Source organism: Mus caroli, unplaced genomic scaffold (assembly GCF_978045245.1).
Source record: "Mus caroli unplaced genomic scaffold, Mus_caroli_1 scaffold_5, whole genome shotgun sequence".
Taxonomy (NCBI): domain Eukaryota; kingdom Metazoa; phylum Chordata; class Mammalia; order Rodentia; family Muridae; genus Mus; species Mus caroli.
In genome coordinates this window covers 143,762,742-143,906,920 of record NW_028227260.1, presented here as the reverse complement: position 1 = coordinate 143,906,920, position 144,179 = coordinate 143,762,742, and positions in this window count along the sequence as shown.

The following is a 144,179-nucleotide window of genomic DNA, read 5'->3' as shown; positions in this document are numbered from 1 at the left end:
GCTCTGAGAAGATCTTGGGCATGAACTCCTCAGCTAGTCCCAAAACACACAAAAAAAGCTCCATTCCCAGGTGCTCTAACATGGCCAGGACCACAGGATCCAATAGCTTGGTCACACCAGGATCTCAGGGTATCAGACAGCTTGACTTCCAGGAGCTCTGACACACCCAGGATCTCAGGATCCCAGGATCCCCAAATCACAGGATCACAGAGGCAGCTGAACTCTGAGAAGTTCTGACACAACCAGGATCACAGGAAGGACACGTTCCACTCATATATAGTGATGGCAGGTAGCACTAGAGATAATCAGATGTCAGGAAGACATAAGAACACAAGCAACAGAAACCAAGGTTACTTGGCATCATCAGAACCCAATTCTGCCAGCACAGCAAGACTCAGATGTAAAATCACTTCTCATGATGATGATAGAGGACTTAAAGACATAAATAACTTCCTTAAAGGAATACAGGAGAACACAGGCAAACGCATAGAAGCCCTTAAAGAGGAAACACAAAAATACCTTAAATTACAGGAAAACACAATCAAACAGGTGAAGGAAATGAACAAAACCTTGCAAGATATAAAATGAAACTAGAAACAATAGAGAAATCACAAAGGGAGACAACACGGGAGTTAGAGAACCTAGGAATGAGATCAGGAGTCATATATGCAAGCATCACCAACAGAGTACAAGAGATAGGAGAGAGAATCTCAGGTGCAGAAGAGACCATAGAAAATATTGACACAGTCAAATAAAATTAAAAAAGCAAAAAACTACTAATCCAAAGTATCCAGGATATCCAGGACACAATGAGAAGATGGAACCTAAGGATAATAGGTATACAAGAGAGTGAATATTCCCAACTTAAAGGGCAAGTAAATATCTTCAACAAAATTATAGAAGAAAATTCCCCTAACCTAAAGAAAGGGATGCTCATGAATATTCAAGAAGCCTACAGAACACCAAATAGGTTGGACCAGAAAAGAATTTCCTCCCATTAGATAATAGTCAAAACACAAAATGCATAAAACTAAGGAAGAATATTAAACGCAGTAAAGGAAAATGGTTAAGTAACATATAAAGGGAGACTTATCAGAATTACACCAGACATCTCACCAGAGACTGTGAAAACTAGAAGGTCCTGGGCATAAGTCATACAGACCCTAAGAGAACACAAATGCTAGCCCAGGCTAATATACCCAACAAAACTCTTTATTATCATAGATAGAGAAACGAGATATTCCATGACAAAAACAAAATTACACAATATCTTTCCATAAATCCAGCCCTACAAAGGATAATAGATGGAAAACACCAACACAACGAGTGAAGCAACACCCTAGAAAAAGCAAGAAAGCAATGTTTCAAAAACCACAAAAGAACATAGACACACAAACATAATTCCACTCTAACAACAAAAATAATAGGAAGTAACAACAAGCACGTTTCCTTAATATTTCACAACATCAATGGACAAAATTCTACCAAAAAGACATTGACTAACAGACTGGATATATAAACAGAACCCAGCATTTTGTTGGATAGAGGAAACACATTTCACTTGCAAAGGCAGTACTACCTCAGCATTAAAGGTTAGAAAACAATTTTCCAAGCAAATGTTCCCAAGAAACAAGCTGGAGTAGGCATTCTAATATCGAATAAAATTGACTTCAAACCCAAAGTTCTCAAAAAATACAAGAAGGGGCACTACAAGGTAAAATCTACCAAGATGAACTCTCAATTACGAATATCCATGCTCCAAATGCAAGGGCAGCCACATTCAATAAAGAAACTTTAGTAAAGCTCAAAGCACACATTACACCTCACACAATAATAGTAGAAGACTTCAACACACCACTCTCATCAATGGACAGATCATGGAACCAGAAAATGAACAGACACACGCTGAAACTAACAGAAGTTATGAATCAAATGGATTTAACAGATATTTACAGAACATTTTATCTTAAAGCAAATGGATATACCTTCTTCTCAGCACCTCATGACACCTTCTCCAAATTTTACGAAATAACTGATCACAAAACAGGCCTCAACAGATACAAAAATATTGAACATATCACATGCATCCTATCATATCACCAGAGACTAAGACTGATCTTCAATAACAACATAAATAATACAAAACCAATATTCATGTGGAAGCTGAACAATCCTTTACTCAATAATAACTTGGTCACGGAAGAAATAAAGAAAGAAATTAAAGAATTTTTAGAGTTTAATGAAAATGAAGCCACAACATACCAAAACTTATGGGACACAATGAAAGCAGTACTAAGGAAATCTCATAGCTCTGAGTACCTCCAAAAAGAAAGTAGAGCGAGAATACACTAGCAGCTTGACAGCCCACCTAAAAGCTCTTGAACAAATGTTAGCAAATACACCCAAGAGGAGTAGATGGCATGAAATAATCAAATTCGGGGCTGAAATTAACCAAGTGGAAACAAGAAGAACTATTCAAAGATTCAGTCAAACCAGGAGCTGGTTCTTGGAGAAAATTAACAAGATAGATAAACCCTTAGCCAGACTAACTAGAGGGCACAGGGACAGTATCCTAATTAACAAATTCAGAAATGAAAAGAGAGACATAACCAGAGAACCTGAGGAAATCCAAAATATCATCAGATTCTACTACAAAAGGCTATACTCAACAAAACTGGAAAACCTGGATGAAATGGAAAATTTCCTATACAGATACCAGGTACCAAAATTAAATCCAGGTCAGATTAATGATATAAACAGTCCCATATGGCCTAAAGAAATAGAAGTAGTCATTAATATTCTCCCAAGCAAAAAAATCCCAGGACCAGATGGGTTTAGTGCAGAGTTCTATCAGACCTTCAAAGAAGACCTAATTCCAGTTCTCCTCAAACTATTTCACAAAATATAAACAGAAGGTACTCTACCCAATTCATTTTATGAATCGACAATTACTCTGAAACATAAACCACATAAAGACCCAACACAGAAAAAAAAAAACCCTAGACCAATCTCCCTTATGCATATCGATGCAGGGATGGTTTAATATATGGACATCCATCAACATAATCCACTATATAAAGGAACTCAAAGACAAAGACCACATGATCATCATGTTAGATGCTCAGAAATCATTTGACAAAATCCAACACCATTCGTGATAAAAGTCATGGAAAGATCAATTCAAGACACATTCCTAAACATAATAAAAACAATACACTGCTAACCAGTCTCTAACATCAAAATAAATGGAGAGGAATGTGAAGCAATCCCACTAAAGTCAGAGAGTTGACAAGGCTTCCCACTTTCTCCCTAACTATTCAATATAGTACTTGAAATCCTAGACAGAGCAATTCGACAACAAAAGGAAATCAAGGGGATACAAATTGGAAAGAAAGAAGTCAAAATATCACTATTTGCAGATGATATGATAGTATATATGTGACCCTAAAAATTCAACCAAAGAACTCCTAAACCTGACAAACAGCTTCAGTGCAGTAGCAGGATATAAAATTAACACAAATGAGTGGCCTTTCTCTGCACAAAGGTTAAACAAGCTGAGAAAGAAATTAGGGAAACAACACCCTTCAAAATAGTTACAAAGAATATAAAATATATTGGTGTGACTCTAACCAAGGAAGTAAAAGATCTGCATGTACGAACTTCAAGTCTCTGAAGAAAGAAATCAAAGAAGATCTCAAAAGATGGAAAGAGTTCCCATGTTAATGAATTGGCAGGATTAATATAGTAAAAATGTCTATCTTGCTAAAAACAATCTATAGATTCAATGCAATTCAAGTGAGTCTCCATCAAAATTCCAACTCAATTTTTCATAGAATTAGAAAGGATAATTTATAAATTGATATGGAATAACAAAATGCCTAGGATATCAAAAACTCTTCTCAACAATAAAAAACTTTGTGGGAACAACCATGCCTGACCTCAAGCTGTACTACAGAGCAATTGTCATAAAAACCTCATGGTACTGGTATAGCAACAGACAGGTAGATAAATGGAATAGAATTGAAGATCCAGAAATGAACCCACACACCTATAGTCACTTTAACTTTGACAAGGGAGCTACAACCGTCCAGTGGAAAAAAGGGAGCATTTTCAACAAATGGTGCTGGCTCAACTGGAAATTAACATGTAGAAGAATGTGAATTCATCCATTCTTATCTCCTTGTACAACATGCAATCTAAGTGGATCAAGGAATTCCACTTAAAACCAGAGACACTGAAACTTATAGAGGAGAAATTTGGAAAGAGCCTCAAAGATATTGGCACAGGGGAAAAATACTTGAACAGAACAGCAATAACTTGTGCTGTAAGATTGAGAATCGGCAAATGGGATCTCATAAAACTGCAAAGCTTCTGTAAGGCAAAAGACACTGTCAATAAGAAAAAAATGACACCAACAGATTGGGAAAGGATTTTTACCAATCCTAAACCAGATAGGGGACTAATATCCAATATATCAAAAGAACTCAAGAATATTGACTCCAGAAAACCAAATAACCCCATTAAAAATGGGGTACAGAACTAAATAAAGAATTCTCAACTCAGGAATCATGAATGGCTGAGAAACACCTGAGAAAATGTTCAACCTCTTTAATCATCAGGGAAATGTAAATCAAAACAACCATGAGATTTTACCTCACACCAGTTGGAATGTCTAAGGTCAAAAATACAGGGGGAGTCCTCCTGGCACCTGGAGGGAATTGCCAGAGAATCTTTGGGAGACATCTTAGTTCCCGGACTCCACTAGTCTGCACAGGTGTCTGCCCCACCAGAGAGGGCTTTGCCAGAGCATCTGCAGGAGACATCTTGGTTCCCAGACTCCACCGAGATTAGTCTGCACAGGTGAGAGTGTGGACTACAGAAGCTAACAGCTTCTGGGACAGGTTCTGTGTCGGGCCTTCATCTTTGGCCAGGAGGCAAGTCTGAACAGCAGATATCTGTGCACCTTCCCTGAAAGAGGAGAGCCTGCCTGCAGAGTATCCTCTGACCACTGAAACTCAGGAGAGAGCTAGTCTCCCAGGTCTGCTGGTAGAGAATAACAGAATCACCAGAGGAACAAGCTCTAACCAGAGACAACTATAACAACTGACTCCAAAGTTTACCAGATGGCAAAAGGCAGACGTGAGAATCATACTAACAAAACCCAAGACAACTCACCATCAACAGAATCAAGCACTCCCATCTCAGTCAGTCCAAGGCACCCCAACACATCCAAAAACATAGACCCGGATTTAAAGGCATATCTCATGATGATGGTAGAAGACATCAAGAAGGTCTTTAATAACTCACTTAAAGAAATACAGGAGAACACTGCTAAAGAGTTGCAAGTCTTATAGAAAGACAGGAAAACACATCTAAACAGGTGATGGAAATGAACAAAACCATAGTAGACCTAAAAAGGGAAGTAGACACAATACAGAAAACCCACAGAGAGGCAACGCTGGAGATAGAAACCCTAGGAAAGAAATCTGGGATCATAGATGTGAGCATCAGCAACAGAATACAAGAGATGGAAGAGAGAATCTCAGGTGCAGAAGATTCCATAGAGAACATCAGCACAACAATCAAAGAAAATGCAAAATGCAAAAAGATTCTAACTCAAAACATCCATGAAATCCAGAACACAATGAAAAGACCAAACCTTTGGAGAGTAGGAGTAGATGAGAATGAAGAATTTCAAGTCAAAGTGCCAACAAATATCATCCAAAAATTATAGAAGGAAACTTCCCAAACCTAAAAAAAGACATGCATATGAACATACAAGAAGCCTACTTAACTCCAAATAGACTGGGCCAGAAAAGAAATTCTTCCCAACACATAAAAATCAGAACAGCAAATGCACTATGTAAAGACAGAATATTAAAAGCAGTAAGAGAAAAGGGTCAAGTAACATATAAAGGCAAGCCTATCAGAATTACACCATATTTTTCACCAGAGAATATGAAAGCCAGAAGATCCTGGACAGATTTTATATAGACACTAAGAGAACACAAATGCCAGCACAGGCTACTATACCCAGCCAAACTTTCAATTACCGTAGATAGAGAAACCAAATTATTCTACAACAGAACCAAATTCACACATTATCTTTCCAAAAGTCCAGCCTTTCAAATGATAATAACAGATAAAAAAAATACAAGGACAGAAACCAAGTCCCAGAAAAGGCAAGAAAGTACTTCTTCAACAAACTTAAAAGAAGACAGTCACAAGAACAGAATGCCAACTTTAACAACAAAAGTAATAGGAAGCAACAACTACTATTCCTTAATATCTCTTAATATCAATGGACTCAACTCCCCAATAAGAAGACATAGACTAACAGAGGGGCTACACAAACAGGACCCAACATTTTGCTGCTTACAGGAAACCAATCTCAGGCAAAAAGACAGATACTACCTCATAATGAAAGGCTACAAAGCAATTTTCCAAGCAAATGGTCTGACGAAATAAGCTGCAGTAGCCATTCTAATATATAATAAAATCAACTTCCAGCCCAAAGTAATCAAAAAAGACAAGGAGGGGCACTTCATAATCATCAAAGGTAAAATCTTTCAAGAGGAACTCTCACTTCTGAATATCTGTGCTCCAAATACAAGGGTAGCCACATTCATTAAAGAAACTTTAGTAAAGCTCAAAGCACACATTGCACCTCACACAATAATAGTGGGAGACTTCAATGTACCACTTTCACCAATGGATAATTTATAGAAACAGAAACTAAACAGGGACACAGTGAAACTAACAGAAGTTATGAAACAAATGGATCTAACAGATATCTACAGAACACTTTATCCTAAAACAAAAGGATATACCTTCTTCTCATCACCTCATGGTACCGTCTCAGAAATTGACCACATAATAGGTCACAAAACAAGCCTCAACAGATAATAAAATATTGAAATTGTCCCAGGCATCCTATGAGATCACCATGGATTAAGGCTGATCTCCAATAACAAAATAAATAATAGAAAGCCAACATTCACATAGAAACTGAACAACACTCTTCTCAAAGATACCTTGGTCAAGGAAGGAATAAAGAAAGAAATTAAGAACTTTTTAGAGTTTAATGAAAATGAAGCCACAACATACCCATACTTATGGGACACAATGAAAGCATTTCTAAGAGGAAAACTCATAGCTGTGTGTGCTTCCAAAAAGAAACTAGAGAGAGCACATATTAGCAGCTTGACAACACACTAAAAGCTCTAGAACAAAAGGAAGCAAATTCACACAAGAGGAGTAGACAACAGGAAATAATCAAACTCAGGGGCTAAATCAACCAAGTGGAAACAAGAAGAACGATTCAAAGAATCAACCAAATGAGCAGCTAGTTCTTTGAGAAAATCAAGAAGATAGATAAACCCTTTGCCAGACTCACTAGAGTGCACAGGGAAAGCATCCTAATTAACAAAATCAGAAATGAAAAGGGAGACATAACAACAGATCCTGAAGAAATCCAAAACACCATCAGATCCTTCTACAAAAGTCTATACTCAATAAAACTGGAGAAACTGGATGAAATGCACAAGTTTCTAGACAGATATCAGGTACCAAAGTTAAATCAAGATGAGGTTAATGATCTAAATACTCCTAAATCCCCTTAATAAATAGAAGCAGTCATTAATAGTCTCCCAACCAAAAAAAGCCCAGGACCAGATGGGCTTAGTGCAGACCTTCAAACAAGATCTAATCCCAGTTCTTCACAAATTATTCCACAAAATAGAAGCAGAAGATATTCTACCCAACTCATTCTATGAAGCCACAATTTCTCTGATATCTAAACCACAAAAAGACCCAACAAAGATAGAGAACTTTGGACCAATTTCCATTATGAATATCAATGCAATACTCAATAAAGTTCTTGCTAACCAAATCCAAGAACATATCAAAACAATCATCCATCCTGAACAAGTAGGTTTCATACCAGGGATGCAGGGATTGTTCAATATTTGGAAATACATCAACATAAGACAGTATATAAACAAACTCAAAGACAAAAACCACATGATAATCTCATTAGATGCAGAGAAAGCATTTGACAAAATCCAACACCCATTCATGATAAAAGTCTTGGAAAGATCAGGAATTCAAGGCCCATACCTAAACATGATAAAAAACAATCTACAGCAAACCAGTAGCCAACATCAAAGTAAATGGTGAGAAGCTGGAAGAAATCCCACTAAAATCAGGGACTAGACAAGGCTGCCCACTTTCTCCCTACCTATTCAATATTGTACTTGAAGTCCTAGCCAAAACAATTTGACAACAAAAGGAGATCAAGGGGATACAAACTGGAAAAGAAGAAGTCAAAACATCACTTTTTGCAGATGATATGATAGTATATTTAAGTGACCCTAAAAAATCCATCAGAGAACTCCTAAACCTGATAAACAGGTTCAATGAAGTAGCTGGATATAAAATTAACTCAAGTCGATGGCTTTTCTCTACACAAAAAATAAACAGGCTGAGAACAAAAACTCTACTCAAGGATTAAAATACCTCCAGTGGAATTACCATGCCTGACCTAATGCTGTACATCAGAGCAATTGTGTTAAAAACTGCATGGTACTTGTATAGCGACAGACAAGTAGACCAATGGAATAGAATTGAAGACCCAGAAATGAACCCACACACCTATGTCACTTGATCTTCAACAAGGGAGATTAAACAATCCAGTGGAAAAAAGACAGCGTTTTCAACAAATGGTGCTGGCACAATTGGTGGTTATCATGAAGAAGAATGAGAATTGATCCATTTCTATCTCCTTGTACTAAGGTCAACTCTAAGTGGATCAAGGAGCTCCACATAAAACGAGAGACACTGAAACTTATAGAGGAGAAAGTGAGGAGAAGCCTCGAAGATATAGGCACAGGGGAAAAATTCCTGAATAGAACAGCAATGGCTTGTGCTGTAAGATCAAGAATTGACAAATGGGACCTCATGAAACTGCAAAGGTTCTGTAAGGCAAAAGACACTGTCAAAAAGACAAACAGGCCACCAACAGATTAGGAAAGGATCTTTACCTATCCTAAATCAGATAGGGGAATAATATCCAATATATATATATATATATATATATATATATATATATATATATATATATATATATAAAGAACTCAAGAAGGTGGACTCCATAAAATCAAATAACCCCATTAAAAAATGGGCTCAGAACTAAACAAAGAATTCTCACCTGAGGAGTACCGAATGGCTGAGAAACACCTGAAAAAATTTTCAACATCCTTAATCATCAGAGAAATGCGATGAAAATAACCCTGAGATTCCATCTCACACCAGTCAGAATGGCTAAGATAAAAAATTCAGGTGACAGCAGATGCTGGCAAGGATGTGGAGAAAGAGAAACACTCCTCCACTCTTGGTGGGATTGCAAGCTTGTACAACCACTCTGGAAATTAGTCTGGTGGTTTCTCAGAAAATTGGACATAGTAGTACCGGAGGATCCCGCAATACCTCTCCTGGGCATATATCCAGAAGATGTCCCAACCGGTAAGAAGGACACATGCTCCACTATGTTCATAGCAGCCATATTTATAATAGCCAGAAGCTGGAAAGAACCCAGATGCCCCTCATCAGAGGAATGGATACAAAAAATGTGGTACATTTACACAATGGAATACTACTCAACTATTAAAAAGAATGAATTTTTGACATTCCTATGCAAACGTTTGGAACTGGAGGGCATCATCCTGAGTGAGGTAACCCAATCACAAAAGAACTCAAATGATATGTACTCAGTGATAAGAGGATATTAGCCCATAAAACTTAGAATACCCAGGATATAAGTTACAATTTGCAAAACACATGAAACTCAAGAAGAACAAAGACCAAAGTGTGGACACTTTGCGCCTTCTTATAATTGGGAACAAAACACCCATGGAAGGAGTTAGAGAGACAAAGTTTGGAGCTGAGACAAAAGGATGGACCATCTAGAGACTGCCATATCCAGGGATCTTTCCCATAATCAGCCTCAAAACGGTGACACCATTGCATACACTAGCAAGATTTTGCTGAAAGGACCCTGATATAGCTGTCTCTTGTGAGACTATGCCGGAGCCTAGCAAACACAGAAGTAGATGCTCACGGTTAGCTATTGGATGAATCACAGGGCCTCCAATGGAGGAGCTAGAGAAAGTACCCAAGGAGCTAAAAGGATCTGCAACCCTATAGGTAGAACAACATTATGTACTAACCAGTACCCTGGAGCTCTTGACTCTAGCTGCATATGTATCAAAAGATGGCCATTGGAAATGTAAAATAGAAAATACCTAATAAAAATATTAAAAAATATTTATTCTGTTTGCTGAATATTAATAATTGAAAATTTAAAAATCATATTCTACAAACAAACATAAATAAATAAATATAGCTAAGTTTGTGTTCAGGTGATACTGCATTGAAATTGTAAATACAGGCCTTGGGATACTTCCCCAGCCCCAGAAAGGAAAAACACAGGCAAACAAACAAAAAGTGTTTTTTTTTTCATACTGGTTTAATCAGTGAGGAGGATGAGAAGTTTTTTATTATATTCATAGAGTCACATCCACATGTGGGTCTTTTGTTGCTTTTCACATTCTTCTTGGATCCTTCTTTGTGAATGTTGGGCAAACAAAAAGCTTAGCTTATGCCTATGTTATTCTCATTTTATTTCTTGATGTTAAATAAGCACCTGCTATAGATATGGTGTTCCAAGACACTAAAGATTCAGTCTTTCTGCATGTTTGTCCTGTAGATTTGGAGCTTCAGTAAATAACCCCTTCAAAACATACTACCAATAAAGAAAATAATTAATATACACATTTAAAATTGATAACCCCTCATTAGTATAAATAACAGAATTCCTGGTGATATCTATAAATTTAAACAATAGTCTATAATACATTTATAAACTCCTCCAATATTCTGTAGATATGGTTTATTAGTTGACTAAGAAAACTTTCTATTCTTGCAGAGGACCTGGGTTCAATTTCCAGTATCCATATGCTCACTAATGTCTGTAATTCTAGTTTCAGGGTATCAGGTGTCCTATTCTGGAATCCATGAGAACTGTATGCATGTTGCACACAAACACACATGCAAGAAAACATGGATACACAGAGAGAGAGAGAGAGAGAGAGAGAGAGTAAGACAGAGAGACAGAGGGCAATACAGATAGAGAGAAGGAGAGGGAGAGAGAGAGGAAAGGAAGGAAGGAAGGAAATAAGGAAGGAAGGAAGGAAGGAAGGAAGGAAGGAAGGAAGGAAGGAAGGAAGGAAGGAAGGAAGGAAGGAAGGATAAAATCTTCTTGTAAACCAGTAACAAATAGATAAATGGCTAATTTTTAAGGACAAAATATTTAACAGGCACTTTACAAGAAAAACTATAAAGATACCTTGTAAATATAAACTTGTATTCACTAGTTATCAAAGAAATACAGTCAGAAACACAATGAAATTCATATTAATCAGAATAGCTAAGTTAAAACAACAGCTATAAAAGTAAAGTTATCAAAACACCATGTGTTGACTAATATGTAGATAAATGGGATGTTTCATATTCTACTGGTGAGACTATAAAATTGCTTCAGAAATTTACTTTTGGAAATCAGAATAGTTACGTGTGTGTGTGTCTCTGTGTGTATACATACAAATGTTTGTGTACATATGCATGTGTACATAAGCATTCTATTCAAGTTTAAGTTTTGCTGATTATCATAATTTATCTGTCCTGTTGAGAAAGATGACTGACTCCCAGGACATCCCTATATTTTATAATTTTATTCTAGAAACTCTATAGCATAGTAGTATAATTTGCAATTCAAGCCTATCATCATTTCAGAATATCTATCTATCTATCTATCTATCTATCTATCTATCTATCTATCTATCTATCTATCTATCTATCTATCTATCTATCCATCCATCCATCTTTCTATCTATCTATCTTTCCCCAAGACAGGTTTTTGAGCCTGGTAGCTCTGGTTGTCCTGGAACACATTCTATTGGTCAGGATGGCCTCAAACCCATATTCACCTGCCTCTGCTTCCTGAGTTCTGGGATTAAAGGCCTGCACCACTACCACTGGGCTGATTAATTTTGTAATTTAATTTTTTAAATCTTGGAATAAAGAAACATGGGTCTTACCATTTTGTTTTGTTTTGTTTTTCTAAGCAGATATTCAGTGTCTTGATCCCCTACTGAAAAACTCTTCTCACTATTGAACTTTGTTGACATTTTGGTTCCTTATGTCTTCTTTGGAGGGCAGGGAATCCCTGTATCTTGAAGTAAAGTTTTGTTTTATTTTAATTACATGCAAGGTTGCATAGAATTGTGCTTAGCTTAGTAAGATAATTTTGAAACTCTGCCACCTTCATATGAGAGTGTAGACAATGTTGAAACTACAAGACAATGCTTCCCTTTGGTTACCTTGAACAGTAATAAAGATCAAAGAGATGGAGGGAGCAAATTATGAAGGAATTTGTTTACTTTCTCTGTTATTTGATGCATCATCCTGCAATAACCCCTTTCTCTAGTGACTCACAAGTTTCAGGGAAAAGCTCTAGAAGTAAAACAGAAGATGTGATATTCCTCTGTTATTTCTATTGCAGTCCCTAATGTCTTGCTCCTTGTATGTTACAGTACTGGTGTATTTGTCCTGGTTGCTGCTGTTAATGCACTTGTTGTTGCATGCACAATCTTGTTATATCTCTCTTTTTAATCACAGGGTAGCACTTTCCAGCACAACTGTAAGTTATAATTGGATGAAAGGATGAGCAAAGCACCTTTTCCCTCCTTAAGTGATATATCTGAATTCATTTTTTTTCTGATAAATAATTCCTTCCTGTGCATGAATCCTACATCATTATGTGGCTGCTCTTTCGTTTCCAAATTTCATTATTAATAGGGATACAAGTGTTTTAAACTAGATACATAATAAGATGAGTTCAAAAGGCTAGCTTTGAACACAAGCACTGCCATTAACATGGACTACACTTCTTATATTCCAATAACCATGCTGAGGATTCATCTGTTTTCCCTTTTAACTTTCGCATCTAATTAGGATTTTTCTGAAGGGCTTGTTCCTAGTTACTCACCAGCATGCCTCAGTGGTGTTAATATGCAGCAGAGTGACCTTGTATGAGAAATAATTTTCACCTTCTTATTTTCCAACCAATTATTTATGAAAGGTACAAAGAAGGAGTATTTATTTTGCTGTCCCATCTCACAAGGGAAGAACATCAAAAAAATACCTTTATTTCCTTAAGAGATTATTAACATAGGGCATAATATATTATAACAGTGATATGCATGGCTGACATGCTCTATTATCAGCAGTCCTAAGTACATCTCTAAATAGTAGCTAAGTGATCTATAATATCCACTTGGTAAAGAGGAAATGGCTAAAATAGGGAGGTAGATATTTCTCTAAAACAGAATTGGGAGATTTTAAATGAGTAGAACAAAGGTCATAAGAACAAACATCTAACTAAGTGACATCTTGAATCTTAAAATAGAAATATGAGTTGGCTCTACATTTTCTTAATGCCCTAAGGGAAAGGGGATGATGGGTGTGGGTAGGGGAGCAGCCTCTCAAGAGGCAAAGGGGAGGGGGTGCTGTGGGCAACATTTTCAATATAAATAAATACAATAATTTAATTAAAAAAGCTAAGAGCAATAAAAGCTAGTACAAACAGTGCTTTTGTCTTCAGTGTAAACCCACAATAGAGACCCAAGAAACCAACAAACAATGGAAAATTCATTACCCAGTGAAAATTGTTTTGCATTAAAAGCATAACTTATGATTAATTTACAGGATCGTGGTGAAGTCCCCCCCCCCCAACACAGAGTTAACTCGAGGAAGGTCTTTAATGCCTTGGTTTACTGTCAGTGATGTAAAAAATAAATCTGTGACATGGCCAGACTCATGAAAACAATGACAACTCAGGTGGCAATGTAGCTCAGTAGTAGAGGTATTACTTAACATGCCTATGGCTCTGGGTTTGAACTCCACTGTTGCAATAAATACTAAGTAAATAAATATACCAAAATAAAGATAATAGGCAAATATTCCTAAGAAATTTCATAAAATACAGTATCTTCAACTGAGAGAACAACATGTTATTTGAATAAAATATACAATAATTACAGGAACACTGCATTTACAGGGTTCAAGGTGTTATTGTTCTAAATACTTCACAAAAATTCTAAATTCGGGAATTATTCAATTCTCTCAATAACCACAGTGAAAGTTCTCTTGCTCAGTGTTGTATTTTTATGTGACAGACACCTCAATATTTCCAGAAGAGAGAACAGCAAGGAGGAAGAAACTGAAGGTGGAAACAAGAGTTGATATTGTATCATTGATGTTCTTAAAAGTCTTAGTACAGAATTACATATTGTCTTATGTTGTCAAAGTAAGTGATGTGGCAGTGGAACATGGTTGGAACTTTAACCTCTGGAGGAATCACCATCCCTGACCTCAAGCTGTACTATAGAGCAATTGTGATAAAACCTGCATGGTACTGGTACAGTAACAGACAGGTAGATCAATGGAATAGAATTGAAGACCCAGAAATGAACCCAAACACCTATGGTCACTTGATCTTTGTCAAAGGAGCTAAAACCATCCAGTGGAAAAAAGACAACACTTTCAACAAATGGTACTGGTCCAACTGGTGGTTATCATGTAGAAGAATGTGGATTGATCCATTCTTATCTCCTTGTACAACGTGCAAGTCTAAGTGGATCATGGAACTCCACTTAAAACCAGAGACACTGAAACTTATAGAGGAGAAAGTTGGAGAGAGCCTCAAATATATGGGCACAGGGGGAAAATTCTTGAACAGATTAGGAATGGCTTGTGCTGTAAGATTGAGAATTGGCAAATGGGACCTCATCAAATTGCAAAGCTTCTATAAGGCAAAGGACACTGTCAATAAGACAAAATGGCAACCAACAGATTGGGAAAAGATCTTTACCAATCCTATAGGGGGCTAATATCCAATATATATATATATAAAGAACTCAAGAAGTTGGTCAGAACTTTAAGGAAATGAATCCATGGCATGAAAACTATCTGGTAGATGCTGCTATACATACCAATAAGTCACAGGGTTCAAGGGGGATTTACATATTATCAAGAAGTGTGGTAATTTTGAGATTTCAAAAACATTACCTATTCTTAGAGAATTTCTTACATGTATACAATGTGATTTGATTATATATGCCCTCCCAACATTTCCCTGCTTACAATTTCTCCCAGAACCACCAAGTTCTCTCTTCAAACTTCATATCTTCTTTTGTTGTTCATTTTATTTTATTTTATTTTATTTTAATTTAGTTTTGTTTCTTTATAAGCCAATGAGTCCAACTAATACTACTCATATGGACATGGGTATAGGGCCATCCACTAAAACATGGGCAACCTAAGAAAATATATACATCTGACTCTTCCTCCTACAATAGACATCAGCTACCAATAGATTCTCAGCTAGTGGTCCATCCATCCTGGAATGTTAATTGCCTTGCTCTGGTGTAAGTTTTTTATATTCAGCCATAAATGCTATGAGTTCATAAATGTAATGACCCTGTCATGTCCAGTAGACACTATTTTTTTTCAGTATTCTCCCTAATCTCTGGCTTTTCAAATCTTATTCACGAAGAACTGTTATTGTCTTAATGTGACTCTATAAAGAGCAGAGATGGGATTAAAGCTGTAATTCATAAACTATAGCAACAACCAAAATCAAACAGCCACTCCTGGAATGCCTGATCTTTTTTTCACTTTTCTTTTAAATTCTGGCAGCCTGTGGTTTCTCATTTTGGGTTACATAGTTTTCTAGTATTTATCTTGATCTATCAGAGTTGCAGAGTGACTTACTGCTGGTTCTATGTCAGTCCTATCCTTGTAGGCTTTTTCAGTCAAGCCAGAGACTTAAACTGGCACAAAATTAATTAGCAAAAGAAAGTTACACAGTTGTTTGATAGAAGTACTAAATGGTAGGATGCTTTTGAAGACCCCCCAAAACATGTGGTTTTGTCAGGTCCTAAGGAAATTCCATTGCCCCAAATTCTGGTGGTTAGACCAAAGCCAGCATTCCTTAGGACAGTGTGAAGTTGGTTCACCTCTACCAAAAGGAACTATTTTCATTTTCACAGGCAGAAGGGACAAACAGATAACTGGGGTACCTATTAGCACATTAAAATGCATGCTGGCCTCTAGGCTCCCTCAGTATCACAAATACTGGTTACACAGTTCAGTGTCCATGCTAGCACCCAACCCACTCTTCCTACCTCCCATGCTGCTCTAAACTTTCCTACCTCATAATCTGCCCTCCCCAGTTACTCATTCTCCTTATAGTCTTGCTATTTTGGGTATGCACTTACTCATTATCCTTATAGTCCTGCTATTTTGGCTATGCACTGTCTTTTGTCCATACTCTTTTGTCTTCTTGGTTTGATCTCCACCCCCACCCTTTCTCTATCTTTCTATACACACACACACACACACACACACATCTCCCTCCTCTGGATGCTCTGCTTCTGCCTTAGAAGTTCCAGCTGATCATGCTACAGTATACTACATTCTTTTTCTATCCTGGACGTTTCCAGATGTCTCTGGCTGTTCTCTGACTTATATCTATACTAAAAACCTCCCCCTTAACCATGCCTTGGAACAGTCATGTCATCTGTTTATAGAAGTTTTAGTTTTTACTTTAAAGAACCAAAAGGAGAAAGCATGCTCTTCTTTGTACATACTTGTTCCTTAGTTAACTTTACATAAAAATAAACTTTATCCCAAGTGGCATATTTTGGTTATCTCTTGTGTAAAAACTGGTTTTCTTTTCTATTTTATTGTTGTGGAGGTTTGTTTTAACACAAAATTGTTTGTGTGTGTGTGTGTGTGTGTGTGTGTGTGTGTGTTAAACAGGAAAGGGCTAGATGTCTTCCCAGATACCACAATTGTTTTTGTCTCATTCACAAGCAATAAATCCTATGTACAATAGAATCATATATATATATATATACATATATATATATATATATATATATATGATTTAATACACTTGAAATTACACAAGCATGGTGACACCTGCTTATAATACTAGTACGCAGGAGACTACTGCAGAAAGATCACGAGTTGGAGGCAAACCTGAACTCCATCGTAAGGTTCTGTCTTAAATACACTAACAGAAATACTCAGGACTAACGTTCATAAGTGCAATTGAAAAGAGACTCCATAGAGACTCTGTTATATTCAAGCAAAGCAATACTTTTCTTCTATTTCTCAATTTACCTGGTAGCTACATATGTATTTATGTTATAAAATTTTGCTAAGGTAGATGTTTGGGGGGTTATAATTTTATTTATGTGTTTTATTCTTCAGAAATTCTGATTGTATTTGCTTAACATCATTGACTTTAAATTTGCTAAGTTTGAATTTAATATTTTTATACAGACTTTCTCAAAATAGCTATGAAAATAACCAAGCAAAAATACATTTGATAAAGAGAAGAGAACCAAGGCTTAAGTCTTGAAAAAGTTCAACATTTAACCTTATATGGATCAAAGAAACCAAAATATATGTGGCCAAAAGTATATGACATGATTGGGAATGTTTTGCTACATAGCTTGGGAATGCTACTTTATATGGAGAATAAACTTTGTAATGAAGCAACACATCTTGAAATAGGAAGACTAATTTAATTTGTGCGTGTGTAGCAATTATAATCACAAATGCCCTAACAAGATGTAGGCAGTAGGGACTTCAATTGTAGACAAACAAACAAACAAACACCACTGAAATAAGACAAAGCAAAATTTTACATGGCTGTCATTCCTAATATTCTGTAATTCATAGAAAAATATTTGGGGAATTATCAACATAGCAAACTACTAGATTATACTAACCCCAAAGCTAGAGCATCTTAGGCCTATATGAAAGATGCAACTTTCTTGTAACCAGTCTCTCTGCTGTTTCTACCAACACAATTTTAAAATGTCTTGAGTTTTAACTACCTCTGCTCTGTTACAAAAACTTTCTCCACAAATTTGCTTCCAAATGAGAACATAGAACCTGGGGAAAATTAGCTCAATATTTCCCAAGCTATGATCACTCCAGAGTAAATTCTGTATTACATTTGAGGTGAGACCTCTGTGTTTTGTGAGTGTACGTGTGTGTGTTTGAGAGAGAGAGAGAGAGAGAGAGAGAGAGAGACTACAACAATAAAATAGGGAAGACAATCTCTGAAAATTAAGAATTAATTCTTGAGCACATAGAGAGTCACCAATTTGTACCACAGTGTGTCTTTTTGTATCTGAGGTCGATTATAGGATAGAAATGGTTTTATTTCCTTGTCAAGGTATAATGTATTACTTTGATCATATTTTTTCATTAAAATGATATAGAATTAATTAACAACAAAAACAATTGAAGCAGAGATACAGCTACAAGCATTGATAGACCTTAAATGAGTAGAATTATAAGCCAATGTCTTCATAGTAGGCACAAATAGACCATATGCATTATTACCCCAAAGGAACTATAACATACTACAAATAATACATGTAGTATATTAAAAAAATCCCCAAACCTGTGAATTATAATCTTAACCTAAACTGTTATGCTAAGTATAACAAATTCTAATTAAACATTTACTTTGTTATCATGTCCTGTGCCTTCTTTAAAATTAAAAGGTTTTGGGAAGGGGGATAATTTATCTGATTCATATCTTTGCAAAGCTATCTAGGAACACTTCACATAAATATCCATCTTTATTTATTAGTAATTTTATAATAGTATAATAAATTGTTGAAGATTACCTCTGCTCTTGTGCTTATCTTAACAATAATAGGGTGATAACCCAAGAGGAGTAGACGGCAAGAAATAATCAAACTCAGGGCTAAAACCAACCATGTGGAAACAAAAAGAACTATTCAAAGAATTAACCAAACCAGGAGTTGGTTCTTTGAGAAAATCAACACGATAGAGAAACCCTTAGCCAGACTAACTAGAGGGCATAGGGACAGTATTCTAATTAACAAAATCAAAAATGAAAAAGGAGACATAACAACAGAACCCGAGGATATCCCAAACATTATCAGATCCTACTACAAAAGGCTATAATCGACAAAACTAGAAAACCTGGATGAAATGGCCAACTTCCTAGACAGATACCAGGTACCCAAGTTAAATCAGGATCAGAATAACTATCTAAACAGTCCCATTTCCCCTAAAGAAATAGAAGCAGGCATCAATGGTCTCCCAACCAAAAAAAGCCCAGGACAAGATGGATTTAGTGCAGAGTTCTATCAGACTTTCAAAGAAGACCTAATTCCAACTCTTCTCAAACTATTCCACAAAACATAAACAGAATGTACTCTACCCAATTCATTCTATGAAGCCACAACTACTCTGATACCTAAACAACACAAAGATCCAACAAAGAAAGAGGACTTCAGACCAATTTCCCTTATGAATATCGATGCAAAAATACTCAATAAAATCCTTGCAAACCGAATCCAAGAACACATCGAAAAGATCATCCATCATGACCAAGTAGGTTTCATCCCAGGGATGCAGGGATTGTTTAATATATGGAAATCCATCAACATAATCCACTATATAAACAAACTCAAAGACAAAATCCACATGATCATCTTGTTAGATGCTGAGAAAGCATTTGACAAAATCCAACACCCATTCATGATAAAAGTTTTGGAAAGATCAGGAATTCAAGGCCCATACCTGAACATAATAAAAGCAATCTACAGCAAACCAGTAGCCAACATGAAAGCAAATGGAGAGAAACTCGAAGCAATCCCACTAAAATCAGGTACTAGACAAGGCTGCCCACTTTCTCCCTACCTATTCAATATAGCACTTGAAGTGCTAGCCAGAGCAATTTGTCAACAAAAGGAAATCAAGGGTATACAAATTGGAAAGGAAGCAGTCAAAATATCACTATTTGCAGATGATATGATAGTATATATAAGAGACTCCAAAAATTCCACCAGAGAACTCCTAAACCTGATAAACAGCTTCAGTGCAGTAGCTGATATAAAATTAACTCAAATAAATCAATGGCCTTTCTCTACACAAAGGATAAATGGACTGAGAAAGAATTTAGGGAAATAACACCCTTCACAATAGGGCCCCCAAGGGAGAAGCTAGAGAAAGCACCCAAGGAGCTGAAGGGGTCTGCAACCCTATAGGTGTAACAACAATATTAACTAACCAGTACCTCCAGAGCTCATATCTCTAGCTGCATATGTAGCAGAATATGGCCTAGTCGCAAGGAAGAGAGGGCCCTTGGTATTGCAAACTTTATATGCCCCAGTATAGGGGAATGCCAGGGCCAAGAAGTGGGCGTGGGTGGGTACGGGACCAGGGAGGTGGGAGGGTATAGGGAAGTTTCAGGATAGCATTTAAAATGTATATAAAGAAACTTTCTAGTAAAAACAACAACAACAAAAGACTTGGGTGATAGGATTTAATGCAACATATGTTTATTTGCATACTTATTACATATTAGGTCTGTACTAAGTGTTAGAACATAGTGAAATATTGAAGTGCCTGGCCTGGTGGCATACACCTTTAATCCCAGAACTGGGGAGGCAGAGGCAGGCAGATTTCTGAGTTCGAGGCCAGCCTCGTCTACCAAGTGAGTTCCAGGACAGCCAGAGCTATACAGAGAAACCCTGTCTCGAACCCCCCCAAACAAACAAACAAAAAAACCAGCAAAACAAAAACAAAAACAAAAACAAAAACAAAAAAAAGAACATAGTGAAGCTAGGACATACCTATGTTCACCACTACCTCAGGATTTCAGATTTGGTCTCTTCTGTTCATATCCTTTCTCCAAGTGCTTGGTGTTGTCCTTTTGTCATTCCTACCTCTAAACATCAGCTACAATGAATTATTTGAAACCAAGTATTCATTTTACTAAACTACTTATCCTAAATATCTAATGATGTGCCTTCCTCAAAGTAAAAATTAGCACTTTCCTTTGGACCATTGAACATATATTTCCTGTTTCATTAAAGTAGTATGAATGTTAAAATGGAACTAACATTGACTGATTTTACTAACTACCCTTAATGTCAAAGATTATTTGTGAACACAATGACAACTGTTTTGTCTCTAACCAAAATAAGCAGATATGGGACCAAAGTAGTGATGATGAGAGAAAGGTGGTGATGGTTATATGGGGAGACTGTTCAAGTCTTTTCTTAGTGTTCACAATTACAGAGAATAGAGAGCTATTGACAGCTATTAGAAGGACTTCGCACTTCATTGGAGAAGCATAAAAACAATTGCTATATCTTTGGCACAGATATTTCAAGAGGAGCTTCAAAATGCCTCTCATAGAATTGCTACATAGATATAAGTGGAAAAACCATTGTTGGCTCTTTTTTTTTTCTTGGATTTAGACAATAAGAATTCAAAAATCTATAGAAATGAAAAGAGAACTTAGGTATTGATATTAATTAGGGGAAAAGTTTATTGGGACTTATCAAAAGACTGAGATTGCCTTAAAATAAGTGCCTGCAACCATGAACAGGCAATCATAGCACTGCCATGTTAGATAAGACCTCCTTAAGATGAAGAGGAGAAAATGAACTTTCATTATGGGAATGGACGGATTAAGCTATCAGTATAGGCACGGGTTTCTTTATTTCTTTATCTCTTTCTTTGAAGGTAGAGTCCACTATGTATACCAAAATGGCTATAAATCCATAAACGTCCTGTTTCAACCTGGGAGTGATATGATTACAAGTGTGTGTGAGTATGGACTTTTGAGAGATATGTATGTTCTCTTGGCCATGAGTAAACCAATCTATATGTAAATATTTTAGTTAGTCATGTAGAGAAGGGGAAATTAAGAGAAACATGAATTAAGTTATTTTTAAAAAGTTAATGGTTTCTTCAATTTGCAATTATACTCTAGTGGCGTGACCAGTTAACAATAACTAAATTAAACTGGAAAAGCTTAAGGATGCCAAACTCAAAGAAACAATAAAAACATGAACATTCTTATAGCACACATTTACTCAGATCATTTGGTATGCATGTTTTGAATCAGACCATACCTCATAAAGACACATACTTATCAGATTAATCAACAATATAAAAACCAATTATATTGGTTTTTCCATTGGTACATTCCTAGTTAACATTAAAAACATAATTGTTGTTATTCACAATTTTTATTAATGACTACTCCAATTCAAACATTTCTATTATTTTTGTACATGTCAACTCAATGTTAGTTCTTGATCATGGTCATAAAAAGCTCATGTGTGGGTGTACATGCTGCAACATGAGTATTGGCCTTCTCCATCTGTTGGCTATTGAGAAGGTTAATTTCAGATTAATTAAATGTGATATGGGAGGTGATCACACTTTCTCAGCAGGAGACTAGGCAAAATTCTGGGAGTGAAAACCAACAGTAAAATACAGATGGGGAGTTATTCTTATTTTAGTTCCAATTTGTGTAAGCCTAAGCAGTGAACTTCTGAAGTCTTGGAACATCTTTAAAAGGCAGACAGGAACGCTGTCCCAGGATCTGGAGATGAAATGTAGCTTCTATGTCAAGAGCAAGGCAATTAATCTCATTATAAAACCATCAAACATGTCTACAAAATGAAATTCACAGTGACTGCCAGCCTTTCATGGTGTTTGAAACTCAGGGTAGTTAAGGTAGTTAAATACTCATTTGGAGTAGAAGGAAGTTGTGATGGTTTGTATATCCTTGGACCAGGGAGTGGCACCTTCTGAAGGTATGGCCTTGTTGGAATAGGTGTGACCTGGTTGTAATGGGTGTGTCACCGTGGGTGTGGGTATAAGATCCTCACCCTAGTTGCCTGGAAGTCAGTCTTCCACTAGCAGCCTTTGGATGAAGACATAGAACTCTCAGCTCCTCCTGCGCCATGCCTGCCTAGATACTGCCATGCTCCCACCTTGATGATAATGGACTGAACCTCTGAACCTATAAGCCAGCCCCAATTAAATGTTGTTGTTTTTTATAAGACTTGCCTTGGTCATAGTGTCTGTTCACAGCATTAAAACCCTAACTAATACAGAAGTCTTATACAAAAATTTGGCATTTTCCCCTTAAGGCTGAAAAAAAATGCTGTATTGCTACACACAATACCATTAATGTTTTGGTCTTGATTGAGGCACTTACTCAACAGGCTACCTAAGTCAGCCATAAGAAAGACCAGTGGGAGTTTGTAGGGCAATAAAGTCCACCATAAGGACAGCTGTTACAAGACAACCCCAGGCAAGAAAGGAAATGTATGTATCTATAGGCACTCAAAGTTTGTTTAACCACTATTTTCAGAAACGGTATTTCTTCCTGTTCATTGTATTTTGATAACAGATGCTTAGAATGTGAATTTGGCACTGATATACAGGGTACTGAACTTGACCTCCTGTTAGTCACCTAAGAGCAAGTCAGTAGAGTAGGATGTATAAAATCATTCGCCACAGGAGCCAAAAATGATAACCTCAGATACGAAAAATACTTGGTAGTATCTCCTTCTATTCTGTGAAATACAGATTAGACTGTGAGCTGGCCTTCATTCTCCCTTTAATTGCTAAGTGCCTTGTAACTGTTTTACAATATGACTGACTACTAGAAATATGAATACCATATAATTTATTATTTATACTTTTATAATATAATTTTAACAAAAATATATATCATCTACATCATAATGTAAGAAACAAAATATGATCAGACTTGCCATCATATTTTGGGAATTTATCTTCCTTTTTTCTTCATTTATTTGTTATTTTATGAATGTATGTTTATATGTGTACTTCATTATTGAGGACTTGTACATGCTAAGCAAGAAGTCTATGCTGAGGTACATTCACATTCAGCTCAACCTTTTATTTTGATACAAGTTCTCTCATTAAATTGCCTAGGCTGGCTTTGAAATTGTATTCCTTGTGCTTATCTTCCTAGGTAACTATGACTAAGAGACTGGGCCATCAGGACAAGTCTGATCTCCTATTTTAAACACATTGTTTTAGTAGCTTTTTTTCTATAATTGAATAGTGTAAAATGATTTTTTAAGTAAATGGAAGTTGCCAAGTGTGGTGAAGTATGCTTGTAACTGTGGCATCGCGGAGACTAAGGTAAGAATGGTAAAGAAGAGGTCCTAGTAAATTCTTGTCTGAAAACCCTAAATTAATAATCTGTGAACTAGAGTAACAACTAGTCTAGCAAGATATATGTATATTAGTGAAATACTGGCTTGAAGTTCTTGGGCATAACCAGCAGCTTTCTCATTTCACTTCACAAGCAGGTATTCAAACCTGGTACAGTAAACCCAGTCAAGTATACAAATTTATGAAGGTCATATCCCTTTGGGGGAAAAACTGCTATTGTTGTTTTGCTATATGGACACAGCATCAAACATCCTTTTCAACATTTAGTATAGTTCTCACCCCACATCAAATGTTTCTTATTATAGTGGACAGAGATTAACACAGATACAACTAGTCAAAGTGTACAGAATAAGTGACTGTGAAGTTCTCAGGCCACAATAAGACATCTATATCACTACTCCCTCCAAGACTTAGAGATTATTGTGGAAGAGGCAACATAAGTATTGTAAGACACAGAGATCAAGAAATGCTGCTTTGAAATAATTTCCTATGAATAGGACAAGTCTATTGCTTTCATGAATTCATAGCAACTGTGGCTGCCTGTGCACAAAATCATGACAGTACAAAATCTGCACAAAATCAAGCCAGCCAATACTACAGCAAACATGAAAGAGGGGTTCACACAATCCCAAACATAGTTTAAGAGTTGTGGAAGATGATGACTATTGGGAAACGGAGTCGGTTTTCTACAGAAGTGTGACCTTTATTAGGTTGCCCATGCTCCAGTGTATATTTTTACACCAATTTGCATACAGAAGCACTAACTGTAGTTAATGTGTTATTAAAAGCACAAGAGGACATTACATTGGAAAACAAATGCAGGTTGTCTGCAAGAAGATGAGAAAGAGGAATAAGGTTTGGATATGATCTAAATGCATTGTATACATATATGAAATTCTCAAAGAATAGATAAATAAAATAAAATTTAAAAAGGAACTAAAGAATAGAAACAAAGGTTTATTAATCTCATGATTCTATAGAGTCAAATGAGGGGAGGGGCTACACTAGTACAGACCTTCTTATTGCTGGGAATTCTTTTTTTTCTTTTTTTTTCTTTTGTTTTTTTGTTTTTTTGTTTTTTTTGTTTTTCGAGACAGGGTTTCTCTGTGCAGCCCTGGCTGTCCTGGAACTCACTTTGTAGACCAGGCTGGCCTCGAACTCAGAAATCTGCCTGCCTCTGCCTCCAGAATGCTGGGATTAAAGGCGTGCATCACCACGCTCGGCTCCTTGCTGGGAATTCTTACAATATACAGAGTCTTATTGTGGAGAGCCGTGCAGCGAGCAATCGCTGTGGAGAACCGTGCGAGTGCCACGAGCAATCACCATTATAAGATGGCGCTGGCCTCCGCTGTAACTAGCTAGTAAACAAGCCTTGTGTGCAAGTGCGAGAGTGAAATCACTCCTAGTCACTGCCCATTCTCGGGGTGTAATAGTGGTGTGATGGGCGAGCAATGAATCAAGAGCTGTCATGCCACATCAGGTGCTGAAACGTCATGGCTGAGCGCTATATAAGGGATTCCATTTTCTGGGGTAGGGATCTTCCTGAGAAGTAAGCAATAAAGCTTTGCCTCAGAAGATTCCGGTTGTCCTGAGTGTGTTCTTGCCAGCGGGGACAAAAGCTCGGAATACGTGGCGCCGAAGACCCGGGAACTACCATCACACCAGAGCAAGGGAGATCCCTCGTTCGCGGGGCGGAACCAGAACTGCGGGACATTACAGCTCTGCAAGGTAAGTATAGTCTTGAAATTTCTCCAGAGTTAGATGCCCTTTTGATTGTTTGCACGGCGATTGCACTTTCCCTTTCAGTTTTGTTTTGTTTCCACCGCTGGAACTGCTGACTGGTTCCCAGTCGCAGTCAGGCTCGGACAGCACCTGGACAGTGCCTGGACAGCAACCAGTTTCAGTCACGGTCAGGACTGGATAGCGGCAGTATGGGAATTTCTCACTCTGTAGTAGTGGCGTTAAGGTCGGTCCTGAAACAGTGTGGCCTAAAAATTGCCACTAAGAGTATAGAGGCATTTGTCAGGGAGGTAGACCGTGTGGCACCATGGTATGCTTGCTCAGGTTTGTTAACTGTCACCTCTTGGGACAAACTGAAAGGAGATCTAGTTAGGGAACAGCAGAATGACAAACTTAAAGCAGGGATCATGCCGTTGTGGAAATTGGTGAGATTGTGCTTAACAGATGAGGATTGTCAGCAAATGGTAGAAGCAGGGCAGAAGATTTTGGACGAAATTCAAGACAGTCTATCAGAGGCAGAGTGGGGAGAGAGATTGAAAGTTGGAAGGAAACAAGGTGCACTGAAGAATTTAGGCCTTTCCACGGGCCTTGAGCCCGAGGCAAAGAGATATAAAGGAAAGAATGCCTTGGGAGAGATTAGAAAAAGGGATGGAAAGGGAGAGAAGAAGAGAGAAAGAACTGGAGAGGCACATAAGGAAAGGAGCCTCTACCCGCCATTAGATGAGTTTAAGGCACTACCTGTCAGTAGCTCAGAATTGGATAAGGAACTTAGCTCCTCTGAGGAGACAGACTTAGAGGAAGAAAGATACCAGCCAGATGAAAGACGAGCTAATCAGTCACAGAATAACAAAAAGAAAGCAAAAGTAGCTAGAGACAAATGTCAAATCACTATGCAATCTTCAGATCCGCAACCTCTGGGTCCTAGTACATCTCCGCCCTATGTGCAGAGGTATCAATCAGACTCATTCATTTCAAAAGAGGAACAGAGAAAAGTGCAGCAAGCGTTCCGCAGAGGGCGGACGCGTTCATGCCCCAGTGTAGTATATACAGATTAAAGAACTAGCAGAGTCAGTTCATAACTATGGAGTCAATGCCAACTTTACTGTAGCCCAAGTCGAAAGGCTTGCGACTCTGACAATGACCCCCAGGGATTGGATGACCGTAGTAAAAGCCGCATCTCCTAACATGGGAATGTATTTAGAATGGAAAGCTTTGTGGCAAGACTCCTGCCAAGCACAGGCAAGGGTCAATGCCAATGTTGAAGGGGACCAAGGAACATGGACTTTTGAGTTGCTTACAGGTCAGGGACAACACGCTAATAACCAGACAAATTACCATTGGGGAGCTTATGCTCAGATCTCAGCTGCTGCAGTTAAGGCATGGAAGGCACTCTCTAAGAAGGGAGAGGCAAGTGGGCATTTGACCAAGATCACCCAGGGCGCACAGGAGTCATTCTCAGATTTTGTGGCTAGAATGACAGAAGTGGCAGGGAGAATTTTTGGGGACCCAGAGACAGCTATGCCTTTAATTGAACAGTTGATCTATGAACAGGCTACCCAGGAATGCAGGGCGGCTATTACACCTAGAAAGAGCAAGGGACTGCAGGACTGGTTGAAGGTTTGCCGTGAGCTTGGAGGGCCACTCACTAATGCAGGTTTAGCAGCTGCCATTCTACAAGGGCAAAAAAGCCCTGACATGGCTGAGTTCAAACTCTGCTATAATTGTGGCAAACCGGGACACTTAAAAAAGGACTGTAGAGCCCTTGTCAAAAGGAGAGCACCAGGACTGTATACTAAGTGTGGAAAAGGATATCATTGGGCTAGAGATTGTCATTCAGTCAGGGACATTCGAGGCAGGCCCCTGCAGCCAGGATTCCCTCAAGCAGTAGATAATGAGACCATTCCAAAAAACCAGTACAGGGCCCCCAGGTCTCAGGGCCCGAAAACATATGGGACCTCGACAGGCAAAAGGTGGACCCCACAGTCCGCAGGGCAACAGAAGGATCAGCTGGGTTGGACCTCCGAACCACCACCCAATTCATGCTAATGCCCCAAATGGGGGTGCAGCCTATTCCTACTGACTATAAAGGACCTCTGCCATCCGGAAGTGTTGGCCTAATATTCGGCCGGGCCTCCCTTACCTTACAAGGTCTTATTGTTCACCCTGGAGTCATAGATCAAGACTATGAAGGGGAACTTCAAGTTCTCTGTTCCTGTCCTCAGGGTGTCTTTTCTATTTCACAAGGGGATAGAATAGCTCAGTTTATAATTTTGCCAAGCCTACATGGCTGTTTTCCTTCCTCTGGTGTCCCTCGAGCTACCAGAGGGATTGGTTCTACTGGAAATGATTCTGCTTACTTAGTGATGCCTCTTGACTCCAGGCCATTCTTAGAATTAGTTATAGAAGGAAAACAATTTAAAGGGATTTTAGACACAGGAGCAGTATCCTTTCTTCCCAATGGTGGCCAAAAACTTGGCCCGTTACTCAGTCATCACGTTCTTTGCAAGGTTTAGGTTATCAGTCTTGTCCCACTATTAGTTCCCATTCTTTGAGCTGGACAGCTCCTGAAGGTCAAACAGGACAATTCACTCCCTATGTTTTACCACTCCCAGTAAATCTCTGGGGGAGAGACATCTTACAGGCACTAGGACTGACTTTGACTAATGAATACTCACCACAAGCTGTTCAAATAATGAAGAAAATGGGCTATAAAGAAGGAAGGGGATTAGGGAAAGGAGAGCAGGGTAAACTTAAACCTATCCCTCAAAAAGGTAATAATGGGAGACAAGGTTTGGGTTTTTTCTAGGGGCCGTTGAGGGCTCCATGCCCATACCATGGCTTACAGAGGAAGTTGTATGGGTTCCTAAATGGCCTCTCTCCTCTGAAAAGTTAGAAGCAGCTACAAAACTAATTTCTGAACAGCTACGCTTGGGTCATTTAGAGCCCTCTACCTCACGCTGGAATACACCTATTTTTGTAATTAAGAAAAAATCTGGCAAATGGCGCTTATTACATGATCTTAGAGCTATTAATGCACAAATGCATCTATTTAGACCAGTTCAGCGAGGCCTACCATTGCTTTCTGCCTTACCCAAAAATTGGGAAATTATAATAATAGAAATTAAAGATTGCTTTTTCTCTATACCTTTATGCCCTCAAGATAGGCAAAGATTTGCATTTACCATCCCAGCCATCAATCATTTAGAGTTGGATCAAAGATACCAATGGAAGTTCCTACCTCAGGGGATGGTGAATAGTCCCACCATGTGTCAACTGTATGTGCAATTGGCACTTAAGTCAGTTAGAGAGCATTTTCCATCATTACAGGTGATAATTTATATGGATGACATTTTGATTTGCCATAAAAATTCACAGTTATTGCAAGGTGCATACCCTATATTAATAAAAACATTAGGGCAATGGGGATTGCAGGTGGCCACTGAAAAGGTGCAAGTTGCTCAAATGGGAGCCTTCCTAGGGTCACTCATTTATCCTGACAAAATTGTTCCTCAAAAATTAGAGATTCGCAAAGATCAACTACATACCTTGAATGATTTCCAAAATTGCTAGGAGATATTAATTGGCTAAGACCATTTTTGAAAATTCCATCAGCAGAATTAAAGCCCTTATTTGACATATTAGAGGGAGATACCCACATCTCCTCCCACAGAACACTTACCCCAGCTGCATGTCAAGCTTTACAAACGATAGAAAAGGCCTTACAAGATGCTCAATTACAACGCATTGAGGAGTCAAAGTCATTTGAATTGTGCATATTAAAAACTGCACAGTTACCAACAGCAGTCTTATGGCAAAAAGGACCCTTATTGTGGGTCCATCCTAATGCTTCCCCTGCAAAATCATTGAGTGGTATCCTAATGCAGTTGCTCAACTTGCACTTAGGGGGATAAAAGCAGCTATTACTCATTTTGGGAAAGAACCTCATATGCTAATTGTACCTTATACTTCTGCTCAAGTTCAAAGCCTGGCAGCAACAACTAATGATTGGGCAGTCTTGGTTGCCTCTTATTCAGGACAAATTGATAATCATTATCCAAAACATCCAATTTTACAATTTGCCTTAAGCCAAGCCATAGTGTTTCCAGTAATAACAGCCAAACACCCACTTCTGGATGGGGTAGTAGTGTATACAGATGGATCCAAATCTGGCATAGGTGCATATGTAGTAAATGGCCAAGTAACATCTAAACAATATAATGAGACATCATCCCAGGTTGTAGAGTGTTTGGTAGTTCTAGAAGTCCTTGAAACTTTTCCGGGACTGCTCAATATTGTATCTGATTCCTCATATGTGGTCAATGCAGTCAATATGCTTGAAGTTGCTGGCTTAATTAGACCTTCTAGCAAGCTTGCTCACATTTTTCAGCAAATTCAGTCATCCTTGTTACATAGAAGACATCTTGTGTATATTACTCATGTTAGGGCTCATTCTGGCCTTCCTGCCCCCATGTCTCATGGAAATGACTTGGCAGACAAAGCCACTAGAATCGTGGCTGCTGCTCTGTCCTCGCAGGCAGAGGCTGCAAGGGAGTTTCATAAACGCTTCCACGTGATGGCTGAAACATTACGCCGCAGTTTCACTTTAACCAGGAAAGAAGCTCGTGACATTGTCACCCAGTGTCAAAACTGTTGTCAATTTCTGCCTACTCCTCATGTAGGGGTAAACCCCCGAGGCATCAGACCATTACAGGTCTGGCAAATGGATGTCACTAATATTTCCTCCTTTGGAAGAAATCAATATTTACATGTTTCCATTGACACCTGCTCTGGTGTTATGTTTGCTACACCTTTAACAGGTGAGAAAGCCTCTCATGTTATACAGCACTGTTTAGAAGCATGGAGTGCATGGGGCAAGCCCACAATTCTTAAAACTGTTAATGGGCCAGCACATGCCTCTACTAAATTTCAGCAATTTTGTCATCAAATGGATGTCACTCACTTGATAGGCCTTCCTTATAATCCTCAAGGACAAGGCATTGTGGAACGTGCCCACCGTACACTTAAGTCTTATCTTATAAAACAAAAAGGGGGAGTTGATGAGACTCTGCCCTCAGTGCAAAGAGTAGCTGTATCTATGGCACTCTTTACACTTAATTTTTTGAATCTTGACAAGCAAGGTCGCTCTGCAGCTGATCGACATAGCTCAGACCCTGATAGACCAAAAGAAATGGTCAAATGGAAGGATGTCTTAACTGGTCTGTGGAAAGGCCCGGATCCTATTTTGATAAGATCCAGGGGAGCTGTTTGTGTTTTTCCACAGAGTGAAGACAACCCATTTTGGCTGCCGGAATGACTCACCCGCAAGATAATCATCAAGGATGGTGCAGAAGATGCCGACCTCCCGAGGACGGCTCCTGATCCTGACAATGCTGAAGTTGTCTCAGGTTCCTAGTATGAGGGGCGAACAGAGATGGGCCATTCTCTCAACTTTCCCTAAACCAATGCCAGTTTGCCATAATGCTATAGTTTTTCCAAAATGTTTTACTACTAATAAAACATTAGATTTGCCATATCTACCCTATGATCCCACCCGAGCACCATTAGGGGAAAATCGCTCTTTATTAGAACAGGGTTCTTTATGTTTTCAAATTAATGGACCAGGAAAATGTATCAACCTCACAGCTCGAGCTTTGGGGAAGTTTAATGAGCACCGAGGAGGTTGGGTAAGCACAACCCAAGATACTTCCAACGCAGATATAACCTTTACAAATCGGACCTTTTGGCAGGAGGCAATTTGGGTTAATGGTACATTTCTACCACCTAACTTTTCAGACAAAGAACGTCCCCACCAACCAAAAATAGCCCCTCATTGTAGCTTGGAAGATGAAGGTCGGATACTGCCTTGGTCTGATTGTCAATCCTCCATCACTCATTGGGCAGATCAGAATAAAACCTTTTCCTTTTCTCACAACATGATAGATGACCCAGAGAAGGAATTTGTTATGGAAAAGGGACTTTTCATACAGGACTTTAGAATGCATCCCTTTCACAAGTGGGTGCTTTGTGGAGTCAATGGCAGTTGTACAGAACTCAATCTTTTGATCTTTATCCAGGGAGGAGCAGTTGGAAAGGCTTCTTTTACTGGCATCTCAAGATTTGCTCAGTATTAGGGAATAAATACATGCTGCCTCCCAGGACTCTTATGGATATACTAATACCAGTGTAGAGATCACTGGGTTCAATAAAACTTTGGTAAACCAGATTAATTATCCATCTACCCCAGTCTGTGTTTACCCCCCTTTCTTGTTTATTCTTTCAAATGATTCATTTGAAGTCTGTTCTAATGATTCTTGTTGGATTTCTCAATGTTGGGACGTAACAAAGAACACCCGTGCCATGGTAGCACGGATCCCACGTTGGATCCCTGTTCTGGTGGAAACACCCTCCACCTTATCCCTGTTTCGACAAAAGAGAGATTTTGGAATTACTGCTGCCGTGATCATAGCAATTTCAGCCAGTGCAGCTGCTGCTACAGCTGCAGGGTACGCTATGGCTAGTACGGTTCAATCAGGCACAAAATTAAATCAGCTTTCAGCAGATCTGGCTGATGCCATCACTGTCCAAAATTCTGCTAGTACAAAGTTAAAGGGAGGGCTGATGATTTTGAATCAGCGCCTTGACCTGGCGGAAGAACAGATAGGAGTTCTATACCAGATGGCTCAGTTGGCTTGTGAAAGAAAACTGGAAGCTCTGTGTATTACCAGTGTCCAATATGAAAATTTTACTTATGCAGCTAATCTGTCTAGTCAGCTTTCCTTGTATCTTGCAGGAAATTGGTCTGAGGGATTAGATGAGACTCTTGAGGCCCTGAGGGTGGCAGTTTTAAAGATCAACTCAACGCGAGTGGACCTGTCATTGACAGAGGGCCTCTCCTCCTGGATTTCATCTGCATTTTCTTAGTTTAAGGAATGGGTGGGGTGGGTTTATTTGGTGTTGCCACCTGCTGTGGACTTGTGTTCATGCTCTGGTTGGTTTGCAAGCTCAGAACCCAACAAAAATGTGACAAGGTTATGATAGCTCAAGCACTTGCTGCCATTGAGCAAGGCGCCTCCCCCGAAATCTGGCTATCTATGCTCAAAAATTAGTTGACATTGGTGGCTGGCCTCTTTTGTAGAGTTCGCCCTAGGTCATTTAGTAGTTACTGTCACATAGCACTGCAGTATCCAGGGATGGGCAACTTTCCTCATGCACAGATCATCCTAAGACACGGGGCCCAGTGGCGATAGGGTTACCCTATGACAGGAAAGGCTGTGACATTGGAGGAATGACCTAAGACAGGAGCCACAGCGGATGGGCATAATTACACAGACCTAGTCCAGCCTCAATTTAATAAAATAAAAAGGGAGATGTGTAGAGCCGTGCAGTGAGTAATCGCTGTGGAGAGCCTTGCGCGTGCCACGAGCAATCACCATTATAAGATGGCGCTGGCCTCCACTGTAACTAGCTAGTAAACAAGCCTTGTGCGCAAGTGCAAGAGTGAACTCACTCCTAGTCACTGCCCATTCTCGGGGTGTAATAGTGGTGTGATGGGCAAGCAACGAATCAAGAGCTGTCACACCACATCAGGTGCTGAAACGTCATGGCTGAGCGCTATATAAGGGACTCCATTTTCTGGGGTCAGGATCTTCCTGAGAAGTAAGCAATAAAGCTTTGCCGCAGAAGATTCCGGTTGTTCTGAGTGTGTTCTTGCCGGCGGGGACAAAAGCTTGGGATATCTTATATCTTAGGATATACAGAGTGAACTTCCTAAGTTGGGTATTTGTTCCTTTCTCTATAAAATCACCATTTCAATTATAGGCCTGCAATCCCTTATAACCTTACCTAATCTTGCATGCCTCTAAAGGCCTGACCTTCAAAATCACCATGAAAATAAAAATGGGGATTTATTTTCCAACACAGAAAATCTGGGTGTCACAGTCCATTGATAGCAATACAAATCTAGTCTTTTCCTTTTAACATTATGGAATTGTTTACAATTCCTTTGAGCATTATTGTTTTATGTCCCCATATGTATCTTCTATACTATTGCTAATGCACATACAGGCACTCTTTCTGCAATGTTAGATGAACAATAAATTTTCCTGCTTAAAACAGAACTTGAATATTTTAATTTGATATAGAATTCTAATACATTATCATTGAACAGCACAAAAGTTTAGTGTCTCTGGTTTGTCCATTCTTCTGTGTTTGTTTGTTTGATGCAGAGAATCTGGTGTAACCCAGGCCTTCCTCAAATTTCCTACAGCTTTAGCCTCTTGAATCACAGGCATGTACCACCATATATAGCTAAAAAATGTATTGTCTATCCTAACTAAGTTATGTTTTCTCTTTGATTCATTTAACACTTTTCTCTTTGTGGTTCTACACATTTATTATAAGATATGTAGGTATGGACTGACTCTTAATAATTCTGATTGATATTCAGCAAGTCTCAGGAAGCCAAGGGAAGAGGTATGATGGTGCTAAGAAAATACTGATGGCTAAATGTTCACTTTTCTTTGTAAATTTCCATGTGAGATTAAATTACTATCAATTGTATTTTCATTTTAGTCTTAAAGACTGCCTATATATGTCTTCATGATAGCTTTAATGGACTATGCTTTAAATTCCATACAATTTATTCATTTATAGTACACAGCTGACATGTCCAGTTATGTTCAAACATCATCACAATCAAAGTTAGAACAGCTCTATCATATCACTTCTCAGCATCGATATGACTATTAATATTTTTGTCACTATAATCTTGATATATAGTCTATCATTTAACATAATGATTTCAATAGTGTCCATGTTATAGCAGGAGTATACAATTGTTTTCATAGCTATTATATTAATAACACTATTTTGTCTATCCATCCATCAATGACTCTATTGTTACAACCGTTTATCTTCTATGAAGAGGGCTAGGAATGTAGCTCCATGATGAAGTGATTGGCTTAGCATGTTTGAAGACCTCAATGTTATCTACAGCATTACAAAAGAAGAAATTTACAAACATAAAAACCCTCAGAATCAATGCACAGCATGTTTTCAAAGTAGTTAAGTTGACACCTAAATTTTACCACATCTATATGTCATGTGAGACCACTGAAGTCTTGTTTAGTTACTTAATCAAACATTATCTTGAAGGTGTTGAACCAATAAATCTGTGTTAGTCTTTGCTGTGAAGTTCCGTACTCTTTACTGCTGTGCCACAATCTAACTTTCCTGCCACCGTTAAGCCTTGAGATGGATCAGAAGTTAGCAGTTAGGGCTATGCCATCCTAGGCCTTGCCTGAGCTTATATATAACCCTGGGTGTACACATCTCTTCAGGCATGTAGCTAACATTATATTTCTCCACTGTCTGGAATTACACAAGGCAAGATTTAGTTCTGGGATTATAGTCGGGCATTACCATGACCCTTTTATGAAGGGCTAGGGACTGAATCTAGGGCTTTATGTATACTTTTCATACACTCTGCTGAGTATCTCACCAGCATGTAGTGTGCCTTCTAAATTCCCAGAAATATATTTTGCTTTTTGAGGAACCTCATTCTTCAAAAATTGTTTTGATTAGCCTGTTATTTAGTTCAACTTATATACACTGCTTCAAATTGCCAAGAACTTAAGCAGTTGTTTGTAATTTATTTTGATACATGTCTCCAGGGAAAAGGCTTCTCACACATGGTAATCTTTGCATCAGGCAAATATAGACAGCTTGCAAATATGGACTTCCAAGAAAGCAGCTGACATGACACAAATTACAATTTTTACCTGAAGCTTGAGATTCTACATTGTTCTTATTTGAATTGTTCAAGATGGTCTAGCTATACATCCCATGCTGACCTCAAATTTGAGACATGATGAGAGACACCTGCAAATGAACTCTCAGTTACCTGAGTCAAGAGGACTAGAGTATATGGCTGTAAAGCAAGATCTCCTCTCAATAGCAATCAATAAACTTCTCCAAAATCAATTAAATAATTAGTTGTGGATAGAACTCTGTGACAGAATGTGTCTGACACATGTGAGTCCTTGGGTTCCATCTCCAGGTTTATGAAAGAAATCAACATCCCCTTTTGGGTTCTTAGTCTCATTAATGAGAAAATTTAAAAATAGGCTCAAAGCACACATCTTCAATTTAAACACTCAGGAGGCAAAGACAGGTAGATATCTATGAGTTTGAGGCCAACCTGGTCTTTATAGCAAGTTGCAGGTCAGTTGGAGATACACAGTGAGACAGCATCTTTTAAAAAGAAATAAACTCGTAAGGAGTTCAAGGACAATTTTGTTAGTGGTGAGAAGGAAAAAACAAAACAAAACAAAACAAAACAAAACAAAACAAAACAAAACTCCGAAGACAAGCAAGCTGAAAATCTTGGTAGCTGCCTGGAAGAAGAAGATGACAAAGAAGAAAGAAATCCATGTTGCTCAAGGTAACCTGCTATAAAGGCCAGCCATATGGTGGACAAGCAGTCATGTGGCCGTGAGAGGAGCTTTAAAGAAAGCTGGAAGTACCAGGGCGAAAATATACTTTATGCTCCGTCTAGAATCCTAAACATAAAGACAGACAAGAAGAAAAAGGTAAAGTTATGTCTTTGGGGGTATGGAATCAGAAGGGTGGACAGACCAAAGAGCCTCATAGTGGATCAGAGTAACTGATAGGGAGCAGGAATTCTGTGGAGAAAAAGCACATTATCCATTAAAGGGCTGGCTAATGACTCCTAATATTTCTTTAGTGTGGCTTAAAAATCTATTTTGAAAGATGCTATTCCATAGCTCAACTGAATTAACTCTTAAGGGAGGTCACATTGGATATCACCTTCTAGAGGTAGATTCCATTTTTTAGCTAGAACAGAATATTAATCTATTAAAAGATTTTCAATGTTTCTGTAATGCACACATCAGAAAGAAATTATTTTATTGACTATAATTTAATATAATACTTTTAAAATCCCATCTCTTAAGCTGTTGAGCATGGCTAAAGTGAACATATTCCTTCTTCTGCTTTCTTTCCTTGCTTCACTTCACCACTACTCAGTTTTAATTAATTTTATTACAGTTTTGTTTACCATTTCTATTTAACAGTGCTTATGCTTCTATGACTCCATTTGCAAGCTGAAATGATTTCCATGGACTCCCAGCAATTACAGATGAAGCAATTAGATACATATAATACTTCCTACTCAGTTTCTTCTCCACCCAATCAATTTTGGCTAGTTATATTGTCTTCATTTGAGTTCCCTCTGAGGCAGAGTAAGAGACAATGATTTAAGCAAACTGCTTTGTTTGTGAAGGGCAAGAAACACAGGAAGTACACAGAAAGGCAAAGCAAACAATAAAAGAAGCTTTAAGCTAGCTATGTCTGTGGGTGACTGAAGCTTAATCTTGTAAAGAAATTTCAGGAAAGATTTAGTACACATGCCTTATAATTATCTCGCCAAGGATAAAGGGATCTGAAGAGTATTTACTCACCAATTCCCATCAGTCATTTGCTGAAGGCTATTCCTGGAGTACTTTAATTCTTTGCACTTCATGAATGCTACCCTAAGGCCAAAAAGAAAAAGAAAGAAAGAAAGAAAGAAAGAAAGAAAGAAAGAAAGAAAGAAAGAAAGAAAGAAAGAAAGAAAGAAAGAAAGAAAAAGAGGTTTTAGTGGCAGATTTGTTCTAGAAGAGAAGCAGAAGTGAAAAGCTGACATGATGGGGCATGCTGACAGTGTTCTATAGGCCTGTAGATCTGTCTATTGTTGTTATATGAATTTTATATTCCATTTTATACTTTATTCCTCATAATTTCTGTTTTCATCCTTTTAAATATATTTACAATTCACTGTTTTTCTTCCTCTGTTGATTTTTTTTGCTTCTCTCTCACTCTCTCATTCTCCCTCCCCTTTCTCTGCCCATCCCTTACTCCATCCTCCCACTCTTCTCTCCATGTATGTGTATTTGTATTAAATTTTTCCTTCAGTAGTTTTCACAGTAACTATTCACAGAAATGAGCATCTGAATTCTTGCATAATCAAAGCTACTTGTCCTTATTGGATCAAATATTCTAGGCTCATATTTAGGCCAAGCTATTATTGGTGAGTATGAACATCAGTGATAGGCCTGTGTCGCTTGCATAACTACTGTTCTAGGTAGAACAGGATCCTCTAAAACTTTGTTTACTCAGAACCTCATGTTGGGATCTTATTTGTTTATAAATTATGTGCAGATGGAATCCAATTATGTTTAAGTTCTTCTGGAAGAGGGTCTTTTAAGAAAAGATGCAGACATGCACAGAAAGCAGGCAGAGTGGAGATACACAGAAGAGAACACAATGTGAAGAAAACAGATTGAATTTGCATTTTTAAACCAAGGGATGTTAAGCATTGGAGACAACTTTCAAGAGTAAGAGAGGAACAGGGAGTAGATTCTCCTACAGAACTTCCAGTCAGAATCAACCCTATTATTACCTTGATTTCAGAAGCCTACCTTCTAATCTGTGAGAAGACACACTTCTCTGGTTTTTAGTTACCCAGTTTATTATACTTTTCTATGGTTGATATAGAAAATAACACACTGTTGCCTTCTGTTTTTGAGACAATATCTTATTTATCTCAGTTTGGATCTTAAACTTTATGTAATGAAGGATATACACCAGAGAATCACAAACTCAATGTAAGGAAGACTGGCTTTGAACTCCCAATCATTTCATCACCACCTCTGTTCTGGGATTACAGATACATGCCACCATTCCAAGTCAACACAATTATTACATTGAGTTTTGTGATTCTATGAAACTTGCATTATCTTTCTAAAACTGGTTACAAGTGTTGTTTTAAAGTTTAATTCCTTAATTTATACTTCATTTCTCTTTTATATTGTCTATTCAGAGTTAACATCACAGACGTAGTAGGACTGGAAACCTTTCTCTCAGATAACATTTTACCACAGCTCTGAGGACTGGATTTTGCAGCTTTACAAGGTTGAGAGGTAGAAAACATAGAACAAACACACATTCTGTACACACTAATTTACCACAATTTCCCTTCTGATTCCTAAGATAGGCTTTTGCTGATGTTCATACTATTATGGTGCTTGAATCCACTGGAAAATAACAAAACCTTAGGCTCAATTTAAATCCTAAAATGGCATTTGGATGATACTACTGTAACAGAAATACAAATATGAGAGAAAGAGAGAGAGAGAGAGAGAGAGAGAGAGAGAGAGAGAGAGAGAGAGAGCTGTGCCCTTTCCTCAGGAACCACATAGTGGTATAGAGAAACTGCTGAAATGTGGTAGAGGAAGAACTTGTTTCACAAAAATGTTTTTATTAATTTAAATTAATTATTTTATTTATTTATATCTGAAATTTTCTCCTTCCTAGTCCCCCCACTGAGAGTTCTTCACCCCTACCCCTTTCCTTTGCCTCTAAAAGGGTGCTCCTTCTCACCCCTGGGTATCCCCCTTCCCTGGGGCATCAAGTATCTACAGGATTAAGCACATCCTTTCACACTGAGACCAAACAAGGCAAACTTCTGCTACATATGTGCCAGGGGACTTGAACCAGGTTATGTATGATCTTTGGTTGGTGACATAGTCTCTGGGAGATCTCAGGGATTGAGGTTACATCGTGAATTTTGCACGCAAATGAATGTAACTAGAAAATATCATTCTGAGGTAACACAAACACAAAAAGACATACATGGTATATACTCAAGGATAAGTGGATATTAGCCCAAAAGTTCAGAATACCCATGACACAACTCACCGACCATATGAAGCTTAATAAGAAGGAAGTCCAAAGTCTGGATGCTTCAATACTACTTAGAAGAGGAAACAAAAAAATCACAGGAGGCAAAGGGAGGGAGGGACTTGGGTGGGAACAGGAAGGGGGGAGGAAAAGAGGGGCAGGATCAAATATGGAATAGACATGAGAGAAAATCCAGAGGGACAGGAGAATGAACAGAAATATGTAGCAGTGGGGGTTGTGGAAGAGACAGACACTAGAAAGTCACAGCCACCAAGAATTTGAGAGGCTACCAGAACCTAATGGGGATGACATTAGCAGAAATACTCAAGAGCTGGGAGACAGAACCTGACAACATCACCTCTAGTAGATAGACATGGCTAGCATCACAGGAATGGGGCCACCCACTCATTTCAAAAATTTTTAACCTAGAATTGTTTCTGTCTAAAGGAAATGCAGGGACAAAAAATGGAGCAGAGTCTAAAAGAAAGGCTATCTAGAGACTGCCCCACCTAGGAATTCATCCAATCTGCAGACACTGAACCTCAACCCTATTGCTTATACCAAAAAGTGCTAGGAGACAGGAGCCTGGTATAGCTCTCCTCTGACAGGATCTACCAGCACTTGTCTAAGACAGATGCAGATGCTTACAATCAGCCATTGGACTGATCCCAGGGACCCACAGGGATGAGTTAGGAGAAGAACTGAATGAGCTTAGGGGGAATACAACCTCATAGGAAGACCAACAGTGTCACAAAAAGATTTCACACCATTGTGACAACTTATACTTGGAACCAGAAGTAGAGACTATGACCTGTCAGTGATGAGAAGAACAGACCTTGAGCAAGACAGCTCAGCTATGCATATTTATTTCCTTCCATTTCCACCTAAGCCTCATGTTAGTACCATGAAGATGGACGTGAGGGTTCACTCACTCAACCTCTTCTCTACCTGGCAAGACTGAATGTATCATTTTCTGCTTTTCACTAGTGTCTCTTGAATTAGTGCATTGAATACAGGTAGGCAAGCCTAGATTGTAAGGGCTCCCTTGTCCCAGAGTTTGAACCTAAGACTTTTGTAGTGAAGTTTTCACTCACACTTATGAACACAATAATAAAATTAATAAATGTAGAGAGGAAGAAATTATTTGAGATAATCCCTGTAAATAGTAAAACTACTAAAAAGAGGGAAACGGGGACAGATTAAAAATTTTAAAACCCTACATACAAATAATCAGGTAAAATATTTAACGGAAAGAGACATTTCCAAAGATTAAAAAAAATAAGTATAAAAGGAAAAGGCATATAAATAGAAGAGGGAAGGATGAGGATTTCTGCAAAACTGTTTCTCCATAAAAGTAATGAAAATACTAGCAAATATATTAAAACAATTTTTCATAACTCTGGAAATTAACTGAATCCTTGTATCACCCTGAAAAACATTAATTCAATGAAAATTCCTAACCTTTAATAGGACTGACAATCCTTGTGGTATTTTAACTTTCCTCACTCCCATTCCCATGTGGGAACTAAAAGGTGCAGGGGAAGGAGGGGGAGGGAGGATAGCCCACGTCCAGCCAGAGTTCCTCCTATGCTCTGGGCAGGCAGACATGGGAGGGCTGCCAGAGGCATTCTGCTTGGCCCAGGTGGGCATCTAAGCCTCTGAACCCACTCAATGGGGGTGGACAAGAGGAATCTCCTGAAACCAAAAGGGGCCCCAGGGTTACACCCTGTAGTCCTGGGTTATGGGAGAGAGGCATGAGGGAGAGAGGTTCTCACACAGGCGAGAGTATGTGCAGTGGGCCTTGATGAGCAGAGGCTGTCTATGGTTTTAGAGCTTTATTATAGAAAGGCAGAGGGAAAGAGAGAAGGTAGAAAAGAGAGAGAGAAGAAAGGCTAGAGAATAAGAGGGAGAGAGAGGAAGAGAGAGAAAGAGAGAGGAGAGAAGAAGACAAAAAGAGAAAAGAGGAGAGGAGAGCAAGAGAGTGATGTGGAAATCCCATTCTTAAGACAGTCTTACCATTTTATCCTCCTTGTAGGTTTCTAGAACAGTAGAACAGGAAAAAAGCAAAACGAAACCCTATAAACCACATAGATCTAACATACATATGTGATTGCTCCCAAGCAGCAGAACATGTATTCTTTTGAAGCATTATATGGGATGTTCTCTAAGGTCAACCATATGTTAGGTAATAAATGAAGCCCCAAATGAGTGTGTAGATTATTAAAAATATAACAAATATATTTTTCAATGTCAAATAATGAACCAAGAGAAATCAGTAAGAGAAACATTTGAAAATTAACATGTATGTGAAAATTACACCATATCCTCTTAAATAACTTACAATAAATAGAAATCAGTAACAGAAAATACTTTAAAATTAGCAAGCATGTGGAAAATAAACAACATACACCAAAATAACCAATAATCAAAGGTTAAATCAAGAGGACAACACAGACAAATTTTGAGCTAAATAAGTAAAATCAATATCAAAACATGAAAGCAGAGCTACAACGGAAATTTAATCTGTGGATCCCTCCATTAAAGAGAACGGGAGCAGCAAGTCAACAACATAACTCTCAGCCTTAAGGCTTTCTAGACTGGGTAGAAGTCCAACCACCAAACAAGCAGCCTACAGATGATCAAGTAGATGTGGCTACAAGAAAGAATAGAAAAACAATATAAAGACCAGCAAAACTAACAGCTGGTTCTTTGAAAAAAAATCAGTCTTCCCAGGAGCTTTGTCACAGCAGGATCTCAAGATTCTAAAGGCAGCTTGGCTCCCAGGAGCTCTGACACACCCAGGATCTCAGGATCCAAGATCCCAGAATCACAGGATTACAGAGACAGCTTAACTCGGAGGAGTTCTGACACAACCAGGATCACAGGAAGGACACACTCCAGTCAGACCTAGCCAGGGCAGGTAGCACTAGAGATAACCAGATGGGGAGATGCAAGCATAAGAACATAAGCAACAGAAACCAGGGTTACTTGGCATCATCAGAATCCAATTCTCCCTCCATAACAAGTCCTGGATACCCCAACATGCAGAAAAAGCAAGATTCAGATATAAAATCACTTCTCATGATGACAATAGAGGACATTACATTAAGAAGGACATAAATAACTTCCTTAAAGAAATGCAGGAAAACACAGGTAAACAGCTAGAAGCTCTTAAGAAGGAAACACAAAAAAATGTCTTAAACAGTTATAGGAAAACAGAATCAAACAGGCAAACAAAAGGAACAAAACCATCCAGGATCTAAAAATGGAACTAGAAATAGTAAAGAAATCACAAAGGGAGACAATCCTGCAGTTATAAAACCTAGGAAAGAGATCAGGAGTCATACAAGCAAGCATCACCAACAGAATACAAGAGATAGAAGAGAGAATCTCAGGTGCAGAAGAGACCATAGAAAACAATGACACAACAGTGAAAGAAAATGAAAAAAGCAAAAAGTTCCTAACCCAAAACATCCAAGAAATCCAGGACACAATGAGAAGACCAAACCTAAGGATAATAGGTATAGAAGAGAGCAAAGATTCCCAACTTAAAGGGCCAGTAAATATCATCAACAAAATTGTGGAAGAAAATTTCCCTAACCTAAAGAAAGAGGTGCCCATGAACATACAAGAAGCCTATAGAACTCCTAATAGACTGTGCCAGAAAAGAAATTCCTCCAGTCACATAATAATCAAAACACCAAATGCAATAAACTAAGGAAGGTGTAAGGGAAAAAGGTCAAGTAATATATAAAGGCAGACCTATCAGAATTACACCAGACTTCTCACCAGAGACTATGAAAGCCAGAAGATCCTGGGAAGATGTCATACAGATCCTAAGAGACACAAATGCCATCCCAACCAGCAAAATTCTCAATAGTCGGAGAAAACAAGATATTCTATGACAAAACCAAATTTACACAATATCTTTCCACAAATCCAACACTAAAAGGATAATAGATGGAAACCAACAACACAAGGACTGAAACTACACCCTGGAAGAAGCAAGAAAATAGTCTTTCAACAAACTCACACAAACATAATTCCACCTCTAATAAGAAAATTAACAGGAAGTAACAATCACTTTTCCTTAATATCCCTTAATATAAAAATTAATATTACCGCAGGGCATGGTGGCACACGCCTTTAATCCCTGGACTCAGGAGGCAGAGGCAGGCGGATTTCTGAGTTCAAGGCCAGCCTGATCTACAGGGTGAGTTCCAGGACAGCCAGGGCTATTCAGAGAAACCATGTCTCGAAAAACAAACAAACCAAAAAGTAATATTACTAATATATCCTAAATGATTGAAATTCAAAAATATGAGGAATTAGAAATTTGTTGGATTTCATTCTGTGGTTTCTCTAATTTGGTAATGGGACAAATAGGTCCAATACTGTACATTCCATATACACTTTCTGCTTGTTTGTACATGACAGGGTCTTACTGTGTGCCACATAATGGTCTTGAAATCATGCTTCTCCTATCCCAGCCCCTCTATAAGTAGGAAAATTTATTTGATGTTTTTACACTATTCTATGGTTTTCAGAACAGCTTAGATATTTCAAAATTATTTGTACAGCCAAAGGAAATGTAGTCAATTAATTTGGGAAGTGGCTTGTAAGAGAACAGCAGAGTGAGACTGAAGGATTTGCTTGATATTAATTATTGTATCAATTTTGAAGAAGAGGACTTTATAAGTTACTCTTATTCTGAGATAAATGCTTTTCAAAATCATCACAGCCAATGAACCCGAATCTTACCCTCACCTAACATCTGTGTAACCCCCTTGAAACAGTTGATGAATGATTTCAAGGATAGACCATATTAATACACACACCATTTCTTAAATTAATCTAACCTGTTCCCTGTGGGGTGACAATGATGACAATCACTCAAGTCAAATAGCTTTCACTGTAGCAAGAAATCTGTATCCAAAAATTGTGCCTACAATTCATTCCTGGGCACAGCAAAACTGCCAACTCTTAGCTTATCTACTATAGAGGTAAAATCCTTTGGTGATATGAAGGTCATTCAAGTGCATCCTTTTTACAATGAACTCCAATGTCCAAAAACTGTTGTTATTTTGTGTTTGTACCACAGTAAGAACCAAGATTTTAAGCTGTACTAATAACAAAACAAACAAAGAGACTTTTATCTATTTATGTCCACTAAAAAACCTAATAGTGATGTATTAAATGCAAATCAAAACAACCCTGAGATTCCACCTCACACCAGTCAGAATGGCTAAGATCAAAAATTCAGGTGACAGCAGATGCTGGCGAGGATGTGGAGAAAGAGGAACACTCCTCCATTGTTGGTGGGATTGCAAGCTTGTACAACCACTCTGGAAATCAGTCTGGCGGTTCCTCAGAAAATTGGACATAGTACTACCGGAGGATCCAGCAATACCTCTCCTGGGCATATATCCAGAAGATGTCCCAACCGGTAAAAAGGACACATGCTCCACTATGTTCATAGCAGCCCTATTTATAATAGCCAGAAGCTGGAAAGAACCCAGATGTCCCTCAACAGAGGAATGGATACAGAAATTATGGTACATTTACACAATGGAGTACTACTCAGCTATTAAACAGAATGAATTTATGAAATTCCTAGCCAAATGGATGGACCTGGAGGGCATCATCTTGAGTGAAGTAACACAATCACAAAAGAACTCACACAATATGTATTCACTGATAAGTGGATATTAGCCCAAAACTTAGGATACCCAAGATATAAGATACAATTTGATAAACGCATGAAACTCAAGAAGAATGAAGACCAAAGTGTGGACACTGTGCACCTTCTTAGAATTGGGAACAAAACACCCAGGGAAGGAGTTACAGAGACAAAGTTCGTAGCTGTGATGAAAGGATGGACCATTTAGAGACTGCCGTATCCAGGGATCCATCCCATAATCAGCTTCTAAACGCTGACACCATTGCATACACTAGCAAGATTTTGCTGAAAGGACCCAAATATAGCTGTCTCTTGTGAGACGATGCCGGGGCCTAGCAAACACAGGAGTGGATGTTCACAGTCAGCTATTGGATGTATCACAGGGCTCCCAATGGAGAAGCTAGAGAAAGTACCCAAGGAGCTAAAGGGATCTGCAACCCTATTGTTGGAACAACATGATGTACTAACCAGAACCCCGGAGCTCTTGTCTCTAGCTGCATATGTATCGAAAGATGGCCTAGTCGGCCATCAATGGAAAGAGAGGCCCATTGGACTTGCAAACTTTATATGCCCCAATATAGGGGAATGCCAGGGCCAAAAGAATGGGAATGGGTGGGTAGGGAAGTGGGGGGCGCTATGGGGGACTTTTGGGATAGCATTGGAAATGTAATTGAGGAAAATATGTAATAAAAATATTAAAAAAAAAAAAAAAAAAAAAAAAAAAAAGAAAAAGATTCCTGAAGAGAACACCAATGGCTAAAAAAAAAAAAAAAATAAAATAAAATAACATACAGTTAATATATTTGGAGTTATTTAAAATTTATATTGAAGAAATGTATGTATTTTTAGTATTGCTGTAGACAAACATCTACATAAGACTGTTCAATAGATTTTTTATATCAAGCAAATTTTATAATACACATTTTTATTGTTACAATATATTATGAATTTTAAAGCATATGATAAAACACAAAAGATATTGCAGGTTTTGAGAGGGAGGGAGAGTCTCCAGAAAGAGTTGGAATAGAAAAGGGAAAGAAGAATGTGTTTTTAAATGTTAACAAATTCAGATAAATTGAAATTATGTATCTTTTCTCATCATAATGCAATAAAACTTGAATAAAAAATACTTTGACTCAAAAACAAAACAAAAGAAAAACTAACTGCCTCAGTTTATTGAAATTATGCATGAAATCACAATTGAACTAAACAAATATAAATGTTTATAAAGAAATACTGTGGCTAGCTATGTGACAAAAAATTCAATAATTTTGATGTAAGAGAAGTAATCTTCTGAAACTGACTCAATCATAAATAAGCCTATAGTAACTAATATGAATGGATTAATATTTCCAGTGTGTACAAATATGTGCCAATTAATAATGATAAAGTATGATGGTGGTGGTGATGATATTATTTGTGGTGGTAAAACTTTTTTCATGGCCTGACCCCAAATACCTATACCTGTGAACTATATTAAATGCTGAAAGAAAATTGATACTACTCTTTGAATCTATTTTTTAAAAATAGAAGACAATACTTCCCACATGAGTCAGAATTATCTGATATTAAATTCACATAAAAACATAAAACCAAAACAAATCAACATGTGAATAATAACAAAAAACAACCTTACAAGTCACACTTTTAGGAGTGTGGATGCAAAAGTCCTTGACATCGTAAGAAAATCAAATTCCGTAACATATAGGAAGAATTGTACATTGAGACTACTAGCATTTATCCCAAGGATGGTTAGTGGTTTTTATAAATACAAATTAATAACTGTAATACATGTTCATAGAACAAAGGATGTGCCCCCAACCATAATAATCTTCTTATATTCAAAGAAGAAACATCTGAAAACTGCAGTATGCCTTCATGATTAAAGATTGTTATTAAAATGGGAATAGAAAGTACTTCCTCCCTGAAGGGGTTTGCAGCCCCATAGGAAGATCAACAATATGAAGTAACCAGTATCTCAAGAGTTGCCTGGAACTAAACCACCAACCAAAGAAAACACATGGTGGGACTCATGGCTCTGGCTGCATATGTTGCAGAGGATTGTCTAGTTGGTCATAAGTAAGAGGAGAGGCCCTTGGTCCTATGAAGGTTCTACACCCCAGTATAAGGGAATGCCAGGGCCAGGAAGAAGGAGTGGGTGGATTGTTGAGCAGGGGCAATGGGGAGGGGATGGGAGTTTTCAGAGGGGAAACTAGGAAAGGGGATAACACTTTGAAATGTAAATAAAGAAAATATCAAATTTTTAAAAAATGAAAAAAAATAAAGGACTTCCTCACTGTGTTAACTATTACCTATATGAATCCCCAAATTAACATTAATTTAATGATGAAGAGAAAATAAATCTAACAAGATAAAGATATAAACTTATGTTACTCCAATGTAACATTGAACAGGAAGAAAAAATGATAGAAAAAGCTTCAAAGTTGAATGAAAACCAGTAAAATTATGTCCATTCACAGATAAATACTCCTGTGTATAGCAAGTCCTAAAAAGTCCATAAGCACTATTAGAACAAATAGACTATTTCAGCAGTGTAGCAAGGTACAAGATCAATATATGAAAATAAGTTACACTTCTATATTTGGAAAATAAACAAACAAAAACTGAATTGCTTTAATTTTAAGAAATATTCCAACTAGACATTAGAACCAAATAAAACCTCCAGTATCAGGAATAGGTTGCCATTTTGAGTTTTTGATCAATGGCATCCTAATTATCAAATTCTGAAACATTGCAGGCCATTGCCAATAGTCTTAGTTACTCTCCAGAACTTGATAGTAAAATCCTACTGATGAAGACTCTACATGCTTGAGTCATAGAATGTATAAAAATCAAGATGCTATGCATGTAGAAGCTTTCACTTTTAATGACTAGCATTTGTTGTGCTAGAAAGTACTCTGCATGCTAGTGAAAGAAAAAAGTAATCATCATTAACATCCAGCTGCCAGTCCTGGTGGCGCACGCCTTTAATCCCAGCACTCGAGAGGTAGAGGCTGGCAGATTTCTGAGTTCGAGGCCAGCCTGGACTACGAAGTGAGTTCCAGGACAGTCAGGGCTATACAGAGGAACCCTGCCTCAAAAATAAATAAATAAATAAATAAATAAATAAATAAATAAATAAATAAAAGCAACAACAACAAACAACAAACAACAAACAAAAAAACCCAAAACCAAAATCCAAAACAAAACAAAAAAACCATCCAGCTGCAATCTCTACAGCCTATAACTGGGACCTTCTCACAAGACAGGCTGCTGCAATAGTGGTATGTATGTTATGGGAGTAACCAAGCATCCCCATCTTTCATTGGATTTTAGGCCTATGAGATGGGAGCAATATGTGACACAAAGAAACCAAGTACCTGAGACAAGATTGATCATAGGATTAGCGTTAAGCCTACTACTATTATTCTGCTAATTTAACATAACTATAAAATAACTCCTAATTCTGTACTGCCAAACCCATCATTAAGTAAATGTCAAGTTCTTTCTTGTGGTATGTGGCAATTAATACTGAAACTTACAACAGGTGTTCAAAGAATAAGTTTGCAATATTTATCCCTAAATAGAGTGTTTATATCTATACCTTCTATAAAATACCAGGAATCTATGTGGAAAGGTGGACACAAATATTGTCAGAGCCAATGGTGGTATGAGACTTCAAGGAAACACCATTTTCTAAATACCACATGTCTGGTACACATGTAAATACATAGCAATTGTCATAACACACACAAAATCAGTAGACACTCACACTAAGACACATTTGATATTTGATTGCTGCTAGGTGAAGGAAAATTGTTTTTTCAATACTGATCACACTTCAGGGCAGTTTCTATAATCAGGAGTAGTTGGCCAACACAAACAGAACCCTATGATTTTTTTGTTTCTTTGGTTTGCTTTGTTTTGTTTCAGAGGGGGATAGAGGAAGAGAAAGAGAATATAAAGTTGGCTAGATACAGTGGTAGAAGAAATTTTATGAGTTAGGGGAAGAGAATCAATATGATAAAATATATTGTATGACATTCTCAAAGAATAAATTACAAATATTATTTTAAAAATGCAAAACAAATAAGTAAAAGCTTGACATTTGTGGGGCATCGGGCTATTCAGAGACAGTTTGTTCTCCAGTCGAGCTGAGACGTTGAACCCCAGGACCCAGTGGTGATAATTCACCTACATGGGATGGAAAGAGTTCTCTGACTCTTGTCAAAGTTACTACCCCCTCAGCCCCCACAAGAGAAGCATGGCTAGCAGTCATGTAGGCAATGTCCCAAGCTTCTAACCTTCAGGCTAAACACTTCCCCAGTTACCAAGCAACAGTAAGGATAGCAGAATACCATAAGAGGGGCTGTTTGGCCCCTCCTCACTCTCTTGCTCTCTTGCTCTTACTCCCCCTACTCTCCTCTCTCCTCTCCTCTCCTCTCCTCTCCTCTCCTCTCCTCTCCTCTCCTCTCCTCTCCTCTCCTCTCCTCTCCTCTCCTCTCCTCTCCTCTCCTCTTCTCTCCTCTCCTCTCCTCTCTCCAATCACTCTCTTCCTCTCTCTCTCCCTCTTCCGACTATCTCCTGGACTCAAGGCCTGCTGTGCATACTCTCACATGTGTGGGAACCTCTCTCCCTCAGCCCTCTCTCCCATAACCCTGGGATGACAGGGTATTGGCCCCTGGTCAGAGGCTACCCTTTGTCCATCCCTGTTGAGTGGAGTCAGTGTCTTAGATGCCCACCCAGGGCTGAGTGAAAAGCGTCTGACAGCCCTCCCGTGTCTGCCTGCCCAGAGCATAGGAGTAACTGTGGCTGGACTTGGGCTATCCTCCCTCCTCCCTCTTCTCCTTGCCCCCTTTAGTTCCCACAGAAATTTGACAACTATTTTTAGATGTCTTTTATGTCTATGAGTGTTTTACCTTTACCTGAATGTATGTATACACACCACATTTGTGCAGTGCCTGAAGAGGATAGGAAAGAGTGCTGGAACCTGTTGAACTAGATGTAATCATACTTGGGAGCACCCAAATGGGTTCAGGGAACCAAACTCTGCCTCTGCAAGACCAATACTTGCTCTTAAACATCAAACCATTTCTCCAGGCCCCCAGAAAAGTGCAATTATCCAATCTCTTCTCCTCTCCTCTCTCTCTCCCTCTCTCTCTCTCTCTCTCTCTCTCTCTCTCTCTCTCTCTCTCTCTCTCTCTCTCTCTCACACACACACACACACACACACACACACACTTTGAATATATATTGCCAGATAGGCATAGTGCCAGATATTTATAGTCCTAGCATTTGGCATGCTGAGTTGGGATGATTACTGTGGCCTGACTCTGAGTCTGGTCTTTATCTTGAAAATGTGTCTAAAAAGACAATATAGATAGGAATAAGTTTAGCAAAATAAGTGTAAAACTTTAAAGCTGATAATTGTAATGCATTGCTTACAAAGGTTAAGCAAACCCTTAAAAATGGAACTATTTATAATAATGATAGTTTTATTTGAACATTTACTATTAAGTTTTAGGTTAAGTTGACAATATTTCTCAAAGCAATGTAGATTCAGTATAATTCCCATTAAAACATGTAGCTTTTTTGTTTATTTAGACTTAGGGTTTCATTCTTTAGCAGTCCAGGAGGACTTACTACTCAGTATGTAGTTCAGATTGGCCTCAAACTTCCTGCCTCCAAGCAAGTTCTTTTTGATCTACAGCGAAAACTAAACCCTGAAATTCATATGAAACTGCAAGAGATTCTAAATGCCCTTAAACCATTTTGAAAAAGAAAAAGAAAATTGGAGAATTGGCATGCCTCAGTCTGAAAGCTTACTACAAATTATAGTAATCAAAATAAGAGCACAAGTATTGATCAATGGACTATAGCTGAGAGTTAAAAATAAACCCATATATCTGTGGTTGATTGATTCTCAACAGGAGCTCCAAAAATACTTATAGGAACGGAGGACAGAGTCTATTCAATAAAAAGATAGACCAAAATGACATCTACATTCAAATTCAAATCTGCATGTGTACATGCACACAAAACTACACACACATACACACACACACACACACATTTAAAAAATTAAAATACTACCCAAAAGTTGGTGAGGTTTAGATGTATACAGTTCTTAATTAATAAAGAAGAAGAAGAAGAAGAAGAAGAAGAAGAAGGAGGAGGAGGAGGAGGAGGAGGAGGAGGAGGAGGAGGAGGAGGAGGAGGAGGAGACGGGACAATGAAAAAAATAAAGGGCAAATAAAATACATGTACCATGCTATACTCCACAGACCCAAAGAAGCTAAACAAGAAGGAAGGCACAGGGAAGGATGCTTGAATCTCACTTAATAGGGGGAGTAAAATAATCATTAGAGGCAGATGGAAGGTGTGAACTGGGTGGGGAGAGGAGATGGGCAGGGGAATACGTAGTCATATTTTTTTGTACAGCCTAGTTTAATAAGTGTTCAACCTTCCCTCTAGCCCACAACCCACCAAAGGTAGAGGAAAGGAAAAGTTATTAGGACATGGTGAAGTAGACCTGTTTAGAAATAGTCCTTTGGGGCCAAGTGCAATCTTTACTGTCAGGATATCAGATGTTCAGTCCAATAGCAAACACCAAATATGAATCATCAGCTGCAGTCCAGTTCACATGACAGTCACCACACATGAACCATCAAGGGCAGTTTAATCCAGAAGAAACTGGCCCAATACCTCAGAAGCAGGAAGAAGCCTTAGGAACCTCATGAGAAATTCTTTGACTAGATTCTCTCTATGATGTCTCCATAAGTGGATCTCAGAAATGAGATGTAAGGTGAACGAATACATGTGAGTCATTAGGTAAGAATATCAAGATGGAGCAAACCAAACCTATGTTCAAGCTCCCACTGTTACTGGGGCCGTATTTTTATTCCTTCCTCATGCATCCGTTCACATTTCTACTTTAGCAAAACATCCCTTCTCCTGTGTTCCCAAGCAAAACATCATTTGACATAACTGAATTTCCAAAAAAACAGAAATTTCTACTTAGGAATGGGGAGATTCAGGATTAAGTGTGGGGAAGGACAGAAGAAATGGCCAGATGGCTATGAAAATTAATGGAAATCTGTAACTGATGGGGATGGGGGGTGCATCTCCAAGTTGAGATGAAGACCTAGGATAAAGGAGGCACCAAAGAATCAATGGGAGTGATCTTGGCTCTGACTCACACATAGTGGATAAGGAATCTGAAGAGACAACCTCCTGAGCCAGGCAGGAACCCCAGTGGAGCGATAGAGATACCAACCCACCCATAAAACTTTAAGCTCCAAATTTATCCTGTCTACAAGAAATGCTGACATGGGAAATTGAGCAGAGACTGAGGGAATGGCATTGTTGATGGCTAACCCCTCTTGAGACACATCTTATGGGCAAGCACTAATCACTGACACTATTGATTATACATTGTTATGCTTGCAGACAGGAGCATGTTGTCCTCTGAGAGGCTCTACCCAGCATCTGATTCAGATAGTTGCAGACACCCACAGTTAAATGGAGCTTGGGGACTCTTATAAAGGAGCTGGGGTAGGATTGAAGGCCACAAAAGGGACAGGAGCTTCACAGGAAGACCAACAGAGTCAACTGACCTGGATACTTGGGGTTCTCAGAATCTGAACCACTAAACAAAAAACATATGTGGGCTGGACCTAGGCCTCTGCTCATGTATCTAGTAGATGTGCAGCTTGGTCTCATGTGGGTCCTGAACAACTGGAGTGGAGAGGGGGAGATATTTGAAAAGCTGTTGCTGATGTGTGGAATATGTTCTTCTAGCTGGGCTCCCTTGTCTTACCTCAGTGGGAGAGAAAGTGCCTAGACTTGCAGAGACTTTAAGTGACAGGGTATTGGATACCTAGGAGGGCCCCACCTACTCAAAAAAAGAAGAGGAGGGGGAAAAGATGGTGGGAGGTGGCAGTGAACCATATGTAAAGTGAATAAGTATAAAAATTAAATTAAATTTAAAAATACATGTCAAAATCTCCAAGACTTTGAACTGGGCTGTATTTTCTTATATATGACACAAAAATTACCATGAAAATGATGAATCTGACCTCATTGAAAGTGAAAACTTTTATGCTATAAATGATATCTTCAAGAAGCAAAAGGACAAGAAAAGAAATGTAAGAAGTACTTATTAAACAGGTAAAATATAAAATATGTAAGAAAGACAAGCTTTATAATGAAAAGAAAAATTTCCCCCTTAATATACACCAATTTCAAATATACATTTGTGCAATGGATGTTCACAAATAGTGTATACATCAAAGATGTTCAATATCCATTATCATTAAGAAAGTAAAAATTAAAATTGATATGGAATATCATTTTACGTGACAAGGGGGCTAAGAAAAAAATTTCCAGACAGCATAGTACATTGTCAGTAAGAGGGAGAAAGCAGAAGTCTCAGGTACTGCTGGCAGAGCAGTAAAGTAGTATTGCTGCTGGACCAACAACCAGTCAACATTCTAAAATGAATGTGAAGCCCTCACAAGCCCCTACTTCTATCCCAGGAGCTATTGGCAGTTCATCATGGTTTCTTGGGGACTAAGTAAGAATCATTGTTTTTATTAAGGAATGTGACCTCTAATAAGTCATATATATGTGTGTGTGTGTGTGTGTGTGTGTGTGTATATATGTATGTGTGTGTATATATATATATATATACATATATATATATATATATATATATATATATATATGTTCCTACAATTAAATACTTATGGATATCTCTAATCACTCAGTAGATTAAAAAGGGGGGAGAAGCCAGAGCAATTCGACAACAAAAGAAGATCAAAGGGATACAAATTGGAAAAGATGAAGTCAAAATATCACTTTTTGCAGATGATATGATAGTATATATAAGTGACCCTAAAAATTCCACCAGAGAACTCCTAAGCCTGATAAACAGCTTCGGTGAAGTAGCTGGATATAAAATTAACTCAAACAAATCAATGGCCTTTCTCTACACAAAGAATAAACAGGCTGAGAAAGAAATTAGGGAAACAACACCCTTCTCAATAGTCACAAATAATATAAAATATCTTGGCGTGACTCTAACTAAGGAAGTGAAAGATCTGTATAATAAAAACTTCAAGTCTCTGAAGAAAGAAATTATAGAAGATCTCAGAATATGGAAAGATCTCCCATGCTCATGGATTGGCAGGATCAACATTGTAAAAATGGCTATCTTGCCAAAAGCAATCTACAGATTCAATGCAATCCCCATCAAAATTCCAACTCAATTCTTCAACGAATTAGAAAGTGCAATCTGCAAATTCATCTGGAATAACAAAAAACCTAGGATAGCAAAAACTCTTCTCAAGGGTAAAAGAACCTCTGGTGGAATCACCATGCCAGACCTAAAGCTCTACTACAGAGCAATTGTGATAAAAACTGCATGGTACTGGTATAGTGACAGACAAATAGACCAATGGAATAGAATTGAAGACCCAGAAATGAACCCACACACCTACGGTCACTTGATCTTCGACAAGGGAGCTAAAAACATCCAGTGGAAGAAAGACAGCATTTTCAACAAATGGTGCTGGCACAACTGGTTGTTAACATGTAGAAGAATGCGAATCGATCCATTCCTATCTCCTTGTACTAAGGTCAAGTCTAAGTGGACCAAGGAACTTCACATAAAACCAGAGACACTGAAACTTATAGAGGAGAAAGTGGGGAAAAGCCTTGAAGATATGGGCACAGGGGAAAAATTCCTGAATAGAACAGTAATGGCTTGTGCTATAAGATCGAGAATTGACAAGTGGGACCTCATGAAACTACAAAGCTTCTGCAAGGCTAAAGACACCATCAATAAGACAAAAAAACCACCAACAGATTGGGAAAGGATCTTCACCTATCCTAAATCAGATAAGGGACTAATATCCAATATATATAAAGAACTCAAGAAGGTGGACTCCAGAAAGTCAAATAACCCCATTAAAAATGGGGCTCAGAAATGAACAAAGAATTCTCACCTGAGGAATACCGAATGGCAGAGAAACACCTGAAAAAATGTTCAACATCCTTAATCATCAGGGAAATGCAAATCAAAACAATCCTGAGATTCCACCTCACACCAGTCAGAATGGCTAAGGTCAAAAATTCAGGTGACAGCAGATGCTGGCGAGGATGTGGGAAAGAGGAACACTCCTCCATTGTTGGTGGGATTGCAAGCTTGTACAACCACTCTGGAAATCAGTCTGGCGGTTCCTCAGAAAATTGGACATAGTACTACCGGAGGATCCAGCAATACCTCTCCTGGGCATATATCCAGAAGATGTCCCAACCGGTAAAAAGGACACATGCTCCACTATGTTCATAGCAGCCCTATTTATAATAGCCAGAAGCTGGAAAGAACCCAGATGTCCCTCAACAGAGGAATGGATACAGAAATTATGGTACATTTACACAATGGAGTACTACTCAGCTATTAAAAAGAATGAATTTATGAAATTCCTAACCAAATGGATGGACCTGGAGGGCATCATCTTGAGTGAAGTAACACAATCACAAAAGAACTCACACAATATGTATTCACTGATAAGTGGATATTAGCCCAAAACTTAGGATACCCAAGATATAAGATACAATTTGCTAAACGCATGAAACTCAAGAAGAATGAAGACCAAAGTGTGGACACTGTGCACCTTCTTAGAATTGGGAACAAAACACCCAGGGAAGGAGTGACAGAGACAAAGTTCGTAGCTGTGATGAAAGGATGGACCATTTAGAGACTGCCATATCCAGGGATCCATCCCATAATCAGCTTCTAAACGCTGACACCATTGCATACACTAACAAGATTTTGCTTAAAGGACCCAAATATAGCTGTCTCTTGTGAGACGATGCCGGGGCCTAGCAAACACAGGAGTGGATGTTCACAGTCAGCTATTGGATGTATCACAGGGCTCCCAATGGAGAAGCTAGAGAAAGTACCCAAGGAGTTAAAGGGATCTGCAACCCTATAGGGGGAACAACATGATGTACTAACCAGAACCCCGGAGCTCTTGTCTCTAGCTGCATATGTATCGAAAGATGGCCTAGTCGGCCATCACTGGAAAGAGAGGCCCATTGGACTTGCAAACTTTATATGCCCCAATATAGGGGAATGCCAGGGCCAAAAGAATGGGAATGGGTGGGTAGGGAAGTGGGGGGCGCTATGGGGGACTTTTGGGATAGCATTGGAAATGTAATTGAGGAAAATATGTAATAAAAATATTAAAAATCAAAAAAAAAGGGGGGAGAAATTGGCAGCGAGATGTTGTTATGGGAGTAGTCTGCGAGAAGTTGAAGCAAGAAGTAGAGGTGGATATAATCAATATACCTTGTGTACATGAATGGAATTATCAAAAAAAAATTTAAAGAAAATGTTAAAATGTGAAACAGAGTAATCATATGAACCAGACATTCCACTGTTATGTACCCAAGGACATTGAATGCATAGCTAAAAAAACGAAATAAAAACAAAACAAAAACCCTGCGCTAATATGCATAGCAGTGTTGCTTAAAATAGCCAAATAGTGGAAATAACCCAAATGTATATGTCAACTGATGAGTATATAATAATCATCAACTACCTACACAGAAAAATTTTCTTTGGAAATAAAAAGGAATAAAATATTTACACATGCTACAACATGGGTTAACCTTGAAAATACTGTATTAGTATTGAGTGGATATTATATTCACTTGTTCTAGTTATTCTATTCATATGAAATATGTGCAATGCAAAAATGTGCTGAGGGACATAGTAACGTTAAGTGGCAATTTTGGGTTTTGTTGGAGACCTAGTTGTATTATGTGATTTTTTCATGGAAACTGTCTTATGAGTGGATATCTTGCTGAAACAGACACTTGAGAGGATGTTTTGTTGAAGCAGAAACTTGAGAGGATATTTTGTGAAGAACAAACAAATGGTGTTTTTCTGGAAGCTGCCCGGAAAAGGGGCATGTGGTGTTTTGCTGAAGTGGATGCTTGAGAGGACATTTGATGCTTGGAAAAGGTATAAGTCAACAGACATGCATAACACGGTGTTGCCTTGCCTTCTTCACTGTTCACTGTTTGTTGTGACTTCATAAGGAGAAACACACCAAAGAACTTCTCATGATACTCTGGAGGCTTCTTGCTGCTTCCAGAAGATTGTCAGAACCTCATGGTTTCTTCTAGATCTAACTGCTGTTGTTGATTCGTTGATAGTGTTTGTGAGTGAATTGAGCTACTGCTGCTTCTGACTCCTATGACCTGAACTCCTGATATTCTGACAATGAAGATTGGGACTACCCAGAAAAATACTATTTCTAAACAGATCCATATCTGACTTTGCACCATTAGCTTTTCCATTCCACTACCTCTGGTGGGCTAGAAGAGAGGCTGAGGCGTTTAAGAACCCGTATTTAAGTAGATTTTGAAAAATCTAAGCCTACACTAGGGTTTGCTTAATATTGCATTTGGGGGGTTTAGGGGATTGGAAGTGATTTTTAATGAGTAGGCAGTTTATTTTGTTAGTGAAAAAAATGTTTTAAAATTCGATCATCCTATTGGCTTCATAGTTTTATGAACACACTAAAAATACTGGGTTATACACTAGAAAGAGAATAAAATTTGTAAACAGTGATTTATATCTTAGCAATGCTAATGTAACTAGATGAGTAGAAATACTAAAAGTCCAAGAATTAAAAAAACCAAAAATTTTTAATGAAATGCATAAATATATAAGACATAAATTAAAGAAATACTTTTCAGATACAATGAAAGCAAAACAGAAATTACAGAGAAAGGGCAGAAACAATGCAATACTGTGTCAAAGCAAAGAATACACCTTACAAATACTTCAGATTATACCTTAGGAAGCATCCATTTTGTAGTGTCTGTTGCTCTGCTGTAGTATAAATCTATAATTACTACTTAGGAGGAAGTAAGCCAAATGAAACTCTTTTCTACATTCCACTCAAGTAAAACCAAAGGTCCTCCTATTGATCATAACATGATAGCACTGGACTCTTCAATAATATCATAGATTCCTCTGATTATATTACATAATTTTATAATTATAGTATTATATATATATAATTGTCTATTGCTAAAAATCAAATTTAATAAAGGTTAAAAACAAATTAAAAAGCACATAGTACATAAAGAAAAGCAGCAGATAGAAAATCATTATCAAAATATCCATCAAAAATGAGTAAAGTAGTTTAAATGTGGCAGCAAATGAAATGTAATATTATAAAATTGAAGGCTTACAAATATCCAGGAGAAATCCACTGGGGAAGCTGCATTAAGGTAGCCATGTGGTATTCTCTACTGGGTGTACTGTCCTTGCCAGTCTCCAGGGTCCACTTTTAACAAGTTTAACCAGTACATCTTAATTTACCAACATAATGTTTAGTGTATTTGACTTTTAATTGCTTATGTGATGTAGGAGAATTGTGCTTAGATTAAGTTATTTTGTAGTGTTTGTAGGACTATAACTAGTATGAGTACAAAATGTGCATTGATTTAATATATTTTGGGTCAAATGTAAAGATAATAATTAATAATCAAGCTTTTGTTGTTTCTTGGAGTCTTTTGGTTGTTTGGCTATCTTATAGTCAGATGTAAAATATTTTAGTTATTTTTTTAGTAGATTTATAAATTTTTCTTGTTTAACATCAACTTTTTAATATATTTAATTTACAGCTCTCCTTTTCAGATATGGTTTCACTGTGTACCCCTGGCTGGCCTAGAACTTGCTTAAAGAATCATTCCAAATCTACCACAAAGGTAATAGAGGACCAGTGCTTCTCTTAACCCTCTTCTGAGATGGTGATTAACACAAAGACCCATAATGGGTCACAGTGCAGAGAGTGAGAGACTGTAGAATGTTTGGCCCTAAGTGAAAATACTACAACTTTTGCTTCTAAGGTTCAGAAATCATTGCTGAAAAGAAACAGAAAGGGTACAAGAGCCAGAAGTAGTGGATGACTACAAGAAAATATTATATTATATAGCAGAACAGCTGTACATATGAACTTACAGTGGCTGTAATAGGATGCACAAACATTGTTACAATCCAACACAGGCCTTGTTTCATTTTTTTTTTTAAATCTTATATTTCCCATTTTGGTAAAATTCAAACATTTTATCTTTTATAACATATTTTTTTTTAACTAAAGGATATTTTAAACCATTTTAAGCCAAAGATATGAACTTATTCTTATATCTTTCATAGTCTCTCTCTTTCACTGTTTTTGTTTAAGCCAAAACTTGAATCTGGATTATATAAATGGCAATTGATAGCATATTATATATATATCCAGATTAAAGTTTGACAGTATGGATATCTCTGTTTCTTAAGAGAGTAAGAATGTAAGCAGTAAGACCTTATAGAATAACTTCTGTTGTATTCTATTGGACCACGAAAATTCCTACATATACCTTTATTCATTGGCAAAAGGAAATGCAGTAGTTCACAGACAACAATGCTAATAATTCATTGAGACCTAATGCTTAACCATGTTTCACTAAGATCTGTGAAAGCCAATAACAAGAAAGTGGTACATACAGATTCAGGAGAAAAGGGCTCATTCCCTATATATAAGCAAATCTTAATCACCAGGAACATGGCACAAACATGACCAATACCTGGTTAATACTCTGTTTCTGCTATATGTCTTATTGATATATGAAATAAATCAATAAGAAATAATTCTAAAATAAATTTGGAAATACAATATGTTCTACAAGCTCTTTTGAAATGTATGTTTTATGAATCTTGGAGGTCAGAGAGTGATGAAAGACTTTTTTCCTGAAGTATAGCTAGATTTTATGTCATTTGGAATGCCCATCAGTTGTATCTGTCCTAGTAAGATCACTGAAATTGAAGGGATTGAAATATAATCATACGCATTTTATACTTTCTTACCAATGTATAGGTCCAAAAAAAAAAACATTTGATAGCATACAATTCTCACACAATTATGGAAGAAGAGTATGGAGAATTATAGTGTATATTATATTGGTAATTTTGATAAAATATCACATGACGTTTAAGATTGTTACAAGTTGACTCTGGTATCCAGGATGCTCTCCTTTGTCTCCTCTGAAAACCTTTGTGTAACAGGGCCACAGATTTTAGCACAACTGACACCATGTTACAGGCACCAATACACAATTTTGACTAAGAGTCCAGCGCATAGACCCCTAACACATGCCAAAAAAAAATAATAATAACAAAGGCATAATCCATCATAGTCCATAGTTCTGGGAAAGTCCCTAAATATAATAACCTTGCTTTTTGGCTTCTGTGGTTCTGCTTATTGCTAACTGTTTTTCACTAATTGAAGTGTCTCAACCAGGATATGGTTTTAGTGCACAAAATGCCAAGAACAGTAAGGCTGTGCCTACACAACTTGGGTAAGTTCCCCATAAAGCATGCCAGCTGGCAAATAATGAATTTGTGTTGACTTTAGGAGTCCAAGTGTACTCTGAAAGTTATCTTCCAACCCTTGTTCTGGGCCAAGCTGGCTCCCTGTCTCAGAAATGGGGATAGTGAAACAATAACTACCTAAGAGTACTGAAAACGTTGAGTCCCTGTAATAGCTAGAAGATAAATTATTTATAACAGGTTACTACTGTTTATTCCACAATACAGAAAAAATGTTAATAGTGGAAAACGAGAAGGGAGAAGCTGATCCACAGAAAAAGTACTCTGCTGTTTTTCAAATTTTCTAACAAAACCTCTATTATCACTGGGCTTCTCTTCTCTAGTTATTTCTGCTGGATGTTGTTGTATATCTGCTGATATTTATTTTTTAGATTGTAAGCCTCACCCAGTGAGACCTTCCACTCCATTTGGGACACTGGATTGAGTGCTCCATCTGGATGCTTTCATAAGGCTTCCCTGTTCAATTTCTGCTGGATGTTTAAAGCTCTACTTTTATCATATTATCTTTTGCTTGCTCACTCAGTTTTATTATTCCATATCCCATCCCGCAGGATTCAGTTATTTGTGCGTGCAAGGAGGACCACAAACCTGGAAGGAAATGGGAGGAAGGGAAGGAGAGGCAGGAGACCAAGAAGATGGTACATATCAAGGTCTCATTTATTAGGCTGAGGTGCCTTGATTTTAAAGCATATGTTGCTGGGAATAGGAGAGAGGTCGAGGGGGAATTTTACAAAGAACAAAGAAGTGGGCATCTGCTGACATGGGGGCTGAAGTCAGGCGCCAGGCAGTGGGCACTCTGCATCTTATCTCTGGAACATAGATTCTCCTTGACATCCTTGGGTGTCAAACTGGGCTCAGGCGTAACTCGTGTCCTTGGATGGCATGGGAGTTCAGGAATAGATAGGGAAGAGGGACTATAATTCAGCTTTTACAGCTTGAGGTTCCAGGAAGGGAATAGGGAGGAGGGAGTGAAAACCAGCTCCTAGCACGAGGCCATTTGGCCGGTCAGGGAGATTGTGAAGGGTTCACTTTCTCACGGGATGGTCTCTGACATCTCCCCCTTCTGAATTAAATTTAATAAGGCCACACTTAACTGAGGTGATCAAATAATTTTCTCATCTTTGGATGAGCAGGCATTACCATGGCAGGGGGGACATGGATCCGATTCCTCCTGTGGGTACTGTCACAGACCCACATTTGTGGCTCTTGGTATCTTTTGGGAAGGGGAGGCAGAGTCTTAGAAAAATTCTTCACTTGCAATTGAAACTAGATAACAACCTCCATCTAAACCGGGTTTGTCTCTCAGGGAACTCAGAAATGGTCTATTTGGACCTTCCCCTGCAAAGCTTAGCTTGCACCCATGCTAGGCCCATACTGGATTTGTATTATCATGAACCAGCATGCACAGTTCTGAGTTCTGTGCAGCTCCCATAGGAGAATTGTCAACCTCAGACTCAGTAAGGCCTCTACAAGGATTATGCCAATTATAACACCGCAATTTGTGGCTCTTAAGCTATAATAGGAGCTGGAGGTCATCCTTTCTCATCTCTATTGTCTCCAAAGCCTGAGAAACCAAGGGTACCCTGCATTAGCAGCAAGGGTGGAAAATTGGAGACGAGTCACTTTTTCAGCCTCGGTGGGAGGAGAATCTTTTTCACCTGAGTCCTGGATATCCAGCTGATAGTAGTGTACTGAAACCGGCTTACTTAAAGCAGCTTCAATCTGTGACTTAACAAAACTGTTTAATTTTCTAAAGGCCCAGAGGCCAAAAGAAAAAAGGAGCAAAATACTCATGAAAGGTTTTAAAAGGCTGGGAAGTAAGGTGGTAACCCAAGAAGAAGTAGAAAATCAATTTTTATACCAGTATTCTAGTTTCTCTCTGTTGCGTTTTCTCTCTTTTAAACTAGCTCTAACTTTGTCTATATTTGTTATATCCTGTCGTATTGTTGAGACCATTACTTCTAAGATATTAACCTTTGCCTCCAATTTTTTATCTACAATAAATTGCTAATATTCTTATGCATATCATTAACAAAAATGAGCTGTTGATCTAAAGCTGTGGTAGATATTGAAGTTAAAATTACAATTAAAACAGTAAGTCTTAAAATTGCTCATTTGACCTTTTCCAAGTTTGCATTTTCAGATTTTTAAACCAAGGATCATTTCCTAACTCTAACAGGCAGCAAAACATAAGCAGGTCTCTTTTTAAAAAAATCATGGGGAGTGCTTTGCATCAGCGGCAGACATCTTGGTTCCGGAACTCCACCAAGAGTATTCTGAACGGGTGAGAGTGTGGACTACAGAAGCTAATAGCTTCTGTGACAGGCCGAAGCAAAACAGCTTCTGGAACAGGTTCGGTTTAGGGAATTCTTCTTCGGCCAGGAGGGAGGTCCGAATGCCAGATATCTATTCACCTTCCCTGTAAGAGGAGAGCTTGCCAGCAGAGAGTGCTCTGACCACTGAAACTCAGAGGAGAGATCTAGTCTCCCAGGTCTGCTGATAGTGGCTAACAGAATCACTAGAGGAACAATCTCTAACCAGAAACGACTAAATCATCTAACTCCAGAGATTACCATATGGCAAAAGGTAAAAGTAATAATCTTACTAACAGAAACCAAGACCACTCACCATTATCAGAACTCAGCACTACCACCTTGCCCAGTCCAGGGCACCCCAACACACCTGAAAAGCTAGACCCAGATTTAAAATCATAACTCATGATGATGGTAGAGGACATCAAGAAGGACTTCAATAACTCATTTAAAGAAATACGGGAGAACACTGCTAAACAGGTAGAAGACCTTAAAGAGGAAGCACAAAATTTGCTTAAAGAATTGCAGGAAAACATGACCAAACAGGTGATGGAATTGAATAGAAACATCCAAGACCTAAAAAGGGAAGTAGACACAATAAAGAAAACCCAAAGTGAGGCAACGCTGGAGATAGAAACCCTAGGAAAGAAATCTGGAACCATAGATACCTGAATCAGCAACAAAAAACAAGAGATGGAAGAGAGAAACTCAGGTGCAGAAGATTCCATAGAGAACAATGTCACAACAATCAAAGAAAATGGAAAATGCAAAAAGATCCTAACTCAAAACATCCAGGATATCCAGGACACAATGAGAAGACCAAACCTACAGATAATAGGAGTAGATGAGAATGAAGATTTTCAACACAAAGGGCCAGCAAATATCTTCAACAGAATTATAGAACAGAACTTCCCAAACCTAAAGAAAGAGATGCCCATGAACATACAAGAAGCCTAAAGAACTCCAAATAGACTGGACCAGAAAAGAAATCCCTCCTGACACATAATAATCAGAACAACAAATGCACTAAATAAAGATAGAATATTAAAAGCAATAAGGGAAAAAGGTCAAATAACATATAAAGGCAGGCCTATCAGAAATACACAAGACTTTTCACCAGAGACTATGAAAGCCAGAAGAGCCTGGACAGATGTTATACAGACACTAAGAGAACACAAATGCAAACCCAGGCTAATATACCTAGTCAAATTTTCAATTACCTTAGATGGAGAAACCAAAGTAATCCATGACAGAAACAAATTTACACATTATCTTTCCATGAATCCAGCCCTCCAAAGGATAATAACAGAAAAAAAAAAAAACAATACAAGGACAGAAACCACATCCTAGAAAAATCAAGAAGGTAATCCCTCAACAAACCAAAAAGAAGACAGCCACAAGAACAGAATCGCATCTTAAAAACAAAAATAATAGGAAGCAACAATTACTTTTCCTTAATATCTCTTAATATCAATGGACTCATGTCCCCAATAAAAAGACATAGACTAACAGACTGGCTACACAAACAGGGCCAACATTTTGCTGCATACAGGAAACCCATCTCAGGGAAAAAGATAGATATTACCTCAGAATGAAAGGCTGGAAAACAATTTTCCAAGCAAATGATCTGAAGAAACAAGCTGGAGTAGCCATTCTAATATCTGATAAGATTGACTTCCAACCCAAAGTCATCAAAAAAGACAAGGAGGGGCACTTCATACTCATCAAATGTAAAATCTTCCAAGAGGAACTCTGAATTCTGAATATCTATGCTCCAAATACAAGGGCAGCCACATTCATTAAAGAAACTTTAGTAAAGTTCAAATCACACATTGTAACTCACACAATAATAGTGGGAGACTTCAACACACCACTTTCACCAATGGACAGATCATGGAAACAGAAATTAAACAGGAACACAGTGAAACTAACAGAAGTAATGAAACAAATGGATCTAACAGATATCTACAGAACATTTTATCCTAAAACAAAAGGATATACCTTCTTCTCAGCACATCATGGTACCTTCTACAAAATTGACCATAAAACAATTGGTCACAAAACAAGACTCAACAGATACAAAAATATTGAAATGGTCCCATGCATCTTATCAGATCACCATGGATTAAGGCTGACCTTCAATAACAAAATGGATAATAGAAATCCAACATTCACATGGAAACTGAACAACACTCTTCTCAATGATACCTTGGTCAAGGTAGGAATAAAGAAAGAAATTAAGGACTTTTTGGATTTTAAAAAAAATGAAGCCACAATATACCCAAACTTATGGGACACAATAATGAAAGCAATTCTAAGAGGAAAACTCAGAGCTCTGACTGCCTCCAAAAAGAAATTAGAGAGAGAACATATTAGCAGCTTGAAAACACACCCAAAAGCTCTAGAAAAAAAAAGGAAGAAAATTCACCCAAGAGGAGTAAACTGCAGGAAATAATCAAACTCAGGGGCGAAATCAACCAAGTGGAAACAAGAAGAAGTATTCAAAGAATAGAACAACGGAGGAGCTTGTTTTTTGAGAAAATCAATAAGATATATAAACCATTAGCGAGACTCACTAGATGGAACAAGGAAAGCATCCTAATTAACAAAATCAGAAATGAAAAGGGAGACATAACAACAGATCCTGAAGAAATCCAAAACACCATCAGATCTTTCTACAAAACGCTATATTCAACAAAACTGGAAAACCTGGGTGAAATTTACAAGTTTCTAGACTGAAACCAGGTACCAAAGTTAAATCAAGATCAGGTTAATTATCTAAACATTCCCATATCACCTAAAGAAATAGGAGCAGTCATTAATAGTCTCTCAACCAAAAAAAAAAAAAAAAAAAGCCCAGGACTATATGGGTTTAGTGCAGAGTTCTATCAGACCTTCAAAGAAGATCTAATTCCAGTTATTCACAAACTATTCCACAAAATAGAAACAGAAGGTACTCTACCCAACTCATTCTATGAAGCCACAATTACTCTGATTCCTAAACCACAAAAAGACCCAACAAAGATAGAGAACTTCAGACCAAAATCCCTTATGAATATAGATGAAAAAATTCTCCATAACGGAACTTAGGAACTTAGTCTGCACAGGTGAGAGTGTGCACCACAGAGGCAGACAGCTTCTGGGACAGGCGGGAGCCACAGAGCCGCTGAGGCAGCACCCTTTTGGGGCCACAGACATCCAGCACCCTCCCAGCCGGAGGACAGTGGTCCGCCCTGCAAGGGAGCCCTCTGCCTCAGGAGCAGGGAGCACCATCTTGGTTCTGGGACTCCGCCGAACTTAGGAACTTAGTCTGCACAGGTGAGAGTGTGAACCACAAAAGCTGACAGCTTCTGTGACCTGCCAAAGCAACACAGCATCTGGGAAAGATCCTGTTTTGGGCCTTCTTCTTCGGCCAGGAGGAGGTCCAAACACCAGATATCTGTGCACCTTCCCTGTAAGAGGAGAGCTTGCCAGCAGAGAGTGCTCTAACCACTGAAACTCAGAGGAGAGAGCCAGGTCTGCTGATAGACGTAAATCAGATTCACCAGAAGAACAATCTCTAAACAGAGACAACTATAACAACTAACTCCAGAGACTACTAGATGGCGAAAGGTAAACTTAAGAATCTTACTAACAGAAACCAACACCACTCAACATCATCAGAACCCAGCACTCCCACTTCGCCCAGTCCAGGGCACCCCAACACACCCGAAAAGCTAGACCTGGATTTAAAAGCATATCTCATGATGATGGTAGAGGACATCAAGAAGGACTTTAATAACTCACTTAAAGAATTACAGGAGAACATTGCTAAAGAGTTACAAGTCCTTAAAGAAAAACAGGATTACACAATCAAACAGGGAGGAGTCCTTAAAGAAAAACAGGAAAAGACAACCAAACAGGTCGAAGTCCTTAAAGAAAATAAGGAAAACACATCCAAACAGGTGATGGAAATGAACAAAACCAAACTAGACCTAAAAAGGGAAGTAGACACAATAAAGAAAACCCAAAATGAGGCCAACACTGGAGATAGAAACCCTAGGAAAGAAATCTGGAACCATAGATGTGAGCATCAGCAACAGAATGCAAGAGATGGAAGAGAGAATCTCAGGTGCAGAAGATTCCATAGAGAACATCGGCACAACAAACAAAGAAAATGGAAAATGCAAAAAGATCCTAACTCAAAACATCCAGGAAATCCAGGACACAATGAGAAGACCAAACCTATGGATAATAGGAGTGGATGAGAATGAAGATTTTCAACTCAAAGGACCAGCAAACATCTTCAACAAAATTATAGAAGAAAACTTCCCAAATCTAAAGAAAGAGATGTCCATGAACATACAAGAAGCCTACAGAACTCCAAATAGACTGGACCAGAAAAGAAATACCTCCCAACACATAATAATCAGAACAACAAATGCACTAAATAAAGATAGAATACTAAAACCAGTAAGAAAAAAAGGCCAAGTAACATATAAAGGCAAGCCTATCAGAATTACACCAGATTTTTCACCAGAGACTATGAAAGCCAGAAGATCCTGGACAGATGTTATACAGACACTAAAAGAACACAAATTACAGCCCAGGCTACTATACCCAGCAAAACTCTCAATTAACATAGGTGGAGAAACCAAAGTATTCCACGACAAAACCAAATTCACACATTATCTTTCCATGAATCCAGCCATTAAAAGGATAAAAACAGAAAAAAAACAATACAAGGATGGTAACCACGCCCTAGAAAAAACAAGAAGGTAATCCCTCAACAAACCTAAAAGAAGACAGCCACAAGAACAGAATGCCAACTTTAACAACAAAAATAACAGGAAGCAACAATTACTTTTCCTTAATATCTCTTAATATCAATGGACTCAACTCCCCAATAAAAAGACATAGACTAACAAACTGGCTCCACAAACAAGACCCAACATTTTGCTGCTTACAGGAAACTCATCTCAGAGAAAAAGATAGACACTACCTCAGAATGAAAGGCTGGAAATCAATTTTCCAAGCAAATGGTATGAAGAAACAATCTGGAGTAGCCATTTTAATATCTGATAAGATTGACTTCCAACCCAAAGTCATGAAAAAAGACAAGGAGGGGCACTTCATACTCATCAAAGGTAAAATCTTCCAAGAGGAGCTATCAATTCTGAATATCTAAGCTCCAAATACAAAGGCAGCAACATTCATAAAAGAAACTTTACTAAAGCTCAAAGCACATATTGCACCTCACACAATAATAGTGGGAGAATTCAACACACCACATTCACCAATGGACAGATCATGGAAACAGAAACTAAACAGGGACACAGCGAAACTATCAGAAGTTATGAATCAAATGGATCCGGCAGATATTTACAGAACATTCTATCCTAACACAAAAGGATATACCTTCTTCTCAGCACCTCATGGTACCTTCTCCAAAATTGACCACATAATTGGTCACAAAAGAGACCTCAACAGATATAAAAATATTGAAATTTTCCCATGCATCCTATCAAATCACCATGGACTAAGGCTGATCTTCAATAACAAAATAAATAATAGAAAGCCAACATTCACATGGAAACTGAACAACACTATTCTCAATGATACCTTGATCAAGGAAGGAATAAAGAAAGAAATTAAGGACTTTTTAGAGTTCAATGAAAATGAAGCCACAACATACCCAAACTTATGGGACGCAATGAAAGCATTTCTAAGAGGAAAACTCATAGCTCTGAGTGCCTCCAAAAACAAAACTAGAGAGAGCACACATTAGCAGCTTGACAACACACCTAAAAGCACTAGAACAAAAGGAAGCAAATTCACCCAAGAGGAGTAGATGGCAGGACATAATCAAACTCAGGGGCGAAATCAACCAAGTGGAAACAAGAAGAAATATTCAAAGAATCAACCAATCAAGGAGCTGGTTCTTTGAGAAAATCAACAAGATAGATAAACCCTTAGCCAGACTCACTAGAGGGCACAGGGAAAGCATACTAATTAACAAAATCAGAAATGAAAAAGGAGACATAACGACAGATCCTGAAGACATCCAAAACACCATCAGATCCTTCTACAAAAGGCTATACTCAAAAAAACTGGAGAACCTGGATGAAATGGAGAAGTTTCTAGACAGATACCAGGTACCAAAGTTGAATCAAGATCAGGTTAATGATCTAAACAGCCCTATATCCCCCAAAGATATAAAAGCAGTCATTAATAGTTTCCCAACCAAAAAAAGCCCAGGACCAGATGGGTTTAGTGCATAATTCTATCAGACCTTCAAAGAAGATCTAATCCCAGTTCTTCACAAACTATTCCACAAAATAGAAACAGAAGGTACTCTACCCAACTCGTTCTATGAAGTCACAATAACTCTGATATGTAAACCACAAAAAGACCCAACAAAGATAGAAAACTTCAGACCAATATCCCTTATGAATATTGATGCAAAAATCCTCAATAAAGTTCTTGCTAACCGAATCCAAGAACACATCAAAACAATCATCCCTCCTGACCAAGTAGGTTTCATCCCAGGGATACAGGGATGGTTCAATATACGGAAATCTATCAATGTAATCCAGTATATGAACAAACTCAAAGACAAAAACCACATGATCATCTCATTAGACGCGGAAAAAGCATTTGACAAGATCCAATATCCACTCATGATAAATGTCTTGGAAAGATCATGAATTCAAGGCCAATACCTAAACATCATAAAAGCAATCTACAGCAAACCAGTAGCCAACATCAAAGTAAATCTTGAGAAGCTGGAAGCAATCCCTCTAAAATCAGGGACTAGACAAGGCTGTCCACTTTCTCCCTACCTATTCAACATTGTACTTGAAGTCCTAGCCAGAGCAATTCGACAACAAAAGGAGATCAAAGGGATACAAATTGGAAAAGATGAAGTCAAAATATCACTTTTTGCAGATGATATGATAGTGTATATAAGTGACCCTAAAAATTCCAACAGAGAACTCCTAAACCTGATAAACAGCTTCGGTGAAGTAGCTGGATATAAAATTAACTCAAACAAATTAATGGCCTTTCTCTACACAAAGAATAAACAGGCTGAGAAAGAAATTAGGGAAACAACACTCTTCTCAATAGTCACAAATAATATAAAATATCTTGGCATGACTCTAACTAAGGAAGTGAAAGATCTGTATAATAAAAACTTCAAGTCTCTGAAGAAAGAAATTATAGAACATCTCAGAAGATGGAAAGATCTCCCATGCTCATGGATTGGCAGGATCAACATTGTAAAAATGGCTATCTTGCCAAAAGCAATCTACAGATTCAATGCAATCCCCATCAAAATTCCAACTCAATTCTTCAACGAATTAGAAAGTGCAATCTGCAAATTCATCTGGAATAACAAAAAACCTAGATTAGCAAAAACTCTTCTCAAGGATAAACGAACATCTGGTGGAATCACCATGTCGGACCTAAAACTTTACTACAGAACAATTGTGATAAAAACTGCTTGGTACTTGTATAGTGACAGACAAGTAGACCAATGGAATAGAATTGAAGACCCAGAAATGAACCCACACACCTATGGTCACTTGAACTTCGACAAGGGAGCTAAAACCATCCAGTGGAAGAAAGAGAGCATTTTCAACAAATGGTACTGGCACAACTGGTTGTTAACATGTAGAAGAATGCAAATTAATCCATTCCTATCTCCTTGCACTAAGGTCAAGTTTAAGTGGATCAAGGAAATTCAAATAAAACCAGAGACACTGAAACTTTTAGAAGAGAAAGTGGAGAAAAGCCTTGAAGATATAGGTACAGGGGAAAAATTCTAGAATAGAACAGCAATGGCTTGTGCTGTAAGACCTAGAATGGAGAAGTGGGACCTCATGAAACTGCAAAGCTTCTGCAAGGCAAAAGACACCATCAATAAGACAAAAAAACCCACCAACAGATTGGGAAAGGAACTTTACCTATCCTAAATCAGATAAGGGACTAATATCCATTATATATAAAGAACTCAAGAAGGTAGACTCCAGAAAATCAAATAACCTCATTAAAAAATGGGGCTCAGAATTGAATAAAGAATTTTCACCTGAGGAATACCGAATGGCAGAGAAGCACCTGAAAAAATGTTCAACATCCTTAATCATCAGAGAAATGCAAATCAAAACAATCCTGAGATTCCACCTCACACCAGTCAGAATGGCTAAGATCAAAAATTCAGGTGACTGCAGATGCTGGCGAGGATGTGGAGAAAGAGGAACACTCCTCCATTGTTGGTGCGGTTTGCAAGCTTGTACAACCATTCTGGAAATCAGTCTGGCGGTTTCTTAGAAAATTGGACATAGTACTACCGGAGGATCCAGAAATACCTCTCCTGGGCATATATCCAGAAGATGTCCCAACCGGTAAAAAGGACACATGCTCCACTATGTTCATAGCAGCCCTATTTATAATAGCCAGAAGCTGGAAAGAACCCAGATGTCCCTCAACAGAGGAATGGATACAGAAATTATGGTACATTTACACAATGGAGTACTACTCAGCTATTAAAAAGAATGAATTTATGAAATTCCTAACCAAATGGATGGACCTGGAGGGCATCATCTTGAGTGAAGTAACACAATCACAAAAGAACTCACACAATATGTATTCACTGATAAGTGGATATTAGCCCAAAACTTAGAATACCCAAGATATAAGATACAATTTGCTAAATGCATGAATCTCAAGAAGAATGAAGACCAAAGTGTGGACACTGTGCACCTTCTTAGAATTGGGAACAAAACAACCATGGAAGGAGTGACAGAGACAAAGTTTGGAGCTGTGATGAAAGGATGGACCATCTAGAGACTGCCATATCCAGGGATCCATCCCATAATCAGCTTCCAAACGCTGACCCCATTGCATACACTAGCAATATTTTTCTGAAAGGACCCAGATATAGCTGTCTCTTGTGAGACTATGCCGGGGCCTAGCAAACACAGAAGTGGATGCTCACAGTCAGCTATTGGATGTATCACAGGGCTCCCAATGGAGAAGCTAGAGAAAGTACCCAAGGAGTTAAAGGGATCTGCAACCCTATAGGGGGAACAACATGATGAACTAACCAGTACCCTGGAGCTCTTGTCTCTAGCTGCACATGTATTGAAAGATGGCCTAGTCGGCCATAACTGGAAAGAGAGGCCCATTGGACTTGCAAACTTTATATGCCCCAATACAGGGGAATGCCAGGGCCAAAATAATTGGAATGGGTGGGTAGGGAAGTGAGGGGGTATATGGGGGAGTTTTGGGATAGCATTGGAAATGTAATTGAGGAAAATACGTAATAAAAATATTAAAAATTAAAAAAAATCCCTCCATAACATTCTTGTTAACCGAATCCAAGAACACAAAAAAACAATAGTCTATCCTGACCATGTAAGTTTCATCCAAGGGATGCAGGGATCATTCAATATACGGAAATCCATCAAAGCAATCCAGTATATAAACAAACTCAAAGACAAAAACCACATTATCATCTCCTTAGTTGCGGAGAAAGCATTTGCCAAAATCCAACACCCATTCCTGATAAAAGTCTTGGAAAGATCAGGAATTCAAGGCCCATACCTATACATGATAAAAGCAATCTACAGCAAACCAGTAGCCAACATCAAAGTAAGTGGTGAGAAGTTTGAAGCAATCCCACTAAAATCGAGGACTAGAAAAAGCTGCTTACTTTCTCCCTACCTATTCAACATTGTACTTGAAGTCCTAGCCAGAGCAATTTGACAACAAAAGGAGATCAAGGGGATTCAAATTGGAAAGCAAGAAGTCAAAATATCACCTTTTGCAGATGCTATGATATTATATATAAGTGACCCCTATAAATTCCACCAGAGAAGTCCTAAGCCTGATAAACAGCTTCAATGAAGTAGCTGGATATAAAATTAACTCAAACAAGTCAATGGCCTTTTTGTACACAAAGGATAAACAGTCTGAGAAAGAAATTAGGGAAACAACAGCTTTCTCAATAGTCACAAATAATATAAAATATCTTGGTGTGACTCTAACTAAGGAAGAAAGATCTGTACGATAAGAACTTCAAGTCTCTGAAGAAAGAAATTAAAGAAGATCTCAGAAGATGGAAAGATCTCCCATGCTCATGGATTTACAGGATCAATATATTAAAAATGGCAATCTTGCCAAAACCAATCTACAGATTCAATGCTATCCCCATCAAAATTCCAACTCAATTATTCAAAGAATTATAAATGGCAATTTGCAAATTCATCTGGAATAACAAAAAAAAATCTAGGATAGCAAAAACTCTTCTCAAGAATAAAAGAACCTCTTGTGGAATCACCATGACTGACCTAAAGCTGAACTACAGAGCAATTGTGATAAAAACTGCATGGTACTATTATAGCAACAGACAAGTAGACCAATGGAATAGAATTGAAGTCCCAGAAATGAACGTACACACCTATGGTCATTTGATCTTTGACAAGGGAGCTAAAACCATCCAGTGGAAAAAAGACAGCATTTTCAAAAAATGGTACTGGCACAACTTGCTGGTATGATGTAGAATAATGTCCACTGATCCTTTCCTATCTCCTTGTACTAAGATCAAATCTAAGTAGATTAAGGAACACCACATAAAACCAGAGACACTGAAACATATTGAAGAGAAAGTTTGGAAAAGCCTTGAAGATATGGGTACAGGGGGGAAATTGCTGAAAAGAACAGCAATGGCTTGTGCTGTAAGACCACGAATTTACAAATGGGACCTCATAAAATTCCAAAGCTTCTGCAAGGCAAAAGACGCCGTCAGTAAGATGAAAAGGCCACCAACATATTGGGAAAGGATTTTTACCTGTCCTAAATCAGATAGGGGACTAATAGACAATATATATAAGGAACTCAAGAAGGTGGACTCCAGAATATCAAATAACCAATTAAGAAATGGGACTCAGAGCTAAACAAGGAATTCTCACCTGAGGAGTACCGAATGGCTGAGAAGCACCTGAAAAAATGTTCAACATCCTTAATCATCAGGGAAATGCAAAGCAAAACAACCCTGAGATTCTACCTCAAAGCAGTCAGAATGGCTAAGATCAAAAATTCAGGTGACAGCAGATGTTGGTGTGGATGTGGAGAAAGAGGAACACTCCTCCATTGTTGGTGGGATTTCAAGCTTGTACAACCACTCTGGAAATCAGTCTGGCAATTCCTCAAAAAATTGGACATATTACTACCAGAGGATCCAGCAATACCTCTCCTGGGCATATATCCAGAAAATGTCCCACCTGTTAAGAAGGACACTTGCTCCACTATATTCATAGCAGCCTTATTTATTATACCCAGAAGCTGGAAAGAACCCAGATGCCCCTCAACAAAAGAATGGATACAGAAAATGTGGTACATTTACACAATGGAATACTACTCAGCTATTAAAAACAATGAATTTATGAAATTGTTCAGCAAATGGATGGACCTGGAGGGCATCATCCTGAGTGAAGTAACCCAATCACAAAAGAACTTGCACAATATGTACTCACTTATAAGTGTATATTAGCCCAGAAACTTAGGATATCCAAGATATAAGATACAATTTGCTAAACGCATGAAACTCAAGAAGAATAAAGACCAAAGAGTGGATACTTTGCCCCTTCTTAGAATTGGGAACAATACAACCATGGAAGGAATTACAGAGACAAAGTTTGGAGCTGAGACAAAAGGATTGACCATTTAGAGACTGCCATATCCGGGGATCCATCCCATATCAGCCTCCAAAAGCTAACACCATTGCATACACTAGCAAGCTTTTGCTGAAAGGACCCAGATATGGCTGTCTCTTGTGAGACTATGCCTGAGCCTGGCAATCACAGAAGTGGATGCTCACAGACAGCTATTGGATGTATTACAAGGCCCCCAATGGAGGATCTAGAGAAAGTACCCAAGGAGCTGAAGAGATCTGCAATCCTATAGGTGGAGCAACAATATGAACTAACCAATCCCCCCCCCCCCCCGGAGCTCATGTCTTTAGCTGCATATGGATAAGAAGATGGCCTAGCTGGCCATTAGTGGAAAGAGAGGCCCAGTGGTCGTGAAAACTTTATATGCCTCAGTTTAAGGAAACACTAGGGCCAAGAAGTGGGAGTGGGTGCGTAGTGGAGTGGTCAGGGGAGCGTGTGCGGGACTTTTGGGATAGCATTGGAAATATAAATGAAATAAATACCCAATAAAAAATTAATCAAATAAATAAATTAATCACAACAGCAAACTCCTTATCTACATTAGGATCTACACAATTAGTTAATTGACATCAAATACAATGAATATGAAAAGACTTGTCAAGTTTGGTGATCTTAACTCTTAAAATTATCTAACAATATAGCATGTAGGTAAGATACACAAGCTTTCACAGCTATATGGGAGTTGGCCTTAATGGCCCAAAACAGTGTCTCTGATGAAATCTTGTTAAATACACTCTAGTAGTCTCTTTGCCTCCTGAGTCCTCATTTATAGTTGTCCTCAAATTGACACCAGGTGGGCTCCCCTTGCTTTAGCCCATGGCAGAGATAGGAAGTTTCTTCATCCTGTTTGTAAGTGGATACTCTCCCTGACTCTTTTTTTCTCTTTGCACTCAACACAGTTTTCTTGTCATCACTGCCAGGGCACTCATGAACTCACAGGTCAGTCTGTCATACAAATCATTCTAGAAACTAGCATGCTTTTGCAGCATTCTGTGGAAAAAAACAGAAACACCGCCCCCTTTTTCCCATAATAACTTTCTGTTCAGGCTCATGCCATGTGTCAATAAGTGGATCCTTTTTATCTCACCTAGACATAATTATGTCTAGTTTTAGGATACTATGAGGCATCTATTAAGTTCTTTTACATCCAAATTTCAAAATTCTTAAAAATAAAACTATGGTTAAATAATGTGCACGGGGGTATAATTTCTCTCCTTTTTTTTGTTTTTAAGAAGATAGAGTTTTTAAAGTTCTATAATACCTTGTCTTTGAGAATTATAAAATTGTTGACAAAACATCTCAAATACTTGACTGTTATAGTCAGTTTTAATATAACATTGAAAGTGACTAATTACACGTTCAATTGTTTCTCTTGCAGAGAGATTGTAACTAGAATGCTTGAAAAGTTATTATAGTCACATGTGTATAATTTATTTATTTGTTAATCAGAAATAAGAGATTGTCCTTAAATTGTCTCTGCAAATAACTATATTCTAGGAAAAAACAGCTTGATAAGTAAGTTTAAAACCCAAATAATTATAAGGATCCTGTGTTTGTATCTTTTCAGAAGCTATCTGTAATCTTTATCAGTTAAAGCTTTATGTAAACCTCTATAACACAAAGCAAATCTTGGGGGTCTTTTCTAGGCAACCCAGGACACTTTCTTAACTATCCAAAAAAAGTCTTCTTAAAGGAGCAGTATTTTTTCTTATAAGTTGCATAAGCAATTTCAAGCTAGAGAATTAATAGCATCTGAGGGATGAACAATTTTTAGCAATTGTAAGCTTTGAGATATAATATTGACTATTAATATAAAACTTAAAGTTTGATTGTTCAACATTTTAAAACACCATCTACAGCACACACTTTAATTATCTGTGCTGAAACAGGAGGAAACTCAAAAGAATAAGTGTGTGATTCAATTTACATATACTTTTCTCCCATAGAAGGGATGTTTTTTAAACACAGTAAATGGGATGCATGCGTGCATGAATTTATAGAAGATACACAAGCATGCATAAAAACAATTTTTTAACTTAGGATAATAATTATCAATTTTACTTAATATGATGGTATGCAATAGATCAAACATCAATATTCTGTAATAACCAAATTAATGGCTGTTTGGAATAAGGAACAGACACTTATACATATAAGCAAACTCTGTACACAATAACTTTATATAAAGTAGGCAAGTCAAATCGCAATGTCTTGATAAATTCCACAGCCTGGTTGACCTTTTATAAACTTTGAATTTAACTTTATTTAGAACAACATCTGGCTTGGTCTGTAACAAAGCTCTTTCAGCTAAAAGAAAGGGAGGGAGAGCTGAAGTCCTATAAATTTCTCTAGTCATGGTTTATGAAACAAAAGAAGTGCCACACAAGCCTCCCTGAGGTTGCTCCTCTCTGAGCTCAGCATCAACCCAAACGCAAACTTTTCTCAAACTGAGCACTCTTCCAGAGTCCTGGCCCAATGATTATCTCTATTTTGAAGTATCTTTAAAGATCTGTTTTCCTGGGTTCATATTGTTTAGAATGACTCTAACCCTGAGTTCTCAATTTTAAGCTAACTTTCTGTTATAAGTGAAAGGCTGCCTTGCCCTTTAAGAGCTCCATTTAATCAGCTCCTAGCAGGGCTTTTCCAACTGTACTTGACTCCCAGCCACAGTGCAGAGTAACTTATCAGTTTCTGCTGTGCAAATTTAAACAAGTTAAACTAAATTAAATGATGGACAGCCAGCAGATAAAATTTTAGCCACTTATATTTTTTAACATGAAACACAGAACAACAATCATTTAAACAACAAAACAAAACCAAACATAAATAGACAGACATGTAGACAATTTGGTGCACCAAAACCAGACAATAGACAGACAGGGAATAGAACTTGATGTCTCAAAAGAACCCAGATATCCTAACCAGAGCTAAGAATATCTCCATAGGAGCCAGCGAGTAAGCAGGAAGTCTCCCATTTTCCTTCTGTCCCTAGGAGAGCTCTGAAATAGCTTATTTTCATTTTCCCTCTTTATTGCTAAAAGGTTTTAAACTGGGGATTACTGCTTTTCTGAAACTTATTTTCTCTTTTATGTTTAGACTCTAATTCTTTATCTCCTTCTTCTGGGAATTCTGCCAGAGAAGGGAGAGGAGGCACAGTGGATGCTTTTGATAGTTACTCCTCAATAAGAAAAGACGGTTGCAGGGACCACATCGGGACTGTCATTAGCTAGTTTATCATTTAAGTCTCTACCTACCTTTCACCATGTTTTACAACATATCTCTGCTTCATCTATAATAAACCATGGACATACCTGGTCTATGAAAATTAAAAAGTTTATCTTATCTTTTTTTTTTTTTTTTTTTTTTTTTTTACCTCTTACTCCTCTTTCCCTGATTGCTATCTTTAAGTCTTTGATGTAGGCTGCTTCTTTAGATAGCTTATTTCCCATAACCTGAAGTGGAGATGACTCAAATCACCAAGGACTTCTCCCTCTTCCGTGAGTGGCAGAAGGGGTCCTTCACTACTTATGAATTCTTGGGGTTGCGTCAAAACTTTCTGGAACCTCCACCTGTAAGAATTACAATCCAGACCTCGGTTGGGCGCCACTTATCCCGTCCAGCGGGATTCAGCTATTTGTGGGTATGAGGAGGACCACAAACCTGGAAGGAAATGGGAGGAAGGGAAGGAGAGACAGGAGACCAAGAAGATGGTACCTATCAAGGTCTCATTTATTAGGCTGAGGTGCCTTGATTTTAAAGCATATGTCGCAGGGAATAGGAGAGAGTTCGAGGGGGAATTTTACAAAGAACAAAGAAGTGGGCATCTGCTGACATGGGGGCCGAAGTCAGGCGCCAGGCAGCGGGCACTCTGCATCTTATCTCTGGAACATAGATTCTCCTTGACAGCCTTGAGTGTCAAACTGGGCTCAGGCATAACTCATGTCCTTGGATGGCATGGGAGTTCAGGAAGAGATAGGGAAGAGGGACTATAATTCAGCTTTTACAGCTTGAGGTGCCAGGAAGGGAATAGGGAGGAGTGAGTAATAACCAGCTCCTAGCACGAGGCCATTTGGCCTGTCAGGGAGATTGTGAAGGGCTCACTTTCTCACGGGATGGTCTCTGACAATTCCAGTTGTCTCTACTGGATTTTGTGAGTGCCCAATTTGACAGTGTCCTGCTATCTTTGCACAATGTCTCTGTCCACTTGTTGATATTATTTTGCTTTTGCTTGCTGCATATTTAGGAAACTCACTGAAAACTTTATTGAAAGTTCATATTAAATCATAACTTTCATAAGTAATCCTCAAGACCTAACAAAACATAACTGCTGTTGTCAGCAGGCAATCTACAAGATTATTTTTCTGTTTTGAAAGAGTGACTTATAAATAATCTTGAAAATGTATGATATAACAAGACTGGTGATAAACGGAATGCTGATGCTAGGAATCCACACTCCATAGAAAACCTTCCTTCTCGTGCTTTCCAATGCTGCAATCATAGAGTTAACATAAAGATTTTAGGCTCTCTTTTATTTTGTCCTCTGCCTTTTCTTGTTTAAGAAGAGTACTTACTCTTCATTGTCTTTAATGTCTTGGCAGGCTCTTACTGGCAAGAATAACCTTCACCAACTTTCAATTTCTGTGAAACTACAGTGGTGGAAAAGTGTAAAAATCCAAGTAGTGAAGATGTTTTCCTGATATTTGCAATAGAAAAACAAAAGTTTGGTAGTAGAAATGATTATGTGTATATATAACTAGAGAAGTCCAGCTGACACAGTGATAGTAGAGGTTTTGTTAGAAAATTTGAAAAACAGCAGAGTACTTTTTCTGTGGATCAGACATCCATACTGTCAAACAGCTAGGAAGAAAATAATACATGGAGATAGTGATCTACTCTATGAAGATATTTAAGCAGCACCCAGATTTTGCCTGCCTTTTCTGAAGCTTAGAACCAGATGGCCACATTCTGGGCAACATTACAGTGGAACCAACCAATCCAGAGAACTTGGAAAATAACAAAATGCTATAAAATATTAACTATTGAGACTTCTTTGTTATGTAAAATAGATACCTAATCTACTTACCATTTATAAAAGTTTCAAGCCATAAAAACCAAGCAGTTCTAAGCAGAACTGCCATGGGATGACAGTCACAGAGTTATGTCAAGGAGGGAGGGAGGGTAGGGGGAGAGGGAGAGGGAGAGGGGGAGGCGAGAGAGGGAGGGGAGAGGGGGAGGGGAAAGTGGGATAGGGAGGGGTAGAAGGGGAGAGAGAGGGAGAGGGAGAGAGAGGGAGAGGGAGAGAGGGAGAGAGGAAGAGGAAGAGGGAGATGGAGAGAGGGAGAGAGGAAGAAGAAGAGGGAGAGGGAGAGGGAGAGGAAGAGGAAGAGGGAGAGGAAGAGGGAGAAGAAGAGGGAGAGAGCTGGATACAGGATTTTCATCTGAGCCTGCAAGGTAAGTTTGGTTTTTCAGTTCTAGTATATATTAGTGCATGCAGAGTCTGAAGTCACAGAATACATGACCTGCTTTCTTGAGTGCTACCGGCAAAATGCCTAGTGAGGAACAGCAAATACAAAAAGCTTCTGCAACTCTAAGTAACTCTGCCCATGTTTTATTATTTTGCAATGTCAGTGCCCCAGCCATGCACCAGTGGCTCTCTAGCTATATCAGGGCTACAATGCAAAGTCTTCTTAATTTCTTCCCTCTATCACTTTATTATCTATGTGTGTTGATTTCCCTGCATAATTTATCACTGGCAAGACCTGAGGTAAAGCACCTTGGTTGTTATAGTGTTATTTATACCATTTATCATTCTAGAAAAATGATGAGGTATTATTGTTTTATCTGAGGGTAGAATCCAATGCCTTACACATAATAGGCAAGTGCTCTACTACTGAACCATATGGCCAGCTTAAGTATCATTTTAAAAACAAAACTAGTGAAATAAGGGCCTAACCAGGTAAAAAGGCAGAACAGTATACAATAATAAATCCTAGAGGTTCTATAGTCACATTACTTGGTTTTCACTCCTGGATCTGCAAATTACAGTGTAACCTTATTGAAGTTGCTTACCTCTTCTTGGGTCATTTTTCTTGTCTGACAAATAGATTTAGTAATAATTTTACCTCCTTTGGTACTGTTATAAAAGTAGATGTGAACTGGTCATGTATCAGCTACAGCAGTTTGGTTGCTAGCATTATATTTCTTATTCTAGAAGAAAATGAAACATTTTTTTTTCCAAAATAATCACTTTGGCCTATTACCATGTATCAAGGCTCCGGTTTTCTTATTTGTGACATGAGTAATGTAAGAATCTTTTCAGATGTAAAATTCAACCTATCTGTGAGATGCTCAAAAAAGAGTTAATTTTCACTAGTGAGAGAAAACATCTCTCTCCTCTTGCAGAGTGGGCCAGAAATCATGAACAAAAGGCAGGGGATATTGAAAATTATGTATTCATTTATTACTCTTTTAGGATTACTTATTTAGTGTATATGAGCATTTGCCTGCAAGAGTGTACATATACCACTTTGTAGCTAGTTCAATTTCTTGGAACTTAAAGATAATTGTAAGGTAGGGTGTAGATGCTGGGAACTGTATGCTCAGGGCCACTGCAGGAGCAAAATGTGCTTTTAACCACTGAACCATCTCTCTAGATGTAGACTTTATAAATATATATATATATATATATATATATATATATATATATATATATAAATGAAGGCTTTGTTTTGTTTGGAAATTGATTTCAATTGTAAAGGGGATTTTATTTTTTCATCTAGGAATAAGAAATGGTGGAAGGTAAGGAATAATTACTATGTAGTCAAGAAGAAACCATGTTGGTATAGGCTTTAGGTAGATTTTCAGAAAGACATTTGGAAATGAAGGTAGTAAATGAAATTGACACTCTATTTTTTGTTGTTGTTCTACACTGTCTTAATACTACAATTTTTAAAAATGTTATATCATTCCTAACGCATACTATTTGGGTAGTATAAAGGTAGATACATCTGTATTAAACATGTGCAAACTATTATTTTTCTTACTATTATTTATAAGTATTTATTACACAAATAAAATATCATAAATTTGTAGGTATAAGTACACACATGAGAAGATCTTTAAAAGCTTACATTTACCCTATTACATGGCTATTAGTAGTCATATTGAATGTGTGCTTGTTTGGGCAAACAATGAATCAAAAGAATCATGACTACAGAACAGAAATAATCTAAACTACTCTCTCCTTTCCCAATTTTTCTTCTATACCTCCAAGCCTTTATTTTGCTAAAGAAAGCAAATGACTACACACTTCTCTTCTCTAGGATGCTATTAAAATAATAACAAAATTACCTAAAGATGGATGAAACCATAAGAATGTTACTTAGAGATGTGAGAGAATCAAAAAAAAGCATTCCACAACTTCTGGAATATTGACTAGAAAGCTGATAATAGACAAAACAAAGATGAGAAAATGAAAGTGATGATTGGGAACAAAGGCTAAATTTTCCTCAGTCCTCTAATGTAGGCAGGCAAAATAGCATCCTATATACCCATCTCTTAATATATAAAGAGAAAGACTATGTGATATGAAACAAATTAAAATTTCCAAGAGTAAATTAAAACATCCAGTTGAACTAAGCACTCAGAATACAGCCTCCTTACCATGAAATTGGAAATTTCTACCGTAAGAGTCATAAACCAACAGATCTTTTTCATATAAAATAAACTAACACTAACAATTTTCATATAATTCTCAAATTATTAGTTGGAATTCTTAGACATATAAGACCACACACACACACACACACACACACACACACACACACACACACACAGAGTAAGGCAGGGATGGGGGACAAGAATGATATTTATTATGAGGTTTACATGATTATGAGGTTGACAAGTCACAAGATCTTCAAGGTGACATGTCATGCTGAGGACTTGAAAGAGTTGATGGTTTAGCACCAGACTGTGTCTTAAAATCTTAGACCAACAGCCAGAAAGAAGGTGTGGTCAAAGTCTGAAAGGAAATGATGCTTCATTCTGAGCCTGTGGGCCAGAAAGAAAAAATAAGTGTCAAATGAACTAGACAGTATATTTTGTTTTATTCATATCTTCAACTGAGAGGAGCCCATCCACACATCAAAACTACTTCACTTCTTCTACTCATTCGACTGTTATTCACTAGAAAACACTCTCATAATCACATTCATAATAAGGTTTGAACACATATGTAGGCTCAACATATTCCTGTCAAGTTATACATAAATGGGGCTATTATAGTCAGTCTGTCTATATTTCTAGTAATTTTACTACACATTTGAATGAGAAACTACCCATGAATGGAAAAGATAAATAGGCAGAAAATTAGCTTTTAGATTTAGAGAGAAGTTTAGAACTATATAAAAACAGGAGACTAAATACACACACACACACCCACACACACATACACACACAAATGTGGTGTTACTATATGCAAAAAACAAAGAGGAGAGGCCATGGTTAAAGGACAGTCCTGATAATTTTAGATCCCTTTGAAATGAAAAACACTAGAATTAGAGTTTCACATTTCATAAAAGTTATGCCGAAACATTCAGAAAGTGAACAAGTTAAAAAATAATGTATCCTAGTGAGATTGAGAGAAAACAATCCATACATTTCAGAAAAATAAACTCAAGAAATAAAGAGGAATGCAGAGGTTGAAATGAGTAAGTAAATAACACATTTCCAAAAATCAGAAAAGTGTTTCTTTACTTGGACAGTCTAAGCCAAAATAAACCAGGTAAAATTTAATAACAGTGTGGAAGTTCAAAACACCGAAAATAGAGAAAAAATTCATTTTATTTTATTCTATTCTATTTTATTTTATTTTATGAGATATTTTCTTTATTTACATTTCAAATGTTATCCTGAAAATTCCCTATACCCTCCCCCTGCCCTGCTCCCCTACCCACCCACTCTCATTTCTTGGCCCTGGTATTCCTCTGTACTGGGTCATATAAAGTTTGCAAGACTTAGGGGCCTCTCTTACCAATGATGGCCGACTAGGCCATCTTCTGCTCCATATGCAGCTAGAGACATGAGCTCTGGGAGAAGAAATTCTAAAGCCATGCAGAGGAATGGACAACAGGTGTTTTAGTCAGGGTTTCTATTCCTGCACAAACATCATGACCAAGAAGCAAGTTGGGGAGGAAAGGGTTTATTCGGCTTACACTTCCATACTGCTGTTCATCACCAAAGGAAATCAGGACTGGAACTCAAGCAGGTCAGAAAGCAGGAGCTGATGCAGAGGCCATGGAGGGATGTTCTTTACTGGCTTGACTCCTCTGGCTTGCTCAGCCTACTCGCTTATAGAACCGAGACTACCAGCCCAGGGATGGTCCCACCCACAAGGGGCCTTTCCCCCTTGATCACTAATTGAGAAAATGCCTTACAGCTAGATCTCATGGAGGCATCTCCTCAACTGAAGCTCCTTTCTCTGTGATAACTCCAGCTGTGTCAAGTTGACACAAAAATAGCCGGTACAACAGGTAAGTTCAACATGAATGACATTACTTTGGCCTTAGTATAATGGGATGTCAGGAGACTGTAGTAACCTTTTTTCTCTCTCCTTTTTAAAGTATCTCATTCCCCCTAATATTAAGAATGGCATTTTCCCATGCATATAATATATCCTGGTTATGGTTTTCTCCTTTCTCATCTCCTTCCAGTTCTTTTCCATCTCTCATCCTATCTGGATACACCTCATTTCTGTCTCAAATTAAAAAACAAGCAGACTTCTAAGGGACAACTGTAGTCTCCCCTTCCCCAGCCTGAAACCTGCTTGTTCCTGGGTGGACTACACTTATTCGTCTACATGTTAACCGCCAGTTGTGCAAGGACCATTTGTTGAAAATGCTGTCTTTTTCCCACTGGATGGTTTTTGCTCCCCTGTCAAAGATCAAGTGACTATAGGTGTGTGGGTTCATTTCTGGGTCTTCAATTCTATTCCATTGGTCTACTTGTCTGTTTCTATACCAGTACCATGAGGTTTTTATGACAATTGCTCTGTAGTACAGCTTTAGGACAGGTATGGTGATTCCACCAGAGGTACTTCTATCCTTGAAAAGATTTTTTGCTATCCTAGATTTTTTGTTATTCCAGATGAATTTGGAGATTTTTCTATCGAATTCATTGAAGTATTGAGTTGGAATTTTGATGGCGATTGCATTGAATCTGTAGATTGCTTTTGGCAAGATAGCCATTTTTACTATATTGATTCTGCCAATCCATGAGCATGGGGAATCTTTCCATCTTCTGAGATCTTTAATTTCTTTCTTCAGAGACTTGAAGTTCTTTTCATGCAGATTTTTCGCTTCCTTAGTTAACATCAAGCCAAGGTATTTTATATTATTTGTTACTATTGATAAGGGTGTTGTATCCCTAATTTCTTTCTCAGCCTGTTTATTCTTTGGGTAGAGAAAGGCCATTGAATTGTGTGAGTTAATTTTATATCCAGCCACTTCACCAAAGCTGTTTATCAGGTTTAGGAGTTCTCTGGTGGAATTTTTAGGGTCACTTATATATACTATCATATCATCTGCAAAAGTGATATTTTTGACTTCTTCCTTTCCAATTTGTATCCACTTGATCTCCTTTTGTTTTCGAATTACTCTGGCTAGGACTTCAAGTACAATGTTGAATAGGTAGGGAGAAAGTGGGCAGCCTTGTCTAGTCCCTGATTTTAGTGGGATTGCTTCAAGCTTCTCAACATTTACTTTGATGTTGGCTACTGGTTTGCTGTAGATTGCTTTTATCATGGTTAGGTATGGGCCTTGAATTCCTGATCTTTCAAAGACTTTTGTCAAGAATGGGTGTTGGATTTTGTCAAATGCTTTCTCCACATCTAAAGAGATGATCATGTGGTTTTTGTCTTTGAGTTTGTTTATATAATGGATTACATTGATGGATATCCTTATATTAAACCATCCGTGCATCCCTGGAATAAAGCCTACTTGGTCAGGATGGATAATTGTTTTAATGTGTTCTTGGATTTGGTTAGCGAGAATTTTATTGAGTAATTTTACAGTGATATTCATAAGGGAAAGTGTTCTGAAGTTCTCTATCTTTGTTGGATGTTTCTGTGGTTTAGGTATCAGAGTAATTGTGGCTTCATAGAATGAATTGGGTAGAGTACCTTCTGCTTCTATTTTGTGGAATCCTTTGTGCAGAACTGGAATTAGATCTTCATTGAAGGTCTGATAGAACTCTGCACTAAACCCATCTGGTTTGGGGCTTTTTTTTTTTTTTTTTTTTTTTTTTTTTTGGCTGTGAGACTATTAATAACTGCTTCTATTTCTTTAGGGGCTATGGGACTGTTTAGATCATTAACTTGATCCTGATTTAACTTTGGTACCTGGTATCTGTCTAGAAATTTTTCCATTTCATCCAGGTTTTCCAGTTTTGTTGAGTATAGCCTTTTGTAGAAGGATCTGATGGTATTTTGGATTTCTTCAGGATTTGTTCTTATGTCTCTCTTTTCATTTCTGATTTTGTTAATTAGGATTATGTCCCTGTGTTCTCTAGTGAGTCTGATTAAGGGTTTATCTATCTTGTTGATTTTCTCAAAGAACACGCTCCTCATTTGGATGATTCTTTAAATAGTTCTTGTTTCCACTTGGTTGATTTCGACCCTGAGTTTGATTATTTCCTGCCGTCTACTCCTCTTGGGTGAATTTGCTTCCTTTTTTTTTCTAGAGCTTTTAGGTGTGTTGTCAAGCTGCTAGTCTGTGCTCTCTCAATTTTCTTATTGGAGGCACTCAGACCTATGAGATTCCCTCTTAGAAATGCTTTCATTGTGTCTCATAAGTATGGGTATGTTTTGGCTTCATTTTCATTAAACCCCCAAAAGTCTTTAATTTCTTTCTTTATTCCTTCCTTGACCAAGTTATCATTGAGAAGAGTGTTGTTCAGTTTCCACATGAATGTTGGCTTTCTATTATTGATTGAAGTATTGAAGATCAGCCTTAGTCCATGGTGGTCTGATAAGATGCATGGGACAATTTCAATATTTTTGTATCTGTTGAGGCTTGTTTTGTGATCAATTATATGGTCAATTTGGGAGAAGGTACCATGAGGTGCTGCGAAAAATGTATGTCCTTTTGTTTTAGGATAAAATGTTCTGTAGATATCTGTAAATCCATTTGTTTCATATCTTCTGTTAGTTTCACTGAGTCCTTGTTTAGTTTCTGTTTCCACGATCTGTCAGTTCATGAAAGTGATGTGTTGAAGTCTCCCACTATTTTTGTGTGAGGTGCAATATGTGCTTTGAGCTTTACTAAAGTTTCTTTAATGAATGTCGCTGCTCTTGCATTTGGAACATAGATATTCAGAATTGAGAGTTCCTATTGGAGGATTTTACCTTTGATGTGTATGAAGTGTCCCTCCTTGTATTTTTTTTGATAACTTTGGGTTGGAAGTCAATTTTATTCAATATTAGAATGGCTACTCCAGCTTGTTTCTTCAGACCATTTGCTTGGAAAATTGTTTTCCAGCCTTTCACTCTGAAGTAGTGTCTGTCTTTTTACCCTGAGATGGGTTTCCTGTAAGCAGCAAATGTTGGGTCCTGTTTGTGTAGCCAGTCTGTTAGTCTATATCTTTTTATAGGGAATTGAGTCCATTGATATTAAGAGATATTAAGGAAAATTAATTGTTGCTTCCTTTTATTTTTGTTGTTAGAGTTGGCATTCTGTTCTTGTGGCTGTCTTCTTTTTGGTTTGTTGAAGGATTACTTTCTTGTTTTTTCTAGGCCGTGGTTTCTGTCTATATATATGGACAGAAAAAAATATATAAATATATATATTTTTTCTGTTATTATCCTTTGAAGGGCTGGATTTGTGGAAAGATAATGTGTGAATTAGGTTTTGTCATGGAATACTTTGGTTTCTCCATCTATGCTATCTAGGGTAATTTAGAGTTTGGCTGGGTATATGTCTTAGTCAGGGTTTCTATTCCTGCACAAACATCATGACCAAGAAGCAAGTTGGGGAGGAAAGGGTTTATTCAGCTTACACTTCCATGCTGCTGTTCATCACCAAAGGAAGTCAGGACTGGAACTCAAACAGGTCAGGGAGCAGGAGCTGATGCAGAGGCCATGGAGGGATGTTCTTTACTGGCTTGCCTCCTCTGGCTTGCTCAGCCTACTCTCTTATAGAACCCAAGACTACCAGTCCAGGGATGGTCCCACCCACAAGGGGCCTTTCCCCCTTGATCACTAATTAAGGAAATGCCTTACAGTTGGATCTCATGGAGGCATTTCCTCAACTGAAGCTCCTTTCTCTGTGATAACTCCAGCTGTGTCAAGTTGACACAAAAATAGCCAGTACAATTGACCCCTTGTCAACTTGACACACAAACACATCACTAGTAAGCCTCAACCTTTACATTCTTATTCATCCCCAAGATCTAAATAACTTTAAAAGTCCCACAGTCTTTACATATTCTTAAAATTTCAATCTCTTTAAAATATCCGTCTCTTTTAAAATCCAAAGTCTTTTTACAATTAAAAGTCTCTTAACTGTGGGCTCCACCAAAACAGTTTCTTCCTTCAAGAGGGAAAATATCAGGGCACAGTCACAATCAAAGCAAAAATCAATCTCTAACCGTCCAAAGTCTGGGATCCAACTCACGATCTTCTGGGCTCCTCCAAGGGCTTGGGTCACTTCTCCAGCCATGCCCTTTGTAGCACACATGTCGTCCTCTGGGCTCCAGATGCCTGTACTCCACTGCTGCTGCTGCTCTTGGTGGTCATCTCGTGGTACTGGCATCTCCAAAACACTGCGTGACCCCTTCAGTCCTGGGCCTTCAATTACAACTGGGGCTGCACCTTCACCAATGGCCTTCCATGGCCTCTCACAGTGCCGAGCCTGAACTGCTGTGTGACCCCTTCATGCCTTCAAAACCAGTACCACCTGGGTGACCCTTACACATTACCAAGTCCCACTGCAGAAGGAGTACAAACTTGCCTATCTCTGGAACACAACCTCTTTGTGCTTTCAGAAAACACTTCCCAGAAGATGTCACCTCAACGATGCTGGTCTCTTCTTAATCACCGCTAATTTCTTAGCTCCAGCTAACCAGCATCAATAGTCCCAGTAATGCAAAGTTTTTGCTTTAGTAGTTCTGGTATCCTGTTAATCACAGCTGATTCTTCAGCCCCAGCTAACCAGAACTACAAAAACTTCACAATAAAAACAGCAATGGCCCTGAAGAGAGTCTTTAATTTTCCCTCTGAAATTTCACAAACCAGGCCTCCATCTTCTGCACTGTTCTCAGCATTATCTTCCAAGCTCCTACACAACATCTGACAGAGCTCTTAACAACGAATGGATCTTCAAGCCCAAAGTTCCAAAGTCCTTCCACAGTCCTCCCCAAAACATGGTCAGGTTGTCACAGGAATACCCCACTCCCAGTACCAATTTGTCTTAGTCAGGGTTTCTATTCCTGCACAAACATCATGACCAAGAAGCAAGTTGGGGAGGAAAGGGTTTATTCAGCTTACACTTCCATGCTGCTGTTCATCACCAAAGGAAGTCAGGACTGGAACTCAAACAGGTCAGGGAGCAGGAGCTGATGCAGAGGCCATGGAGGGATGTTCTTTACTGGCTTGCCTCCTCTGGCTTGCTCAGCCTACTCTCTTATAGAACCCAAGACTACCAGTCCAGGGATGGTCCCACCCACAAGGGGCCTTTCCCCCTTGATCACTAATTAAGGAAATGCCTTACAGTTGGATCTCATGGAGGCATTTCCTCAACTGAAGCTCCTTTCTCTGTGATAACTCCAGCTGTGTCAAGTTGACACAAAAATAGCCAGTACAGTATAGTAGCCTAGGCTGGCATTTGCGTTCCCTTAGAGTCTTTATAACATCTGTCCAGGATCTTCTGGCTTTGATTTTCTCTGGTGAAAAGTCTTCTGTAATTCTGATAGGCCTGTCTTTACATGTTACTTGACCTTTTTCCCTTACTGCTTTTTTTTATTCTATCTTTATTTATTGCATTTTTGTTCTAATTATTATGTGTCGGGTGGAATTTCTTTTCTGGTCCAGTCTATTTGGAGTTCTGTAGGCTTCTTGTATGTTCATGGGCATCTCTTTCTTTAGGTTTGGGAAGTGTTCTTCTATTATTTTGTTGAAGATATTTGCTGGCCCTTTAATTTGAAAATCTTCATTCTCATCTACTCCTATTATCCGTAGGTTTTGTCTTCTCATTGTGTTCTGGATTTCCTGGATGCTTTGAGTGAAGATCTTTTTGCATTTTGCATTTTCTTTAATTGCTGTACCCATGTTCTCTATGGAATCTTCTGCAACTGAGGTCCTCTCTTCCATATCTTGTATTCCTTTGCTGGTGGTTCCATCTATGCTTCCAGATTTCTTTCCTAGGATTTCTTTCTCTAGCATTGCCTCATTTTGGGTTTTCTTTATTGTATCTACTTTGCTTTTTAGGTCTAGTGTGGTTTTGTTCATTTCCATCACCTTTTTGGATTTGTTTTCATGTTTTTCTTTAAGGACTTCTACCTGTTTGGTTGTGTTTTCCTGTTTTTCTTTAAAGAGTTGTAACTCTTTAGCAGTGTTCCTCTGTATTTCTTTAAGTGAGTTATTAAAGTCCTTCTTGATGTCCTCTACCATCATCGTGGGATATGCTTTTAAATCCGGGTCTAGCTTTTCGGGTGCGTTGGGGTTCCCAGGACTGGGTGAGTTGGGAGTGCTGGGTTCTGGTGATCGTGAGTGGTCTTGGCTTCTGTTAGTAAGATTGTTATGTTTACCTTTCGCCATCTGGTAATCTCTGGAGTCAGTTGTTTTAGTTGTCTCTGGTTAGAGCTTGTTCCTCTTGTGATTCTGTTAGTCTCTATCAGCAGACCTGGGAGACTATATCTCTCCTGAGTTTCAGTGGTCAGAGCACTCTCTGTAGGCAAGCTCTCCTCTTGCAGGGAAGGTGCCCAGATATCTGGTGTTTGAACCTGCCTCCTGGCTGAAGTTGTTTCCACTCACCAGAGATCCTAAGATCCCGTGGAGAGTGCTCTGGAGACCTTGGGGGTGTCCGCAGACTCAGCGCCCAAGTTGACTGGGTGCTGGGGACCAGAAGGTACTTGTGACCCTGGTCAGTCCGGGTTTTCTGCTTCCCCAATTATTGCTATCTCAGGTCCTGCGCTTTTGGATTGTAACAGAACTTGTTTTCCACTCACCAGAGGTCCTAAGATCCTGTGGAGAGTGCTCTGTGGACCTTGGGGGTGTCCACTGACTCTGAGCCCAAGGTGACCCGGTGCTGGGACTGTCCAAAAAGGACTTGAGATAGATAATTTTAGTATATGTTTATAATTGTCCTGTTTTAAATGAGATGTTTTGAAAAATGGTGGAGGGAAGGAAAGGAAGACAGAGAATACATATTCAAATAAATTTTATTTCAGGATATTATTATAATTTTGTGCTTATTATAGTTGTTAGTAACAAAATTGTTCAGTTTTATGATATTGTAATTAATCTTTGCCCATCATCATTGTCTGAGCTCCAATTTCTTTGAACATTTAAACTTTGTTGCACATAAGTATGCATAGGAAAAAACTAAATCTGTTTACAAAATATACTATTCCTACTTTCTGGAATTTTGTGGGAGTCTTGGGGCATATCCCTCACAGATAATATAGGATTATGTAATATTGTTGCTAATACTGAGTAATTAATAATCAGCAAATGAGAAGTCAAAGTGTTTTATTCTGATTCTAGCTTAATAAATATATTTTTCAAAAGTAAGCCACACAAAAGTGACAATCTTTCAAAATGATATAATAAAACATATTCAGTCATTTGAAAATGCCTTATAAATGTCTACTATAGGGCAAAGTTTCTGCTAAGTACAACAATGAACACAAATAAATATAAATCTTCCTATCTGGAAGCAGAAAATCTGATAAAGAGAGAGACTGATCACTAACTAACTGACTATTAACAAGCACTGGGGGAGGCTGATTAATGACTCCTAGCATGTCCATGCTGTAATAATGGATATTGGCATTCGTAGATTGGCAGGGGTAGTTTCATTCCCTTCTGGGCCAGGCCTGCATGTCCTGGCATGAATGGCTCTGTACCCTCAACCTTGCCTCACCAGGGGATGTCAAGTAGCCAAAAGTCAGCTTAAACTTACTTTCCCTTTTATAAGGCCTTGTCCCACATCACCTGGAACTCCTTCTTATGCAAATGAAGCATCCCCAGCACCCTGAGGCTATAAATCTGGACAAGAATTTATGGATAGATAAGCCATTGGCTCTAGGTGAGCCTATTTTCTCACTATTATTTTATTTTGTGTACATAATATCAAACTGACTCCTACATACTTATCTTTACACCCATAGATGAATACACCTCTCACCACCTCTTCCCAGTAGGGAATACTTCTGTTTGCAATGAATGAAATATACTACATAGACTAGTGAACATGGGGTTGTTGGCCCTGGATGGGGTCTTCATATCACACCCCCTTTTCAAGTCCCAGGAAACATCACAGAAAAGTGGGTGGAAAGATCATGAAAGCCAGAGAATGGAGAAGTACTGCTGTGAAATTAAATCTTTGGGGTAGATATACCCATGAACTGACAGTAGCTGTGATTGTCAGCACAAGACCTGTGATAGATCAAGCCCATCAACAGTTCAGCAAGAATGGGTGAGGGGCTCATAAAGTTCCACCCTTATCTAAGGAGTTATTAGCAATTGATGTCTGCTTGTAGATCAAGCATCAGTTTGCTTCAGGATTGAGAGACTTTGTTAGTTTTTCCACTAGAGAGTGCCTGGCCCTATTCCAGTACCCATACAGGCAGTACGGATTGGACTCAATGGGTTCTTAAGGATATATTATAAGAAGATATGAGGTTAGAAGAGTGTTGTGGGTATAGGAATCCCAGAAGAGTAGAGGGGGAATGACAGGTGAAATTGATGAAAATATATTGTATACTTGGATGGAATAAATAAATAAATAAATAAATGATGAATAACTTAGTTAAATAGATCTTGCATTAATAATTTAACACCTGTCAAAGTTGCTGATAGCAAACAAAATTTCTGCAGGGGCTGCAGAGTGGTACATATTTAAACTTTCTTAACCCTCTAACAAATCAAGGCATCTACCTTCATTTGTGGTTAACCTGGACATCACTACTATTGAAAAACGTGGAAGTACATATATTGCTGCCATCAGTCCATTGCTCTACTAGAGATGAGCAATGTTATAAGAGGTCCTGTGGATAGACATTCATGAGTCAATGAGTACTCAACATATAATGAAATAAGAAAATATAAGAAAATGAAATAATCACTTTCTTAGGCTATTCTTCTCTGCCCCATATTTTTCCTTGTATAAATTTAGGTATTGTATCTATCAACATATGTAGCAATTCCTCAATCTATTACTCTATCTACCTCTTGCTATAGCTAGGATATGGAATGTACCTGCATATCTCATGCATGAAAAGCTGGTGTCTCTTAGGGTTTCTATTTCTGTGAAGAGAATCCATGATCGTAACAACTCTTTTAAAGGAAAACATTTAAATGTGGTTGTCTTATATTTCAGATATTCAATCTATTATTATCATGGTGGAAAACATGGTACCATGCAGGCAGATATGGTGCTAGAGAGGTAGCTGAGAGTTCTACATTGGGGCCAGCATTCAGTGGAAGAGACAGTGAGCAACTATGCCTGACATGAGCTTCTGAAACCTCAAGCTCTGTTACACACTTCCTCCAACAAGGCCACACCTACTTCAACAAGGGCAAACCTCCAATAATATCATTCCCTATGAGTCTATGGGAGCCATTTTATTCAAACCACCACACCTAGTTACCTCAGTTTAGTGCTTTTGGAAATGTTGGATCTGTCAATGAGGTGGAGCCTAGATCAAGCTTAGTTTGCTGAGGGTGTGCTCTCAAAATAGACAATGAACTAGAACACTTTTATATCTCCTTGATTTACTTACCAGACATGAGATGAATGACTTGTTCTTCCATCAGCTTCTGTCATATTACCACATCATAGGTCTTTTATAATGGGATCATTCCATCATGAATCAGAAGTCTAAATCTGTGACCTCAAATAACTTTTTTTTTCCTTTTATAAGCTTATTATCTTAGGTAATTGTTATAGAAACAAAAAGCTGAATGACAATTCCCTATATCCTTCTCTGTCCAGGCTCAATACTATATGTATTTTATGCCTGCACATTGTCTACTTTTCTACCCTACTTTTCTTAACTCACATTTTCAAAAATATTCATTTCACTGGCAATATAGCGTACATGTACATCAGATATACTCAGATATATCTTGATTCACTCTTAACTAATGTTACCAAAAATCTCATTTCATCAGTAGAAGATTCCAACAAACAGGTAACTATTAACCCAGACCATCAGAGAGCCATACATCCACACCCTGTTTTTTCCAGTTCTCCTCCCCTAACTCCCGTAAATCTCACTGATATTGATTACATTTGAATTTCAGAACTTTGACCTATATTGAGTGACATTGAAGAACAGTTTAAAACCAATGTTAGTTGTATTTATTGTACTATGTTACTGAGAAGGTTTGAATAGTTTCACTTATCGAAATATCTCTTCTCTTATGTGACCTTGTCAAAAAAGTTCCTGTCTTTCTTTCAATGTACCAATACAGGATCCTTTACTTTTAATTTTTTATTTTCCTGGCATCATGAACAGAATAGATTTCTTTCTCTTCATGATGACTTCTAAAAGCTAAAAGTTAAATCTGTGGGTTTTTTTTTCTTATGAGATATTTACACTAAGTATTTTGTTTTCCAAATTTATATATAGGTTCTATTTTGCTGTTTATCTCTCAAATATTTGTTCTCCCTCCCTCCTCTCTCCATGCTTACTCTCTCAACCCCTTTCCCTTTCTCTTTTTCTTTCCTTCCCACTCTGTATTTCTTCTCTGCCTTAAGATGACTGATATTTGTTTCTAGTATGAGTTAAAAATTGTTTTGTGCTTCCTACCTTACCTATGAATTTAGCTTCAACCATAACCCCACCTGATTCTCATCTCTAGGGTTGAATATAGACTTCTTGAAACATCTTCAGGGCCTTCTTTTCTTCTAGTTAAGCAACATCATTGTTATAAATTGGTACCCAATAAGTTGATCAAATTTACAACATACAATGACTCTATTTTGACCTATACATGCATCCATGACATCATCACTACAATAAAATTAACTAACATTCCATGATTCCCTCTCCACCAAGAGTTTCTTTATATCCCTTCACACCTTTTTGTTATTAGTTATTGTTTTGTTTTGTTGTTGGTATGTTTAGAGAGAGGACCTCATACGGCCCTCTAGCTGACTTGGAACTTAAGTGGATAGCCCAGGCTGGCCTCATAGTCCTTATTATCCTGTCTTACTTCCTGTGCACTATAATATTATACATGTGCCAGCATGCTTGTTGCTTTTCATGCTGCTTATTAATCGTTTGTCATGTTTCTTCCAGACTCCATTCCATGCCTGCACAAACTGTCTTTCAATATATGCATTTATCCAGATTTTTATGTAAAACAAACTGTATATTCCTGTTTTGGTCTTGCTTCTTTGACTTGCGTAATTAGGTTGATATTCTTTCATACTGCTGTGTTAATAATTCTTTTCTTTATATGGCTGAGTGATATTCCACTATAAGAATACATACCAATTTGTTTATTCATTCCTTTGTTAATGGACATTTGAGCTGTTTACAGTCTTAGGTTGTTACACATAAAATTTCTCTGAATATTTGCATGAAAACCTTTGTATAGTTATATACTTTCATTTCCCTTTGGGTAATTATTTATATAGCCATCCCAACTGTGTTTTCAGTAGTTTTACAATGGCGTATCTTTTTACTTATTTTAATTCCAACCTGTGTCTGTGTTTTTACTTATGTGCGTTTCTTGTAAGTATTATGTTGGCTACATTTATATCAACCTGGCACAGGCTAGAGTCATTTTGGAAGAGGTACTCTCAAGTGAGAAAATTCTTCCATAGAATTGGTGTGTAAGTAAGTCTAAAAAACATTTTATTAATTATTGATTAGCAAAAGAGGGCCCAATCTATTATAGTTGGTACAACCCCTAGCTTGGTGGTCCTGGGTGGGTGGTATAAGAAAACAAGCTGAGGAAGCCATGGAGATAAGCCTGTAGATAGCACTTCTCCATGGCTTCTGCATCAATTCTTGCCTCCAAATTTCTACCTTGAGTTCCTGGACCTGATTTCTCTCAGTGATGGACTTAAAAGCCTTAAGATAAAACAAACCCCTTTATTCCCATGTTGCTTTTTGTCATAGTGTTTTATCACCAAAAAAGGAACAGTAATTAAGACAGTACCATAGAGTGGAATTTATTTTTTTTATATAATCTAGCAGTCCCTGATTTTTGATTGGGGTGTTTAGATAATTTACACTTAATATAATTATTAATGTAGTTAGACTTCCATCTAATACCTTGATATTTGTTTTCTATTTGTCACATATGTTTCCAATGTTTCCTTCTTTTACTTTTTTCCTTCTTTTATACTAGTTAATTTTTAAAATTCCATTTTAATTTCTTTGTTGGAGTATTGTCTGTAACTCTTTGTTTTATTCTTTTAGTGGTCACTTTAGAGTTTATAGTATATATATTTAATTTATTATAATCTATCTTTAATATTACATTACTTCAAATTAAGTATAAGAACATAAAACTGTATTTTCCCACTTCTAATAAAAACATGTAAAAAAGAAGGTAGATTTCAATTTTATGAAATTAGAATAATTTTTTCTATCATTTCTTCCCATAATTTCCAGCACCCCTTTTATCCTTCCCCTTATTTAGCAAGATCAATTGATTGTAAATTAACCATGAGATGCTGTCCTACAGATGACTAGTAATGTGTACACTATTTCTTATTCTTTTTATCCATTATGGATAGTTACTATCATCATCTCTTGGTGTTTATGAACCATTTATTCCTCAGTCTCTAAGCTGCCATTCATCTAAATGGGTGTATTTTTCATCTAATCAATTATTTTTTTATCTCCCTAGTGTCATTTTGAGTTTTTTGAATATATACAACTTAATTACTTAACATATCCATATTTTTCTTTGGCTTTAGCTTTTTGTGCATATAGAATTCAGTATATTAACTGTTTTAAAATCACTTCCAGTTCACACATCCCTGTAAGTTCCAGGTCTGTTTAACCAGACTTATATTTCTTATTCTAAGCTATGTATTTTTCATTTTGCTTCCCTAAGCATCCTTAATAGTATGGCAGAGATTGTAAAACTTTATTTGTTGCATCCTGGGAAATTTTGTATTTCTATACATATTCTTGAATGTATTCTTGGCTTATTCTAGAATGAAATTAAATTACCCCCAAAACAGTTTGATCATTTTGGGTCTTGCTTTTAAGACCTGTTTTTCTGAAACAGTCATTATTCTGCACCACAGAAGCAAGAACTTTTTGATTATTCAATTTACACTCCATGATGGATGATGCTTACATTTTGCCAGTAAGGGGGTTCTCACATTAGGGCTCTCTTTTTCATTCTTTTGGGATGTTAGTTCCTTAACCTCAAATAATTTTCTTATATTTAGGTGATGGGCAGTATTCTTTCAAATATTTGACATAAACCCAATTTATATTTCCAGAATATTTTCCTTCAGCAGCTTTCTTATTGCCATTACTATTTTGTTCATTCAAACATTTTGACTTTCTAAAACTTTTGACAAATTCAAATTCCTCATCTCAAAGTTTGATGCACTCCATTTGGGTTCTCCAATACTATATAGTGTACCGGAAACATTTTCAAATTAGCACATTGCACAATGTTATGCCTAATATTGTTAGTTTTCCACTCTTTGAAATTGCAATACTCATATGCTTTTGTCCAATCACTCAAGCTTTGTTTCACAGATTTTTATCTCGCATTTTCTTTTGCTTCAGATGAGACTGTAAATGCAGTTCCTGCCGCTCCATGTTTGATAGAAGTTTCAAGTTAACTTTTTTTTTTTTTTTTTTGGTTTATAATTGACTCTCTGAATTGTTCATTCCTGTTGACAGTGATGACCCACACCTATAATCACAGCACTCAGGAAGTGCAGGAAAGAACTTTATGATTTCAAGGACAGCCTGAGGTATAGTGGTGAGACCTTGTTAAAAAATTTTTGCCTTCAAGTGTGTGGGCTGACATAAAAGGATAGATAAACTCATCTCTGAAGATAATAGGTATTTGGATTACTATTCTTTGCATTTGATTATTTTTTCCTTAACTCTTTAAGTTCTATCACATGAAATCATGAAGAAGCTCAAAATAAGCTGCTGTAGTTGGGAGCAAGGGATCCTTGGGGGCTGACCAGTTTTCTCTAAACTTTATAGTCTTCACTGAAGCAAAAGGGTAGCTTTTGTTTCAACACATATCAAAGGAGATCAGAGCTCCCACATTGGCAAATAGGTCCTTTTATCAAATTTACCTTTTGTGATATTAGCGGTTAACTGGGGTTTGGGGATTCAGAATTTTAGCCTAGAGCTCTTTATCCTGTATGACTGCTATGGCAAGTCTAGCTAGAATTATAGTTGGAAAAATTCTTACCATTCTTAAATACTATAATTATATCTGCTGTTAATTAAGAGTTTGCTATCCTGACTCTACCAAACTTGACTGCCTGTGTATCCATGAAGTGTTTGTGCGTGGATCAAGCTGCTGCTGCTGACTACTGTGCACGGAACTTCTGATTTCCTGACAATGCATATGGAATTTGCTCCAAGGAACCATTTCTTTTTTCTTTTCTCTTTCTTTTCTTTTTCTTTCTTTCTTTCTTTCTTTCTTTCTTTCTTTCTTTCTTTCTTTCTTTCTTTCTCTCTCTCTCTCCCTCTTTCTCTCTCTCTCTCTCTCTCTCTCTCTCTCTTTCTCTCTCTCTTCTCTCTCTCTCTCTTTCGGAAACACAACGGGCAGGCTTATTTTTACTGTAGGAATGAGAAACTAGTCATATTTTTGAATGTACAGTTAATTGTTAATAATAATGGTGATTCATATTTTGTGAAGGCAATTAGTGATTTTATAGCCAACATGTTAAAGATTATACATAGAATTTGACCCACAATCCTACTGTTTTCTAAAAATTTTTATTTATTCTTTTTCTTATATTCCAGATTTTCTCTCCCTCCTGGTCTACCTTCTGACTGTCCCAGATCCCATACCTCTTCCCTCCATCTCCAGGAGGATTCCTCACCCCCACCCCCACCCTACTGTCCTCCCCTCTCCCTGGGGCCTCCAGTCTCTTAAAGGTTTGGTGCACCTTCTCTGACTTAGTCTAGACCTGGTAGTCCTCTGCTGTGTATTTGTTGGGAGCATCATATCAGCTGGTGTATGTTGCTTGGTTGGTGGCCCAGTGTCTGAGAGATCTCAGGGGTCCAGGTTAGTTGAGATCGCTGGTCCTCCTACAGGGTCACCCTCCTCCTCAGCTTCTTCCAGCTTTTCCCTAATTCAACCACAGGAGTCAGCAGCTTCTCTCTATTGGTTGGGTGAAAATATCTGCATCTCACTCTTTCAGCTGCTTGTTGGGTCTTTCGGAGGGTCCCCCCTACCTCATATCTCCTGAGATTGCTTGTTTCTATTCTTTCTGCTGGATCTAAGGGCTTCAGTCCTGTTCCCTCCTCCCAATACCTGATCATGATCTCTCTTCTCCTCACTGTCCCCTTTCTTACTCAGGTCCCTCGCTCCTTCTTGCATCCTTTGATTACTTTCTTCTCCCTCCCAAGTGGGATTGAGGCATCATCACTTGGACCCTTCCCTTTGTTTACCTTTTTGACTTCTGTGGATTGCATCATGGATATTCTGTACTTTTGGGCTAATATCGACTTATTAGTGAGTACATATCATGCATGTCCTTTTGGATCTGAGTTAACTCACTCAGGATGATATTTTCTTGTTACATCCATTTGCCTGCAAAGGTCAGGATGTCCTCGTTCTTAATTCATGAGTAGTATTCCACTGTGCAAATGAACAACATTTTCTGTATCTATTATTCTGTTGTGGGACATCTGGGTTGTTTCCAGCTTCTGGCTATCACAAACAAGGCTGCTGTGAACATAGTGGAACATTTACGTAACCCTGTGGTATGGTGTGGCATCTTTTGCATATATGCCCAAGACTGGTATAGCTGAATTTTCAATTTTTCTGTGGAATCTTCACATTGATTTTGTATTGTACCATTTGGTTGTACCAGTATTCAATCCCACCACCCTGAGCAATTCTGATTGGTGTGAGGTGAAATCTCAGGGTCGTTTTGATTTGCATTTCCATCATCACTTTGAATATTTAAGTGCTTCTCAGCCATTCAAGATTCCTCTGTTGTGAATTCTCTATTTGGTTCTAAATCCCATTTTTTGATTGGGTTGTTTGGGTTTTTGGTGGTGAGCTTCTTGAGTCCTTTATGTATTTTGAATATTATTTATTTATTTATGTATTCTAATTAGATATTTTCTTTATTTACATTTCAAATGTTATCCCCTTTCTTAGTTTCTTCTACAAAAATACCCTATCACCTCCCTCCTTCTCCTGATCCCCAACCCAACCACTCTGCTTCCTGGCCCTGGCATTCCCCTACACTGGGGCAAAGAACCTTCACAAGACCAAGGGCCTCTCCTCCCATTGATGACCAACTAGGCCATCCTCTGCTACATATGCAGCTAGGGACAGGAGTCCTACCATGTGATTTCTTTGATTGGTGATTTAGTCCCAGGGATCTCTGGGGGTACTTATTAGTTTATATTATTGGTCCCCCTTTAGGGTTGCAGACCCCTACAGCTCCTTGGGTACTTTTTCTAGCTCCTTCATTGGGGACCCTGTGCTCCATTCAATGGATGATTGTGAGCATCCACTTCTGTATTTGCTAGGCACTGGCAAAGACTCTCAAGAGACCACTATATCAGGCTCCTGTTAGCAAAATCTTGTTACCATCTGTCATAGTGTCTGGGTTTGGTGGTTGTTTATGGATGGATCCCAAAGTGGGGCAGTCTCTGGGTGGTCATTCCTTCAGTCTCTGCTCTGAACTTATTCTCTGTAACTCCATCCGTGGGGATTTTGTTCCCCCTTCTAAGAAGGATCGAAGTATATACACTTTGATCTTCCTTCTTCTTGAATTTCAAGTGTTTTCAAAATTGTTTCTTAGGTATCTTGAGTTTCTGGGCTAATATGTACTTATCAGTGAGTTTATATCATGTGTGTTCTTTTGTGATTGTGTTACCTCACTCAGGATGATATCCTCTAGAGCCATCCATTTGTTTAAGAATTTCATAAATTCACTATTTTAATAGCTGAGTAGTACTCCAGTGTGTAAATGTACCACATTTTCTGTATCCATTCCTCTGTTGAGGGACATCTGAGATTTTTCCAGGTGGAATTTAGGTGGAATTTTGATGGGGATTGCACTGAATCTGTAGATAGCTTTCAGCAAGATAGCCATTTTGACTATATTAATCCTTCCTGTCCATGATCATGGGAGATATTTCCATTTTCTGAGATCTTCTTTGATTTCTTTCTTCACAATCTTAAAGTTGTTATCGTACACATCTTTCACTTCCTTAGTTAGAGTCACACCAAGATATTTTATATTATTTGTGACTTTTTTGAAAGGTGTTGTTTCCCTAATTTCTTTCTCAGCATGTTTATCCTTTGTGTAGAGAAAGGCCACTGATTTGCTTGAGTTAATTATATATCCAGTTACTGTGGTGGAATTTTTAGAGTCTCTCTCTCTCTCTCTCTCTCTCTCTCTCTCTCTCTCTCTCTCTCTCTCTCTCTCTCACACACACACACACACACACACACACACACACACTATCATATCATCTGCAAATAGAGATATTTTGACTTCTTCCTTTCCAATTTGTATCCCCTTCATCTCCTTTTGTTGTCCAATTGCTCTGGCTAGGACTTCAAGTACTACATTGAATAGGTAGGGAGAAAGTAGGAAGCCTTGTCTAGTCCCTGATTTTAGTGGGATTGCTTCAAGTTTCTCTCCATTTAGTTTGATGTTGGCTACTGATTTGCTGTATATTCTTTCATTATGTTTAGGTATGGGCCTTGTACTCCTGGTCTTTCCAAGACTTTTATCATGAATGGGTTTTGGATTTTGTCAAATGCTTTCTCAGCATCTAACGAGATGATCATGTGGTCTTTGTCTTTGAACTTGTTTATATAGGGAATTACGTTGATGGATTTCTGAATATTAAACCATCCGTGCATCCCTGGGATGAAGCCTACATGATCATGATGGATGATCATTTTGATGTGTTCTTGGATTTGGTTTGTGAGGATTTTATTGAATATTTTTGCATTAATATTCATAAGAGAAATTGGTCAGAAGTTCTTTTTCTTTGTTTTGTCTTTGTGTGGTTTAGGTATCAGAGTAATTGTGGCTTCATAGAATGAATTGGGTTGAGTATCTTATGTTTCTCTCTTGTGAAATAGTTTGAGGAGAATTGGAATTAAGTCTTCTTTGAAGGTCTGATAGAACTCTGCACTAAAGCCATCTGGTCATGGACTTTTTTTGTTTGTTTGTTTTGGAGACTATTAATGACTGTTTCTATTTCTTTGGGGATATGGGACTGTTTAGATTTTTAATCTGATCCTGATTTAACTTTGGTACCTGGTATCTGACCTGAAATTTTTCCATTTCTTCCAGGTTTCCCAGTTTTGTTGAGTATAGGCTTATGTAGTACGATTTGATGATGTTTTGAACTTTCTCCTGTTCTGTTGTTATGTTTCCCTTTTCATTTCTGATTGTGTTCATTAGGATACAGTCCCTGTGCCCTCTAGTTAGTGTGGGTAAGGGTTTTTCTATCTTGTTGATTTTCTCAAAGAAACAGCTCCTGGTTTGGTTGACTCTGTATAGTTTTTTTTTTTTTCCCCACATTGTTGATTTTAGCCCTGAATTTGATTATTTCCTGCTTTCTACTCCTCGGGTGAGTTTTTTTTTTCCTTTTGTTCTAGAGCTTTTATGTGTTCTGTCAAGCTGCTAGTGTATGTTCTCTCTAGTTTCTTTTTGGAGGGACTCAGAGCTATTGGTTTTCCTCTTAGGACTGTTTTCATTGTGTCCTATAAGTTTGGGTATGTAGTGGCTTCATTTTCATTAATCTCTAAAAAGTCTTTAATTTCTTTCTTTATTTCTTCCTTGACCAAGCTTTCATTCAGTAGAGCATTGTTCTGCTTCCATGTGTATGCTGGCTTTCTATTATTTATGTTGTTATTGAAGATCAGCCTTAGTCTGTGGTGATCTGATAAGATGCATGGGATAATTTCAATACTTTTGCATCTCTTGAGGCCTGTTTTATGACTAATTATAAGGTCAATTTTGGAGAAGGTACCATAAGGTGCTGAGAAGAAAGCATATTCTTTTTTTTTCTTTTTCTTTTAGGATAAAATATTCTATAGATATCTGTTAAATCCATTTGGTTCATAACTTCTGTTAGTTTTACTGTGTGTCTGTTTAGTTTCTGTTTCCATGATCTGTCCATTGATGAGAGTGGGGTGTTGAAGTCTCCCAGTATTATTGTGTGAGATGCAATGTGTGCTTTGAGCTTTACTAAAGTTTCTTTTATGCATGTGGATGCCCTTTCATTAGGAGTATAAATGTTCAGTATTGAGAGTTCATCTTGGTAGATTTTACCTTTGATGTGTACGTAGTATCCCCCCTTCTCTTTTCTGATAACTTTAGGTTGAAAGTTGATTTTATTTGATATTATAATGGCTACTCCAGCTTGCATTTTTCTTGGAAAATTGTTTTCCAGCCTTTTACTCTGAGGTAGTATCTGTCTTTGTCCCTGAGGTGGGTTTCCTGTATGTAGCAAAATGTTGGGTCCTATTTATGTACCCAGTCTATGTCTTTTTATTGGGGATTTGATTCCATTGATATTAAGCAATATCAAGGAAAAGTAATTGTTGCTTCCTGTTATTTTTGTTGTTAGAGTTGGGATTCTGGGTTTTGTTTGTTTGGGTTTTTTTTGTTTGTATTTTGGCTATCTTCTTTTAGGTTTGCTGAAGGATTATTTTCTTGCTTTTTCTAGGGTATAGTTTCCCTCATTGTGTTGGAGATTTTTTATTATCCTTTGATGGTCTGGATTCATGGAAAGCTATTGTGTGAATTTGGTTTTGTCATGGAATACTTTGGTTTCTCCATCTAAGTTAGTTGATACTTTTGCTGGGAACAATTGAGAGTTTTGCTGGACTGACATTTGTGTTCCTTTAAGGTCTGTATAACATCTGTCCAGGATTTTCTGGTTTTCATATTCTCTGGTGAGAAGTGTGGTGTAATTTTAATAGGTCTGCATTTATATATTACTTGACTTTCTTCCCTTACTGCTTTTAATATTCTATCTTTATTTAGTGCATATTTTGTTCTGATTATTACGTGTTGGGGGCATTTTTTTTTCTGGTCCAATCTATTTGGAGTTCTGTAGGCTTATTCTATGTTCATGGTCATCTATTTCTTTAGGTTGGGGAATTTTCTTCTATAATTTTTTAAAGATATGTAGTGGCCCTTTAAGTTGATAATCTTCATTCTCATCTATACCTATTATCCTTAGGTTTAACTTCTCATTGTGTCCTGGATTTCCTGGATATTTTGAGTTAGGATCTTTTTGAATTTTGCATTTTCTTTAATTGTTGTGTCAGTGTTTTCTATGGAATCTTCTGCACCTGAGATTCTCTCTTCTGTCTCTTGTATTCTGTTGTTGATGCTTGTATTTATGGTTCCTCATTTCATTCCTAAAATTTCTATCTCCAGAGTTGTCTCCCTTTGTGTTTTCTTTATTGTTTGTATTTCCCATTTCAGATCCTGGTTGGTTTATTCAATTCCATCACATGTTGGTTGTGTTTTCCTGTAATTCTTTAAGGGATTTTTTTTGTGTTTCCTCTTTAAGACTTCCACCTGTTTAGCAGTGTTCTCCTGTATTTCTTTAAGGGAGTTATTAATGCCCTTTTTAAAATCCTCTACCAGCATCATGAGATATGATTGTAAATCTAAATCTTGCTTTTCTGGTGTGTTGGGGTATTCAGGTGGGAGTACTGGGCTCTGATGATGCCAAGTAATCTTTGTTTCTGTTGGTGAGATTCTTACATTTGCCTTTTGCCATCTGGTTATCTCTGGTGTTAGATGTTCTAGTTGTCTCTGGCTGGAGCTTGTTCCTTATGTGAGTCTGTTAGCCTGTGCCAGCACTTCTGGGAGATCAGCTATCTCCTGGCTAGACCAGTGCACAGAGGGATTCAGAAAAGCCCTACCTCCTGGCTACAGATGTAGGCATATAAGACCCTGTCCTAGAAGCTCTGTTGTTTGTGCTCTCCTGAGAGTACCTGCCTCAGAGAGACAGTGGAGGGAAAATGGTGATCTCACCTGAGTCCTGGAGTCAGTGCACTCCCTGGTGGCAAGCTCTCCTTTGTCAGGGAAGGTACACAGAGGACTGAGGATCAGCTCCACTACCTGGCTGAGGATGGGGGCCCCCAAAGTACCACTGTGGCCAAGAAGCTCCATTACTTCTGTGGGGTGTGCTCTCCTGTGCAGACCAGCCTCAGAGAGACCATGTATTTTGAATATTAGCCCTCTATTGGATATTGGGTTAGTGAAGTTTTTTTTTTCCTCAATCTGTATGTTGCTGATTTGTCCTATTGACTATATGCTTTTCCTTACAGAAGCTTTTCAGTTTCATGAGGTTCCATAAACAGATCCACTTCTCCTGTATCCTTTCTCTTCCAATACCTCTTGCCAGTGGTAGGGTAGAAGGGAGGTAAATAATTTAAGAACCCTCATTAAAAATAGGCTTTAAAAAATTAAAGTTACATTTCTTCCTTCCCTCTCATGCATTCTTTGATATTGTCATCACTCACACACAAACACACACACTTAAATCTAGACTTGATCCTAGGTTTTATTATTTTACTTACACAATGATTTCTAATTCCATGTACTATCACGCACATTTTATTTTAGTTTTATTTTCTGCTGAATATAATTCCATTGTGTTTATGAAACACATTTTTAATCTATTCATCTGTGGATAGATACCTAGGCTGGTCCATTTCTACCTACTGTAAATACTGCAGCACTATATATATATATATATATATATATATATATATGCATATATGTAGGTATATTTTTATGTACATGTGTATATGTACGGGATGTCTACTTAGATTCCTTTGGGTGTATAATCAGTATTGTACACCTGGGACAATATGTGAATTCTATTTTTACATTTATTTTAATGAAATATATAAGCAAGTTCCATAGTAAGTGCATCAGTTTACCTTCCTAGCAGCAGGGTAAAATATATCCTTTTTCTGCTCATCCTTGCCAGCAGCTGTTCTTATTTGCTTTTTCGATGACACTCATTCTATTGAGGTTTGGTCTGTTGCTAAGTATTGTAATGCTATATTGTGTACCCTAATGTAATACTATATTTTGTACCCTTTTGTCTTGGAGAAAATTCTCCAATATTTACAAGTTTTTGTTGTGCAACCCTCATTTCTTGATTTAAAATGTTTGGTTAAATAAAAATGGCTATAGCCAATTACTGGAGAGATTAGAGGTAGGTGGCTTTTGTGTTACTCATCACTCCTCTCCTCCACCCCAAGGAAGTTTATTGCTCTGACTAAGACTTTAAGCACTATATTGAATAAGAGCAAAGGATGTGCCTTTTTCTTATTCCAGATTTTTGAACAAATGCTCTCAGCGTTTTGATCTACTTTGGACAATGTTGCTACTGAAATTATTAAGCTCAAAGCCTGTATTTGACTGCCTTAACTAGGTAGGTTTGACCACATGCCTTCAGTGGTGAAAAAAAGACGACTTAATTTGATACTGCCACACTTGAAAGAATAATAAAGTGGTCCATCATTGGTGATTACACATGAAAATTAGTAAAAAGAAATAGGTATGTGTACCTAAGCAGTACTCATCCAGATGTGGTCCAGCACAACCTTGTTCCATTCTTGTCAGGAATATAGTCTCTCCCGCAAGGTGGTTGGATAGTTGTTAGAACTGTGTGAAATCTCTTCCTCTAACTGACAGTGGGCTCTTAGCCTTTTCCTTCTCCCAACATAAGATTATTACTATAGTCTTGGAGCCAAAGGGAAGGGGAATAGCTATATCTCTTTAAAAATAACATTGCTCCTTTCAAGATGTTTACAATATTGGTCATGCATGGGCTTTGCCATACATAGCCTTTTTTATATTGTGGTATGTTGTTTCTATTCCTGGTTTCTACAGTGCTTTTATTATGAGAGGGCATTGAAATTGGTTGAAGGTCTTTTCTGCATATATTGAGTTGACTATGTGATTTTTGCTTTTACTTAAATCTATTTATATTCCTTTTCTACTTTTATATATGCTGAAACAAACTTGTATCCCCGGAATGAAACCAATTTGGTCATGATGGATGATATTTTTAATGTATTATTGAATTCAGTTTGCAATACATTTATTGAAAGGCAGTTTATTGATATAAACCATAAAAGAATTTATTTTAAAACAAATCTTTGGTATACATACAATTTTACTTTTTATTAAAAATGAAAACAAATTTACATACTAATGAAATAGATGTGCTTCTTTATGTTTTATGTAAACTAAATTTTGGTTGAATATTTGATACTATGGGATGAAGACATTTTTCAATATTTTCTTTTTTTTTATATTTTTTATTACATATTTTCCTCAATTACATTTCCAATGCTATCCCAAAAGTCCTCCATAGCGCCCCCCCCCCCCACTTCCCTACCCACCCATTCCCATTCTTTTGGCCCTGGCATTCCCCTATATTGGGGCATATAAAGTTTGCAAGTCCAATGGGCCTCTCTTTCCAGTGATGGCCGACTAGGCCATCTTTCGATACATATGCAGCTAGAGACAAGAGCTCCGGGGTACTGGTTAGTTCATCATGTTGTTCCAACTATGGGGTTGCAGATCCCTTTAGCTCCTTGGGTACTTTCTCTAGCTTCTCCATTGGGAGCCCTGTGATACATCCAATAGCTGACTGTGAGCATCCACTCCTGTGTTTGCTAGGCCCCTGCATAATCTCACAAGAGACAGCTATATTTGGGTCCTTTCAGCAAAATCTTGCTAGTGTATGCAATGGTGTCAGCGTTTAGAAGCTGATTATGGGATGGATCCCTGGATATGGCAGTCTCTAGATGGTCCATCCTTTCATCACAGCTCCACACTTTGTCTCTGTAACTCCTTCCATGGGTGTTCTGTTCCCAATTCTAAGAAGGGGCACAGTGTCCACATTTTGGTCTTCATTCTTCTTGAGTTTCATGCGTTTAGCAAATTGTATCTTATATCTTGGGTATCCTAAGTTTTGGGCTAATATCCACTTATCAGTGAATACATATTGTGTGAGTTCCTTTGTGATTGTGTTACCTCACTCAAGATGATGCCCTCCAGGTCCATCCATTTGGCTAGGAATTTCATAAATCCATTCTTTTTAATAGCTGAGTAGTACTCCATTGTGTAAATGTACCATAATTTCTGTATCCATTCCTCTGTTGAGGGACATCTGGGTTCTTTCCAGCTTCTGGCTATTATAAATAGGGCTGCTATGAACATAGTGGAGCATGTGTCCTTCTTACCGGTTGGAACATCTTCTGGATATATGCCCAGGAGAGGTATTGCTGGATCCTCCGGTAGTACTATGTCCAATTTTCTGAGGAACCGCCAGACTGATTTCCAGAGTGGTTGTACAAGCTTGCAATACCACCAGCAATGGAGGAGTGTTCCTCTTTCTCCACATCCTTGCCAGCATCTGCTGTAACCTGAATTTTTGATCTTAGCCATTCTGACTGGTGTGAGGTGGAATCTCAAGAGTCGATTATTTAGTTTCATAAGCATTGATGCTGAGGAATCTGCTGCACACAAATATGTAGTATAAAAGGATCATAGCAGGGGTGTGTGGGTTGGGGAGCAGGGGGAGAAGGGAAGGTATAGTGGATTTTCAGAGCGAAAACTAGGAAAGGGGATAGCATTTAAAATGTAAATGGAGAAAACATTTAATAAAAAATATTAAAAAGAAATATTATACTTTTCTCCATTTCAGAAGTTCCTAGATATTCTATCCTACTTCCAACCAAAAATTGGTTTCACGATTTTTAAGATTAGTTTAAAATTTTCATTGTATACGTTCATGCATGATACTGTTTTACATAAAAGTAATTTTATGTATGTATTTATTATATGTTTAACAATGTTTCCCCATACTCCCTTAACCTGATTACTCATTTTCATTCTTCTCTATTCTTCCTGTAATTTTCTTTTGTTCCAATAGAGTATTATATATATATTATATATTATATATAATCATATACATATATGTGCATATATATGTATATGATTATATAACATCTAGGAATACTAACACTGTATGATGGAAAATATTTGTCTTTCTGTGACTGTCTTAATTTGCTTAATACAATTATCTTCATTTCCTGTAAATTACATAGCTTTCTTCTTTAAAGCAGAAAAGAATTCTGTTGTGTATATTTTTCAGCGTTTTCTCTATAAATTCCTTTGTTGATGGACACCTAAGTTAGTTCTATAACTTACCAGTTATGGATAGTACTCTATAAGCATTTATGAGCAAGTATTTCTGTGATATGTTGATTCAGGGTCCTTTGGGTTTATACCTAAGATTCACATGACTGAGTCCTACAATAGATGTAATTTTGGTGGAAGTGAACCAGACTCTTCTTCAAGAACAATAAGTGCTATTAATTGCTGAGTTATCTATTCAGTTCCTAGCTTTATTTTAATTTTTAAAACAACAGCTCCACAGACTAGACTAGTTTATATTTTGTGTCTTCATCAAAATTTGTTATTTTCTTAATCACTATTATTCTGACTAGAGATGGAATCTCATTGTAACTTTAATTTGCATTTGAAACTAATAGTATGTAATGCTGACCTTCAGCTTGCATTTCTCTGTTGCCTAGTAGCATATAATGTTGATCTCTAGACATGTTATGGCAGTAACTGTGATAATCTGTAGGAGACCTGTACAAGATTTGACTTCACAGCTTTCTGTTATGGAGAGTGGAGCAATCATAAGGCCATATCCCTTTCCTAGAATTCGTAGACAGTTAACAATTGCTAAATTGGAAGGTTTTATATATCTCTGCTCCTCCTCCTAAATTCATAAACAATGTACTGGTGATCAGAAGGAAGGGATCACAAGTCTTGCCCCTTCCCAAGTATCCATAGACAGTTAACAATTGCTGAAAGAGAGGGGCTCATTAGTTTCTGTCCCCTCTTGTGAATACATAGATTATTGACAATTGTAGAAGGGGAAGGGATTCTTGAGAACTTGTCATTTCCCAAGGATCCATAGATAATTAATGACTGCTAAAGAGGAGGGGCTCATGATTCTCTGTTCCTTCTCAAGATAGTTAACTATGTAGCTCATAAACTCCCACCCTTCCCACAAAGATTGTATATACTTAGTTATTATCAAGGGGTAGGGAATGAGTACTGCTTCCAAAAATTTACAGGTAGTTAATTGTTCCTAAGGGAAGATGGTCATGAAAGTCCAAACCTCTACAAGGATTTGTAGAACTGTAACAGTCACAAAGAGAGATATTTTTTTCTTCAGTGTTGTAGCTGTGTATAGGTTGCCCACACTCATATAAAAAACCCCTCACTCATACTTTTATAAATAGTACTAATTAAATCAATTCACAGTTGTACGAGGCTACATTGGTGGGAAACATTTCACTCCCAGTGTCAGGTAAGCAGATTTCTGCTCATCTTTCCTTAAAAGATTTCTTATAAGTGATAGTGATGAAGAACATTGGGCCTATCTATTGATTAGTTTGCATGAGTTTGTTTAATTTTTTTTCAAGTTCTTTCTATAATCTGAATATTGGCCCTCAGGCAAATGTATTGCTAACAAAGATTTTTCTCCCATTCTGTAAGCTGTCACATTACTGTATAATTTGCTGTGCAGAAGCTGTTCACTTTCACAGAATCATACTTGTCAGTTATTGGCATTATTTCCTAAGTGACTGGAATCATATTCAGAAAATTTTGTACAGGTACATAGTGAAATACTATTTAGCTATTAAAAACAAAGACATCATGAATTTTGAAGACAGATGGATGGAAATTGGCAATATTATTCTGAGTGAGGTAACCCAGTCCCAAAACGACATCCTTGAAATGATAAGTGGATATCAGCCATAAAATACAGGATACCCCAACTATACTCCAAAGAACCAAAGAAGCTAAATGAGGAGGAAGACCCAAGTGTCTTGAATATTACTTAGAAGGGGGAATAAAATAGTCATAAGAGGCAGATGAAGGAACAGGACTGGGTGAGAGAGTGGATGGTAGGGAAATGGCTGAGGGGGGTTGGGACCAGTTTGGGGAAAAGACAGGAGAGCTGGCCAGATAGCCATGAGAACTGGTGGGGATGGAAAGGTGGTAGTGGCATCTCAAGGATGGGACAGAGAGACCTGGGATAGAGGAGGCAGCCAAGATTCAATGGAGGTACTCTTAGCTTTGCCTCTCAGCACTGGGGACAAGGAACCTGAAGTGGCCACCTCTGGTAGACAGGCAGGAACCCCAGTAGAGTAATATGGACACCAATCCCCCAACAAAAATTTAACCAAAAATTTATCCTGTCTACAAGAAATGTAGGGATGGGTGATGAAACAGAGACTGAGATAATGGCCAACCAATAACCAGCCCAACTTGAGGTCCACCCCATGAGCAAGCACCAGTTCCCATGAGCAAACAAAATTATTAATACATTAATACTATTCTGTTATGCTTGCATATAGGAGTCTAGCATGGATTTCCTCTGATAGGCTCCACCCAGCAGCTGACACAGATCCGCGCACCTATAGCCAAACAGTGTATGGATCTTGAGGACTCTAATGGAAGAATTGCAGGAAGGATTGAGGTCCTCAAAGGGGATAGGAACCACACAAGAAGATGAAAAAGCTCAATTAACTTGGACACATGGGGCTCTCAGAGACTGAAACACCAACAAAAGAGCATACATGGGCTGAACCTAGCCCCTCCTGCTGCCCCCACACATATGTTGCAAATGTGCAGTGTTGCCTGTCTGAGAGATATGTTCTTCTAGCTGGATTGCCATTTCTGGCCTCAGTAGGAGAGTATGAGCCTAGCCCCGCAGAGACTTGCTGTACAAGGGCTTGGGGATACCCAGGGTGGCCTCCCTTCTTAGAGGAGAAGGAGGGGCTAAGGGGGAAGGACTGTGGGAGAGGATGAGAGGAGGTCAGTGAGCAGGATGTAAAGTGAATAAATAAAATTAAATAAAATTTAAATAGAAAGGTTATGTGTGTGTGTTGAAAAGTTTTCCCTACTTTAAAAGTTTGAAGTCTTACATTAAATTTTTGATCCATTTAAAATTTATTTATACAGTGTCCTAGACAGAGTTTAATTCGTCTGTATTTATAAATAAAATTTCCATCAAAGATATATTTTGGCATCTTTTTCAAGAATCACGTGGCTGTATACTGGCTGTAGCTTTGTGAATGTAAATCTGGCTCTTCTTTTCCTTTTGTTCATGTGTCAAATTTTGTGCCACTACAGTTTTGTTGCTGTTGTTCTGTAATATAGATTGTAATCACATAAGGTACTAATTAATCCTCTGGCATTAATTCTTTTCTCTTAGGACTGATTTGGCTATCTTGGCTCCTTTTTGGCTTTCATATATTTTTTTTTATTTCCCTGAAGAATAGCATTGGGATTTTGTAGGGAATGCATTGAATCTGTAGATTGATTTTGTAATTTTACCCATTTCTTAATGTTAATTCTTGCAGTCCATGACTATGAGAAATCTTTCTACCTTTAATTATATTGTCTAATTTCTTTATTCAGTGTTTTAAAGTTTTCATTGTAAAAATCTTTTATGTTTTTGGTTAGGTTATTGCCAAAAGCATTATTTTAAGAAACTAACAATTGCCCCTTAAACCCACATATTTTTATCAAGTAAAAATTGTATTATTAGTACAAGTTACTGAATGTATGAAAAAAATCAGAGTAAGATTACTAATTTGTATTTTGTTGTTGGAGTAAAGTGGGTAACTAAACAGAAAGAGAATAAAATAAAAAAGAAGGGGGCAATAGGGGCAGGATAGAAGGGAAGTTGTGGCTAAATCCAGAATGAAAAGAACAAGTTATAGAAATGCGTTCTGATAAACTAAGAGTCCAGGTTTCAGAAGACTGAGGTACAAGTATACAGAAGTTATGCAAATAGGCTAGCTAAGATTTGGGGACAGCCTTTCCAAAGGAAAGTGGAAAAAGGCAAGAAATGGAGAAATGGATAAGGGAAGGGAAAGGGGAGAGTAGTTTGAGGGATGTTGGTGCTAACTCTTTAATGAGTTGGTAGATCTCAGATTTCAGCAGTGAGTTCATTCAACTCTGGGATTATCATTTGGGGTAATGTTCTTTTATGAAATCAACCTCATTGTTGTTTTGGATCTCTTTAATTTGTTATGTCTCCTTCATTTGATTTTGGTGTGTCAGATGCCCAGGAATCTTATCATTGCTAAAAGATTTTCAGTATTGGGGAGTATAAACTTTCCAGTGGTTCTCTAATGACTCTCTGAGTTGTATTAGAATCTGTTATAATGCCTCCCCTTTCATACCTTGTTTAATTAACTAGTTGTCTGCTTTTTGTCTTTTGTTTAGTTTGCCTAGAACATTGTTGATTTTGCTTGTTTTCCCAAAGAGCCAATTCTCATTAATTCTACATATGATTTTTTGATATTAATATCATTAACTTCTTTTCTTTATTAGTTTTTTCTTTATACTGTTTTTAGCTTTTGGTTGTACTTATGTTTCAAACACATTGAGAAGTGTTATAGGTTATTTATTTGATATCTCAATGACATTTTAGTGTATGTAAAAGTGCCTCAACTATATCTTAATCATTTTGATATTTTATGCTTTCATTCTATTTGATTCTAGTATTAACAAAAACATTCTAGACTGAAGAGATAGTTCAGTATAGAGCACTTACTGCTCTTACAGAGATCTCAGGTTCTGTGTTCAATACCTAGGTCAGGTGGCTTGAAAATGCCTGTAACTCCAGCTGCAGGAGATCTTACCTCCTCTGGCCTCTGTGATTATCTGCACACACGGTACACTGGTATACATAAACCTAGTCTGGCACACATACATACACATAAATAAAAATAATAAATATTTTACACACCATTTTTGGTTGCTTCGATAATTTTTTAGGAGTGTATATTTGTATATGTTTAGATCTTGAACCTGTGAGATCTTCTAAGGTGGCTAATGATATAGTTGTTGCGGATAGCCCTGGGGCTAATTGTATTTTATGTTAATTCTGTTCTCCTGTGAGGGGCTTCCAAGAACGAATGACTCAGCACTCAGGTGATCTCCTGTAAAACTTCCCATCTTAATTTTTAAATAAAGCTAGAGCAGGTGATTGGGCAGAGAAAGAAGGGAAGGTGGAGTTGATGGTTTTGGGAAAGAGAGGGGGGGAAGAGGAGGAGGAGGAGGAGGAGGAGGAGGAGAAGGAGGAGGAGGAAAGTAGAGCAGAAGCACCTGGCTTGGAGAAACTGCAAGTTCTAAGGGGTTTCTTATATAGGGAAGATGGTAGTGTAGTGGTTGATCTGCCCAATCTAGGCACACAGCATGTATTCATATTAACTGAGTTGTGTTTTCATTGCCTGAGCTTGTTTGGGTTGGAGATTTACCGCAACATATTGCTCTTAAGCAATATAAGTTGTTATTTTGGGGAGCAACCACAGTACTGAAAACTTTATAGGCAGACAATATGACTATTTGACCTAGTGAGTAATTCCTCTTCATTAGGGTCATAGCTGTAAATTACACATAGACTGCTGGAGCTTTTTTGTTCTCAGGTTCTACAGCAGAGAAGTGCAGACAGATAGCTTCAGAGGTTGATCTGTCTCCTGGCCTTGGGTTCAAGGTTATCAAACAGCAATGGTATTCTTTGCTGATTACATGTCCTCCAAGATGTAGATGGTAGAGTTATTTTCACCATGAACTTTGCTTCCTGAGCTGTCTATAACTGCCTAAAACTGATACTTTTTTGGTTTACATATTCTTGTTTTGTATTTCCATTTTCAACAACCATCTCTCAAGGCTATCACCATAGGGTTATGGCAAAATAAATTCAGGCTTCCTTACTTGTGAATTCCCCCTGCTCTCAATCCGCTAGAGTAGCTCAGTTTTAACAAATAAATTTTTGTTTAAGACAGAGCCTTCCCCCTCCAAGTTCGATAGAATACCAAAGTGGTATGTCCTTGGAGAGGTTACTGTCTCATCAAACCCTGCAGCTGGTTTGGAGGATTGCAAGAGCTGTGGGGTGTCCTGAGGATATGATTGTAAAATTCTCTTTTCACCAGAGCTGCCTAGATTACTCTTGAGAAGAGGCTTTTCCTTCCATCCCACCCACCAGGAAGCCATGTGTCTGGAACTATGTTTGACTCAGCATACTCCAATTTTGTGTGTTACTTATCCTATCACGACTTGTGACTTTCTGAAGCTCTTCCTTTCTTCCTCTGTTCCTCACTTTAGAATCCAGTCTTCTTTCCTTATTTTGGCTCATCACCTTTACCAGCTCACACAGTGGCAGCTTCTATTTCATCATCAAAAGGAGAAATTCAAATACCAAATATTTTACACTTAAAATTCCAAGCTTTCTCGTCTAACTATAATTAGCATTAACTCAAATATTATCAAGAAAGTTTTCCTCTACAATAATTTTTATCATCTGGGCAAGAGTATTTTGAAGCATTAGATAGTGTCCTAAAGTGAGATTATTTCTTTCAGGTCAAATGACTAATATTAGTTTTATCCTTTTCAAAAATTGTCAATAACTGAAAATCAGCAATGAAAAATATTCTTTAGGAAATAGACTAAAAGAAATTTTCAAATACTTGGGAAAAATACTAGAAAACTGCACAAAATATTTTTTCATCTACCTTTTTTTGAAACATAAGCAATCAAGTCATTGGGTATTACTATAACTCTCTTGAACATTATGATATAGTCTGGAAGTTATAGGTAGGCAGAAAGTTAGAGTTGAACTATCAGAAATTTCTGTATTTAATCCCAGATCAATCATGAAAACATGTGCGTGAGAAGAAACAAAAGGCTGAATTGCAACACTTTTACATATCAGCATTCCTGCCAAGAAACACATTTTTTTTATGTACTAAATACGAGTTGCATAGGCCACTAAAAATTACTGTGTATCACAAACCAAATGAGGTAAAGACAAAAGTAATGAGGCAAGCTTCTCTTTAGAAGAGTTCTCAAGTTCAAGTCATTCCAGTAAGTTACTTGACACATCATTTATACCTCAGGTTTCATCTTTGCAACATTAATGGTAAAGAGAAAACTATAACTTGTATGCCCTTAACTCTATTTGATAAAATGTTATCAACCTTTACTTCCATTTTGCATTCATCTTTTTTAGAAAGTAACAATCTCTCACAGATAGGATTTACATCAAGATTTTTTTCTCTATTACTTCACAGTATTTTCCTCTCTGCCAGAACCATAGACAGAAGACTATATAAAGAATAGCAAACCAGTGCCAAATAGTCAGCTCTGAATGGGATATATATATATATATATATATATATATATATATATATATATGCTTGCAATAATGATTAGTGAAAATATAGGCCATGAGTTTTAATTTTTAAGGAGAGCAGGAAGGGTTTGAGAGAGGAAAAGGAAATGAGAAATACTATAATTATATCAAACATAAAAAAAGGAGTAGCAAGCTGACTGTGCTATAGGTTTCAATGAACCAAGTTACTAGATTCTCCATCATGTCAAGTAATATATGGGCAAACAATAGACAGAAAATAAGGGAGAATGGAGTTCTAGTTTAAGAGGTTATAAGAAAATTTGAGGCTCCATAGAAATCTTAATGTCTGTGGGATAGTGGTGACAGGATATACTCATCAAGATGTATAGAACTGTACAATAAAATTATGAATTTTTGTATATACATTGTACTCTAATTGCATATGGGAGGGTACAAATTGTTCTATGAAATGGCTAGTGTTCTTTATGACCCCTCATATTGAATCTCTGTGAGGAAGAAGTAATGACAAATGTTAATGCACAATGGTTTCAAACTTACAGAAAATATGTTTTTCTATCAGATTTATTAATTTTCACCCAGATATCAAGAGAAGGATAAATAATGGTGTGTGATTATCATGTTTAAGAAACTGAAGAAAAGCTACTCCTTGAAATTAAAATAAATATGATATACTGTGTATATGTAACCCTAGCAATTAGGAGGCTCAAGATAAAGGATTATTGCAAGTAGGAGGCCAGCTTCTGCTACAGGTTGAGTTCTAGGTCTGTCAGGGCTATGTGGAAAGACCCTGTCACACACACACACACACACACAAAAAAAAAAAAGAAAAAGAAAAGAAAAGAAAAGAAAAAGAAAGAGAGAATTAAAACAATGATACTATCTATAAAATTAAAGCCTGTAAGGCATTTGTCTAAACATCTTACATTTTATATAAATTACTTCATTTTCATAGTATCTCTATATTAGGTGCTATTATCACTCCTGTCCTACAAATAAGAGAACAGGACAAAGATAAAGAACTGCTAAAAATCACACAGTAAATAAGACTTGGATTCAAACCCAGGCAGTTTGTTTCCAAGTGCCAGGTTTTCATCGACTCCACCCCACTGTCATTGTAATTATTAGAGAATATTAGAGAGAACATTAGAAAAATAGTTGTTTCCATCTAGGACTCAAGTCAAGCTTAATTTCTGAGATCACTTCAAATAACAAAGGGCACTGTTCTGTTTACTCAAATCCAATGGGAGAAATCAGGCAAAGTCTTCATAAAGTCATTCATTTCCAGCCATCTTACAACAAACTACAATAAGCTTCACTGCTGAAAAGGAAAAGAAAGGAAAATATTTTGTAAAAGTAGAAAGGAGAGACTGTGTCATAATTCACAAGTAGCAATTGAACTGCTTACAGCTTAGAATTTAGTTCATTATATAACTTTTTTTTTCAACTACTATTTATCCCAACAGCTTCACACATTCTAATATTACAGTCAGTATTTTGAAAACTGTAATCTGGAGCTGGAGACTCTGTTCAAGGGAAAGAGTGTTTACGTGGCAGGCAGGAGGCCCTAGGTGCAATGCCACAAAAACAAACAAGCAAATCATATGCAATAGCGAAAAGTATACAACCTACACAAAAGCCTCAGGGTTGTTTCTCTTCTTTGGCTTGATTTTAATGAAAATACATTGAAAATAAGTCCACTTGGTTATTGTTTACATTTTTTTCAAAAGGTACATGAGATGTGGCATTTCTCTTTAAAGGGCCATAAACATGTACATTTAAAAAGAATCCATATTTCTGGAATTGCACCATAGATGTCAAACTGACCAAATATGCTTCATATAGAATTCAATTTGGACATCACAGATATCTCCAAGGTACAGTTTTCTCCCACTTTTTTGTCAAAGACTTTTGTAAATATTGTGCTAAAAACAATGGATTTTAATAGAGGTTTAACTAAACCAAAATTTTCCATAGAAACAGAATGCATACTTCAGAAAATGCAGCTGCAAGAAGAGAAATTATATTATTTCAGGTTTCTATATGTGCCTGGAGCTGATCCTGTGCCACAGCTCTCCATACACAAATATCTCCTGGAGAGAGCTCCCAGGAGTGCTGACCCACCTGTAAGCATAGGTAAGACCACCACTTCTCCTCAAATTCCTGTCACAAGAGGAACCAGCCAAGAGCCATCAGGACACAAGAACCAAGGAACAGCTGGACAAGATCCTTCTGATTTCTGTCTGCACCCTAGAGATGACCTTGTGCCACAGCTCTCTATAACAAAATTTCTCCTGGAGAGAATTGGTCTCCCAGAAATACTGACACACAGGCTTGCAGAAAAGACAAGCCACAGCCAAAGAGAGCAAGACCAGCTAACACCAGAGATAACCAGATGACAAAAGGCAAGGGCAAGAACATAGGCAACAAAAACTAAGGGTACTTGGCATCATGAGAACTCAGTTCTTCCACCACAGCAAGCACTGAATACACCAACATACCAGAAATGCAAGACTGATTTAAAATCACATCTCTTAATAATAATAGAGGACTTTAAGAAGGTCATAAATAACTCCATTAAAGGAATACAGGAGAACCCAGGTGAACAGGTGGACGCAAGCATCACCAACAGAATGCAAGAGATAGAAGAGAGAATCTCAGGTGCACAAGAGACCATAGAAAACATTGACACAACAGTCAAAGAAAATACAAAGTGCAAAAAGCTCCTAATCCAAAACATCCTGGACATAATGCGAAGACCAAATCTAAGGATAATAGATACAGAAGAGAGTGAAGATTCCCAACTTAAAGGGTCAATAAATATCTTCAACAAAATTATAGAATAAAACTTCCCTGACATAAAGAAAGAGATGCCCATAAACATACAAGAAGCCTACATAACTCCAAATAGATTGGAGCAGAAAAGATATTCCTACTGTCACAATAATAGTCAAAACACCAAATGCACAAAACAAAGAAAGAATATTAAAAGCAGTAAGGGAAAAGGGTCAAGTGACATTTAAAGGCAGGCCTATGAGAATTACACCAGACATCTCAACAGAGAATATGAAAGCTAAAAGGACCTGGGCAGATGTCACGCATACCCTAAGAGAAAACAAATGCCAGCCCAGAGTATAATACCCAGCAAAACTCTCAATTAACATAGCTGGAGAAGCCAAGATATTCCATGACAAAACCAAATTTACCGAGTATCTTTCCACAAATACAGCCCTACTAAGGATAAAATAATTCCAACATAAGATGAAAACCTCCAATTTAATGAGGGAATGTACAATGTAGAAAAATCAAGAAAGCAATCTTCTTTCAACAGACCTAAAAGAATAGCCTCACAAACATAATTTCACCTCTAACAACAAAAATAACAGGAAGCAAAAATCACTATTCCTTGATATCTCTTAACATCAATGGACTCAACTCTCCAATAAAAAAGACAAAGACTAATATACTGGATACATAAGAGGGACTCAGCATTTTGCTGCATACAGGAAATGCACCTCAGTGTAAAAGACAGAGACTACCTTAGAGTAAAGGGTTGGAACACAATTTTGCAAATGAATAGTCCCAAGACACAAGCTGGAGTAACCATTCAAATGTGGAATAAAATCAACTTTCAACCAAAAGTTAACAAAAAGGAGAAAGAAGAATGTTTTGTATTCACCAAAGAAAAAATCTACCAAAAAGAACTCTAATTCTGAACATCTACGCTCCAAGTGCAAGGGCACCTATATTCATTAATAATAATAATAATAATAATAATAATAATAATAATAATAATAATAAATTAACTAAATCTCAACTCAAACAAGCAACACATACAATAAGAGTGTGAGACTTCAACACCACACTCTTATCAATGCACAGATCATGGAAACAGAAACTAAACAGTGAAATTAACAGAAGTTATAGACCAAATGGATTTAATAGATATCTATAGAACATTTCATCAAAAAAAAAGAAAAGAAAAGAAAGAAAGAAAGAAAAGAAAAGAAAAGAAAAGAAAAGAAAAGAAAAGAAATATAACTTCTGCTCAGCACTTCATGGTACCTTCCAAAATTGTCCATATAATCGGTCACAAAGCAAGTCTTAACAGATACAAGATTGAAATAATCCTATGCATTCCAGATCACTAAGGACTAACACTGATCTTCAATAACAACAGAAAGCCCACATACACATGGAAGCTGAACAATGCCCTGCTCAATAATAACTTGGTCAAGAAAGAAATAAAGAAGCACGCCTTTAATCCCAGCACTCGGGAGGCAGAGGCAGGCGGATTTCTGAGTTCAAGGCCAACCTGGTCTACAAAGTGAGTTCCAGCATAGGCCAGGACTATACAGAGAAACCCTGTCTCAAAACAACAACAACAACAACCCCCCCCAAAAAAAACCCAAAAAACAAAAAGAAGAAAGAAAGAAAGAAAGAAAGAAAGAAAGAAAGAAAGAAAGAAGGAAGGAAGGAAGGAAGGAAGGAGAGAGAGAGAGAGAGAGAGAGAGAGAGAGAGAGAGAGAGAGAGAGAGAGAGAGAGAGAGAGAGAGATTAGGAGAGTATTTAGAATTTAATGAAAATCGAAGGCACACAATACCAAAACTTATGGGTCACCATGAAAGCAGTGCAAAGAAGAAAATACATAGCACTGAGTTCCTCCAAAAATAAACTGGAGAGAGTATACACTAGCAGTTTAACAGCCCACCTGAAAGCTTTAGAAAACAAAAAAGTAAATGTACTCAAGAGGAGTAGACAGCAGGAAATAATCAAACTCAGAGCTGAGATTAACCAAGTAGAAACAAAAAGAACTATACAAAGAGTCAAACAAACCAGGAGCTGTTTCTTTAAGAAAACCAACAAGATCGATAAACCCCTAGCCAGACTAACTAAGAGAGCACAGAGACAGTACCCAAATTAATAAAATCAGAGATATAACAACAGAAACTGAGGAAATTCAAAAATATCATTAAATCATACTATAAAAGTCTATACTCAACAAAACTCAAAAGTCTGGATGAAATGGACAATTTTCAAGACAGATACCAAATACCACAGTTAAATAATGATCAGATAAACCATCTAAACAATCCCATAACCCCTAAAGTAATAGAGGCAATCATTAAAAGTCTCCCAACCAAAAATAAAATAAAATAAAATAAAATAAAATAAAATAAAATAAAATAAAATAAAATAAAATAAAATAATCTCAAGTATGTTTACTGCAAAATTCTGTCAGAATTTCAAGAACTCCTAATTCCAATATTCTTCAAACTGTTCCACAAAATAGAAGCAGAAACACACTTCCCAATTTCTTCTATGAAGCAATAGTTTCACTCATACAAAAACCACACAAAGACCCAGCAAAGGAGTACTTCAGACCAATTTCTTTTATGAATATTAATGTAAAAATTCTCAATAAAAATCTCACAAACCAAATCCAAGAACACATCAAAATGATCATCCATCATGATCATGTAGGCTTCATCCCAGGGATGCAATAATGGTTCAATATACAGAAATATATCAATGCATTCCTCTATATAAACAAAGTCAAAGAAAAAAAGCAACATGATTATTTCGTTAGATGCTGAAAATAATTTGAGAGTATTTATCATCCCTTCATGTTTAAAGTCTTGGAAAGATCAGGATTTTAAAGCTTATAGCAAAACATAATAAAAACAATATAGAGCAAACCAGTAGACAACATCAAATTAAATGGAGGGAAACTTGAAGCAATACCACTAAAATCAGGAATTAGACAAGTCAGCCCACTCTCTTTCTATCTATTCAATATAGTACTTGAAGTTCTAGCTAGAGCAATTAGACAATGAAAGAAGAACAAACCAGAAAGGAAGAAGTCAAAGTATCACTATTTGCAGGGGACATGATAGTATACTTAAGTTACTTCAAAAAGTCCATCAAAGAATTCCTAAACCTGATAAACAACTAAAACAAAATGACTGGATATAAAATTAACTCAAACAAACAGTAGCCTTCCTCTGCTCAAAGGATAAATAAGCCAAGAAAGAAATTAGGGAAACGACACTCATCCCAATAAGATAAAATACTCTGTTTGTGACTCTAACCAAACAACTGAAAGAACTGTAAGATAAGAAATTCAAGTGTCTGAAGAAAGAAATTGAAGACTATCTCAGAAGATGGAAAGACCTCCCATGCTTGATTGTGAGAATTATTATAATAAAAAAGGCCATCTTGCCAAAAGCAATCTACAGAATCAATGAAATCTCCACCAAAATTCCAACTCAATTCTTCATAGACTTAGAAAAAAACAATTCTCAAATTCAGTTGGAATAACAAAAAAAAAAAAAAAAAAAAACAGGATAGCGAAAACTATTCTCAACAATAAAAGAACTTCTGGTAGAATCACCATACCTGACCTCAAGATGTACTATAGAGCAATGTTGATTAAATCTCCATGGTATTAGTACAGTGACAGGCAGGTAGATCAATAAAATAGAATTGAAGACCCAGAAATGAACCCACACACATATGGTCACTTGATCTTTGACAAAGGAGCTAAAACCATCCAGTAGAAAAAAGTCAACATCTTCAACAAATGTTGTTGGTACAACTGTTAGTCAACATGTAGAAGAATGCAAATTAATCCATTCTTATCTCACTGTACAAAACTCAAGTCCAAGTGGATCAAGGGCCTCCACATAAAACCAGAAACACTGAATATAATAGAAGAGAAAGTGGAGAAAACCCTCAAACACATGGGCACAGGGGAAAAGCTCCTGAACAGAACAAAAATGGCTTATGCTCTAAGATCAAGAATTGACAAACAGGAGCTGATAAAATTGCAAATTCTGTAAGGCAAAGGACACTGTCAATAAGACAAAAGGCAACCAACAGATTGGGAAAAAATCTTTACCAATCCTTCATCTGATAGATGGCTACGATTCAATATATATAAAGAACTCAAGAAGTTAGATACCAGAGAACCAAATAACCCTATTAAAAATGGGGAAAAGTGCTAAACGAAATTCTCAAGTTAAGTGCTGAGAAGCAGCTAAGAAATTGTCCTTAGTCATCAGGGAAATGCAAATCACAATAACCCAGAGATCTCACCTTACACCAGTCAAAATGGCAATGACTAAAGACTCAGGTGACAGCAGATGATGGAGAGGATGTAGATAAAGAGGAAGAGTTCCATTTCTGGTGGGACTGCAAGCTGATTCAACCACTCTGGAAATCAGTTTGGCAGTTCCTCATAAAATTGTACATAGTACTACCTGAAGACCCTTCTATACCACTCCTGGGCATATACCTAGAAGATCTCCAACATGTAATATGGACACATGCTCCACTATATTCATAACAGCCTTATTTATAATATCCAGAGGCTAGAAAGAACACAGATGTCCTTCAACAGAGGAATGGATACAGAAAATACAGCTATTAAAACCAATGACTTCATGAAATTCACAGGTAAATGAGTGGAACTTGAAAATGTTATTCTGAATGAGGTAACCCATTCACAAATGAACACACAATGTATGTACTCACCAAAAGTTCGGAATACCCAAGATACAATTCACAGACCATATGAAGGGCAAGAAGAAGGAAGACCAAAATGTGGATGTTTCAGTGCCTCTTAGAGTGGGGAACAAAATACTCACAGGATGAAATATGGAGACAAAGTGTGGAAGAAAGACTAAAGGCAAGGCCATCCAGAGACTGCCCACCTTGGGATCCATCCCATATACATTTGCCAAATGTGGATGCTATTGCAGATGCCTGGAAGTGCTTGCTGACAGGAGCCTGACATGACTGTTTCCTGAGAGACTGCCAGAGGCTGACATACAGTGGTGGATGCTAATAGCCAAACATTGGAATGAGTACTGGTTCCCCTTGGAGGAGTTGGAGAAGGGACTGAAGCAGGCCCATGGGAAAAGGCACAGTATCAACTGTTCAGATCCCCCATAACTCTCCAGGACTGGACCACCAACCAAAGACTAAACATGGAGGGGGCCCATAGCTCAGGCAGCATGTGTGGCAAAGGATGACCTTGTTGGACAGTAGTGTGAGGACCGGTCCTTGTGCTCGAGGGTGTTCAATGCCCCATCATAGGGAAATGACTAGGCAGGAAGTCAGGAGTGGGTGGGTAGGTGGTGGAACAGCCTCATAGAGGCCAGGAGAGGGGGGATGGGATAGGGTTTTATGGAAGGGAGAATTGGAAGGGGATAACATTTAAAGTGTAATAAAGAAAATAACCAATAAAAGAAAAGAGAAGTAGGACAGGCAGGAGCCTCAGAGCTTCTGAGGCAGCGCCCTTTTTGGGCTCCAGACATCCCACCACCTTCCGGTCCAGACACCCGCAAGGACCCACACAGGATCCCCCACGGGATCCTAAGACCTCTGGTGAGTGGAACACAGCATCTGCTCCAATCCAATCGCTCGATACCTGAGACTGCATTAACCAGGGAAGCAGATAACCTGGCCTGATTAGGGGCACAAGTTCCTTCTGGTCCACTCTAGCACCGGGGTGTCTTGTGCACTGAGTTTCTGGACACCCCCAAGTTCCTCACTGACCCTCCACGGGATCTTAAGACCTCTGGTGAGTGGAACAAAACTTCATCCAGGAGGCAGGTTCGACCACCAGATATCTGTGCACCTTCCCTGCAAGAGGAGAGCTTGCCTGCAGAGAGTACTCTGACCACTGAAACTAAGGATAAAGCTAGTCTCCCAGATCTACTGATAGAGACTAACCTACAGATAATAGGAGTAGATGAGAATGAAGATTTTCAAATTAAAGGGCCAGCAAATATCTTCAACAAAATAATAGAAGAAAACTTCCCAAACCTAAAGAAAGAGATGCCCATGAACATACAAGAAGCCTACAGAACTCCAAATAGACTGGACCAGAAAAGAAATTCCTCCCGACACATAATAATCAGAACAACAAATGCACTAAATAAAGATAGAATATAAAAAAGCAATAAGGGAAAAAGGTCAAGTAACATATAAAGACAGGCCTATCAGAATTACACAAGACATTTCACCAGATAAAATCAAAGCCAGAAGAGCCTGGACAGATGTTATACAGGCACTAAGAGAACACAAATGCCAGCCTAGGCTACTATACACAGCCAAACTTTCAATTACCATAGATAGCATAGATGGAGAAACCAAAGTATTCCACGACAAAACCTAATTCACACATTATCTTTCCACAAATCCAGCCCTTCAAAGTATAATAACAGGAAAAAATGTACAAGGACAGAAACCACGGCCTAGAAAAAACAAGAAAGTAATCCTTCAACAAACCAAAAAGAGGACAGCCACAAGAACAGAATGCCAACTCTAACAACAAAAATAAAAGGAAGCAACAGTTACTTTTCCTTAATATCTCTTAATATCAATGGACTTAATTCCCCAATAAAAAGACATAGACTAACAGACTGGCTACACAAACAGGACACAACATTCTGCTGCTTACAGGAAACCCATCTCAGGCAAAAAGACAGACACTACCTCAGAGTGAAAGGCTGGAAAACAATTTTCCAAGCAAATGGTCTGAAGAAACAAGCTGGAGTAGCCATTCTAATATCGAATAAAATCGACTTCCAACCCAAAATTATCAAAAAAGACAAAGAGGGACACTTCATACTCATCAAAGGTAAAATCCTCCAAGAGGAACTCTCAATTCTGAATATCTATGCTCCAAATGCAAGGGCAGCCACATTCATTAAAGACACTTTAAAGGATCTGTGTTCTTTCTAGCCTCTGGATATTATAAATAAGTCTGTTATGAACATAGTGGAGCATGTGTCCATATTACATGTTGGAGATCTTCTAGGTATATGCCCAGGAGTGGTATAGAAGGGTCTTCAGGTAGTACTATGTACAATTTTATGAGGAACTGCCAAAAAAGCTCAAAACACACATTGCACCTCACACAATAATAGTGGGAGACTTCAACACACCACTTTAATCAACTGACAGATCGTGGAAACAGAAACTAAACAGGGACACAGTGAAACTAACAGAAGTTATGACACAAATGGTCTTAACAGATATCTACAGAACATTTTATTCTAAAACAAAAGGATATACCTTCTTCTCAGCACCTCACGGGACCTTCTGCAAAACTGACCATATAATTGATCACAAAACAGGCCTCAACAGATACAAAAATATTGAAATTGACCAATGCATCCTATCAGATCACCATGGACTAAGGCTGATCTTCAATAACACCATAAATAATGGGAAGCCAACATTCACGTGGAAACTGAACAACACTCTTCTCAATGACACCTTAGTCAATAAAGGAATAAAGAAAGAAATTAAAGACTTTTTAGAGTTTAATGAAAATGAAGCCACAACATACCCAAACCTATGGGACACAATGAAAGCATTTCTAAGAGGGAAACTCAAAGCTCAGAGTGCCTCCAAAAAGAAACTGGAGAGAGCACACACTAGCAGCTTGACAACACATCTAAAAGCTCTAGAAAAAAAGGAAGAAAATTCGCCCAAGAGGAGTAGACGGCAGGAAATAATCAAACTCGGGGGTGAAATCAACCAAGTGGAAACAAGAAGAACTATTCAAAGAATTAACCAAACTAGGAGTTGGTTCTTCAAGAAAATCAAAGATAGATAAACCCTTAGCTAGACACACTAGAGGGCACAGGGACAACATCCTAATTAACAAAATCAGAAAAGAAAAGGGAGACATAACAACAGAACCTGAAGAAATCCAAAACACCATCAGATCCTTCTACAAAAGGCTATACTCAACAAAACTGGAAAACCTGGACGAAATGGACAAATTTCTAGACAGATACCAGGTACCAAAGTTAAATCAGGATCAAGTTAATGATCTAAACATTCCCATATCCCCTAAAGAAATAGAAGCAGTCATTAATAATCTCCCAGCCAAAAAAAGCCCAGGACCAGATGGGTTTAGTGCAGAAATCTACCAGACCTTCAAAGAAGATCTAATTCCAGTTCTGCACAAGCTATTCCACAAAATAGAAGTAGAAGGTACTCTACCCAACTCATTTTATGAAGCCACAATTACTCTGATACCTAAACCACAGAAAGATCCAATAAAGATAGAGAACGTCAGACCAATTTCCCTTATGAATATAGATGCAAAAATCCTCAATAAAATTTTCGCTAACCGAATCCAAGAACACATTCAAGCAACCATCCATCCTGACCAAGTAGGTTTTATTCCAGGGATGCAGGGATGGTTTAATATACGGAAATCCATCAACGTAATCCATTATATAAACAAACCCAAAGACAAAAAACACATGATCATCTCATTTAATGCAGAAAAAGCATTCGACAAGATCCAACACACATTCATGATAAAAGTCTTGGAAAGATAAGGAATTCAAGGCCCATACCTAAACATGATAAAAGCAATCTACAGGAAACCAGTAGCCAATATCAAAGTAAATGGAGAGAAGCTTGAAGCAATCCCACTAAAATCAAGGAATAGAGAAGGCTGCCCACTTTCTCCCTACCTATTCCACATAGTACTTGAAGTCCTAGCCAGAGCAATTCGACAACAAAAGGAGATCAAGGCGATACAAATTGGAAAAAATGAAGTCAAAATATCACTTTTTGCAGATGATATGATAGTATATATAAGTGAACATAAGAATTCCACCAGAGAACTCCTAAATCTGATAAACAGCTTGTGTGAAGTAGCTAGATATAAAAGTAACTCAAACAAGTCAATGGCCTTTCTCTACACAAAGAAAAAACAGGCTGAGAAAGAAATTAGGGAAACAACAGCCTTCTCAATAGTCACAAATAATATAAAATATCTTGGCGTGACTCTAAGGAAATTAAAGATCTTTTTGATAAAAATTTCAAGTCTCTGAAGAAAGAAATTAAAGAAGATCTCCGAAGATGGAAAGACCTCACATGCTCATGGATTGGCAGGATCAACAATCTAAATATGGCTATCTTGCCAAATGCAATATACATGTTCAATGCAATCCCCATCAAAATTCCAACTCAATTCTTCAACGAATTAGAAAAAGCAATCTCCAAATTCATCTGGAATAACAAAAAACCTAGGATAGCAAAAACTCTTCTCAAGGATAAAAGTACCTCTGGTGGAATCACCATGCCAGAACTAAAGCTCTACTACAGAGCAGTTGTGATAAAAACTGCATGGTACTGGTATAGTGACAGACAAGTAGACCAATGGAATAGATTTGAAGACCCAGAAATGAACCCACACACCTTTGGTCACTTGATCTTCGACAAGGGAGCTAAAACCATCCAGTGGAAGAAAGACAGCATTTTCAACAAATGGTGCTGGCACAACTGGTTGTTATCATGTAGAAGAATGGGAATTGATCCATTTCTATCTCCTTGTACTAAGGTCAAATATAAGTGGATCAAGGAACTTCACATAAAACCTGAGACACTGAAACGTATAGAGGACAAAGTGGGAAAAAGCCTCAAAGATATGGGCACAGGGGAAAAATTCCTGAATAGAACAGCAATGGCTTGTGCTCTAAGATTGAGGATTGACAAATCGGACCTCATGAAACTGCAAAGCTTCTGCAAGGCAAAAGACACCATCAATAAGACAAAAAGGCCACCAACAGATTGGGAAAGGATCTTTACCTATCCTAAATCAGATAGGGGACTAATATCCAATATATATAAAAAACTCAAGAGGGTGGACTCCAGAAAATCAAATAACCCCATTAAAAATGGGGCTCAGAGCTAAACAAAGAATTCTCACCTGAGGAATACCGAATGGCTGAGAAACACCTGAAAAAATGTTCAACATCCTTAATCATCAGGGAAATGCAAATCAAAACAACCCTGAGATTCCTTCTCACACCAGTCAGAATGGCTAAGATCAAAAATTCAGGTGACAGCAGATGCTGGCGAGGTGTGGAGAAAGAGGAACACTCTTCCATTGTTGGTGGGATTGCAAGCTTGTACAACCACTCTGGAAATCAGTCTGGCGGTTCCTCAGAAAATTGGACATAGTACTACCGGAAGATCCCGCAATACCTCTCCGTGGCATATATCCAGAAGATGTCCCAACCGATAAGAAGGACACATGTTCCACTATGTTCATAGCAGCCTTATGTATAATAGCCAGAAGCTGGAATGAACCCAGATGCCCCTCAACCCAGGAATGGATACAAAAAATGTGGTACATTTACACAATGGAGTACTACTCAGCTATTAAAAAGAATAAATTCATAAAATTCCTAGGCAAATGGTTGGACCTGGAGGGCATCATCCTGAGTGAGGTAACACAATCACAAAAGAACTCAAATGATATGTACTCACTAATAAGTGGATATTAGCCTAGAAACTTAGTATACCCGAGATATAGGAGACAATTTGTAAAACACATGAAACTGAAGAAGAACGAAGACCAAAGTGTGGACACTTTGCCCCTTCTTAGAATTGGAAACAATCACCCATGGAAGGAGTTACAGAGACAAAGTTTGGAGCTGAGACAAAAGGATGAACCATCTAGAGACTGCCATATCCAGGGATCCATCCCATAATTAGCCTCCAAACGATGACACCATTGCATACACTAGCAAGCATTTGCTGAAAGGACCCTGATATAGCTGTCTCTTGTGAGACTAGGCCGGGGCCTAGCAAAGACAGAAGTGGATGCACACTGTCAGCTATTGGATGGATCACAGGGCCCCCAATGGAGGTGCTAGAGAAAGTATCCAAGGAGCTAAAGAGATCTGCAACCCTGTAGGTGCAAAAACATTATGAACTAACCAGTACCCCGGAGCTCTCGACTCTAGCTGTATATGTATCAAAAGATAGCCTAGTTGGCCATCACTGGAAAGATAGGCCCATTGGACATGCAAACTTTATATGCCCCAGTACAGGGGAACACCAGGGCCAAAAAGTGGGAATGGGTAGGTAGGGAAGTGGGGGGAGGATATGGGGGACTTTTGCGATAGCATAGGAAATATAATTGACGAAAATATGTAATAAAAAAATATCAAAAAAGAAAAGAAAAAAGAAACACAGCAAAAAAGAGAAGTAAAAACCTAGACAATAAGGAGAAATGATATTTATTGACTGCTATTAAGTGGCAGAAATTTATAGTATCTATTCTGAAGTCTGCTGAAGATAGCTTTGGTTGCCAGTAATAGCGATATTTACCATTTTTTTTTTTTTGATTTTAGGAGAGTGTAGAATTAAGACTATTCAGTCAAGAGACATAAGGAAAAGATATAGAAGCTATTTCTTGGATCTCTGTATGACTCAGCAGAAAAAAAAAGTGAGTCTGTTATGGGAGAGCTCTCCTGTGTCTTTATTGCTTGTTTTGCTTTGATGTATTTTATCCATTATTATTTTACAGCTTATCAAAATTAGTCACATGGACAGAGGAGAGCCCCTACCTAGCTGAGAATTCCCACTCACATGGGGTTTTGTGTACTTAGTTCACTCTGGGGATTAAGCTTGCATACTTAAGGAGTTACTGATGGGACAGCTCCCATGTAACTGCATCATTAAGAGGAATTTTATGTATTATTGCTCTCTGACTGCAACTTTAGAGTGAATATTGCCACAATTTGACTTTATTCTATTAGAGAGGAGCAAACAGCAGTTTGGATAGAACATGTACCACTTGGCTTTTATAGCCTACATTTTTCATGCAGTAAATCCTGACACTTTACAATCATTAAGGATATATAAGAAGACTTGCCTCCCAAATGTCTTTTCAGAGCACAACCTGGAGTATAAAACAAGTCACCACAGATGTCATACACTCAGGCACACTTCTCCACAAGCTCAAACTAGCCTTTCTAAATGAGTCATTTCAGATAAGAAAGTCATAGGCCGTGTGCATGGAATGTTTTGTTCCTTTGATCAAGGTGGCTGTTGCTTCCCACTTGCTCACCTTCCTTCAAATTACAGTTGTCCTCTTTTTCAGCTAATTAATAATGTTAGTGCATAGGACTCAAATGAGATCGCTCCATTGCAATTGCTAGGATCCAGTTAGTTTCTGCACTGGGATTATGGAAGCCTCAACTAAGGTAGGCTTTTCCCTCCTAGCATGACACTAAGGGCTCTGAGAAGACTATGACTAGCTTCCCTGAACTTCACTGCAGTTGCCATGGGACCCTCTTTTTATCATCCTGTCTCCCCTGCACTTGGGCCATTGTGTGTGAGGGTAGTGATGATGACATGTAGAACTGTTTGGGCTGGACAGGCAGGAGAAAAACTAATAGTGATTTTGAATTTTTCTACACTGGAAGTACAACTTACTTCAAGATACAGGACTGGTCCTCTGGAGGAAATGAAACTAAGATTGATGGGGCTCTAACCACACACCTTCCAAACTCATGCAGTTCTGGTCTTGAAGTGGAACAAATGATATTTCTTCTCCCCTGACACTTAAGGATTAGTCACCAGAACTGCAGACATAGGAGGGCGATATTCAAAAGTAACCATACCTGCCAAAGACTGGGCCACATTTCAGTGTATGATTTCTGAGTGTTTACTGAGTCTTGGCTACATGTTTAGCTATTGTTCTTCATGTCATCTTTTAGTTAGTTTCATTTCTCCAACAACCTTGTGAAGTAAGAAATATACTTGGAGTGGTTCAACAATTATATTTCTTTAACCCAAGTTCTTTTCAAGGGTGGTTTCCTTTCCTGTCAAAAACAGAGGAAAAAAAGCTCAAATGACAGCTTTTCTTTTCCTTCTATCAGGTTTTTTTTTGTTTTTTGTTTGTTTGTTTGTTTATTTCGAGACAGGGTTTATCTGTACAGCCCTGGATGTCCTGGAACTCACTCTGTAGACCAGGCTGGCCTCGAACTCAGAAATCCATCAGTTTTAATTCTATACATTTTTCAATCAAGAACCTTTATTTTCCTCTTGATACTGTCTCTTTTGTTGTGCCAGGAAATATTCACGAATTCCCAAAAGACTACCAAGGAGCTTAATCCAATGCAATTGAATTAGAGTCTCTTTATTCAAGCTTGAGCTTGGGCCACATCACCATCTCAGATGCAGGAGAATGGGGAGGGGCAGCCTTAAACTTAGTTCCAGGCAAGCATTTATAGGGACTAGAAGGGAGTTTCTAGCCTGGCACACATCTGAATTGGGGGGGGGGGGGGGAAGAATTATGGCCTTTAACAAAATTGGCTGGTGCTGAGAACCAAATCATAAATTTAATTTCTACATTTCTCCTGATTGGTGGGTGTTAAGGAAGTAAAGTGCCAGGGGCAGGCTTGTAACCTGGGGATGCAGATTTGTTGGGTAATAAGCTGGAAACTGGTGCTAGATATAGGTCTTGTTATGTGTTTGTGACTGGGGGGAGGAGGGCGCGGCTAACTTGGAAACTGGTGCTAGACATAGCTCTTCTTGGGAGATAGCCTGCAAACTGATACATTAGTTAACTTGAATTCAATCTTTGGCCAGGTTCTCTAAGATGGAATTTGAACCAAAAATATTTGGTCTTTCATTTAATATAACTATTTGAACTTGTATTTTATGATATTTATCTTTATTCAGAAGTCAGTGTAATACCTTACATAGAAGTTAGTATTTATTTTCTGTAAAAACCCAGATATTCATTATGTTAGGGATAGCAGTTTATATGACCTGCTCTTAACAACTCAAGTCTTGTGTTACAATGTATACAAAAGCAACATAGGAAACATGTAAAAGAATGAGTGTGTTTATGTTATAATAACACTTTATTTGCAGAAACAAGATGGTTTTACAGTGACGAACCCTACATTTAGCTGGATTTAACATGCACACAGAAAGTGGAAATGTAGCAGGGACATAATGGACTAAAAGAAGTTTGAATCTTAATTACTTTCTGGAATCAATACTAATTTATTTATTTTCCTCAAATTTAGTCATATTGTCTGTGAAATGAAACTAATAATATTTTCAAGTATTACTGTGAACAAAAGAAAGTTTCTGGGGTGAGTGAATGAGGAAGCAGGAGGTATAGGCATGTGAGGCAAGGGAGAAATATGGGGGACCAAGAGGAAAACACAGCAATAAAGACACAGGAGGGCCCTCTATAAACTGTTTCTCATGAGCTTTCAGCATCCCCTTGCTGTGTCTCTTTAAATTATGATGTGTGCATACCTTATTTTCAATGCAATGCAAAAGAAGATTTTGATATGTGTAAAAAATTTTTTGATTGTGATTAAGAATCATGGATTTATTTTTTCTTAACTCTTTGGCTATTGTTCTTGTGTACCCTGACAGCATCATGTGTGTCAACCTGTGTCAATCATGGTGGGTGGATATAAAATGCCAGACATGTAAAATAAATGTTTTGGACTTAAAAGAGTAAATAAATACTGCTTTGGGAGAAAAAAGAAAGTTTTCACTGAAGTCTTTCAGTTTAATGAAAAGTGATTATACTAGGTATCCTAGTTTGCTTTCTGTGAATTCTGTTGCTGTAATAAAAACAATTTGAGGGGGAAAGGGTTTATTTGGCTTATAGGATATATATATATATATTCTACCATCAAGGGAAGTCATGGCAAGAACTCAAGAAAGGAAATATAATCAAATCAAATCAGAGAACATGAAGGAATCCAACTTATTGCCTAATGTTTCCTGATTGGCTTCCTTTATTATATAGTTCAAGCCCACCATCCCAGGAGTTGCTCCAGCTAACTTCAGCTAACTGGGCCCTCCTACATCAATCATTAATCAATGAAGCATCCCACAGATATAGTCATGAATTAGTCTGAGAGCAATAACTCCTCAAATGAGATTCCCTTTTCTCAGGTATGTCTAGATTTCTGTCAGGTGACAAAAGTCATAAAATTCTACCGTTTATCATCTTTGGCACACAAACAGAACACTTAATTAATTAATTGATTAGATAATTAGTTAATTCTTTTCTTATAATCCTAAAGAAAAAAGGGAAAAGTTAATGTTTCCCTTGCATTTTCAGACCATAAGACCTAATCATATTTTCCCATACTTTTCTGAACATGAGACCTAATTACATTTTTCCAGACATTAGTTATATAAGAAAATAGTACTCCCATTACTGGTTTAAACCTCTATGTATACAATTTTCCACTGTACTAGTAAACAACAGTCATACAGTGGCTTTTGAAGTAATAGAGAATACACTGAATAAAAGAGACTAGATTCATATCTTCAAGAGTCCAAGCAGAGTACAAGTTGAATATTACCTAATAAAAAATTTGAAGGTGGAAATGCTCTAAAATTTGAAATTTCCACACTTGAACTTGTCTAAAAGATCATGGTAAAAATGTAGTCATGCCAAAAAATAATGTATACTTTTGAATATACTTTACATGTAAACATGTGTACTTTGTTTCTAGCTGTATGTAAATGCAAATATAATAATTTTTTAAAATCACCAGTCAGAATAGCTAAAATAAAAAACTCAGGTGAGAGCAGTTGCTGGTGAAGATGTGGAGAAAGAGGAACACTCCTCCATTGCTGGTGGGATTGCAAGCTGGTACAACCACTCTGGAAATCAGCTTGGCAGTTCCTCAGAAAATTGGACAGAGTACTACCTGAGGACCCAGATATACCACTCCTGGGCATATAACCAGAAGATGTTCCAACATGTAATAAGGACACATGCTCCACTATGTTCAAAGCAGCCTTATTTGTAATAGCCAGGAGCTGTAAAGAACCCGGATCTCCTTCAACAGAGGAATGGATACAGAAAATGTGGTACATTTACATAATTGACTACTACTCAGCTATTAAATATATGAATTCTCAAATTCTTAGTCAAATGGATAGAACTAGAAAGTATCATACTGAGTGAGGTAACCCAATCACAAAAGGACACATATGGAATGTACTCACTGATAAGTGGATGTTACAAAAAAAGATCCAAATAACTAGATCTCATGAAGCTCAAGAAGAAAGACCGAAGTGTAGGTGCTTCAGTCCTTCTTAGAAGGAAAACAAAATATTCACAGGAGCAAATATGGAGATAAAGTGTGGAGCAGAGACTGAAGGAAAGGCCATCCAGAGACTGTCCCTCCTGGGGATTCATCCCATATACAGTTACCAAACCAAGATACTATTTTGTATGTCAAGAAGTGCATACTGAGAGGAGCCTGATAGAGCTGTCACCTGAGAGGCCCTGCCAGAGCCTTACAAATACAGAGGTGGATACTCTCAGCCAATCATTGGACTGAGTGTAGGGTTCCCAATAGAGGAGTTAGAGAAAGGACTGAAGGAGCTGAAAGGGTTTGCAACCCCAGAGGAAGAACAACAATAGGAACCAACCAGGACCCCCCCCCAGAGCTCCCAGGGACTAAACCATCAACAAAGGAGTACACATGGCTCCAGCTGCATATATATAGCACAGGATGGCCTTGTCATGCATCAATGAGAGGAAAGGTTCTTGGTCCTATGAAGGCTCGATAGATGTCCCAGTGTAGGGAAATCGAGGGCTGGGAGGTAGGTTTGGGTGGAGGAACACCATTATAGAAGCAGGAGGAGGGAGGATGGGATAGGGTTTTCTGGGATGTGGGAGTTACTGGGAAAGAGGATAACATTTGAAATGTAAATAAAGAAAATGTCTAATAAAAAAGAACAAGAAAAGAAAAAAAAAAAGAAACATGTTTAATCTTATGTATTTTGGATATGCGGATCTTACCTGTAATGAAGACCTCAGACTGAAACCTGTGAAAAGTTCTAGGAGAAACTACAACAGATTTTCTTTCTTTTTTTTTTTTTTTTTTTTTTTTTTTGGACATGGTCTCTACCCTCTAAATACCTCTCTATACCACAGGTTAATGTGATTCTCAGACCATATCAGAGAGTTTTCTTTGAGCAGTGAACAGCAGTTAATGTGGCAACTCAGAACTGATCAACGTGAAGAGAAAAAGTGTCAGTGGAATGGTCAGTGATAAATAGGACATCTATATCACACCCACTCCACCGAAAGAGTCACAGAACGTCTCAGAAAAAAAAAAAACAAAACATGAAAGACATCAAGATCTACAGGTCATAAATAACCTTAGACAAACAGTGGTTTTTTTAATGAGAGGGCCACTGTACTCACAGTGGCTTTGCTTTCTTATACAAGACCAAACTATTTAATAGTTGATCATAGAGGAACTCATGTGCCTGTCCTTAGCTGAAGAAGTATTGGCAGATAGTTGCTGCTGAGGGAGGGAGAATCTTTAAAAGTTATTGCCCCTAATGGGTCAATTACATTCCAATGGATAGCCCCATACCCATGTGTATGTAGGCAGCATAAATTGGAATCAGGGGGCTATAAAAATATGCACATGTAAGCAAAAACACAGAACAAAAAAACCTTGTGACTTGCTTTATTATAGTGATCTGGACGAGAACCCACAATATTATTGAAGTGTGATGGTTTTTACAAATAATAATGTCTTAAAGTTGTAAATAATATAGGAAGCTATTGCACAAGCAATATAACCCATTTTGTTGTTGTTGTTTTTGTATTTGTTTTTAAACAAAAGTGAGCCTAAATCTTACCATAGAGCCTTAGCTAGCTTTGAACTTAATGATCTTCCTGCTGTGGCCTGATGTTCTGCTATGTGCTAGTAATATGAGTACATGCCACCATGACTAAATCAAGAATATATACTACCATGTGGGCTATAGTACTGTAGTTTGGGTGAGAGATAATGAGGGGGTGATGATACCCTAAATAAAGTAGGAAATAATGAGGAATATCTTCATTAGTTTGTTTGTTTCTATGACAGAATATCTGATAGAAATAATGAATGGAGGAATAATGTATTTGGCACATTCAATGTTAGTGGATATATTCAACTTTTAACATTATGACAAGCTGTTGTCCACAAACTTTGTGCTCAATAGTTACCCAATTGAATTACCTTTTTTTTTTTTTTTCAAAACCAATCTCCTGATCGTTTAAGGAACTTTAGAGTTTTTTGTTGGGCCATATTCATAGCTATGCTAGAGCACTTGATGGCTTATAGGGCACAGGATAGGCATGCCTGGTAGGGGATACAGTCTATCAATGTAGAGAAATTGGATGGATGAGCTAGATCTGTGGTGTCAGAAGCTTGTTACACCTTGGAGGACTAGGAAGCAAAAAGCATAGTCAGAAGTGAGCTCAGGCTAAAATGTTAAAGCTTAGTCTTATAGTTATTCATTTGTCACCTAAGCTCTAGGTTTAACACCTTTCTATAACCTTCAAAAATTGTGCCACTTGCTGAGTGTTTGAACACATAAGCATGTGGAGTTTCATATTCAAGCCATGATAGCAATAAAGAAACAGGGCCACTTAGGGTATACCAATAGGAATGGCTGTGTGGTTTGATTATAAATGGTTGGGGAAAGGTAGAAATAAGTTGAGTTTCTCTGAACTGACTTTCTGGGTGAGAACTGATAACACTTATAAATAGAGAGTGAAGACATGTGGGAGAAGATACATTTTGGATAAAAAACTAATTGTTCCATTTAAAACATGGATATGTGGAATATATGGCTGGTGATTTAGATAATACCCTTGGTTGCTCATACACCAAAGTAACAGTATTTTAATCTAAGGGACTAGATGGTGTCACTTAGGAATAGTGCATGGAGAGAGACAAGATGAGGTCAGTTTGGGACAGAGAGGTGAAAATTTGATTCAAGAAAAGAGAGATAAGATATATCTTTGAGACCGGGCAGTGGTGGAACATGCCTTTAATTCCAGCACTTGGGAGGCAGAGGCAGGCAGATTTCTGAGTTCGAGACCAGCCTGGTCTACAAAGTGAGTTCCAGGATAGCCAGAGTAACACAGAAAAACTCTTGTCTCAAAAAACAAAAAAACAAACAAACAAACAAGAAATATATATCTATGAGACAACTGAGAAGCATAATCCACAGTAATTAGAAGGAGGGAGCTGGAGAGAAGACACAGAAATTAATAGGTCTAGCTAGGTGTTCTTGAGAACCTTCCGTTCCAGCATCCATATTCAGTGCTCACAACTAGCTCTAAATCTTCCCTGAGGGGATTGATGCCTTCTTTCACCCTCCAGGAGTACCTGCATGTGTGTGTGTGTGTGTGTGTGTGTGTGTGTGTGTGTGTGTGTGTGTGTGTGAAATTACATGAAAAGGATGAGAAAGTTGAAGTCAAAGGTAGATGGAAGCACTCCCATCTCTTGTTTAACTGAATTCTGATATCTCAATTAGTATGTGCTTTGTGATTTTAGAAACATCTCCATCTTTATTTAAAACTGATCAAAATACTCAAGAATGGTGTATAGTTGTTCTGAAACTGGTGAGAAAGCTCATAATGTTGTTATGTGTTAAATCATCATAATGTGTTAAAGGGTTCACAGAAGCCTATGAACCTCCATGTGAATGGCAAGTAAACTTTATTATGCCTAATGAAACCCTTTGTCCACATTGGCTATGTAAACCAAAACAAAGTGTTTCTGTGGTGAATTTGGAGGAGCCCTAAAGTCTTACCTTACTCTGTGAGTATGCTGTTTTATTTTTCTCTTTCATTCAACCATATTCATAGAAATTTTACATTTCTGACTGTTATCATTGAGTTCTTTTGCATACTACATTATTGGTCTACTGTTTAAATTGAACTTCTCTAAAGTCGTGGGATCGCAGGTAACTCTGCTACATAAAGAGAAGTATAGACACTGTGAAGGTCATGATGCAGGATGTTAACTTAACATAAGGTCCAAACTTGTTGTTCAAAAAAGGTTAAAGGGGCTATAGTCATTTAGAAACACTGTCTTACAGAATCCCTAGATTTAGTTTACAGTACCCACATGGGAAGTCACAATCATCTCTAACTCAGTTCCAGGGTATCCAGTGCTCTCTTCTGACCTCTGTGAGCATCAGTTATACATGTGATGCACAGACATGTGTCCAAGCAAAACACATGCACACATAAAATTCAATAAACTCTAAAAAATATTTTTTGAAAAGTATCATTAAGAATGACAAATGAAGTGTTTCCATGAAGTATGCCAATTGGCCGCTTGAGTACCCACAGTTTGATGTTCTGGATAGAATATTAGAAATTGTCACAGTTATAATTTCCTTGTTGCTACTGCTGCTTCAAGTAAGAGAGTCAAAGAAACCTGAGGAATTATAGAAGAAAATAAATTACATATTCTGCTCTAGACATACCAGAAATTGAGAACAAGGCTGTTTCTTAGTAGAAAGTGGGTGAATCTGGCATTTTAGATGTAAGGGTGAGAGAAAATTAAAAGGAAAAATATTTTGCTTCTAATTTAGATATTTACAGAAGCAGTAGATTTTTACAACTGGAAAAATGAAGAACAAAAAGCCTTATATGTAGGAGAAAGTGGTGTTGATAACAATAAAATTAAGTCAAGGTGAGTTTTCACTAATTTTACCTGAGAAGTGGATAATAAAAAACTGGGGAACATGGGGAATTCTCTGAGACATTTGTCAGTGTTACAGCTATCTTTATTGGAAGTAATAAGGGCTATATAAACTTTGGGGCATGGGTAGGGGTTTCAAGGTGAGGGTACATTATTGGCTAGGGCTGAGGTGATACTTGATCCCTTGATCCTGGAATGTCTCAGAGGTCATTTTAAGATGTCTACTGGTGAGGCAAACAAGGGTGCAAGAGTTTAGCCTAAACGTAGAAGTTTTGTTGTTGTTTGTTTTGTTTTCATTTGGTTTTGTTTAAATCTCATTTCTTCTCAACACTGTGTTCAGCCATGGGTCTCTTTTTTGATTATCCTAGTTTTCTTTCACTTACTGTGATAAACACGAATGCCAAAAGCACCTAAAAGAGAATGTGTTTATTTCAGCTTACAATTTATAGTTCATAATAAAGGGAACTTAGCGCAGGATCTCAAAGCAGACAGTTGGAAACATAGACTGAAACAAAGATCACATAATAAAGCTATCTACTGATTTGTCAATGGCTTTCTCAGCTTGGATTCTTGCTTACAGCATCCAAAACCACCTTTCTAGGAGTGACCACCACCCACAGTGTTCTCTACCTTTCCATGTCTGCCATTGATCAAGAAATACTCTACAAATTTGCCTACATGATGATTTGATAGAGGTATTTTCTCAACTGAGGTTCACTTTTCCTTGATGATGTCTCTAGCTTGTGTCAAATTGCTTTAAAAAGAAAACAATGACAAAAAAAAATAACCAGTATGCCACAGTTCACTCAAAGGATAGAATTCTATAATTAAGGCTGAGAATGGCATTTGTCAATGTCTTTCCCACAAAAACATTGAGAATGATTCACAAATCTAGTTAAGGGACTGGTAAGAAAGAGTGGGTTGTTTGATAGGGATGAGAGGAGAGAAAAAAGTGGAGGATGGTGTGGGAACTAAAAGGGGCTGGGGAAGAGGGGTGAGGGAGGATAACCTACATCTGGCCAGAGTTCCTCCTATGCTCTGGGCAGGCAGAAGGGGGGGGGGCTGTCCGATGCTTTCCACATGGCTCCGGGGGGCATCTAAGCCATTGACCCCACTGGACAGGGGGTGGACAGGGGGCAGCCCACAACCAGGGGCCCAGGCAACACCCTGTCTCCCTGGGGAGATGATGTTGTCTCAGATGGATCTGTGGCAGCAGGCACTATGTGGAGATAGACCTGTAGAGTAATTGTAACAGAGGAGCAGAACACCAACAGAGTATGTCTGCATAGTGTGGATAGCAAAATTATGCCTGCAAGGGTTTGCTTAGGAGCACAACATGGTCCATTGTAGATGGCTGAGGAAGAAAATATCATGTTAATTGTGAATCTGGGGTAGGCAGTTAACAGTTTGTCTGTAAAAGGAAACTGCTTAATAATTAAGGATTGGATACTTTTTGAACCTTAAAGGAAATCTTAAACAAGTTGAGAGAATTTTTTGGACATATATCATGAATACTAGAGACAAAATAAGCATTTAAATAAGGAAACAAGAAAATTTGGGGTTGAAAAGCACAATTTAGGTGTTCCTGTAGGGGGAGCACAGCTTCAGGTGCATTTTTCACAGACTTAGCTAGATTGGGGAGAGGGTTACATTGTACCCTGCAGTTAACTTCCCCCTTTGTGTTTTCTAGGAAAGCAGAAGGTGAAAGCTTAACATAGTGGGTTGAGCGAAAGACTTTTTAGCCAATATGAGCGCAGGAATTTTGTCCTCTGGCCTGCAAAGACTTCAGGGAACCTCAAGCAGCCAGCAGAGTAAACAAAGTTTAGTGCAAGTACTGCAGTGACAGGCGCTACTGCTGCCACTGCCACTGCTGGGCTGGGCCATCATTTGCATACTCACCAGATCAAAGCCTAGAGCAAAGTCAGAGGGGCAGCAGGGTCTGCAGAAACCTGAAACCTTCTACTGCAGCTGAAATCTGTGAGAGTTAACTACTGAAGGAGCAGGGAGGAAGCTGGCCAGGAACACTGTGGAGAGAGGGAGAGGGAGGGGGAGGGGGAGGGAGAGGGGGAGGGGGAGGGAGAGGGAGCCTAGTTTTCATGAACTAGATCACTCAGTCTCTGGAAAACTTGGAGGTCTGATGTACATCTCTGTGTGTGTCTTCTTTAGCTGGTTCTGTCTCGCATGGATGGCATAACTATCTTCTTGCTACCATCTGTGGGAAAAAAAGGGGCTGGGGAAGAGTGGGGAGGGAGAATAGCCAATGTCCTGCCAGAGTTCCTCCTATGCTCTGGGCACCCCACTCAACTGGTGGGGGGGTGGAAAAGGGGCAGCCTTCTATCAGGGGCCCAGGGCAACACCCTGCTGCCCCAGGGTTATGGGAGAGAGGGCTGAGGGAGAAAGGCTTCCACACAGGCGAGAGTCTGCACAGTGGGCCTTGATGAGCATAGGCTGTCTATGGTTTTAGAGCTTTATTATAGAAAGGCAGGGGGAAAGAGAGAAGGTAAAAGAGAGAGAGAGAGAGAAGAAAGGTTAGAGAGAAAGAGAGAGTAAGAGAGTGAGGAGAGAGGAAGAGAAGACAAAGAGAGCAAGAGGAGAGCGCAAGAGAGTGAGAGGAGTGAGAGATCTAGGAGGGGCCAAACAGCCCCTCTTAAAGTATGCTGCTATCTTTACTGTTGCAAGGTAACTGGGGAGGAGTCTAGCCTGAAGGTCAGAAGCTTGGGACATCGCCTACAAGACTACTAACCATGCTTCTCTTGTGGGGGCTGAAGGGGTGGTAACTTAGAGAGGAGCCAGAGTTCCAGGAGACAGGAGAGAACTCCTTCTGTCCCATGTAGGTGAATTATCACCACCGGGTCCCAGGGTTCAAACCTCAGCTCAACTGGAGACCAGACTGTCTTTGCATAGCCCAATGCCCCACAGGATAGGACAGGGAATAATGCTAATATATCATATACATCTATGAAGCTGTTAAAGAACAAAGTTAATCCAAAAAAAAAAAGAGTTTATAAACCACAAATATTTGGGCTGGAGAATTTGGGAAGTGGGGAGCTGACCAGGGGATCAGGGGGCTAGAACATACTTTGTAACATTCGTGGTCTATATTAATTAGATGCTGTAGTGTTGCTACCCAATTGTGACTACCAAAATGTCTCTAGACATAAACAATATTGTTGAGGATTGATGGCTGCTAGTTTCTAATAGAGACTGTTTATGTGCCCGTATAAGGTAGAAATATTTCCTATAGTTAATTGGAGCATTAAATAAAGTTCCAAGACTAGGCTAGAGCTAAAAAAGAAATGTAACATAATATCCACGGGTAAAAGGCAAACAGATGTGAGGCAGTTTCTTACTAAAAAAGAGGAAGGATTAAAAATACTGTTCAACTGAAGAAATTATATAATTAATTCATTATAAAAATTTGAACTACAATCTTCTGCTCAGATGATTAAGAAGTGATTGCAGTTTTCCTGAAGTGTCCTATAACCATGTATACTCTTGAATGTCCTAAATTTTGCTGTGATAAATTAAATTTGTTTCTAGGGATATGACTAGTGCATAAGGGCACTTGCACACAAATGAGAACATGAGTTTAGATCCTATTATCAATGCAAAACTTCAGGTATGACCACATGTGTACCTGTAACACAAGCACCTTAAGGGGTAGATATAGGAGAATTATTGAGGTTTTCTTTATGCCAGCCTAGCTCCAGATTCAGTGAGAGATATTGTCTCACAAACGTAAGTAGAAGTGTTGGAGAGATGGCTCCCTGGTTCAGATGACACTGTTTTTGCAGAGGAACTAGATTTATATTTCAGTACCCACATGGTGGCTTCCATCCATCTAAAACTTCTGTTTGAAGAGATCTAGTGACCTCTTCTGTCCTCTACAGACACCAGCCACACATGTGATACACATATACAGGTAAGCACTCATATATTAAATAAACATGAAAAAGGAGAATATGACTAAAAAAAGAAATGTAGAAAAATTTCCTACGTGCAAGTGCATGTACGCACATGCGTGCACTCATGTGCGGGTGCACACGCACATGCGCCCATACATGCAAGCGCACACACACACACACACAAAAATCCTAAGATTATAAGGTTATATATAGATTAAGAAATGCAATTCAGATAAACCTAAGACCTGAGTTGGTTCTTGCTGTGAATACTTAATGATACACTGGTACATTTCAATAACTATACCTGGAATTATTCACATTCTCAAAAATCAAGCAATAGGAGGTCAGGAGATTGAAAATTTAGGCCAAGCAAACTATGTCTTCTCAATTCTATATATCCATGAATAATTTTAAGACACAGGAGGTA